The following is a 144,179-nucleotide window of genomic DNA, read 5'->3' as shown; positions in this document are numbered from 1 at the left end:
ATCGCGTAAAAAAATCAGAAACAAAAAGGAAACAAATAACTGAAAGTCTGTATACACAAACATCGTTTTGGCATGTCTCTCTGTCTTTAATCATGGTAGAATAAGTCCCAATTTACATTAGGCGAGTTTACTTGCGGCAATTGTCAGTTTGTAGGTGAGAGAGGGTGCTGAGAGGCAAAGGGTTACCATATGCCTCACCTCTCTCTCCTACAAAATGACAATTGCCGCAAGTAAACTCGCCCAATGTAAATTGGGACTAAGAAAAGGTAGCAGCAATACACAGCTGACTGAACTGGGTTGTAACGTTAGTGTCAAATTTCATATGACATTTTATACATTTATTTCTATTTCGATGTACATTAGGGACATATCTTTTTTGAGAAAAAAATATATCATTCCGAAAAACGATTTCCCAGAAAGACTTGTTCATATCAATGATATGTAACCTCCTCCAAGTACGAACGATAAGCCGTGCAGTAAATCACCGCTTGTAGAGGCGATACAACGTTTGTTAATATGTGAGGTATTTTGTTAAAATTTAAAAAAAATAAAGCCCTAATAAACATGTGCTTCTTTGATTTCTAAAACAAAACATTGAAACAGCTTCTCCTTTTTCTATGAATTTCCAGCGACCCCAAACTTTTCTGCAAGAATTCTACTTTCTGCGAGAATTTATGCATTAAGTGGAATGATGTGGAAACAAAAAAAATTAAAAATGTAACGAATTTTCTTTCATGTTTTCCAAAATATTCAACCAAATGTGAAAAATTATTAGTTTTTTAAATTCCAATAATTTATAGACATTTCCTTGTTTTATTTACAAATACAACTGGCAGTAACGTTACAAACAAAAACAAATTCCTTTGTGGTTGTTGTTCGAGTTGTATTTGTTGTAGTATTAACTTTACCTTATATTTGTTCTACCATGGTCTTTAATTTTGAAAATAGAAACATATAAAAATATATTGAAAATACAAAATTATTCAGAATTTATGGAAAAAATGAATGAAATGTGTATAGTTAAATATAGAAGATACATTTGAAGGAAAGTCTATTGCTTTTCCTATTCATTTAAGGTATATTTTATGTGTTTTCGGTTCAAATTTTCGTGAAAATATGGAAACAAAAATGAAGGAAATTTTGTTTATGTTTCTGTTAATTACGAATGGTGTCGTGGAAATGGGTTAATTCGTGTACGTAGTTCGACAGGCGAACAACGTAATTGAAACGTTTGTGTGAACATGATATTAGTTCATAAATCAGAGTTGTATTTGAGGACAAACTGTCTGGTGTAAACGCCTAGTTAGGCACTTTTCCTTGCGTCAATTGTCAGTTTGATGGAGAGAGAGGTGAGGTATATGGGAACCCTTTGCCTCTCAACATCCTCTCTCACCCACAAACTGACAATTGACGCAAGGGAAATTCCCTAATGTAAATTGGGACTAATGGACCTAAATGTACCATGAACAATAGGGTGACAAAAAAACATTGGATGTCCCACCCCACTATAACTTTCCATTTTATCCAAAAACATTATATATGAAATTTTATGACGATCGGTTAACGTTAACCCGTGCCAACCCAGCGATCTTTGTTTCCATAGGTTTCTGGATCAAATGGAAAAAATTTAGAGGGTGGGAAATACAAAAATTACAAATTTGTTCTGTTCCAGAATGTGCAAGAAGCTACTATTTTTTACTACGGTATGTCATAGGTGAAAATTTAGGTGAATCACCAATGACATTTACAAGGGAGTGACACACACTTTCACCAATTCATTGTCATAGCATTTTGCATCAGTTCATTGTCATAACATGTGGCACCAGTACATTGTCATGACATTTTGCACCAGTTCATTGTCATAGCATCTTGCACCAGTTCATTGTCATAGCTTCTTGCACCAGTCCACTGTCATGGCTTCTTGCACCAGTTCATTGTCATGGATTCTTGCACCAATGCTTTGGATCCAGATTTTCGCCAATCAGAAATAAAATTTGCAATACAATTTTGTAATTTGTTGAACCAATAAGAATACAATGTACAGATGATTTGTATCGCCAGATGTTACTTTTCTTTATTTTGTATGTAATTTTCAAAATTGTGTATTATATTAATCTGCAATATCATATTTATCTCTGCCGATGGCTGCAAGATATTTCTTTCAAATTGGGGTTCCGTTTTTCCAATATCCGATAAATTATGTGTCAATCTCTGAACCAAGCTCACCATTTGGGAAATCTAGTATAAATTTGAATTCTTTTATGCTATTTCAATAAAAAACTTATACCGTAATAGTTACCATTGGTCTGTTCCTTTACTTTTAAAAATGGTAACAGTGGCAAAAAATGGTAAAAGTGGTGAACTGGTCTCATATAAATTGTATGCTTTTTAAAGTAAAGGAACACTTTGCAGGTTAAAAATGGTAAGAAATGGTAACCTCAGGCACGTAAAGGAACAGAGCTCATGTTATGGTCTCTTTAATAGTTATTTTACCGATCTTCTACTTTGCTTCTCTAATTTTGGATGCCATGTTTTGTGATGTCATATTCAATTTGGCCTTTCCATTGGAGTTTTGTTCTTCCCTCGGGTCGCATAACGTCAAATGGCTCGTATTCATATGCCGGTGTCATCTTTTTCCATCCTGTTAACACGGCCCAGCCCACCCAATAATTGCTTTACTTCTTCTTTTTAATATCCACAAAACGAAACAGGTTTCCAAACACAAAATATATTTTTCTTTTGTTTTATATCAATTTACATTTTTTTTCATTAAAATATATAAATTTTGCCACTATCGATCACTTTCATCTGACTTTTATTTTCATTTTAACAATTACTTCTGCAAGTACACAAATATTCGGGTACATGAGTATTTGATAACTTATTGTGCGGGTACTTATCAATTTATTTAAACTCATGACAATATTATGACAAAGATCGGATCTTTCACCACTTCAATTTCACTCATGAAAATTCGATGAAAAAGATCGGATCTTTCACGACTTCAATTGCACTCATGAAAATACGATGAAAAGGATCGGATCTTTCACGACTCCTTTCGCACTCATGCAAAAGAACCAGTGAAATCATGATTTCACATGGAATCACTTCCATTTAATTTTGCTGGGTTGCACCCATGATTTAACTCATGATTTGTCATCGAACATTTTGCTGGGTATGTATCTAGTTCATATCCGAAAATAAAGTTGACGCTAACTTGGGGTTTACACAATACAGACTGTCTGCAAATATAACTCTGATTTACTAATACATGCAAACATTTCGCTAGTTGCCTCGGCACTTCCTGGTAATTTTCTAGGACATTTTTGTATAAATGAAAACAAAACTATTTCAAATAACAAAACAGAGAACTGGACTGTGATGCAACAAAACAAAAACAAAATATGTGAACGGAAAACAAAGAGAAATCGACGATTTTCATTCATACTTTTACACCTTTTTTAGCAGTTGTCTGCACGCCTACGTCACACAGGCAATCAATACATGTACTCAACTGTCCTATCATGTGTAAACTCAGGGTAAACTCTACCGATAGAAACAATAAAACCTACTTCATATAACCTTGTCATTATTATTATGGCTCATCATCGATCTTGATTAAAATCGAATGATCCGTTCGAATAGGGCACAGGGCTAAATCGACTCCAAATTACTTCTTTTTGTTAGAAACCAAAATAAACTAGTCGCTAAGTACTACCGATGGCAACAGTGTTGTCAACATTTTTTGGACTTTTTTATAATTTTGCGTTTTCATTTTACCGATTTTTGTAGAGAATCGCACTGCTGAAATCCGTTTATGAAATTGACAGTTGAAATCATGGCCCAATTAAGGCCCCCCCCCCCCCCCCCCCCTAAAAAAGGAAATTAATAATCTTATGCTTGGTTTACATTTACGAAATCCCTTCGATTTCAACTGTCAAAACCATAGGTTAAACGTCAAATGAAATCCAGATGAGATTTCATTTGACGTTTGAGCTATGGAATTGACAGTTGAAATCGAGTGAGAAGTGATTTTAACGATTTCTCTGGCGGCTTTACAATTATTATAACAGGAATAGACCAAATGTAGAATATTTTCCGAATTTTAGTTTACCTGAGTTTCTCCTTTTCTGAATATAACGACTATGTTACACACAAAACAATTAATTTATGTTAAAAAATTATAGATCTAGATGTTCACATACCATAAAACCTATAAAAATACTTAATTGCAAAAAATCGCTGGAAAAATCACACGATTTTATGCACATTCGTTCATTTTGCAATTGTTTAGTTGACACCACAAAAACTAGGTAACTGTACTTTTTGTCCGGTATTTATGTAATTAACAACCGATTTCTGCATTTTTTGGCTTGATGTTGTCATTAACAGGTAAATCAACAGATATTTACAAAAAACCCAACTTTATTCAAAGAATTTCTTGAAGTAATTCCTAATTGAAAGTCTAATTTTGTAAAATTTCATCATTTGCAATAATATAGTTGACTAACTGTATATATCTCAAAAATGGTACAACCTAAGAAAATCTGCGAATCTTATAGAGAATTTTCACAGCTACAAAATTTTCTTTAATCCCTATTTGGTATGACTTGCGAGTTTCAAGCAAAATCTTGAAGACTTAAGATAAAAACCTAAACATTTGAACTGAACTTCTAAATCTCAAAAATGGTAAAACTCACGAAGAAAGCTAGAAGTCAGTCTTGTAGAGAATTTTCACAGCTACAAACTTTTCTTTAGACTCATTTCGAATTTTGATCTTCTAGGAAAAGCATCTAAAAATTGTACGAAGTGTTAACCAATGGATATGTTCCATTGGATATTGGAAAACTAAATGGCTGTGTGCCTGTGGAGGAGACTGTGTGTCTCACGCTTTAAACAAAGCAGAAAAATTGAATGGCTGTGTGCCTGTGGAGGAGACTGTGTGTCTCACGCTTTAAACAAAGCAGACAAATTGAATGGCTGTGTGCCTGTGGAGGAGACTGTGTGTCTCACGCTTTAAACAAAGCAGAAAAATTGAATGGCTGTGTGCCTGTGGAGGACACTGTTAACTGTAACTGACCAACTTTTCTAAAGTCACACAACAAAACAACGGCATTAATAATATCAAGCAATACAACAACAAATGTCACACAAATAGATATCGACAATCCAGCAACAACATCAGCAGCAGCAACACATGCTACAACAACATCCGCATCTGGAACAGCAGGTGGTGTTGATGATTTAGCCTGGTGTTCCACAAGCTTTAAAGCTCTGGGCAGTTCTTCATCATCGGCAGCAGCATGGCAGGCAAGATCGGTGTCTGACATCAAAATGTCTAGTATATATAAACGAAGTTCAACCGAAGCACCAGCAGAGCTTTATCGGTAAGTTTTTTCAATCAAAAATTATTTTTGTTTAATTTACTAATGATTTTTTATGAATTTACAGCAAGGATCTCATAAGCGCAATGAAATTACCAGAAAATCAAATGTTTAATATTATCGGACAGGCAAACGTGGCCGGCTCTATAATAAAATGTCTAATCGAAGTAAAAAACATGATGAGGTATTGAAAGGCCTGACGTCAGCACCAACACCAGGCACAGGAAAGAAAGAAAGAAACATCTGAAGGCCAGTCTTTGTCGACATCAACATCTGAAGGTCAGTCTTTGTCGTCAACACCAACACCTCAAGGCCAGTCTTTGTCGACATCAACATCTGAAGGTCAGTCTTTGTCGTCCACACCAACGCCTCAAGGCCAGTCTTTGCAGCATGGCAGGCAAGATCGGTGTCTGACATCAAAATGTCTAGTATATATAAACGAATTTCAACCGAAGCACCAGCAGAGCTTTATCGGTAAGTTTTTTCAATCAAAAATTATTTTTGTTTAATTTACTAATGATTTTTTATGAATTTACAGCAAGGATCTCATAAGCGCAATGAAATTACCAGGAAATCAAATGTTTATGAAAAGTCATAAAAGAAGATTAGGCTTTGCAATGTGTTGACAAAAATATATTACAACAAAATTCTTGTCACTTATTGTTCCTTTAAAAAGTTTCAAGAAAAAGTTTAAAAAAGGGACTAATTCAGATTTCGAAGCATGCTTACAATACATACAGGTAAGTGTTACATATTATTATGTTATTTTCCATTGCCGACCCACCGCAGAAAATTATATAAAAATTACCACACATAGTGCTTTTTTTGTGTTTCTTCCGGAAAAAATTACGATTAAAAAAAATTTTTTGGCTCCTGTCCATAGCAGAAAGTCTTAAATCCCAGGCCAAAGGCCGGCTACTTAAAAAAACTTGCGATTTAAAAGAAAATTTTTTTATTTTCTGCGAATGGGTCCCATATTTCAATATACATTTTGATAAGGATAGTTTTCAACCAGATAAAAGGAACAATTTCTACTTTTGGTGACTTTTGTTAAAGCGTTGGTGATTATTATTCAAGCGTTGCAGTTGTCCTTCGTTGTGCTTCGAAATGGATAATGAACAAAATGGAAATGAGCGTATTGACCTCGTGCAAAAACTACTATCATTGGGCAGGATTGAATATCAGAGGATGTGCCAGCGATCAAACCTTCCAACTCCTGCAGTCGTGGAATCTTGGTTTCCACGATGTACCAATGGTTTTACCGATACTATTAAAGGGAAACTGACAGCTTTTTTCAGGGACATGGACCCAAGTGACAGGGTGTGCTACTTAACATTTGATGCTCTCCGCATTAACCACCGCACTATGAAGGAAGCATACGCCTATATTTTGTACGGTGCCGTGAAGAATTGGTGGGTGTTTATTGCGATTGATTGCCGGGAAACATACTCTAAAGCTAATGTTATCGAAATGCTGACGAACCTAAGCACTGAAGCAGAGAGTCTCGGAGCAGAGGTGGTGGCATACATCGGCGATTCGGCGCCAATTCATGTGAACGTGCCACGATACCGTGACGGTTGTTTATGTTTCATCAAAAAATTTTTTATCTTTGATGTATACCACTTGCTAGTGAGCCTGACTCATAAGTTTATATTCAAAAAATTGCCTGGCATTAATTTTGATTATGTGCCAGATAGATGTCCCAATTATGAACCTTTACAAAACGATTATTTTTATGATGTCTTCCAAATGGAATCCTATCACAAATTATATAACAATGACGTTCTGGGGGAACTGCACGAGGAGGGAGGCAACAACAACAACATGAAGGCAACCATCAAATTTATGTCGGCAATGACCGAATTTGTTGCAATGCTCACCATTGACTTGACTTTGCAACAAAAACAACAAATTATTGCCAAATTGCTGAAAGTTTTAAGGCGGTGTCAAACTTACAGCCTCCCCGTTTACATCCAATCGCTGATGACGCTGCAACAAATGTTGTCAAGTCGGGGAAATTTTTGTTTTGATTCACTGTGCACCCATCTAACCATCGAACGCTTTTTCCACCTTCTACGAATTCGGGCTGTGGACACCCCAACAACATACACTATGGAATATGCGAAGGCGCGATTCGACGCCTGCGTTGAAACGTCAAACAGCATTGAAGAGGCTAATTTGTTGTATTGGTCAGAATTACATTTCCCAAGGTCAAACAGGTGTATATTTTCATATATATATTTATATTTTCATATATGTTATATAAAAATATATTTTTATTTTCAGATGCTAAACAGGACAATATTATTATTCTTGTTGTCCCGCGTGGGGTCTCCAACATTCAATTTGGAACAGGCCAGACACCGTCAACACCTTTAACATCGTCAACAACAACATCTGAAGGTCAGTCTTTGTCTACATCAACATCTGAAGGTCAGTCTTTGTCGACATCAACATCTGAAGGCCAGTCTTTGTCGACATCAACATCTGAAGGTCAGTCTTTGTCGTCAACACCAACACCTCAAGGCCAGTCTTTGTCGACATCAACATCTGAAGGTCAGTCTTTGTCGTCAACATCTCAAGGCCAGTCTTTGTCGACATCAACACCTCAAGGCCAGTCTTTGTCGACATCAACATCTGAAGGTCAGTCTTTGTCGTCAACATCTCGAGGCAAGTCTTTGTCGTCAACATATCAAGCCAAGTCTTTGTCGACACCAACATCTGAAGGTCAGTCTTCGTCGTCAACATCTCAAGGCAAGTCTTTGTCGTCAACATCTCAAGGCAAGTCTTTGTCGTCAACATCTCAAGGCCAGACTTTGTCGACATCAACACCTCAAGGCCAGTCTTTGTCGACACCAACATCTGAAGGTCAGTCTTTGTCGTCAACATCTCAAGGCCAGTCTTTGCCGACATCAACACCTCAAGGCCAGTCTTTGTCGACATCAACATCTGAAGGTCAGTCTTTGTCGTCAACATCTCGAGGCAAGTCTTTGTCGTCAACATATCAAGCCAAGTCTTTGTCGAGACCAACATCTGAAGGTCAGTCTTTGTCGTCAACATCTCAAGGCAAGTCTTTGTCGTCAACATCTCAAGGCAAGTCTTTGTCGTTAACATCTCAAGGCAAGTCTTTGTCGACATCAACATCTCAAGGCCAGTCTTTGTCGACATCAACACCTCAAGGCCAGTCTTTGTCGACATCAACACCTCAAGGCCAGTCTTTGTCGACATCAACATCTGAAGGTCAGTCTTTGTCGTCAACATCTCGAGGCAAGTCTTTGTCGTCAACATATCAAGCCAAGTCTTTGTCGACACCAACATCTGAAGGTCAGTCTTTGTCGTCAACATCTCAAGGCAAGTCTTTGTCGTCAACATCTCAAGGCAAGCCTTTGTCGTCAACATCTCAAGGCAAGTCTTTGTCGTTAACATCTCAAGGCAAGTCTTTGTCGACATCAACATCTCAAGGCCAGTCTTTGTCCACATCAACACCTCAAGGCCAGTCTTTGTCGACATCAACACCTCAAGGCCAGTCTTTGTCGACATCAACATCTGAAGGTCAGTCTTTGTCGTCAACATCTCGAGGCAAGTCTTTGTCGTCAACATATCAAGCCAAGTCTTTGTCGACATCGTCAACATCTCAAGGCAAGTCTTTGTCGTCAACATCTCAAGGCAAGTCTTTGTCGTTAAAATCTCAAGGCAAGTCTTTGTCGACATCAACATCTCAAGGCCAGTCTTTGTCGACATCAACACCTCAAGGCCAGTCTTTGTCGACATCAACACCTCAAGGCCAGTCTTTGTCGACATCAACATCTGAAGGTCAGTCTTTGTCGTCAATATCTCGAGGCAAGTCTTTGTCGTCAACATATCAAGCCAAGTCTTTGTCGACATCGTCAACATCTCAAGGCAAGTCTTTGTCGACATCGTCAACATCTTCATCTCAAGCCAAGTCTTTGTCGACATCATCACTTTTTGAACCAGCCCAAGATCAGTTGTCATCACCACAATATTCATCGTCTGCATCAGATAGCGCTTCAGACTTTTTATTTGAACAGCAACCACGCCCAAAAGGTAAGAACAAGATGCCTACAAGGAGGGACCAAGACACAAATAATAAAAAAACACGAAGAAATTACTCACCACAAACTTTAGAAAAGTGTGTGCGAATGTGCCTGATAGGCGAAATGACGCCCGGAAAGTGTGAGGTAGAATACGATGTTCCTGCAAGAACTATTAGAGATAGAGTTAAAAGACAGAAAGACATATTATGGGGAACGAATCTGCTAGCTCCGGTCTCTCAGGATATATGCCTGTAGATTACGGGGTTCAAAGGGCACTCAAAAACCCCTGAAATAACCATTTTGTTTTTTTAATAATGTATGATAAACACGCATCATATAAACCCTGAAAGAATATTTTGTTTTTTTTTAATAATATATAATAAACACGCATCATATAAAACCTTAAAGAATATTTTGTTGACGACAAAGACTTGCCTTGAGATGTTGACGACAAAGACTGACCTTCAGATGTTGGTGTCGACAAAGACTTGGCTTGATATGTTGACGACAAAGACTTGCCTCGATATGTTGACGACAAAGACTGACCTTCAGATGTTGATGTCGACAAAGACTGGCCTTGAGGTGTTGATGTCGACAAAGACTGGCCTTGAGATGTTGACGACAAAGACTGACCTTCAGATGTTGATGTCGACAAAGACTGGCCTTGAGGTGTTGGTGTTGACGACAAAGACTGACCTTCAGATGTTGATGTCGACAAAGACTGGCCTTCAGATGTTGATGTCGACAAAGACTGACCTTCAGATGTTGATGTCGACAAAGACTGACCTTCAGATGTTGTTGTTGACGATGTTAAAGGTGTTGACGGTGTCTGGCCTGTTCCAAATTGAATGTTGGAGACCCCACGCGGGACAACAAGAATAATAATATTGTCCTGTTTAGCATCTGAAAATAAAAATATATTTTTATATAACATATATGAAAATATAAATATATATATGAAAATATACACCTGTTTGACCTTGGGAAATGTAATTCTGACCAATACAACGAATTAGCCTCTTCAATGCTGTTTGACGTTTCAACGCAGGCGTCGAATCGCGCCTTCGCATATTCCATAGTGTATGTTGTTGGGGTGTCTACAGCCCGAATTCGTAGAAGGTGGAAAAAGCGTTCGATGGTTAGATGGGTGCACAGTGAATCAAAACAAAAATTTCCCCGACTTGACAACATTTGTTGCAGCGTCATCAGCGATTGGATGTAAACGGCGAGGCTGTAAGTTTGACACCGCCTTAAAACTTTCAGCAATTTGGCAATAATTTGTTGTTTTTGTTGCAAAGTCAAGTCAATGGTGAGCATTGCAACAAATTCGGTCATTGCCGACATAAATTTGATGGTTGCCTTCATGTTGTTGTTGTTGCCTCCCTCCTCGTGCAGTTCCCCCAGAACGTCATTGTTATATAATTTGTGATAGGATTCCATTTGGAAGACATCATAAAAATAATCGTTTTGTAAAGGTTCATAATTGGGACATCTATCGGGCACATACACTGCCGCTCACTTGAATAGAACCCCCCCTGCAAAATTTTATTCAACCTCCATTTTTTCCGAGTTATACAAGATATGAAGTTTTTAACTTTTATTATATTTAGCTTCATGTGTTTGGAGTAAACTTATTCATTCATTTGCATTCAAATCCAATTTATATAAAAATTATACAAGAAAAACAAAATAAAGTAAAAAATTGGAGTACAAAATTTGGCTCATTTGAATAGAACCCCCCTTTAAAACTTGCGAATAAAGAAAGATTGTATTAGAATATCGATGCATATTTACTCTGTATTAAAAACAAAGTACTTTCAGTACTATTCAGTAAAAGGATATCCCTCCTGATTAAGGATACACCCGTATATCCTGATTTGGTAAGGATTCTTTAAATAATCAGGTGTAATGCCTTACAAAGCTTGCTTTTTTCTGTCAACAAGTTTATTTTTGGAAGCGTACTACCTCCTAGAGTCGTATATTTTACGCTTAAGTCATTCCCGTACAGTTTAGAGAATATTTACCACTGTAGAATATGGTGGCCCCTCCAGGATATCCGAATTTCTATTCAAATCTTTAAGTTTTGATGACTCGAAGTGTACAAAAGTTTATAAAATCGTGATGAAATTGCCACTAGGGATATCCGAAAATGTTTCCCAATACTGGAAATGCCTGTTTTAGAACTCATTTATAAGTTGTCGTGCGCATTTAGGGTGAACTAAATAGACGCCCAAGTCCTTGACAATTTGTAATGCGTTCCAGCACAATAAAAACACATTCATCGCTACAGAAACAATTTAGAAGATGGTCTTCCATTCAATAGACGCGAAAATAATAGTTATATAGTTATGAAATTGTTTACTTAATGAGGAGAGTCCTTAATAATTATGAAGGACTTGGGCGTTAATTTCTTTCACCCTAAATGCGCACGACAATTTACAAAGGAGTTCTAAAACAGGCATTTCCAGTATTGGGAAACATTTTCGGATATCCCTAGTGGCAATTTCATCACGATTTTATAAACTTTTGTACACTTCGAGTCATCAAAACTTAAAGATTTGAATATAAATGCGGATATCCTGGAGGGGCCACCATATTCTACAGTGCTAAATATTCTCTAAACTGTATGGGAATGACTTAAGCGTAAAATATACGACTCTACGAGACAGTACGCTTCCAAAAATAAACTTGTTGACAGAAAAAAGCAAGCTTTGTAAAGCATTACACCTGATTATTTAAAGAATCCTTACCAAAGCAGGATATACGGGTGTATCCTTAATCAGGAGGGATATCCTTTTACTAAATAGTACTGAAAGTACTTCGTTTTTAATATAGAGTAAATATTCATCGATATTCTAATACAATCTTTCTTTATTCACAAGTTTTAAAGGGGGGTTCTATTCAAATGAGCCAAATTTTTTACTCCAATTTTTGACTTTATTTTGTTTTTCTTGTATAATTTTTATATAAATTGGATTTGAATGCAAATGAATGAATAAGTTTACTCCAAACACATGAAGCTAAATATAAAAAAAGTTAAAAACTTCATATCTTGTATAACTCGGAAAGAAATGGAGGTTGAATAAAATTTTGCAGGGGGGTTCTATTCAAGTGAGCGGCAGTGTAATCAAAATTAATGCCAGGCAATTTTTTGAATATAAACTTATGAGTCAGGCTCACTAGCAAGTGGTATACATCAAAGATAAAAATTTTTTTGTTGAAACATAAACAACCGTCACGGTATCGTGGCACGTTCACATGAATTGGCGCCGAATCGCCGATGTATGCCACCACCTCTGCTCCGAGACTCTCTGCTTCAGTGCTTAGGTTCGTCAGCATTTCGATAACATTAGCTTTAGAGTATGTTTCCCGGCAATCAATCGCAATAAACACCCACCAATTATTCACGGCACCTTACAAAATATAGGCGTATGCTTCCTTCATAGTGCGGTGGTTAATGCGGAGAGCATCAAATGTTAAGTAGCACACCCTGTCACTTGGGTCCATGTCACTGAAAAAAGCTGTCAGTTTCCCTTTAATAGTATCGGTAAAACCATTGGTACATCGTGGAAACCAAGATTCCACGACTGCAGGGGTTCGAAGGTTTGATCGTCAAGATGTCAATTCGGACACAATTATACGCGTTGCTTATATCCAGCGACAGAACCAGGACTTTATAATTGTTTGCTTTCAATAGGGCAACTCTGTGTAGGAATTCATTCAGGCACGTAGCCGTAGACCATCCTTTTCTGTACGCAAAAGACCTATCAGGCAGAATATTGTTCATGTCCAGATGCCTAAGGAGAAAATCTTTTAACATTAAATTGATGCATTTAATGAAAACGATCAGCGAGATAGGCCTAAAGTTTGAAATGATGTTCAGGTCCTTATTCGGTTTGGGGATCGGTCCTATCCTAATCACCCTCCAGCTATCCTTGATGGAGTTATCCAGAAACGCGTTATACATGGCGGTGAGCAGCGCTCTCTTAGATATTCCCGGTGCCCTCCCGCGGAGCCCTTCCTTTTTTTAGCAAGTATACTCTCAAAATGGTCAAATTCAAGGGTAATAATATCACAATCGTCAGAAAACTCTTGTTCAATCTCATCCTGCGTCACTGTCTCTGGTACTTGATCTTTCAGGAATCTCAGGTATTCACCAGTGTTGTCTTCATTCCAGTAGCCTTCAGCAGTCACATTTCTGTTTCTCACGTTGTTAATGAATCGCCATGCTTCCCTCACATTGCACTTGCTGTTTATTTAATCGATTTTTGCTAAAAAACTTTCATTTTTTGCTTTCAAAACCATTGCCTTCCATATTTCTATCTCTTTCCTGGCGTTTTCGAGATTTTGATAACTAGGATCCTTGATTTTTTCACAGCCGCCAGCTGTCTTCTATAAGCTACAGCAAGTGGCAGTCTTAATCTCCTCCGCCATATTGCTTTCAATATCCATAAAATCCGGTTCGAGAATGAGATCTCCCAATGCTGCCAGAAGTTTTGACTTTTGTACTATCTTAGATTTTCTTGTTTTGCACGCCTCAACTTCAAAAGATATAGGGAGGTGGTGACTGCCTCCAAAGCAGCCTTCCAGCACATCCCAACTGTGAACTCTGCCATTCTTTGTAAATGTAAAATCCGGAACTGAAAGTGGCTCATAGCCTCCAAAGCCACTTGATTATTGTCCTTCTTGAAAAAATTCTCCATAAATTTGAGCAATTCTTTAGTGACTTTCTCCAATTCAGTCACTTTTTGGCTTTCTTTGACAAAAACTGGAGCTTTGGGAGAAGGCTCTTCAAACATGCGCTTCGCCATTTGCACGCCAGGTTTGTGGACATATGGCTTCTTGGGTTTCTTTGCTGCAGAATTGTAGGTGAATGGTGTTAAAATTGCGTTCACATCATCATCATTTATTGTTGGGTTAGCTTGTTTTCCACCATTACTTTTCTTATGAGATTCTGAAATAGACGGAAAATTATTGTCATCCCATAGGAGCTCAAATCGATTCTGCCTTTAATATTTTTCAATAACTTCTCGTTTGGTTATCTTTTTACGTGTCATGATCATATTGGTCTCAATTTCCTCTGCCCACTTTGGGCACTTTTTCTTGTTGTTGCAGTTGTGATCTTTACCCCCACACAAGATGCACTTTTCCATCCCACATTTTTTATCACATCCTTCTTCACCACATTTCAGGCATCTTTCATTGGATCGACAACCCATCTTGGTGTGTCCCAATCTTCCACAGTTGTAGCACTGCCTTACCGCAGGAAAATAGGTGTCCACAACCAGAACAGTTCGATTGAAGACAATCCATGAAGGGTGATCGTCACCATAAAATCCCACTTTCACCGTCTCCTCAAAGTCCATACCTTCAGTGCCAACTTTTCTAAATCTCCTTACCGAGGCAACCTTCCTATCACAGACAATTTCTTTCAATAGTTCTTCTTCCGAGAAACATACAGGTACATTCCTGATGACCCCAAATGTTTGAACGAAATTCTTGGGAATGAATGCCCTAAGATTCTTCACTTTCAACTCTTCGTTACCCACAAAGCTGTTCGCTGACATTCTGTCCTCAAAGGTGACCCTGTAAAGGGTTACACCAATAGCTTCAACACGTTTCATTTTATCCAGCTCTTGAATTTTAATGTTTTTTAATTTTTCAATCAAATATAATCCATTTTTTATTCTTTTATTTTTAACATTTCCTGCCTCACTCGTGTCTACCAACACCATAAACTCACCCTTGTGCTCCTCAGTGTACAACACTATTTCATCATTAAAGCGCCGCTTTTTCATGTTTTGTCTTTGAAGATCGGCATATGAACTTGCCTTGTCATTTTCATCTACTTTTTTTTTGCACACACCCTCTCTTACGCCATTTTCCAGAGCTCTTTTGCTCCTCGTCATCATACCATCTCTTTCTATCAGTGCGCCACCACTTTGATTATCAGGTTGAGGTTCGGACATGGTTGCGTCCATAACCTCCTTTTTTTTGGCCATGCTGGCCAGCTTGTGTCCACAAAACCAATTTACCTTCCGCACCTTACTGGAAACGATGCCCAAATTGCTCAACAGCAAACACTCTCAGCAATACCAAAACACAGCTCCACAACACAACTTTTCTTCTTTGCTTTCAATTGTCTTTCTCCACAGCAAAAAACACTCTATACATCCACTCTCTATGTAGGCTCAAACAGGAATGTTGAATAATATGCCAAACAACTTTAAAAGCAATCGAATTCAATGGTTTTTAAAATAGTTTTTAGAACATTTGTATGGAAGAAATTTGTCAGCTTTTCATTGAAACAAACATTTTATCATATCCACAACTCGATTATGTGGAGAAACCTTGGCCCTTCATTCATTTTTCGTGTTTTTTTTCAAATGCTCAACATTGGTATTGTAAACAAACCCACTTGTTGCTTTTGTGTTTACTAATTTTGATGTTTTAAGCGGTCGGCACATACGATGCGTTGAGCGTCGCGGTACAACAACCACATGAAAAAAGTGTAAGTGATGCCAATTTTTTTGAAAAACAACAATGTGGCTGGCGCATTAAAGTTAAACATAATTTAAACTTTTTGGGCAATTGTCAGTTTGATGGAGAGAGAGGTGAGGTATATGGGAACCCTTTGCCTCTCAACACCCTCTCTCACCCACAAACTGACAATTGCCGCAAGGAAAATGGTGTAATGTAAATTGGGCTCATGGACCTAAATGTACCATGAACATTAGGGTGACCAAAGAAAACATTGGATTTCCTACCCTCTATAACTTTCCATTTGATCCAAAAACTTTATATATGAAATTTTATGACGATCGGTAAACGTTAACCCGTGCCAACCTAGCGATTTTTGTTTCCATAGGTTTCTGAATCAAATGGGAAAAATTTAGAGGGTAGGAAATACAAAAATATTTTTTTTGGTTCGTCTTAATGAACATATGTATACCAAATCTTAATAGCGAATAACATTTTCGTAGGGGACAAAAGACGCTGTGGGAGTCTCCAGCGTAGATTTTGAGGACAATAATTTTAGTTGTTCGCTGTAGGTATTTTCCGTAATTATGTTTATAGTTTTTAAACGATTCTCGTACAGTCTTAAAACAGCACTTAAATGAACATTTTGAACTTTTGTGAGGGAGGTATCAGAGAATTTTGTTCCGTAGATCTTCTTGGAACGCTTGAAATCAATTTGACGATATACAAAGTTTCGTACAATCGGATACTCAAATCGCAAATTATAGTGCTTCTCATTTTCCCAAAAATTTTTTAATTTTGTGTGGGAGGTACCCGAAGGAGTGGGCCATATATGTATGTATGTATGTATGTATATAGTTTATACCCCAAATTGTTGTGTGATTCTGTAACTCATTTTGCCATTTCCGACAAAGCCTGAAAAATAAAATATCTTTAATTAAGGTAATTGAAGGATTTTTTCGGTAAGTCAGCGATCAAAATAAAGTAGTCTCTAAACTCTACCGATAGAAATAATAAAGCCTACTTCATATAACCTTGTCATTAGTATTATGGCTCATCATCGATCTTGATTAAAATCGGATGATCCGTACAAATAGGGCACAGGGCTAAATCGACTCCAAAGTCCCGGACCACACTAGCGTGAATTTCATTAAAAAATTTCATGAAATTAGGTGTTCTTAAATCGAATTCCCCACTACAGCAATTTTATGATTTGTTGCTCTTTCGGTTGCCACTTACTGAATGGCTTGGCTTTATTTTCCATTTCTTATGTATACCTATATACACATCGATTACTTATCAATACAGTGTTGCATTTTATCGTACTAAACATTATCGATATTTGTTACATTTACAATAGGTCTGTTCATTGTTTTCTACTACATCTCGGCCAACCTGATAATAGTGACCGTCCCGGTCACACGGGGTTACGTTAATTATACTAATCAGTAGTGTACTTAATTTATTCGAATACATACTTACACTACTTAGGTTAACACTAGATACTCTACAAACACTACTGGGCAGGGTAACTTTGGGTCCCACTGCCTGGGTCATCTGTTTTCCACAATCTCATGTTGCACGCTTCTATCACTCCCATCATAAGGAATCTGAGTGATTTGGCAATTTTCAATATCTCCAACTACATACCGGTCATTTGGTAGCACCTTGCGCACAACATAAGGACCTTTGCACTTTGGCAGAAGCTTTTTGTTAACCCCCACTGTTGTGTCCACATTCTTTATTACTACAAAGTCACCCTTCCTGAACACGTTTACCTTATACCCCTTTTCCTTAGACCTTTGCTCGTTATACCTCTGCGTCTTTGATATAGCACCCTCAGCCTTTTCCCTAATTTCCTTAATACCCCCCTCCCCGGAGCTGTTGCTCTTTCGGTTGCCACTTACTGAATGGCTTGGCTTTATTTTCCATTTCTTATGTATACCTATATACACATCGATTACTTATGAAATCCACTCGATTTCAACTGTCAATTCCATAGCTCAAACGTCAAATGAAATCTCATCGGGATTTCATTTGACGTTTAACCTATGGATTTGACAGTTGAAATCGAGTGGATTTCGTAAATGTAAACCAAGCATACTTTACCATGGAGGTCGATTTATAGACGCATAATTTCATGGAATTTTGTCAATGAAATCACTCTAGTGTGGACCGGGACAAATTACCACTTTTTGTTAGCAACCAAAATAAAATAGACGCTAAGTACTACCGATGGCAACAGTGGTGTCAACATTTTTTGTACTTTTCTTTCATAATTTTGCGTTTTCATTTTACCGATTTTTGTAGAAAATCGCACTACTGAAATCCGTTTATGAAATTGACAGTTGAATTCGATTGGATTTGGTGAATGTAAACGTACTACTTGATTGGTTATCGTTTGTGAACTGACCATAGTTCAGTGAAGCACATCGCCGACATTAGAGTTGTACAATCTAGTTCATTTGAAAGATCTAGTTCAATAGTTCAGCTCTTTTAACTGAACTAGTTCAGTAATCTAGTTCATAGTTCACTATCCAGTTCATTCATTCGGATCAGAATCGTTCAATCATACACATATATACACCAAATAGAAACAAACAATAGCAAAAATCTTATCAATGTGAAAAAGCTTTGTGTGTGTTTCTTTTTATTTTTTTTCTATCCAGAACAAGGCACATTCAATATGGGAATATGTGGAATTTGTTGTGTTTTTGAAGAAATCTTCACTTTCAAACAGCTATTCATTGTACCTTGATCCAAAACGTAAACAAACTCATCAAATTACGAAGGCATCACTTAACACTGACGACGGCGTAACTTTATGCATATGTGAACGACATGTTGAACTAGATTGTGAATAGTTCGTTCGTTGATCGTACGGTCGCCGACTGATTATAGTTCAGTGAACTGTTGAACTATAATGAACTATATCGACTGATCTAGTTCATACGCTCTATTCAATGAATCGTTCAATTGAACTAGTTCGTTCATGAACTATACAACTCTAGCCGACATACCGACATAGTTCATACACTCTTTACAATGAATCATTCGATTGAACTAGATAGCCACTCTGTTTTGTTTTGCTTACTCATTTTTATCTGCCATTCCATCTTGTTTCCTAATTCGTATAGGTTGGAACGTTTTTTAATTTGATAGGAAAAACATTGCTAAGAGTTAGAGAGGTGAAAAAAGTGTTTTCCAAAGAATTTTTGCAAAAATATGATTTAATTTCAATTACAACGAGTTTTATTGGCCCCAAACACTGATAAGGAAATACGAAAAACAAATGTTTGGTATTGGAACATCAGAGGATTGTGTTCGAAGTGCTTAAAATGCATAAAAACCAAAAGACCAGTCAGTCCGCAAGAATGAAGAAGGATGAAGAGAATGACCATGGAACAACACCAAATAACATTAAGCAGGGCTACGGGTTAAGTACAAAAGTAGCTTTAGGACGTTTACACGATGAAATTGAAAAAATTCTCAAGGAATATGAACAAAAGTGGGTAGCGGAGAGGTGAGTAACTGGGAGATTGACATTCTTTTGTCTTGGCCCTAATTAGCACCTTTTTTTCTTGATATTTCTAGTTGGTACCGCAAGATACGATCGGCATTTGTTAAACGATACGACAGTCCCTTAGGATGGTCTTCTATTGCCACCTCAGTTCTGACCACGGTGGCACTGCTTATCGCTCAGTCATATTTTGCAGCGTTATGTTTAGCAGCTATCTTATCATTAGATTTATATGTTGTCATACGTGAGAATAATCTGCGACGAACAGAGGTGTATCGCAAAACACGACTAATACTAGATGATATTCGTTTGGCAGAGGTGGAATTGTGTTCAGATTGGCAACCTTGTAATTATCCTCATAATTGTTGTCCCTTGTCGCCGTGTGTGTCCCTGCAGTGGACCTATAGGGATGGAGTTATAGTAAATTTGCCATGGGCTTTATTGGTGAAGGGTGATTATATTGTGATGCGACCGGGTCACATTACGCCTGGTCCGTGTACTGAATTGAATGGAAAGCGTAGCTTTAATGCTCATGAGATATATGGCGTTACGCATAGTGAGCCGCCACCATTAAAGCCAATTGCCCGTATTCCCTTGCCGGATATGGTTTGTTGCTTAGAATCGACACCGTACTTAAATAATTTAAGGCTAATATTGGAAAATTGCTCAAAACGGCCACCGACAATCTACAATCAGCAGAGATATTTGGTAAAGTAGAAAACTGTTTGAAAATGTGAAGTCCTATTAATGAAAGTATTTCGATTTGTTACAGTTGGTCACAAAATATATACAACAATGGGGTTTTATATGTGCCATTGCTGTTACCTTTTTTGCCGGGGTACTGAGGCTACATGGTTTTGGAATAAATTCCGACAATAATCCCTACCATGAAACATGGATGGATGTAATGATTGATTCACCCGCCTCAGCAGTTATTCCCCTATTGCCATTAATATTTCCTCTTCTGTGGATTTCAATGAATCATTGGGGTGTGGCACGTTTGCAGTGTTTTTTGCGAACTCCCCAGCTTGTTATGGGCAAAGATTCAGAAAAATCCTTTGAAGAAGACGATATGCCTGCATTTGATTATGAAAATATGGCTTTGCATCGTTCGAAAGTATTTCGTAATTGGATGCAGTTGTGGCGTGGTAATAGTGAGCTGTTACCACGTTCGGCAAATTTGGTACAAGTTTTAGGCTCTATAACAGCCCTTTGTTGTGTTGATAAGAAGGGTATATTGTCGTGGCCAAATCCAACTGCCGAAAAGGTATTCTTTCTACACGATACCGAAGAAGATGATATGGAGGAGAAAAGTTGCCAGAGTTCTTTTAATTCGGAAAGTGATGATATTGCCGATAATGCGGTACAGGGTAAAGAAAATGGTGTGGTTGCTGAGGTGCTGGACTTAACACATGATCAACATTGTCCATTTCGTTTGGAATTTGATGATCAAGAGTGGAAGAATCATATAAAATCCCTTAAGCCGTTGGGTGAGCTATTTAAATGAAGTATTTCTTTATATTAGAAAGAAAATAATTATGTGTTTTTGTTACAGGTCTTGCCATCCTCTTAAACACATGTTCACCCTTAACCCATGGACATTATGCCCAATTTTGTGGTCATGTCACAGCCGTGGCCATGCTAGATTCAAATTTAGTTCCTGTCACTAACCGGTATGAGCTCGTAGAGTCCAGTATGAAAAGCTTTTTGCATGGGTATGTTGTTCATTTCTCATTTTTATTTTGTTGTATATTGTCTTTCATTTATTATTTACATATTGGCACTTCTATTCCTAGCACAAGGATTTACTATTTAAAGTTTTCTTTTCGATAAAGGTTTCTTCTACAAAGTATTTCCAGAATTAAAAAAAAATGTTTTTTGGCCTCTCCCCTTCCCAAAAAAGTTACAATTATATTTTGTATTAATATCCAAAAACAAAACAAAAAACTCAAACAACAAAAAACCCCATTTTAAACTTCGTTTCTTCCTCTTTGAATTACTAATACTAATTATACACAAATTAATTGAATTTATCTTCACACTTCTAGTACAAACAATATGGAGAGTAGGTCGATTATTAATTCAAATATTGAGTGATTACAATTCTTCAAAATTCGTGTAAATATCAGTATGGGGTTTGATGTCCTCGACATTCATACATACATATATAAATGTACATATACAAATTTTCAGATTGATCTTTGAAGCATCACATTTTAAGAGGTCTTGTTTCTTCAAAACCAAAAAGTACATCTAAATACATATGTGGTGACAGAAACGTAAATTTACACAAAATATTATTACATCTGCTAGAAGAAATGATAGTTCTCTTCCTAACAAGATCTTCATTAGTTTTTGGAGGTTTTACATATTTTTGGATTTAATTGTAAATTATAAAAAATTTGTTATAAATATCACGAATCAGATCCGCTGTGAAAATCAATGGAATTATTTTACATTTCTCCTTGAATTTCAAATTTTAATGAATGTCGTAAAAATATGTTTTTTTATAAACAAATAATTTAAAAATTTTATAGAGGAGTGTTAAAAAAATTATAAAACTTGTAGACTCTTTCATCTTCTGAAGCAGACCAAAAATAATGCAACAATTTTAAAGTCATCATAAGAATCGACCTTAATAAGCCGAATGTGTCAATGGTAACCTTTTTCTTTTTTAACTTCAAGCACGCCCTAAAATTCAATGTAATTACTTATTTAATTGTTATTGTAAATTTATTCATTTTATTGTAATCTCTTTGGAATAGCAACATTGGATTGATAAAAGAGTTAAACAGGAAATCGTTTTTCTGACAGAGAGATGATCACAGTTCTTGTAGTGTTGTTTCCATTCATTATATATTACATGCATTATATATTTTTCACAGTAGATGTTTGATTTTTTTATTTTTTTTTTCAATATTATTTTTTTTTTTGTAAATATGTAAGTATATGTATGAAGTACACATGTATATTGGAAAACGTAGTTAGAAATTATTAAAAACTCGCAAAAGAAACAGAATTAATGCAGTGTACATTGAGTAAAGTAAGGTCTTGTGGATTTTTTCCCTGATCAGTAGGGAAGCAAAGACTTCTTCAATTTGCTCAGCCTGTGGCTGCAAACTTGGCAGCTGGATTTTATGTTTTAATTTTGTTGACGGACGTTCGTCTTTTTTCGTATGATTTGCATTTCAGCATCCCCAAGTTATTTCACACCTCTGCACAGTGGTCCCACTTGTATGGAAAAGAGTGCCAAAAATAGGTCTAATTGAGCTACCGCCTCCAAATTTTAAACGTAGGTTTATAACAAGCCAAAAATATAGAAAACCATTTTTAGTGGATGTAGGTCCATATTTGGGTATAGCTCCCATAGAAAGGTACCGCCCGATTTGTGGTATTTTGACGATTTTGACCAAATAAACCAACCGATTTGGATGTTATTTTGCATTTTGAGTTCTGAATGAATAAACTACCTCCTTGCAAAAAATATTCAATATAGGTCCACGTTTAGGTATAGCCGCCATATATACACTAGCGGTCATCTGAATAGGTTTGAATTTTTTTCTTTTTATATGTTAAGGTATCTTCTGATGTGTTCGTATTGCAGATCCATACTATTAAGTTTTTGAGAGTCCTATACTATGCCAACATTCCCAAGAAAAAACTTGACGGTGTTGCCACATTTTCGGAAAATATCCCAATTATAATAAAAAATGTACAAAAAAGTGACCAATTTTTGCGATCATCAGAATAGGTTTGAATCAAATAAAATTGAAAAATTGTACTATCCAAGCAAATATTGCGCAGTTTTTTGGTTTAGTTTAGTAAAATGGAACATTCTGATAAATCCTACAACAAATTTGACCCGCTTTATTTGGAACGTGGCTTCAATTCTCAACATTGAAAAGTTACCAAGAACTTTCAGATAAAATCAAAAAATATTCAAACCAAAACGTTTTATAAAGTTGCTTTAAATGACTTTTTGATTTCGTTAGATCTCTTCTGAGCTTCGAAAATTGTCTGAAAGCAAATACCAAGTGTAGCCATATTATTAGGATCGATAAATAGAAAGGTCATTGAAAATAGTTGGTATTTTAGTTCAAGTTTCATTTTTTAACTATCCTTGCAGTACAAATTTATGTGTTACCATGCTCACAAATCCACCATAGTTGACCACATGTATCATAAATGTTCGAAAATTGGTCTGGAAGAATGTTTCTTCGACGACAATAAAGTAGAAAATTGTAATTCAAATTTAACTTAAAGGGGCGTGATATCGCCGACTTTTATAGTGCTGTATAACCTCAGTAGTCCATTCTTTTGTACTTATTCGTGTTTGTTTTATGACTTGTGAACAGATAAAAACTTTTTGACCTGACTATATAGGTATTACAGCACTATAACAGTCGGTGATATCATGCCCATTTGACTTAAATTTGAATTACAATTTTCTACTTTATTGTCGTCGATGAAACATTCTTCCAGACCAATTTTCGAACATTTATGATACATGTGGTCAACTATGGTGGATTTGTGAGCATGATAACACATAAATTTGTACTGCAAGGATAGTTAAAAAATGAAACTTGAACTAAAATACCAACTATTTTCAATGACCTTTCTATTTTATCGATCCTAATAATATGGCTACACTTGGTATTTGCTTTCAGACAATTTTCGAAGCTCAGAAGAGATCTAACGAAATCAAAAAGTCATTTAAAGCAACTTTATAAAATGTTTTGGTTTGAATATTTCTTGATTTTATCTGAAAGTTCTTGGTAACTTTTCAATGTTCAGAATTGAACCCACGTTCCAAATAAAGCGGGTCAAATTTGTTGTAGGATTTATCAGAATGTTCCATTTTACTAAACTAAACCAAAAAACTGCGCAGTATTTGCTTGGATAGTACAATTTTTCAATTTTATTTGATTCAAACCTATTCTGATGATCGCAAAAATTGGTCACTTTTTTGTACATTTTTTATTATAAGTGGGATATTTTCCGAAAATATGGCAACACCGTCAAGTTTTTTCTTGGGAATGTTGGCATAGTATAGGACTCTCAAAAACTTAATAGTATGGATCTGCAATACGAACACATCAGAAGATAACTTAACATAAAAAAGGGAAAAAATTCAAACCTATTCAGATGACCGCTAGTGTATGTACCCTCAGATTTTCGGTATTTTGACAATTTTAGTGAAATTTTCCAACTGATTCGGCTGTAATTTGGCATTTTGAGTGCTGAGTGAACCAAATACCTCCATGCAAAAAATGATCAATATCGGTCTACGTTTAGGTATAGCCCCCATATAAACGTACCTCCCGATTTTCAAAATTTTGAATTTTCTGTTCTGAGTGAGCAAAAAACCTCCTTACCAAAAACGTTCAGTATAGGTCCCATATAAACATACCTCCCAATTTTCGGAATTTTGACGATTTTACGGGCGTGGTGTAATAGAAATAACTTAGCGGGTGGCAGATGGGGGCAGCTGGACTTTTTTTTTATCGTAAAGTAGACACTTTCCCCTGCATTCTAAAAAAAATTTCGAGACTCACAAATGCTAACAACATTAGTAGAACTCAACATAAATTAATAGAAATTATATTAAAAATAGCAGAAAAAGTCATTTATTAAGAATTCATTTTTAATGAAGTTAGAAAAACGAATTATGAATTTGTATTTTCGTAGAAACATTGCCAATGCCTATAAGTTTCATTTTGAAAATTGCACATTTACCTCTCCAATTTTTTTTATAATTTTACTCATAAACTACGAATGCTTTGCGGATGTATTTTTCGTTTTTAAAGCCTCACATACAAATCACAACTTCTTTGACTTAACTTGGCGTATAACCGCTGTAAATTTACAAAAATAAGGCTGGATGTTAAAAATTTGATATGTTTAGAGAATATTTATTTCAATCGCAATAAAATTTGTAGCCATCAATTTTTAGATTTATGTCCACGGGCGGAACCACTGTGCTCTGGCATAATTGCGCTTTTTATCCTCCACCATACTATGGACGGTATAATTATACTTGTCATTCCGTTTGTAAGAAATAGAAAAAAATGTTACCTGTTTATTTATATTTAACAGAAATCATTCCGGTACTGCTGTGTGCACCATTAAAGAGCCAATGCAAAGCGGGAGTATACATGTCATTCTTAATGGAAAAGTAATTTAAAAAAAATTAGAAAACATTTGCTCAAAGCATTTTGGTAATGTGAATATTACAATAGGAAGCAAAAGGGTATTCGGAGGCGCTGTTCCACCTTATTTGTCCAAAATTGATGAACACAGAGCAGAAGAAGGCAGAATAATGTTGAAATGGCAATTGCCAATGCTAAGGATAACGACATAGAAACAACTCATGTAGAAAGCCCTTATATTGATAGTGCTGAAACTAGTTTTGAAACTGAGGCTTCCGGATGCATAGAAGCTCTTAGTAATTGAAGAGTTTAACAATGATTCTGCTGAACACGAGAGGTACCTGCAGCAGAGGTATCAGTACTACCTGCACCCGAGGTAGCAGTAGTAAGTAGGGCCAACATTTTCGGAGACATTATCTGTGCGAACACAAATTCTCCTTTTAATAAAAACGAGTTGTACGTGCTGATGATCAACCTATCATACAAAAATGTATACAACATATCGCAGAAACCATCGGCTGGATCTTTGGAAGCGTTATACCCAAAATGTCCCATAGGTTTTAACGAAAGAGTAGCAGGAATTGTACGCAGGATTTTAACGCAAAAACCCGAAGAAGAAAGGTTATTAGTACTTTCTTTTGGTGCTTTGAAATTGTACAATGTGAACTTTGACCGCGATATATTTAAAAATCCCTTCATCGATTTTTTCTTGCTTTTGGATTTTTCTCAAAAACTTTCCAGGCGTACCGTGCATGACATTCTTTTATAAGGAGGCCATGCAGTCAGTGCATTGTCCCAATTTGAACTTCTTCATTTAAACAAGTAAAAAAGTGTCAGTCGGATTTGCCGACAGATATATACCCTCAGCCAATGTGAAGTGAAACTTTCACCTACGGACAGATCGAATGTATTTCAGGTCTCTTCAGAATTTTGTGGCCCTTTTTGGACATTTGAACTTGCCGAACAAAAATGTGGATTAGGAATTAACTGCACTAAGACACAAATGTTGAACCTTTGTGGTGGAGGTACCCTTAGGGAGGACCGATATGGGCCATTTTAGAAGTTAAACTAAATTTTGATAAAATATTTGGAGATCCAAAGTTTGGACCAAATTGGTTGCCCCATTCAAGTGATATCGTCCTAGCAATTTAGTGACATTTTTTAAATATTGGGGAGAAGTACCGGAAGTGGTGGACCGGTACAGTTCGAGAGTTATTGTGCTCTCCGACCGCCACATATGGTGACATAGGGGGTTTTTACACCTTTTGGACTGTTTTCCCAAGAAATATGTACTTGCCCCTGAAAAAACTTTTACCGTCGTAATGGAGGTAGCGAATGCAAATCGCTTCAACAAAAATGTTGCTGACGTCTTAGCGTTCTAAACCACAATCCACTTAAAAAATCTTTCGATGTGAAAGACATATATACAGTCTACGATGGAAAAAAGCCATCGACTGTAATATGAATGCAACATTGAAAAAATTGATTTCTGGAATAGAAGGAGGACAAATGGGTCGTCTTTGGAAATAAAAAGCTTAAATTTGAACTTCACAAATGCAAAATTGCAATCAAATAGGAGCTCCAAATGGCGAAAATTGTCTAGCAACAACAACAACATCTAATATGCCTGATGATGTTAGCCTAACCAGCTAACGAAACGATCGTCGCATAGTGGTTGATGTGTGTGTGTAGGACTTCGCTAGATATCAATTTTTCAATGTCATCTACTTAGGTCATAAAAAGCTCGATTAATTAAATTAATTAAATCTCACAAATAATGGCCTCCGCCCCTAAAAAGGCAAAAACTAAAAAAAATCAAAGTGATTCGAGAGCAGACCTTAAAGTGAACTTGTCCGAAATTTTGTGTGGGAGGTACCAGAAGGAGTAGACAAATATAGTCCATATTCGAACCTGATCTATATCTGGTAGATATATTAGGATGTGCAAAGTATGGATTTCATCGGTCACTCCCTTCAAGAGTTATCGTGCGCAAAATTTTTCCGAACATTTTTGAACTTTTGTGGGGGAGGTACCTGAAGGAGTGGACCGATATGGCTTATCTTCGAATTTAAACTATGTTTGGACAAAATATTATTGGACCGAATCGGCAGATCCGTTCGAGAGTTATCTTACGCTCCAACCACTACATACGGTGTCATAGGGGTTTTTTGCACCTTTCAGGCTATTTTCTCAGGAAGTATGGACTTGCCCCTGATGAAACTTGTTCCTTCGTATGGGGGGCAGTGAATATAAGTTGCTACAACAAAAATCAAAGCGATTCGAGAGCAGGCCCTAAACTGAACTTTTCCGAAATTTTGTGTGGGAGGTACCTGAAGGAGTGGACCGATTAAGTCCATATTGAATCCTTATCTAAGTCTGGTACACATTTCACGATGTTCAAAGTATTGATCAAATCGGTTACTTCCTTCCAGAGTTATCGTGCGCACAAATTTTCCGAACATTTTCGAACTTTTGTGGGGGAGGTACCGGAAGGAGTGGACCGATATAGTCCATCTTAGAACTTAAACTAAGTTTGGACAAAATATTACGAAAGCCAAATTTTGGATCGAATCGGTTGATCCGTTCGAGAGTTATCGTGCGCTCCAGCCCGCCAGACAGACGGACGGACATTGCTCAATCGACTCCAAATTGTCTGAAACACATTTGGTCCAAACATACTTAGGGTCTAAAATCTAAAATCGACTCCAAATTATCTGAAACACATTTGGTCCAAACATACTTAGGGTCTAAAACCATTATTTCGATGAGGCACATTTTCATCGTGTCAAAGTGTATATACCATCCTTAGCCTACAGGCTGAGGGTATAAAAATGTGAACTTTGGCTGCGATATATTTAAAAAGCTCTCCCGCGATTTTTTTATTTTCTCATCTATGATCATTGTAGTTTCAGAATCTGCAAAAACTTCCCAGGTGTAAGCACCTTTTATTTAAAGTTAGTTCAACCGCAATGGTAATACAGCACTTTTCGCTTACCTGCACATTGAAAAATTGCAGAAATGTTTGTGCACGGATGTAAAAAACGGTGTTATCTTAAACAAATTTGAGATAAAATAGCATATTTTTTCCAAACAAGCAAAAAAAAAATGAAATTCGACAGGTAACGCCAAAATGCAGCTAAAAACAATGCAGTTAAGTAAAAACTACTGTATATATTTTTTATCAGCATAAAATTATAAGTCGATATAACCGTGTCCGTGTGTATGTTGGAATCTAGATACAGTTCGTAATATTTAAGATAGAGCTCTATAACTTGGTACAAAAAGTTTCAATTACTCGTAGGATGTTTGGTATTGAACGTGGGCTATATCGGTCCACGATTTGATATAGTCCTCATACCTCCATATGTTCGGTATTTTCAAGGCTATGGCCTAAAAACTTTACACCAGAAATTTGTATCGGTCCACGTCTTTATATAGCCTCCATAGGACGGTCCTGCCCGGAATTTTGAAGGTTTTAGCGTCATTATCAAACCGAAAACGATGATATTTGGTTTGATGGGGGTATAAAAAACTCCAGAAAAGAATTATCAGTATAGGTCCACATTTTCATATGCAGGTATGTGATGGAAAATGATTCGACTCTATTTCCCATATATCGAAATCGTATATTTCGAATTTTGGTGAATATTTTATTTAAATTAAAAATGGACTTTAAAAATACTAATCAAATAAAGATCTTTTGGGAAGTAAAACTATATATGTACATATATCATCAAAGGCACCACGAATATATCCCATTTCATCACATACCTGATAACCTCCATAGATTTTCACCATTTTAAAGGTTATGGCCTCAATATCCAACCGAAATGGCTGAAATTTGGCATTAGTCTTCATTGGGGCTTCCAAACTTTCTCCAGAAATTTGTCAGTATAGGTCCACGTTTTGACCTAGATCATGAAGATCTCTCCTGACGTGCCCGAATGGGGGAGCCTGTTCACTATATCGTGTAGGAGATGCTCACGGCGGTAATACCCTAATTGATGCTGCATCAACACCATCTTGCTGTGCGGATGTAACGGAAAAATCTTCGTCTCTTCATAAAGGTGGTCTATTGGGCACCATGTTGCAAGCTTCAGGGCGATATTCTTTCTGTCTTACTTTCTTATTTGACCCATTCCTCTCTATTTGTTGCTCTATTTTCCCAATTTTCAATACCAAGTTTTTCGATCTCGTCTTCCACTTGTTTACCCCATCGTAGACTTTGCCTTTCAGATCAGCATGTTCCGCCATACCGCCCGTATTATACGCGTTTTTGGCCGGTCAACGCTCTTTATTCAAGCAGGTTTGAATATTCTTCCACTACGTAGTGGTAACATTTGTAAACCACACTGGCGCCGCATAGCTTATCGATTTGTAAGAGGTCAATAAGCTTTCCTTGTCTGTCTAAACATGATATCGAAGGTTACTTCCAACGTTTTGGTGTAATTTGTAGTCGGAATCAGGACACCATCGTCCAATATGTTCAGATGGAGCCTAATTTCATTCATCCAGGTGGTGATCATTGCATATTCCTCAGGTGAAAGAACGGCACTAAGTCAGATATGTAGACATTTAACCTATCACATACATATGCCATCGACGATAGAACCCGTCGCCAAGATCGTACAATCATTCGCATACGGAAAGGTAGAAGTTGAACAGTTCCGGAGATATCTTCTCTCCTTGGGGAACTCCCTGTTGCACTTTACGGATCTTATACTTCTTATTTCTGAATTCCACAACTTGCGACCGCCGTGTACACATTCAGTTGATTATACAACGTTTCAAACTCGGGTTGGTGGAAGGAAGTCTTCTTATGTACTCGAATACCTTGGCATGGATGACGGAATCGAAGGCCTCGAATAGATCAAGAGCCACCACACGGCCTGTTCTGGTTCAGTCCTCGACATATATTGTTGTGGTACTATGCTTTTTCCGGAATTCATGCTGATCTTGGGTAACTGAGAAACAGCTTCTCATCATGGTGCCTCTAGAATCTGCGCTACTGGCTACAGGATGGATATAGGCCTGTACGATTCGCGTCTGCTAGCATCCTGCCACAACCCTGGTGTTTTTCACAGTGGCTGATTGGTCGCCCGGCATGTTCTGGGGCCCTAATATAATTTCTAATTTACCCCCTTTAATGCACACAGCTGCAATTTTAAGATTTTTATACCCTCAGCCTTTAGGCTAAAGAGGGTATTTACACTTTGATACGACCAAAAATGTGCCTCATCGAAATAATGGTTTTAGACCCCAAGTATGTTTGTACGATATCCGTTTCAGACAATTTTGAGTAGATCTAGCAATGTCCGTCCGTCTGTCTGTCTGGCTGGTTCCCACGATAACTCTCGAACGGATCAATCGATTCGGTTCAAATGTTGGGTATCGAAATATTTTGTCCAGATTCGATTTAAGTTCGAAGATGGGCCATATAGGTCCACTCCTTCAGGTACCTCCCCCACAAATGTTCAAAAATTGTCGCAAAACTTGTGCGCACGATAACTCTTGTAGGGAATAATAAATTAATAATAATAATTTGTAATTTCTACCAAACTTAGATGAGGTTCCAATATGGACTCAATCGGTCCACTCCTTCGGGTACCTCCCACACTAATTTCGGAAAAGTTCAGTTTAGGACCTGGTCTCGAATCGCTTTGATTTTTGTTTACGCAAGTTGTATTCGCTGTCCTCTATACGACGCTGTAAGTTTCATTAGGGGCAAGTCCATACTTCCTGAGAAAATAGCCTGAATGTTACAAAAAACCCTATGACACCGTGTGTAGTAGTTGGAGCGCAAGATAACTCTCGAACGGATCTGCCGATTCGGTCCAAAATTTGGCTTTCGTAATATTTTGTCCAAACTTAGTTCAAGTCCAAAAATGTATTATATCGGTCCACTCCTTCCGGTACCTCGCCCACAAAAGTTCAAAAATGTTCGGAAAATTTCTGCGTACGATAACTCTTGAAGGGAGTAACCGATTTGGTCCATACTTTGCACATTATGAAATTTCTACCAGACTTAGATGAGGTTCCAATATGGACTCAATCGGTAAACTCCTTCGAGTACCTCCCACACAAAATGTCGGAAAAGTTCAGTTTAGGACCTGCTCTCGAATCGCCTTGGTTTTGTTGCAACATCTTGTATTCACTGTCCCCTATACGAAGGTACAAGTTTCCTCAGGGGCAAGTCCATACTTCCTGAAAAAATTGCCTGAAAAACAAACCCTATGACACCATGTTTATGGGTGGAAGCGCAAGATAATTCTCGAACGGAAATGCCGATTCCGGCCAAAATTTGGCCTTCATAATATTGTTTCCAAACTTACATTAAGTTCGTAGATGATCCATATCGGTCCACTCCTTCAGGTACCTACCCCACAAAAGTTCAAAAATATTCGGAAAAATTGTGCGCACGATATCTCTTGATGGGAGTGACCGATTTGGTCCATACTTTACACATTCTCATAATATCTACCAGATATAGATCAGGTTCGAATATGAACTATATTTGTCCACTCCATCCCGTACCTCCCACACAAAATTTTTTGATAAGTTCACTTTAAGACCTGCTATTGAATCACTTTGATTTTTGTTGAAGCAACTTACATTCGCTGCCTCAATTACGATGGTAAAAGTTGTTTCAGGGGCAAGTCCATACTTCTTGAGAAAACAGCCCGAAGAGTGTAAAAACCCCCTATGGCACCCCCATGGTCTATGTCGGTCCATACCTTTAAGTACCTTTTCCGCAACATTTTTTAACTTTAACCCTAGTCAACATTGTTGTCGGTTCATACGACTAAAATTTTGAAACCCCCTAAATCAGGGGCGAGCTTCTTTGCTTTTTTGTATAGTGAGGGCGCCCACTGAGTTGTTTTTGCATTTGCTTCTCTCCCTCACGTACAGTGTAAGTGTACATAAACAAACGATGAATATCATGTGGTTGTTGTTTTTTTCACCCATGCATAGGCATATGCTTTAGTATTGATGGAAATATTGTGGTCGACACTGCCCTAAATACATAAGTTTTTTTGTGAAAAAAGAGTTTCAATTTGCACAGGCAGAGGGTATATCTCTGTCGGCAAAGCCGACTGATACTTTTTTACTTGTTACCAAACGTTTAGATCCAATTTGACACCCTTCTTGCAAAATGTTTAAATAAAATTCAACGTTTTGGTATGGCACCCTATAACGTTTACTCTAGATTGTATATAATTTATCTTTCCATACTCTTTCTGGACAACGGTGATATCATTTCTTGTCAATGATAATAATCTGATATTTGTAACATAATGGCAAGGTAAAATCACTTGTCCTTTTTAACGTAAGATCAAGCCCATAAACTCTGATATATGCGGCAAAATATAGCGGTACTGCATGATTTAACGCATGTCTTATATTTTCCATGGGCTCTCCTGGTGAAGGTTAAAAAATTTGTCAATCTGAATTTAATTCCGTTCTTTGCATAAGTTAATTATTTGTTAAAAACACATTTCGATTTTTTCATTGTCCTTAACTCTTCTGTGACTTTCATAAACTTCAACATTACAACCTCTGATACTGACTTACAGAGGACACTTTATTTTTTGTTGCTATTTTTTTTATAAAGTTTTTCCACCAGTTAATCAACCAAAACACACACACACAACCATGAATTCGTGCACATTAATTGGCATCACATCTTTTTTTCTTTTTTTTCTTTTTTTATACAACATACCTACCTAGTCCATAGTCCTTAGTGTTGATTTCTAAATTCACAATCACTTATATTTTTAATCTCAAAACATTTGTATTCTGTCGAATTTTTTGGATTTTCTTCTTGTAACAAAAAGCTTTATGCATTCAGTTTTCTATTTGAAATAAACAATAATGGAAATAAAAACTAATCATTCCCTTTTTGTTTCTCTAAACAACTCCCACATAAACTTATTTAGACGATGCCTTTGCGAATTGGCTAAGCAAATAGGTTTTACAGATCATGCCACCGATTGTTTTAGTTTGGAGGGTCAACTGGCCACCTATAGGCATTTGGTAAGTATGATAAGTATGATATCCATATCTTTATTTAGTTTAACTAAATGCTGTATCATTCAGCAACCTGATGTTGTACGCCGTGATATACGTTTTGCCCGCCAACTGCAGTTATCCTCCAAGGTCAAGGTTCCTTTCCCCCATTCCTTATCGGTGGTGATGCGTGAAAATCCCGGTGGTTATTTGTCCCTCTTCACCCAGGGTACTGCCGACATAATTCTGGATTGTTGTGATGATTTTTGGAATGGTGTGGATCTACGCCCCCTTTCACCACAAGATCGCAAACGTGCTTTGGATTTCTACCAACGCAGTGCCCTAACAGCCTACTGTACAGCCTTTGCCTATCGCCCACTAAGACATGGCATCAATGGAGCCCTAAGTGGAGGGCCAAACAATGATGGTAGCATCGCCTATTTGGAATTGCCGCCGGAATCTAAGATTCGCATGCAACATGTTGATAAAATGCATTGTGATTTTGAGGGTGGCCATGGTAAGCTGAGTCACAGTATCAGCACTGATTCCCTGCTGTTTTCGGAGAGCAAAGAGGAAGACATTACCGATGTGGAGGGTTGTTTTGAGATGCAGTGTCATCAGGTATTCATAGGCATGGTGACAATGCAGTATCAGGCTCAGACAGATATAGTACAGTTAGTGGAACGTCTGGAACGGGCCTGTATACGGTTTGTCCATTTCAGTAAAGAGAACGAATTGCGGTCCCGTGTTTTCTCAGAGAAAATGGGTCTGGAATCCGGTTGGAATTGTCACATTTCATTGTTGAGTGAATCGGATGAGAAAGCGGCAGCAGCAGCAACGCAGCAGTCACCCAGAATTGCGGGTAAAACAGATCTCACTACCACAACTACTACTTCGACCAATCCCATTACCCCGAGTTCTCATGCTAACACAAATATCATCACAGCCCATAAAACCAACACCACCACAACCTCGACCTCTTGTTCTACTAATAAAAATCGTATTAATCCAACCATTATCGCCACGTCAGCCATTACTACCAATTCCACATCCAATAACCGCTCATCAGTTGCATCTCAGGATGCAAATGACTTCATAACAACTTCAAATGCCACAACCACCGCCATTATAACAACAACAACTTCAGCAACATCTGACATTCATGATAATTCCATTGCAAATAATGTTTTAGGTACAACCACCACCGATGATGAAACGTCCGATTTGAATTGTCTGCTGCCTCCGGTAACGAATTTAGAGTCTTCCAAAACATTGAGCTCCTCAGCTCCCGGTGCCATATCAGATCACGATTGTACATTACTAAATGCCACCAATGCAAACCATGAAACCTATTCCAATGCCAGCCTGGCTGGTTCAAGGGAATCCATCAATGATCCTCGTCGTCAATCACAAGATTCGGCATTAGATGAAAATTGTCGTTCCATTAGCATTCTAACCGAGAGCACAGAGCAGAGTGCTCCAGTACATTTTGATATGTCAAATCGTGCCAAGTTGCCACGAGGCATTGAAAATATACGACCCCATTTGGAAAAGGTTGACAATGTGCCGCTACAAGTTTCCCTCTTCACAGACTGTTCCGCAGAGGCTACACGACAAATGTTGGAAATAATGCAATCCTATGGAGAAATTGTGGTTTGTTTGGGTTCGTCAGCCAGTAACTCGAATGCGGAAATATTTCTACAGGCCGATTGTAGTATAGGCGTGGAACCACTTTACCCACAAGTATGCCAAGACATTGAAGCCTATACCGAGGCAAATATTGTCAACAATAAACTAAGAGCGAAGTCAGTAAAACATTCAACGGCGGCAGCAGAAATTTTGCAGGACGAACAATATGCTGCTGAAGAATTGCTGGAAACAGGACAATATGGTGGTTGTTCGAGCAATGCTCGTCCCATGCAGGCGCCAGGCAATACCATTTCACCCATTTATATAAGTCGTATGCTTAACTCACTGCCATGTTCGATATCGGTGAAACGTGAGGATCCTCTATCACTGGTGGCCATTATTGAGTTGTCACGCCGCTTCTCCTCGGGCCTTTGGAATTGTATACAATTTTGGGCTTGCTGTGCAGGTTCATTGTCATTAATTAACATGTTGTGTGCTTGTTTGAGCCTTCGACCCATCCTTACGCCACTTATGGTTATTTATTTAATGTCAATACCAGTTCCATTGATATCATTATCGCTGGCCCACATTGATTTGGATCCGAAAATTATGAATCGTGCTACAGGGAAAAAACAAACTGAATATGATTCACGGGTATTTGGTTTTGTTCTGTGGTGTTATGGATGTAAATTTCTGGCGCCGGTTCTAGTAGTGGTGAGTAACTAATATAAGAGAGCAAAGTTTTGACATAAAAAAAAAATTGTTTTATTATTTTTTAGATTTTATCTTATTGTGCATTTATGGATCATCCTTTTGAAATTATGGATATTGAAGAGGACGATAAACATATCAATTTGGAAATAGCCCGGATATTTGGAATGTTGGGTGTTTTATTGCATTTTGGTATGTATATAAATCAAAAATTGTTTAGATTGAGTAGCATTTTGGGAGAGAAATGTTGAAATTGTACCAAATGGACAATTTGAAGTCGATTTAACCCTGTTCGTCTATCTGACGAACAATAACTCTGGAACAGATCAACCGATTTAATCCAAATTTATCGTATTATTTTGCATAACTTAGAATATGTGACATATCAGTGCACTCCTTTGGGTGCCTCCACCAGAAAAGCTCTAAATTTTTCGCTAAAATTGTGGTCCACTCCTTCGATTATCTCCCATTTTGCATTTTAAGGACATGTCTTCGATGGGTTTGATTTTTTTGAAGTCTATACTTCTTGAGATAAAGATCCTAAGGGTTTAAAAGCCCTGCCGGCACCAACTAACTTGACTGATGAACGCGTTAACTTAGGAAATGAGTATCCGATTAGGCTGACAATTTTTTCCAAACGTAGATCTATATTGAACAAAACCTACGGGTACCACCCTGAAAAAGTTTAAAAAATCCGAAAGAACAGTTTGAGGATCGTTTTGAAATTTTAACCGAAGGTATTCATTGACACCAAGGTCAGTCTTCCTGGCATAAATATGTCTTGGATCATGGTTTTTTTGTGAGAAATCCTTCAAAGTCATCATATTAATCGAGAGGCATCCCCCGCTCGGGCAAGCCAGAGAGATCTTCATGATTCAAGCAGAGAGGTCCAAATGACAGCCTCTAGATCAAGTAGGTTGAAATAGTATTCATACTGATTCAGTTGCAATTAGAGAATATAGTTGATGTGTACTATCACCAGATCAACCATTACCCGTGGCAGCAGAAGAACGACAGTTGTCTCGGGCAGAATTGATAGCACAATGCCAAAAATATGCTTCTCCCTTAAAACTATAAAATATAGCTCAGAGCAACAAAGTCGGGAACCCCTCGATCAACTGGAAAGACTTGTTCCAGAAGAGTAGAACCAAGGTATACCTCGAGGAGATGTTACTCAATCGGCCAAGTATACTAGAAAAAAGAGATCATGCACTCACATGCGCAATATGCAGCAATCCCAATTCCAGCTGGTCCTTTATCAACACATGCTGCTAATAAACTTCAGAAGCGGAATACCAGAGGAACATTGACTAACGATGAAGAATCCAAGGAGAATCCAACCGATACAAAGCACTACAAACGCGATATATCTTCGCAAATTCGTGGGGAATTTGAATTCTTATAAGAGGTTTCATCAGAACTAAACTCTGGTACATTCGAAAGAACTTACTCTCATGCTCCATGTTAGGTGGTTAACATCTTCCTTCTAGACCCTGTAGATTATCAAGCCAAATCCTCTAAAGAAGCTATGGCGACAAGAAAAATAGTGGAGAAAACGAAACCTACTCTCAAATTCTGCTCCGAAGCCGAACCCAGAAAGGAATGACGAAGGTTAGAGAACATATCCCTAAAGCAAGCGACAAACGTGGTGTATTTTAGCAAGTTCGTGGGACGAATTTGAATTCTGATAAGAGGATTTCTTCATCAGACCTAAACTCAGGTACATGAGAAAATTCGTAAGAACGTGCCCTCATCGTGCACCTTGTTGCGAGCTTCAGGTGGTTAAGATTTTCCTCCCGACCCTGTAGCTGCTCAAGCCGAAGTCCCTAAAGAAGCTGCCGTGACAAGCAAAAAAGTGGAGAACTACTGTCAAGTTATTTTCAAATACGAATCCAACCCAAAAAAGGAATGAAGAAGACTACAGAATCTACCCCTAAACCAAACGACATCAGCAGAGGTGATCAGTTGACGTAGGGTTCTGTTTCTATGCCCGACTCAAACACGGAAGGCAATGGTAATGCGGAGGGAAAATCGGTTCTGGGAACTTCCGCAGGCTGTAAGGAAGTCAAAGAGGTTTTGACTACTATGAAACCATTATCTTCCGAGAAGACAAACAAAGCTCCGCTGCAAATAACTATGAAACGTGTTCGTTCTTCAAAAGGCCCTCAGCCTTCGCCCAAGAAGACGATTGTTGCTCAGGCAGTCAACCCATCAACCACCTACGCAGCTGCCCTTGAGCAGTAAGTCATAGGGCGTGGAAAACGACGCAAAAAACCCCGGGCCCAATGATGTTGATGACCTTCGAGTGGCAATCATTGACAGCAAATAACTATGAAACGTGTTCGTTCTTCAAAAGGCTCTCAGCCTTCGCCCAAGAAGACGATTGTTTCTCAGGCAGTCAACCCATCAACCACCTATGTAGCTGCCCTTGAGCAGTAAGTCATAGGGCGTGGAAAACGACGCAAAAAATCCCGGGCCCAATGATGTTGATGACCTTCGAGTGGCAATCATTGACAGAGCTAACCCCAACGTAAGAATCAGCTCGCCATATACCTGCTGGTCGAATACCCGAAGTAAGATCAAACTTCCCACCAGATGCGACGGGATTAGCAAATGAGCGTGATGAGTTTCGTCGTGCCAACCCCAGTGACCCCAGAATCAGGGAGATGACACTGGAAGTTAGCAGGTTGGTCGATGAGCATAAGCGGAACAAGTCATTAAATCATCTGAAGAGTTGCAATATTGGAGACGGAATAAATAGATTGTGGGCAACGGTTAAGTCACTTTCAAACCCTAGAAAGAAGGAAAACATTACCGCAGTCATGTTTGGCGACGTTGCGCTGACTGATACGAAGAGATGCGCAAGTTATTTCAGTCGACAGTTTGTCGAGCACCCCGTTAGTGGCAGGGCGAATAGAGAGGAGTACTACATCGCATTAGATCCTGCCGAGGAGGAACCACCACAATTTACAATGGATGATGTTGCGAATGGCATCGGGAGCGCTAAGTCATCCAAGGCGTTGGGCCATGATGGAATCTGCATGGTAATGATGAAACAGTTGGATGTGACGGGAGTCGAGTGTCTCACAAAAGTTCTAAATTTATCGCTAGCCACCCACATCGTTTCCGAAGTCTGGAAAATGGGCAGGATGGTCCCGCTACTGAAGACAGGCAAGGATGAAAGCAAAGGTGAATTCTGCATAACGATTTCGCCTTGGTCGCCTGGGCAAAGATCCTTGAGGCTTTAGTCCTTCCCAGCGTTAGAAATAGCTATCCAGTTGCCGATTATCAGCATGGGTTCCGTAAAAAGCACAGCACGACAAGAGCGCTGAACGTCATCTCCACACATATCAGTCGAGGACTCAACCAGAGCAAACCGTATGACTTAGCAGTGATGGTAGCATACACTTAGGCACTCCACGCTGTTTGTGGACATTGAACAGACAACCCTACTGCCAAGTTTGAAACGTTGGATTATCAAGGTGGAGTTCAGGAACAAGAAGTCCAAATCCCTTAGAGTGAAACAGGGAGTTCCCCAAGATGGGGTGATATCTCCGGAACAGTTTACCTCTCCTGTTTTCCTCCCCTACAGACGGCATTGAGATCGTAACGTATACGATCTTGGCGTCGGGTACCTTCCCCGATGATTTTGTGAAAGGCTGAACTCCTATTTGACCGATCTTACCACTTTTTTCACGCGATGAATAGTCAAATATCCGTCACTAAATCTACGGTCTCTCTGTTCACCACATGGATGGCACAGGTGAGAACAGAGTTGCATGTCATGGTCAATGGTAGCAGAATTCCGATCACAAACTACACCAAAATTCTAGTTGTCACATTCCACAGGATGTTCACGTTGTCCGCACATGCCGCAGCTATCTGCAGATAATGAAATTTTGTTGACCACATATAACGCGATATGTCGGTGTGTGATATGCTATGCGGCGCCAGTTTGGTTCGTGATTGTAAATGCAACGTGTTGGGAAGATATTGCCAGAATGCTGCCCTGAGAACAGCAACGGGGTACTTCCTCATGTCTCCAGTGGACCATCTACATGATGAGGAAAATATTCTTTCAGTACAGCAACACAATGGCATGCTTTCGTTGCAATACTTGCTCGGGTGTTACCGTGAGAGCCATCCCAATCACCATCTGGTGGGTAGGCCCGACACACCCAGACACATCAAGGAGGATATCCACGCTCTAGAGGAAGAGATCCCACGATACAGTAGAGGACCCTAGATCAACAGGCATGTTTAAATAGCATTCACTCGGACGCATTTGCTAAGGCCATAAACAAATATAGTGTGAATCAAGTCCTCGGAGTACATCGCCCATTTATCGCAGCTAAGAAAGATATTGCAGTCGCCTACGCTTGGGATATTGCAGTCGTCTAAATTCCTATTGGGCGGGAATCGATCGCACCGTGCAAAACATCTGCCCAGCAAGCGGCGTGGGCCAGCACGACGCACTGCACTTATTCAACTGCCCTGCCAAACCTACACATCTAACTCCAGTGGATCTGTGGTTACATCCTATCGAAGAAGCCACTTTCCTGGAACTGGAGATAGACCCAAAGCCAGAACCAGGAGAATAACGAACACACGAACATACAACCATAGTGTTTCGGCCAGCGGCTACCAACCCACGTATGCTTCTACCTAAGTTTCATAACAAGTGACTGCTCACCTAAAGTGAGAGATTAGATACGAAAAGGGAATTAGAAGTCAACAAAATAAATGTTACACTGATGTTGCTGTCTACTCACTGCGTTTACATGGACCTAACTTTCTCACTGGGAGGAGCGAGGCCCCTTTACTCTCTACTCTTAAGCTGGCGAACGGCAACCGATTAAGTTTGCAAATGTCGCCGACAAGATCTAAGAGTTGTGTGAAGGCATGGTGGAGAGATAAAAATTTCCCAATTTTTCATACAACATGCCACCGGGGAACTGGCAAGCCCCTGCTGATAAATACACATCTAGCCAATACCACGAAACGACATAGATAACATTGACTATAATGTACCAACGCTCTGCGACTTTAGAACTCCCAATTGCTAAACTCCCCAAAAACTAACAAGATTAGAACTACATGACTAAAGTCATAAACGTCGGTGATACTCCGGAATCCATGCAACCAGTCTTGGACGAAGCCGCCGTAACTGCATTCTGAAGTGTCAGAATGATTTCTGCTATACAAAAATGCGTTGAGACCCAAAAGAAATTCCAAAAAAGTTTTGGTAAAGCAAATTCTACATACGGTATAAACCTGAATGTCACACTTCAATTTTCGCTTCCGTTCCATTTCGACCTATAACCCTGGACCCAATAGCGATGAATTACTACAAATATTTCTTTCTTGTTTTTTATTTTCACCCCTTAGTTACTGTATCAGCTTCCTTTGTACATCGTGACCATTCTCTGTGGCAAAAGAATCCATTTCGTAATAGTATTTGGGCACTGAGTTGTTGCAGTATTCTCGTCTTCCACAGCCTGGTGAGTGTGGCACAAATTCTTCTCGATGAAGAATTGCGAGATAATGCGGCCGATGCTTGGCCCGCAATCGTTTTTATATTCTGTGGCATACTGATAAGTCTGATTGTATCGGAGATTTGTAAATGGCAAGAAATTAAGTAAGTTTAATAAGACCTCTTTAAGGACCACTTAGATGTGTCATATGTTATTTTGCTTTCCTTTTCCATTGCAGAGTTAACACAAGATATCAACGACGTGCTCGTTTAGATTTCGGTACCAAATTGGGTATGAATTCGCCTTTCTAAAACCCAAGGCAATGGATATGGCGAATAAAAACAACAACAAAAATAACTATAAAAGACTTCCTTAACAAGCAAAAACAAAAAAATGTTTGTTTTTTTATAAATCTGCATTCAATGTATTGCAAATTGAGAAATTAGGAGCAAAGATGTGTGAACTAGTAAAGGTAGGATATTTTGGTATTTTTTGCAATTCAATATTGAAAGTGTAAAAAAGATTTTACTCAAAGTTTGATTAATTTCTTAGACCACATAATGTTCATGGTTTGCGACTAGCTACAAGTCGATCTCTAATACAATTTATAAAACCATAACAGAGTCAGTTGACATAATTTTGAAACTGGGCATATGAAAATTGAAAATAAATAAATAAATAAAATCATATACCGCGAATGTCCATCCTTTATATAATTTGCATTTCTTGCTACAACTCCACTTTTGGCCAAATAATTTTACTTTTCTTCCCCATTTTAGTCTAGAATGTTTACAAGTTTATAAGTTTAAATTGAAAAGAAATAATACGTATTTATGTCCGATTTTATAGAATTAACAAATCACAAAACTAATTTAAAATCCATTCTAAATTATAAAAACAAAATTTGTATAACCCCATAAGAATACATATTTTTAGAATGTAGTACACAAGAAAAAAGTATATAGACTTAGAACATATGCATCATCTTAACTTATCATAATCGTCATTCTAAACGATGGCGTATTTGACATTTATAAATGTCATAACTGTGTTTTATTCATTTGTACTTACAATTTTTTTCCTTTTTGTTATTTATACAAAATAATAGTTTTTTTATTAATATTAAGTAAATTGTATATATGTGAAAAAGGAATTTTATTTCTTCATTTTTTTAAATAAATGTATGTATTATGTAAAATACAAAGTGTTTCGGTATTTTTAATTGAACAAACTAAAGCAGTGTTGACCCTGAAGAAAGCAGAGATAAACATGTGAATATTTTGTCACACGCAATTAATTATGCCAGCTACAAAACAAAAAAAAAACAAATCAATATATGAGCTAGGCTGCAAGTTTGCTAGGGTAAGCTCGCGGTGCCAAGGTTACGTCACAGAAAATTTGTTTGAATCAGTGACCTGAGTAAAGGAAACACACATTGTTTTGAATCTGTTTCTGTTTATTGGCTTCGAGATAGATCGTATATATAAACGAAAATGGTTAGCTTGTCTTGGGGAAGTCCGGCGAATCGGTAGCAGACCGGGTACGGAACTCCTTTGTCCTGACGACGGAAGCGGCGAAGGAGACACGCTTCAAATCGTGACTAGGCTGCTCCACGGGTGCTGTTTGGGCTCTGTTCAGGCGTCCTAAGCGGTCCGAACCGGTTTCGTCGTTCGGCCGACGATAAGCGGCGTAAGGTACACGCTAGTCGGGTACACGAACGTCTTCCTAGGCGGAGAACGTCCGTCCGGGCTGTTGTCACGGGTAAGCGGCGTACAACAACACGCTTATAAAGGAGGTCCCCACAGAGGTCGGAGCTTGTGAGTGCCTAACGCGTCTGTCCGAGTCGCGAATGCCGAGTCTGCACTAGTCGGCGTGTGAAACACGTTTTCTACGTCGAAACTACGTAGTCGGGGACCGGAGGCTAGCGAAACACGCTTATCCGAGGCAAAACAAGCAGCCTGCGATAAGAGCAAACAAAACACGCGCCCACGAAGACTGCGATAAGCGGCAAACGAAACACGCTTATCCGAGGCGCAAGCACGAAGACTGCGATAAGCGGCAAATGAAACACGCTTATACGAAGCGAAATCCCGAGGTCTGCGATAAGCGGCGAATGAAACACGCTTATCCGAGGCAAAACAAGCAGCCTGCGATAAGCGCAAACGAAACACGCTTATCCGAGGAACAAACACGAAGACTGCGATAAGCGATATACGAAACTCGCTAATCCGAAGCACTTTAACACTAAGTCATCTATAAGCGGCAACCGAAACACGCATTCACGTTTGTCCGCGTAGTTAGTACTGATTTTCCACTAAGCACTCTCCTCACCAGTTTTCTTAATATTCCTCGGGGGGTTCTTCACTTGCACGGGGCGTGTGGGTTGCACTAAATACTTCCTTGAACTGTCCCTCTTCAGTGTCAACCACTCCCTTTTATAGCGATGTCAGCAACACTCACTATCCTACTGCAAATATCTCCATTCGATTGCCTTTGCACAGGTGCATTGTTGTTGCTTTCGTCGTTTTCGATGGTCGCACAGTGGCCTAACTGTATGTTGTTTTGATGAATTTTTGGCGTAAACAACAAGGAGGGCCACTCAGTCAGGCGGGAAAAAATGCAACGAGGTGCATTCAATAATTCATGGCAATATGTTACTAAATTATGGTTGGTAATTCATTTGAATAATTCAAAAATTAAAAGGTTACAAAAATAATAACAATTGCAACTCAGGAAAATAATAATAAAAAATGGAAAAAGGAAAAATAAGTGAAAAAAATAAAAGAAAACAAAACATTAAGGGAAATAAAAAACAATAATGAAGGCCGCATGTCAGCTCCGGGTATTGTTTAGCGGAAACGAGCCTGCGACTTCCGCCGTCACAATACTTTAATTAAAGAGTAATAATAAGTCTGTCTGGTTACTTTACCAGCAAGAACTTTCGCAGAGAGTAAGGGGTTTTTATTCTCTTTTGCTAGAAAATTGTAAAAAGTAAACAGACACCTTCCCAGTAAAAACCAGCAAGCAATCAGCTGGCTTGCCAAAACAGAACAATTTGTCAGCCAATAAAGGAAGTTAACACGTTGTATTTTATTAAAAATAAAGAAGAAAATGAAACAATAAAATTGTTTTTAATTTTCACAAACATAAATCAACAAAAAACTAAAAACAGATGATTGACTGGTTTCAGGAAGAAGAAGAATTGCTAATGCTTGCTAGAAGAAATTTGTCCAGCTAGAATTTGCAAACTCACAGTGAAAGAACTGTCAAAATGTCTCTCTCGAATCGCTCTCTTTTGCTGGTTTTTTGTGTTAACAGACGACTTCCAGCAACAATTGGTACAAGTTGTTACAAATTTCAGGGTAATCAGACACACCTAATATACAATTGTTTAACTGAAAAAATTTAATTTGTAATTTAATTTGCCGCAGTAAAAGTGGTAATCTACCTAAGCAATACGATTAAGGAGTAAGAGAAATGCGGGAAAGTTCAGTTTGAAAGAAAGGACATTATTCTTCAGCAGTGATAAGTGAACCTGCATATTTCCGATGCGAAGAGGGACTTAGGATGTTCAATTAGCAAAGATAATGGTAGTGATTTGGATTGAGCGAAATACAAGCGAAAGACAATTTGGAGTCGATTGAGCAATGTCCGTCCGTCTGTCTGTCTGGAGCGCACGATAACTCTCGAACGGATCAACCGATTCGATCCAAAATTTGGCTTTCGTAATATTTTGTCCAAACTTATGGGTCGATTCCGTATTGCGACGCGAGTCGTGTCGTGTTGCCAGTTGCGATTTTTCCATTACGTATGGCAAAAGTCGCCCGACGACGTCAAATTCTGTCGCCATAAAGTTCATTTTCCGGCGACAACAAATTAGCTGTCGCCGTGCATTTTTGCAAACGAATAAAAACGAAAAAATGAAACGTAGATCACATTTTCATTTATTTTAAGTGAATTTATTTAATATTATACACGTTTTTTGGCTTTTCAGTACTTATATTGGTAAAAATTACTACAAAACAGCAATTTGAAATGCTGCTTGAAAAAATGGAAGACCACCGAAACGTAGCTCGTGGAGTCAGACTTTTTGGCGAAACTAAAGCCAATTTTGATGAGGTGTGGAAGGATGTAGTGGAGCAATTAAATAGTTGTGTGCGTACACCAGATGAATGGCACAGAGTATGTACTCATTTTAAATCTAAACTAAAGAAAAAATGTCTCAAAGTAAGAAGAACATTACAGCTACAGGAGGTGGACCATCACAAGAAATATCTTTGTCGTCGATGCAGCAAGCGGTAGCAGACTTACTGCAAATTAATATGGTTTCAAATCTATGGAATTGAAGAGACATGCGATCTATGGAATTGAAGAGACATGGGATGATAATAACAGTGAATTTGGACAATCTGCTAAGGTAGAAAATGAAAAACCTCAAAATGAAGTAGAAATTGACAACGTACTTGCCAACCAAACGTTTAAACTAAAAACTTTTCTATTCAGATATAAATGGCGAACATCTTCCTTTGGTCCGTCAATGCATCCGACAACGCCCGGGAAATTTGTTTTTGAATAAAAATAATTTTTATTTTGACGCTTTTCCTCCTCTGTTAATTTGGAAACAATCCAAATTGTACACAGTTTTTCCTCTATTAACTCCAGAACCTCGCTTAATGCCTTTGACAATGTGGGTTGAGCCATCCCGAGGTTAAAGTCACTGCCATGAGATTTTTGAAAGCTTCATTCTGCAAAAAAACCTTCAAGCAGCACACACTTTAAGTTGTGGCTGTATTGCTGTTGATCTGTGGGTTTTTGGAGTATTTTTTAATGCCTTCGCCACGTTTTTGTTCAATACGTTCTCATATCGACATCATTAAAGTTTTTCCAAATATTATTTTTGGTAAGAATATTAGCATGTCTTGACTACAAGTTTTGATATATAAATGATTATAATTTTGTTTTTAAAATATTATTTTTGAGAATTTACAAAATATTTAAAAAGTGGCGAAGCCTCCCCACCCATGGGGTAGCTTCGCCATTAACATAGGACATATATCAACGCACTCTAAAACTTGCATTTACCATACTTCCTCCTCAAATATCAACATTATGCATAAAAGGAACATGTTTTCTATTTAATAATCAAAAATGATTAAAAAATTTACAAATAGGAACATATTCTAGCCGTTAATTGAAGTAGGTTCCTTGAATTTAGGCATAAAAATGAAATTTTTGCCAAATTAGGTAGGTTTAGCACAATATTTGATTTAAACTTCACATTATAGCGTGCTATATCAATAGCATAAACAATTTAAGTTAAACATAGTTCATAATATGAATATATTGACATTTATAATTACTTATTCACGCAAATTATTTGGATTTATATTCTTCAGTAGTTGTCTATTAATGGTATAACATATAATTTTGATATCACAAAAGGTATACAAGATATCACAAAATATACCTACCATGAATATTTTTCGCAATACCCCAAAAACATGAAACCGCGTGCATCAGCAATCATATATTTGATAGAAAAGCCAATTTTTGGGAGATGAAAAATCTTCGTTAAACTCACAATTTTCCCTTTAACGGCATTTCTGTAGCAGTTATAATTATCAAGAAAATCGGCGCTGGCGAAGGCACCCCAGTGGCGAAGCCGCCCCATGTTACCATAAATAACAGCGTCTTTTGGAAGCCGAAAATAGGCTTTAAACCTAAAAAATCAACAAATATTTTGATGAATGTTGGAAACCAAACAAACTCACAATACTGATGGCAATTCTAAAGCATTCGATTTATCTCTTAAGTGTCGTCTTCTTCACTATCATCAAAAAATAGTTCCACTGAGCTTATCATTTTAGAAAACTATAACTTTTGTGTACAGCTTGTTCTGATATTGTTTTCTAATTTATTGAAATCAAAACAAAAAACGCTCCGCTACATCACCGATAACTTGTTATAGACGATTATTTTCTATCGCTTTACGTAGTGCATTTCTTAAATTTCGTCACAGAGACGATAGACGACGCGACATGACTCGCCTCGCAATACGGAATCGACCCATTAGTTTAAGTTCGAAGATGGGTTATATCCACTTCTTCAGGTACCTCCCCACAAAAGTTCGAAAATGTTCGGAAAATTTGTGCGCACGATAACTCTTAAAGGGAGTAACCGATTTGGCCCACACTTTGTACATCGTGAAAGTTCTACCAGACATAGATGAAGTTTAAATATGGACTCAATCGGTCCACTCCTTCGGTTACCTCCCACACAAAATTTCGGAAAAATTCAGTTTAGGACCTGCTCTCGAATCGCTTTGATTTTTGTTGTAGCAACTTGTATTCGCTGCCCTCCATACGACGGTACAAGTTTCATAAGGGGCAAGTCCATACTTCCTGAGAAAACAGCCTCAAAGGTGCAAAAAACCCCCTATGACACCTGCTCTCGAATCACTTTACGACGATAAAAGTTTTTCAGGGGCAAGTCCATATTTTTTGGGAAAACAGTCCGAAAGGTGTAAAAAACCCCTATGTCACCATATGTGGCGGTCGGAGAACACGATAACTCTCGAACTGTTCAACCGATTTGGTCCAACATTTCGTCTTCGTCATATTATATCCAAACTTAGTTTCATGACCAATACCGGTCCACAACTTTCGGTACTTCTCCCCAATATTTAAGTAATGTCACTAAAATGCTAGGACGATATTACTTGAATGGGGCAACCAATTTGGTCCAAACTTTGGATCTCCAAATATTTTGTCAAAATTTAGTTTAACTTCTAAAATGGCCCATGAGTGACTTCTTGTCATTGAACTTTGATGCAAATGCATCAAACGCAACATCATCCCCTTCGACCAATTTGGCGTAGGCTAATCAATATACATATGTATGTACACGCAGAGAAAAAATATTTTTCGCTTTTGTTGGAACAAAAATATCTGTTTTGGTTCCAAAAATGTATTTGTTTTGTTCAAACATTGTAATCCAAATCGAAAAAATAACATCTTTTGTTCCAAAAATAGAAAACAAAAACAACTTTCGAATTTCCGCAATATTGTAAAAATCGTTAACAATACCGATTGTAGGAACTATCATAATCTAATTTTGTTTATAAAAAGTATTGTCAACACAGAAAACCAGCCCAGGAATTTTTGATTTGAGTTTATATACTTCTCATATACACTTTTCGCATAACTTGGATATAAATGTCGCGTATAATATTGCAATCATTGATGAACACAATACATGGTTTGCTGCATTGGCTGACAACAAAGACAAACAAAAAGCCACAAGCACCCACCACAACATAAGGAATAATTAAACACCATAACAAACTCCGGTATAACACCAAACCTGAAAGCACAATGAAGATAGAAGAATGAAACAAAACAGAAACAAATAAAAACAAGAGTCTCCTTGTTGGTATACATACACACAAAAACAAAGATAAAGGCATCATGTCATACAAACAAAACTCACCATAATTGTTTTTTTCAACACGGCATCGAATAGCGAGAGAAGAGAAAAAACTGTCGAAGAAAAGAGAGAACTTTTGTCCAGTTGACAAAAACAATTTTTGGATTTAACAAAACCCAATTGTTGGAATCACTATACTACATTTGGAATTTAACAATATCTTTACAATACATATTTTGCTCTTCGAATATTGTTGGATCAATCATATTTTTTTCTCTGCGTGTACATATCTACATATTATGTGGAAAATAAAAAACATGATAATAATTCCTTAAAAGATTTATTGTTCGGGTACTTATTTAATCACTTCATTATGTTTTTGGTCCACAATAATATCGACTGACCTATGTATGTATATCAAGCAAATAAAATAGGATCAGCTAGTCTTATCCTTTCCATTCTGTGGTGTTGAAGGAAGGTAACATATGGCTTTTGGGGAAAACAACTTTTGGGATTTCGTATGCCAAGCATTTGTTCCACCGAGGATATTCTTTTATCAGAAGTTAAATTTTGAAGGTCTTGAACAATGCAAATCAAGTTGTTGTGGCGTAAACCTGTACAGAAGATGATTCCATCTGCGAAATTTGATAACTCCCTGTACCAACTTGCGATGCCATTCATGCATTGGCCATTGCAGTAGTCGATCTGTAAGATTGAAATTTTAAAAAAAGTATGAGATTTGATGACATTTTATATTTCAATACCACGTATTTTCATTTAACGATTCAGCAGTTACCAGCGAGATGAATTAATTTAATGTTGGCTGCATAATTTCAATTTAATTTGCTTTCAAATTATTTTTATTGATGTTTTGGTTCAGACTTTTTATTTCTTTCAAAAAATGTCAAATATTCCTTTTGACAAATTTCCAATTTTTACACAACCAAATTTGTGTAGTAGAAAATAGTAGAAGAGAAAGCCATTTGGAGCTATTTTTGTTTAAAGAGAACAGCAAATTTTGCCAGTTTTTGTAGTACAGGAACGCATTTTTATCAAAAAATTGTAAAACCAGTACTAAATAGTACTATTTTGCAGGTTCTGGAACACAGCTAATAATGCTATCTTTAACATTTATAGTATACATCCACACAAAATTTATAAAAAATTAAATTCAAAATAAAACACTGTAAAAACATGAACGGTGTTGAAAGTATAGCACTTACAAAAAAATGTTAGGGAAGGCGCCCCATGCTATCATAAATATTTTAAGTTTCTTAAGTCCCAATTTACATTGGGCGAGTTTACTTGCGGCAATTGTCAGTTTGTGGGTGATATAGGGTGTTGAGAGGCAAAGAGTTACCATATACCTCACCTCTCTTTCCATCAAACTGACAATTGCCGCAAGTAAACTCGCCTAATGTAAATTGGGACTTACATAGGTAATCGAGTGCGTATGATTGTTATTATAATCTTTCTAATTAAAAACAATCATACGCATTGGGGTTCCAGATGTGAAAGACTTAGCTGTTCATTTCATATTATTGTTGCGATAGGTGTAGTTTGAAAGAATTCTACTTCATATTATGGTTATATTATTTTGTGTATAATTAAAAAATTATTTTAAAGGAATGGCTCTTTAAACTAATTAGCCCGTGCGGTGACTGTCTTTGCGTTATTTATCTTAAGTATAGATTTAAAAGCCCATCTTGAGGATATTGTCCTGTAATGTAAATTTGATTAAACACCTCAATAATAGTTGTTTATTGTTTCTTTCTGTTGGTATTTCCGATGTCTTTTAATTGATTTTATTATTTATTCTAAATCCTATTCATTGATTAGTCTTCCTGGAAACCTGATTTGGATGAGTGTTGTTTTGTTCGTCTGTAAAAATTTTAAAATATGTATATTTTTGCCATCGTTTTTTTATCCCCACATTCCTCTTGTATATATACCGGATGCTCCTTTATTTTTTTTAATCGTCCTGGTATTCCTTGTTTCGTTGTGCACTTTTGAAAGTTGCAGTTTTATTTCTTCATTCAATTCCCAATTTTTGCGTAGTTAATGTTCTTAAATTTACTTCGTTCTTTGCGAAGTGCTCATATTTCTTCCGTTATCCAGTTTTTTTCCGTCTAGTTGTTGTTGTATATACTACAACTTTCGCCACGCAACGTTTGGAAAGAGTACAGTTTAAGGATCTAAATATCAGCGCGTTTTTCTCTTCTTTCAGTGATTATGTTAAAAATGTCAATATTTAATAAATATAATTTATAATACATACTTACTATGTGGTCCTCCTTTAATATTTATTTAGAACCCCATTGTTTGTTTATTTGTTAATATATAATTTTGTTGTTTTTTATTGTTATTGGCTTAACAAAACAATTAGAAACGAGAATACAAAATATAAAGAAATTGAACATGATGATTATTATTAATTTGTTTATTTTTAATTTAGAAGATGTGTGGATTTAAGTAAATATGCATATGGTTCCAGCAGCAGTCAATGCCCAATCTTCTTCTTCTTGTTATTTATAGAGAATATATGTCTGTATAATACCCTCAATATAGCTGGGGTGACGGCGATATTATACGGTTCTATATATTTCTGTTTTATATACAAAAAAGCTACATAAATAAATTCGCACATTCGAAACACAACAAACATTCATTCAGAGGCGGCGCCAGTTTATGCTATGAATTTTGTTTGGTTGGTTGGTTGGTTGGTTGGGTGATTGGTTAATAGATTGTTGAATGGTTGGTTCTTCATAGTATAAATCTCTGGTGTGTGTTTGTCCGATATTTAGGGACTTTCCTCCATATGGGGATGTTGATGAACCTTAAATATATTCGACAGTTCATCGAGTAAAGTTTCCGAACGGTAGGCAACACGTATATCGGGTACATTGGTGCGTGTTATATCATTGCCAGCCACACCTTCTCGCGTGTAGTTGGGACCCAACCAATGTTGTTTCATCTGTAAGAAGGAAAAGAAGAGGGGTGAGGTTACATGGTGATGTTAGGAAAGAAATGCCAATTCTTACCATATGCGGAAATCCACTCATCAGTACACTGTTGCGTGCCAATTCACACATATCGCATGAGCTCAATTTCCACACCTGAGCTGCAATACTGTACTCTTCCATTAAAGGTTCTTTGGTGAAATGGAATTGTAGGGGATCATCAGTTGACAGCGACACAATGAGACCACGTGCCAAATACTCCGGCAATGGATTACGATGATAGTTGAGGAAAAGTGAATTATTCGATAGCGGAGACATGGCAATGCCAATTTGAGATAAATAATATAAATACTGAAGAACAGGTACTTTACGCAACAACAGGCCATGGGAAATGTTCTCAGCCATTAGATAGCCGCAGACCAGATGTTGTACCGGGCCAGCTTCGCCACAATGGGGACGTAAAACGAAGGTGTTTAAGCCACGTTCCCTGGAAAAGAAAAAAAAAACAAATATATTCAACATTCAATTTACCAAAATTTGTAGAGCACTTTAAGACCATAAACGTGGATTTTTTTAAAGAAAAAATTTGCAGGACATTCAAGTGCACTAAACGTGGATTTTTTAAAGAAATTTGTTTGAGGACAGTTAAGGCCTTAAACGTGGATTTTTTAAAGAAATTTGTTTGAGGACAGTTAAGGCCTTAAACGTGGATTTTTTAAAGAAATTTGTTTGAGGACAGTTAAGGCCTTAAACGTGGATTTTTTAAAGAAATTTGTTTGAGAACAGTTAAGGCCTTAAACGTGGATTTTTTAAAGAAATTTGTTTGAGGACAGTTAAGGCCTTAAACGTGGATTTTTTAAAGAAATTTGTTTGAGAACAGTTAAGGCCTTAAACGTGGATTTTTTAACGAAATTTGTTTGAGGACAATTAAGGCCTTAAACGTGGATTTTTTAAAGAAATTTGTTTGAGGACAGTTAAGGCTTTAAACGTGGATTTTTTAAAGAAATTTGTTTGAGGACAGTTAAGGCCTTAAACGTGGATTTTTTAAAGAAATTTGTTTGAGGACAGTTAAGGCCTTAAACGTGGATTTTTTAAAGAAATTTGTTTGAGGACAGTTAAGGCCTTAAACGTGGATTTTTTAAAGAAACTTGTTTGAGGCCTTAAACGTGAATTTTTAAAGAAATTTGTTTGGGGACAGTTTAGGCCTCAAAGGTGATTTTTTTAGATAATTAGTTTGAGGACATTTTAAGGCCTTAAAGGTGGATATGTTTAAGGAAAGTTTTTGTTGCTCTACTTACTTTCTAAACTGATTCAACACCGCCATATTGGCATACATATAATAAATATAATAGGCATAGGGAGGATTTTCATCATCTGTCCACTTGGGTGGTGTGGTTATATCACCATCAAACAATGGATTTTCGGGCTTAGATTCATCATCTACCGAATCGAAACCAATGACATAACGCAAGAAACGATGTAACTCGGGATGTTTGCTGGGTTGAGCTGTGGCCTCAAACAATGGTAAAAATATGTTATCCAAAATATCCTGGAACGAGGTCATCAATTTGTTGGATTTAAAGATGTCACTGTAAAAACGGTGAACAAAAAACAAAATTAGAGGTTACGTTTCCAACTTGGAAATTGAAATCACTTACTAAAGACGTGGTATTTGTATGAGCCAACGAATATTTGTCGAATAGACATTATAATCTATGGCCCATTTGGCCAATTTCTTCCACTCATCACGAGATTTACCATAGATGGACAGACGTAATTCTGCATTTTGGTACTTGGATTCTTCCAAATCGAATGCCACTTCCTGTAAATGTTAAAGAAATGTGTAGAGTTATGATCATCTTTGTGTATATGGAGTTGTCTCCTTACCTTTATAATTTGCGCAAAATATTTGCCATTCGAATAGTTATCGGTTTTCAAAAATACCTCACGTAAACGCGACTCACCAATTGGATTATATTTGGCATTGAATTTATCAAAACGATGGAAGGTATTACGATCTGCGTGGACATCCAACATATCCACAGTGAGGTCATAGGTTGTTAAATTCATTGATTGAAATACTTGGGCCAAGGTCATTGGCTGGCCCTTGGTAACAGTTACCACTTCGTTGGAATTCTTTTTCAAAGTCTTTTTAATGAAACGCAATAGGTGTTTTTGATTCATGCAGGAGGCGGCATGGATGTGGGTATCCACTTTTCTATAAAGGAAATAAAATAAGGCATTTAGAAACAATTGTTTAAGAATATTTTATGATCCTCCTAACCTAATGTTGTAGAAGTCGCGATGTGGCACGGCCTTTTGAGAAGCCAGTTCTCTCAGTTCATTAAGTAAAACATGCAACTGGAACTTGGAGGACAAGTAACATAAACGGCGATAGCAAAATGATTTCCTGAAGAGAATATGGAAATATTTAACAAAAATATTGAATGGAATTTGAAGTTACAAACAACTTACAAGGGTCCATCGGCAATCATGTTGCACATGATTTGCATGTCATTGCAGAAATCCTTAAGTTTGGGATAATTTTGTATCATGGGCTCTTGGGAATCCTAAGGAGAAAACGAAAATCATTAAAAGTGGTCATAAAAAGGGATTCCTTTGCAGGAATACGTCTTGCATCGAATCACTTACCTCATTCAAAAACACATTGTAAACACCATCCATGGCACGAATGCTGTAATTCTTGTCCGGTGGAAATTCAATATCCCAGGGATCGCTGGTTTCCGTTGGTGGGTGAATGGGATGATCTACGTACGCAGGTGAGTATTTTTTTGCCGCAAATGTGTAGTTACGATACGATATGTCGCAAAAAATATGATGTCAGGTGTTGTGATTGTGGATGTTTTGATTTCGGGTGCAATCAAAAAAAGTGCAGTTTTGTTGTTGTTGTTGAATTTTTCAAAAGTTGTTTTTTTTAATGGACGCATGTGAAAACAAATCGGATGAAATGAATAAAAAATTGTTTCAAAAATTATTTTTAACATTACTCAATAGACGAACGGGCGAAAAACAGACATGGAATTATTTAACTTAAAAGAAGTAACAAAAATTAAAACAATCTCGGAATAATTAACAATGGATAAATTATTTAAGTAACAATGTAACAAACAAACGAATTAACTCACACACATGATGATGGCAGTTGAACACGGTTATATGGACTTGTTTATTTTTAGATCAATTCTTAAAAATCAATTTGGCCAACCAAAGTTATTCATTATAACCATGTTTCACTGCAATTGATTTGAAGGCATTGTTGTTGTTGTGTGTTGATATTTTTCTGGGTTTGTCAATTCCGCAATATTTGGAATGCAAACGTATGTATAGCGCATTCGTGATCTGAGTGTATAAATTTATGTACAGTTATATGTCTGCATGGTAATAGCTGGAATCGATCTCGTATTCGGACATTTTCAGTTAATAATTGAAAACTCTAAACTACGTAACTATCGGCAGAAAAGAATAGGTAAATGTTTTAGACAGTAGATGAAATTAACTATAAGTTCAAATCATTAAGGCAGCCTCTGGTCCAAGTTGCGACAACAGAAAACAAATATTTTCGAAAAATCTAAACTACATAAACGGGGGCACTGGACTTTATGCTTAAACATTCATTTCCTTGGAATTTTTCTACCAGCATACATTCCATATTGCATAAACAAAGGTTTGTTCTCGTTGGATCCCCGAGAATCGCGCATAAAAGGCTCGTGTCAAATTGTGCAAAGAACATTTGAAACAAGTAAAAAAACTTTAACTTTGGTCTGGTCGAATTAGTTTTCTTGTCTTACGAAAGTACCAATGCCCACAATTTTAGGTGGAGAAGTTTTTAGATAACTTAGTCAGATAAAAACTTGAAAATACCTGGAATCGGGGCTATGTCAAAACATGAACATATGTTCAATTTTTTTTTTTTACTTTTTTTGGGTGCCACCGTGGTGCAATGGTATGCATGCCCGCCTTGCACGCAGAAGGTCGGGGGTTCGATTCCCCGGCCAAGCAACATCAAACATTTTTCGACGGTGGCAAAATACCCCTCAGTAATGCTGGCGACATTTCCTGAGTATTTCAGCCTTGAAAAACTTCTCCACAAGTGGTGTCTTAAGACACGCCGTTCGGACTCGGCGATAAACAGTAGGTCCCATATCATTGAGCTAAATATGAATCGGGGTGCACTCATTGATATGAGAGAAGTCTCCCTTGTCCCGTATGGGATGTTGTGGAACAATGTTTTTTTTTTTTGTTTTGTTCAAAATTTTTGGTTGAGATGTTTTCTGCCAACTTCAAAATTTGAGTGCCAAATTATAACTGATTCGGTCTGAAAATGTAGCTTACAAGTAAAATAGTATGAATCGGATTTGCCGATAGAGATATACCCTCAGCTTTTGACATAATGAAAAGAAGCAAAGGTAGTGTATTTTGCTTTTTCCAATACATTACTACGGGAACTATCTGAATAAACATGTCTCGAACAGGGCTCTAGTTATCGTGCCATCAGGCACTATCATACTGGATTTTTTATAGCTTTTGGATTATTATGTCAGGAAGCATTGACTGGTCCACGAAAAACATTATATCGCTGTAAACAGGGTCACGAAAAGTACTTTCGGTAAAAATTTGCAAACGTCCCTCCTTCCTTTTACCGTCGTAAAAGGGGTCACGAGTACAACTTCCTGGAAGAAAATCATGACGATCCGAGAGGTTTTCTTAAACTTTATCAAAAGCGTTTAAAAACCATGTGTTGGAGGTGTCTGAACCGCAGTTGGAAAATTGCTTCGACAATTGGTCTTTAAACATCACTTTTAGAGAAGTTGTCGCCTCGATTACTCTGAGTGGTATTTTCGGCATCGTTGAAAAAGTGAAGGTGCCGACAGCTTAGCTGTATCGTTCGGATTTTAATTGTACCTTTGGAACTCTCTCTCTCTCTCTTTCTCTAGATCATGAAGAAATCTCTTGACGTGCCGGGTTGGGAAAAGCCACCCAACAAGATTGTAGTAGGGACAACATCTTGTTGTGTTAATGCGACGTTAAATTTTTCATGTCCTCATGATGATGGTCTACTGGTGTCATGAGGAGGCACCATGTTACAGTTCTCAGGACGGCATTCTGGCAGGTTTGAATATTGCTTTATAAAAGGTCAACGACGTTACTTTGTCTGCAACCCAAGTACTGCCGGTCAGCAATTTAATGACCTTGTTCCTACTTCTTATCTTGTCGCAAATAGCTGTGGCTTGCTCGAACGACCTAAAGCCAATATTTTGGGATAGTTTGTGGTTGGAATGAAGACGCCAACGACCTCATTTCAGCCGTCTAAGTAGTAAACAGTGTGACAGTAAATTTAGCGGCGGATATTTTCATATTCCTCAGCTATGTAAATATTTAACCTATCACATACATATCGTCACCTGAAATACCCAAAGACGTAACCCTCAACGTAACACTTTTAGGGTTACGTCTTTGGGCATTTCAGGTGACGATATGTATGTCATCGTCGATAGGATCCAACGCCAAGAAGGTAAAATCATCCGCATACATTACTTTCTCTATTTCGTCTGGAGGATGTAGAATTTCTGAAAGTTAGGGGTTAAACAGTTCCGGAGATATCACCGGGCCTTAGACTTCTTATTTCTGAATTCCACAAACCGCTAGCGTCCACACATATCCCTGATGACCCATCGGTTCAAGTAAGGTCGAAGTGTAGCACTTTCGACATCCTCGAACAGCTTATCATGACTGACCATAAAAAGGGTTTTAGTTTGGTCCAAGGTTGGTTGAGACTTCGGCTAATATGTTTGAAAATCGCGCGCAGGGCTGTTGTGGTACTATAATGTTTCCAGAACCCGTGTTTTTGTTGGAAAGGAGTCTTAAGAAACTTCGTTACTGGAGCCTAAAGTGAGATCGGCCTGGCTAACGATAAATTGAGAACTTTGCTCGGATACTCGACTCCATGTTCATCCAGCTGCTGTAGCATCACCATTGAAATTCCGCCATCCGACCATCAAAGGGATTGGTTGATGAATTCTCTTATTGCCCATGTTCAGGAAAGTGCTGCGTTCAGAGGTTATGAAGTCGGGGGGTGAGGGTGATGGTCCAACACAAGAGAAATTGTGGATTGCCAAGTCACGTCGATTGTCAGACCAGATGACACGCTGGATATGTCAGGCGAACTATGGGAGCCTTCAGCTCTTATATGTGTATGGACAGTTCCACACTTCACCGCTACCCTCATAGACTCTAATTATGGGTCACTAGACTCAAGCCCAAGCGAGATACGTCTGTACTGGACACTGTACTGTGACTACAAGTCCACCATTACAACTTCCAAGACTGCAGGTTTTGTGAAGCTTCGTTTCTTTAATCACCACGGCCATTATCCTTCTCCAACTCATAAAATCTACCCTTGATCATCCCACGAATGTTATCAGGAACTGGAATAGCAATACTCGGTGTTAATGACTCAGTCTGGGGGTACAGTTGGCGCAGCACGAAGCTCCCTCACGAAGCTCAAGCCTGAACAATTCCGGAAATGTACCTATTCGGGGCAACCTTTGCATATAACCGACACTGACCTATCTTAGATGAGACTGAGCAAATCCATGGTCCGGAATTACTCTTTGGCCGGGCTCGGACCAGCTCACCGGTTATTTTCCGGCGGATTCTTGGAGCTTTCGGTTCATTCACTCTGGGGGTATGGACTAGGCAACAACATTATATGATTGTAATCAGGACCACCAAGTACTAACAAATCTAAAATATGCTCGAAGAGCGCTTAAACTACATATAATCAAAATTTAACACTTGTAAGGGAGGTATCCCGAATCAGTTGTCCGATATAGACCATCTTCGAACTTGGATGGAGTTTGAAAAAAAATATTGCAATATGCAAATGTTGGACCAACGTCACGTTCGATAGTTACCCACCAGCCATTTGAGTTGCCATGAACAAGTGATGTTGTTGTAATCAGGATCAGGCGGAATACCTTGGGCAAAAGTTTTACAAGAATCGTCGGACAGACCTTGAACTGCACTTAAGTGAAAAATTTGAAGTTTTGTTGGGCCAGTTATTCCTTTGTATAGTTATCGTACCCACAAAACACTTATCTTCATTTAGAGCTTGTTTTAGAGTATTCGAGCCATGGTTTTGCCCCCGAAATAAATTATATCGTTGTAATCAGGACCACAAAAACTTACTGACTTACTTAGCTGGCCCATTACAGAACATTTGTTCCATAGACCGAACTAAGAAAAGAACTTAAATTCTCTCTGTTTAGTGTAGGGATACGTAAAACCGATTTCGGTTAATCGATTAATCGGTTATTAGCCGTAAAATCTCTAATAATCGTAGTCGACTATTGACTGTGCGAAAACCGTATAACCGATTATTCTTAATCGACTTTCGAAGGTCGGAGTCAACTATTATTCGTAGTCGACCATTAGTCGTAGTCTATTTTTATTCGTAGTCGACTATTAATCGTGGACGACTATTAGTCGTAGTTGACTATTGGGTGTGCTAAAACCGCGCAATGGACGGTACTTTTTTGTACATATGTACATCACAGATTGCATCAACGAAAATGGTCGATTATATTCGATTATGATCGGTTTTCCGCGGTTAACGAATAATCGAAACTCGACTTTTAGTACACTCTCACATAATCGACTAACCGAAAATCGAGTTTTAAGTTTTTCACGAAAACCGTATAATCGAAAAACCGATTATTGCATTTCACTGCGTATCCCTAGTTTAGTGCTTCGCTTTTTGGAATACCGCGCCTTGTCATCTCTTCATCCAGTTGTTTGCGCCATCTATTCCTTGGCCTGCCAATTCTGCGTGCACCGCCAAGCGGTCCGTATTTATACGCCTTTTTAGCGGGTTCATCTTCGCTCATTCTTATAATATGGCCTAGCCAAGGCAATCGCTTCATCTTGATACGTTTAACTATATTTATGTCGTTGTAAAGCAGATACAGCTCGTGATTCATGCGACGTCGATATTCACCGTCAACGCAGATTGGTCCGTAGATCTTTCGAAGAATTTTTCTCTCAAACACACCAAGCCCTGCCGTATCTGCTTGCGCAAGTACCCAAGCTTCGGAACCATACATCAGCACGGGTAATATCAGTGTTTTGTAAAGCGTTATTTTTGTTTGACGAGATGTGGCTTTGTTTTTCAACTGCTTACTTAAGCCAAAGTAGCAGCTGTTGACCAATACAATTCTTCTTTTTATTTCACAACTGATGTCGTTTGTTGTGTTTACGGCGGTGCCGAGGTAGACGAAGTCTTTTACTACCTCAAAATTATAGGAACCAACTTTAACAGTTGGTCCGATCGCAATGGACGCATTGCGCGTCGACACCATCTGCTTAATCTTCTCGCCGTTTACCGCCAGACCTATATCATCAGCATACGCAAGTAACATGTGGCTATTGGTGTAGATTGTGCCACTTCTTTTGAAGTTTGCCTCTCGTATAACCTTTTCTAGAAGAATGTTGAAAAGATCACATGAAAGGCTGTCTCCTTGCCTGAAACCTCTTTTGGTATAAAACTCTTCGGAGAGGTTCTTTCCTATTTTAACTGAATATCTTGTGTCAGTTAGAGTCATTTTACAAAGCCGAATGAGCTTCGCGGGGATACCAAATTCAGACATTGCTTGGAATATCTTTGAACGTAGCGGGCTGTCGAAGGCTGCTTTAAAATCGACAAAAAGGTGGTAGGTGTCGATCTGCATCTCTTGGGTCTTCTCCAGGATTTGCCGCAGGGTAAATATCTGGTCAATAGTGGACTTGCCAGGTCTAAACCACATTGGTATGGTCCAATTATTTCGTTGACCATGGGCTTTAGTCGTTCGCACAATATCCCTGACACTATTTTGTAGGCGATAGGGAGAAGACTTATGCCCCTATAGTTGGAGCATAAAGTCTTATCTCCTTTCTTATGGACGGGACACAGGATGCTCAGGTTCCAATCGTCGGGTACGCGTTCTTCCTGCAAGATGGAGCTAACTAGCTGATGCATACACCTTATCAGCGTATCGCCTCAGGTTTTAAACTGCTCGGCTGGTAGGCCATCAGCTCCTACTGCCTTATTATTCTTCAGCCGGTTTATTGCTGTCTTTACCTCATCTTGGCCGGGTGGTATACATTAAATACCATCTTCTGGGATTGGATCTGTGGTATCTTCGTCGACTTCGCTACTATTGGATACCAACAGTTTGGAATAATGCTCTTTCCATATCCTTAGCACACTATCTGTATCAGTTACCAGATTACCTTGCTGGTCTCTACAGGAGGATGTGCCAGTTCCAAGGCCATCAGTTTGATTTTTCACTCTTTGGTAGAATTTTCGGACTTCATTCTGTCTTCTGTACATCTCGATTTGTTCACACTCCCGCATTTCCATCTCTCTCTTTTTCCTGCGGAAAAGACGTTTCTCCTCTCTGCTTTTCTCCCGATACCTCTCTCGTGCGCTACGCGTTGCTACGGATTGTAAAGTAGCCCTATATGCTGCATTTTTCTCTTTGGTAGCAGCACGACACTGCTGGTCATACCATGGATTTCTTGGTGGAGGTCTCTGGTATCCAAGTACTGATTTTGTGGTTGTTTGCATGGAGTGGGCAATGTTTTCCCATTGTCCTGATATGTTATCGGGACGAGGAGTGCTTTGATTAAGCAGTTGGGCCAGTTGAGTGGAATATGCTGTGGCTATCTGTTGTGATTGCAGCTTACCGATGTCCAACTTCCGTGTTGTGTCTCTTCGCACTTTGTTTGCTACGATTAAGCGTTGCTGCAACAAGGTAGTGGTCCGAATCAATGTTTGCACCTCGGAACGATCGTACATCCAACACGCTTGATGCATGTCTTCCATCTATCACAACGTGATCAATTTGATTTTTTGTTCTTTGATCTGGCTATAGCCAGGTGCCTTATGAATATCGAGATGCTTAAATCTGGTACTGCTAACTACCATGTTTCTTGCAGCTGCAAAGTCTATCAGCCTCATACCATTGTCAGATGTTTCGCTGTGGAGACTGAATTTCCCGACTGTTGGGCCAAAGATATTCTCTTTTCCAATTTTGGCATTAAAATCGCCTAGTATAATTTTAATGTCATTGGCAGGGCAACGGTCATAAGTTTCATATAAGCGTTCATAAAATATATCTTTGGTCTGTTCGTCCTTGTCTTCAGTAGGAGCATGAGCGCAGATAAAGCTGATGTTGAAGAATTTTGCTTTTAATCGAATTGCAGCGAGTCTTTCATTCACTGAGGTGAAGCTGGAGACCAGATGTTTTAACCTCCGACCAACTACAAATCCGCGACCAAACGCATGCTTTATGTCATGACAGCCATAATACAGTGCCGTCACCTTTAGGTGTTGTTGTGACGCCTTTCCCGTTCCATCGTATTTCCTGTACGGCAGTAATGTCGACCTTGTACTTTTCAAGTACTTCTGCCAATGCGTAAACTGCACCTTCTCTATAAAGAGTGCGAACATTTCAGGTGCAGATTCGCAGATCATGGTCCTTAAAACGTTTGCGGAGGTCGTCAACTTTTGAGGGATTTGTTTTTCTTTTCTTTCGTTTTTTCATAGTAGGCTGTTTTTTTCTAGGGGAGGGTTACTAACCCGACGCCCAAACCCAAGTTTTTAACGTTCTTATGGGTGAACGCGCGGCACATGTTAGCTCACTACCTTTAACGGGTGTTAAAGGCAGTTCCCCAGGTTACACCACGGGGAGATCAGTATCCACTTGAGATGAAAGAGGGACCAAGATAAATACTGGGCTTTGCCATGTTAAAGCCGGTCAGGACCGTTCCTTGGTATCTTCCATCCCCTACGTCACCACAAAGACTACCTTCGGCAAAAATTTCAAAGCGATTCTCGAACTGCGCTTAAACAGCACTTAATCAAAAAGTTTTCGAGATTTTGTGGGTAGGTAACCAAGGGAGTGGAGCTGTATTGTACATCTCCGAACTTGATCAAAAAGAAAATATTTCTAAAAAATCTTCAATTATCCAATGACTGAAAATATATTTCATTTCAAACGTGTAATAAAAAGGACCCACGACAGTTCTGAATGCTTTATATTTACATTTTGATTCAAATTTGTTCTATTTTAGAGGATTTTCAAAATGTATTTATGTTTTTTCCTGAGAAATTTTTAAGAACGACCCTATTATTCAATATTTTCTTTGACATAAAATTTTCAAAAACAACAATGTGGTTTTTGTAAATTTGTTAGTTGTTGTTGTTGTGACAGTGTTTTATTACCATGTTTGTATGTTCAATCTGGCTATGGGTCTATCTCCAGTTCCAGGAAAGTGGCTACTGGAGTTAGGTGAGTAGGTTTGGCGGGGCAGTTGAATAGGTGCTTAGGATCGCGCGGGCCCATGCCGCATACTGGGCAGATGTCTTGCACGGTGCGATCTATTCCGGCTCAATAGGAATTTAGGCGACTGCAATATCCCGTCATTGAGCCAAAACTACTGTGGTTTGTCGTGGCAGCTGACGTTCTTCAGCTGCGATAGATGGGGGATGTACTCCGAGTATTTTATTCACACTATAATTGCTTAAGGCCTTGGCAACTGCGTCCCTGTGAATGCTATTCAAACCTGCTTGATATGCTTGTTGATCTAGAGGTTATATCCTGTAACGTTGGACCTCTCCCTCTAGAGCATGGATCAGGGACGTACGCAGGGGGGGGGCACAGGGGGCCCGGGCCCCCCCCGAAATGTTTTGGTCGAACAAAATTTGTTAAGCTACTGTAACTACTTATTATATTTTTTTCTCATAAAAATGTTTGTATGAAGATTTCAAATTAAGTTTCTGAACAGAAATGGTTCATCATTAACAAGTTTTGTGAGAAAATATTTGAAAAATTTTTGTTTGTATGCTGTTTTTAGAGAAACTTCCAATGAAACCTGAATTACTTCTTCATGTCATATCATTCCACTATCAAATGCGAATTCCATAATGAATATACTCCAACTTTATGTCGTATTCGAACTATATATAGCTCTCGAAGCTTAAAACTCATTCCGTAACAACAAAAATAACGAGTTGAGTATTGTGGGAATGGAAGTCTATGAAAAAATGTCTATTGGATAAAATGTATGAAGAGTCGGTCCTTCGTGGACTACATCATGAAAGCCATTTAGAAATTTGTTTTACTGACATCGCCAAAATTTTGTTATCATATTTTAGACAAATTAGCTGCCAAACAGTATGAGAAAATAATGAAGACAAATGCATTTTTGTGCGTCACTTTATTTTTTTCCTTATCATCACCGAAGTATAATTGTAGCCTCAGACTTTAAGGTTACGAGATTATATACACTAGGATACGAAACAAATAGGTCTAATCAAAATAATGAGATTAGACTCCACATATGTTTGTACGATATTCGTTTCAGACAAGATGGAAGTACTTACCACCGTCCGTCCGTCTGTATCTTTGTTTGTCTGGCAGGTTGGAACTCATGATAACTCTCGAACGGATCAACCGATTTGGTCCGAGATATGGATCTCGTAATGTTTTGTCCAAATTAAATTGAAGTTATATCGGTACCTCTGCCATAAAAGTTAAAAACTGTTAACTAAAATGGTCGAAGGGACTAACCGATTCAATCTAAAATCGAACCTAGTATGGACTACCTAGGTCCACTCGCAAATTTACTTCCAAAAGTACATCAAGTTCCAAGAGAATTTTTTTGGACAACATCTTCAGGTCCCTCATACAAGTCTAACATAACTGCAGTGTAAAGACTGTTCGAGGATCTTTTGGACGTTTTGTAGTATTGTTTACAGCGATATCCTATTTTTCGTGGACAAGTTCATGCTTCCTGACAAAAATGTAAATACTACGGTGATCGAAATGTTTGATTAATTCAAGCTCGAGGTCAATTTTACAAATATTTTATTTATTTACTATCAATATTTCGCAATTTCTTGAATTTCATCTTCAGGATGTGATCTACAATAATTTTCAAGAAGAAACATAATAAAATAACATTATTAAAAACACAGAAGTTTTCATATGAAGCTAACAACAATAAGTATCATACCATAAATTCGCTAAAAAAACACGTAAAAAACCAACTAAAATAGCTTATGGGTGCGGTTACTATCGAGAGGAGTGTCTCTCAAAATAAGATCCGTTTCCAAAATTAATTATCTTATTATTAGCGAATAATTATGTGGGGTTCAATAAGGATCGATTGTTATTTGTCAAAACTATATAGAACTAAGTCCATCAAAGTATTTGTCATCGAGTCCAAAAACTTATAATCGTACAATTAAGAAGAACAAAAATTATAACGCTTCTTTTGTAACATTATATTAAAAGTAAAAATAATCCTGGAATCAGACTCTATCTCCTCCGGTAAACAACATTGTGCAACATTTTTAAGGTAATCTTGTGCAAACAATTTGAAGTGAGGATTTTGTGAAAGTACAGACCCAAAATACAAAAGCCCTAGTTGCGTTTTGTTGAGTCAGATCCAGCTCGGATTATCCAAACATTGTTAAATATTGACTTTTTAAACAACTCGGGGCTATATCTCTTCTTCTGAACTCTGAAGCAAATTTGTAGATAAGGACCAGACCAAGGCAAATTTATATAAGGTATATGCATGAATTACAACTACTAACAAATTTACAAAAACAACATTGTTGTTATTGAAAATTAATTGTCAAAAATAAATATTGAATAATAGTTCCAAAAAATGTTTCAGGAAAGACATAAATACATTTTGAAAATCCTCTAACATTTTGAAAACTAAATTTACAAAAAAAAGTAAGAATACAGCAGGTTGTCACTTCTACCTTGTACATATAAATAGACCTTGGGCCAGACTAAAATATTTGGAGAAATAATGAACTGGAAAAAGTACATTTATTGCTTCAAATGTTATAATATATCTAAAAATTCCATAATTTGTATACATTTCGCACCATATCTCCAAAACTGTTAAATTTTTCTTAATTTTCGAAATAGTGAAAATCTTTCTATAGCAGAGATAACTGCAATTCTTTGTGTTTGTAAAATTCTGCGATAAACCATAACGTGTACCTATATGACTATATTCTATTTTCAATTCTAAATATCCTACTCTGAAAATATTTAAAATTGTATGCTAAATATTATGAATTCTTTCTATTGAATTTATATGCTATGTATTAATATTTCATATAAAACTCGAAAAATCTATTTTTTTTTTGCTCATTTTAAAGTACATGTAGAATAGAATATGGGTCAAAATCTCTGGTTAACCGAGAGAGTCTTTAGTGGGTACCGTAAACTGCTTTAGTATAAACAGTGCTTTATAGGCGGGCATTTGTCAGAAAGATTTTTTCAGAAAAAAAAGAAGTTAACTCAAGGTTTAATAGATTAATTAAACAAATGCACGAAAATGGATTCTTATAAGTGACCATAACCCATTAAAATAGCTTTACGTAACGCTACACAACATTTTTTAATTTCATGATTTTTGGTCAAGTTGGGCCCCCCCCGAAATGAAATCCTGCGTACGTCCCTGGCATGGATATCCTTCCTGATTTGCCTGAATGTGTCGGGCCTACCCACAAGATGGTGATTGGGGTGGCTCACACGGTAACATCCAAGCAGGTACTGCAACGAAAGCATCTCATTGTGTTGCTTTACTGGAAGAACCTTTGCCTCCTCATGTAGATGGTCCACAGAAGATTTGAGGAGGCACCCTGTTGCTGTTCTCAGGGCGGCATTCTGGCAAGTTTGAATCTTTTTCCGATTCGTATCACATTATCTCGGGGACCAGACTGGCGCCGCATAGCTTACTGCACCCCAAGTGCTGCCGGCTAGGGACTTGAGGACCTTGTTCCTACTTTTCAGTTTGTCGCAGATAGCTGTGGCGTGCGCGCACGACGTGAAAGTAGTGTCAAATGTGACCCCTAAAATTTTGGGGCAGTTTGTGGTCGGAATTCTGCTACCGTCGACCACGACATTCAATTCTCTTCCAAACTGCGCTGTCCATGTGGTGAACAGAGTGGCTGTAGATTTTGTGGCGGAAATCTGTATATTCCTCGAATGGAAAAATGTGGTAAGATCGGTTAAATAGTTGTTCACTCACAGATGTCATCAAGGTAGGTACCTGGCTCCAGGATCGTACAATTATCCGCATACGTTACGATCTCAATGCCGTCTGGAGGGGGCGGAATACAGGAAAGGTAGAGGTTAAACAGTTCCGGAGATATCACCCCTTCGTGGGGAACTCCCTGTTTCACTCTACGGGGTTTGGACTTCTTATCCCTGAATTCCAAGTACGACTGGCATCCACACATATAATTGACTGTCCAAAGTTTCAAGCTTGGCCGGAGGGTTGTCTGCTCAATGTCCTCAAACAGCGTGGAGTGCCTGACTGTATCAAAGGCTTTTGATAAGTCAAGCGCCACCATCACTGTTCTATCGCACGGCCGTCTCTGGTTGAGTCCTCGACAAATATGTGTGGAGATGGCGTGCAGCGCTGTTTTCGTACTGTGCTGCTTACGATAGCTATTTCTGATACTGGGGAGGACTAAGGCTTCAAGGGTCTTTGCTACGGGCAACAAATGCGAAATCGGCCTGTACGATTCACTTTTGCTGGCATCCTTGCCTGGCTTCAGTCGCGGGACCACCCTGCCTATTTTCCAGACTTCGGGAACAATAAGGATGGCAGGCGACAGGTTGAGAACTTTAGTGAGATACTCCACTCCCGGCTCATCCAGCCATGGAAATTCCGTCAGGGACCAACACTTTGGATGATTTAGCGTTCCTGATGGCATTGGCAACATAATCCATTGCAAACTGTGGTGGTTCCTCCTCGGCAGGAAGAGATCTAATGCTACGTAACACTCTTCTCTTCGCCCTGTCACTCTCGGTGTGCTCGACAAACTGTCGATTGAAGTAACTTGCACACCTCTTCGGGTCAGTCAACGTAACGTCGCCAGACGTGACTGAGATCCTGTCATCACTCCTTCCGGGGTTCGAAAGTGACTTAACCGTTGCCCACAATTTACTTATACCGGCTCCAATGTTGCAACTCTTCAGATGATTTAACCACTTGTTCCGCTTATGTTCGCCGACCAGCCTGTTAACTTCCAGTGTCAGCTCCCTGACTCTGGGGTCATTGGGGTTGGTTGAACGAAGCTCATCACGATCATTTGCTAATCCCGTCGCCTCTGCTGGGAAATTTGGTTTTACTTCGGGTATTCGACCAGCAGGTATATGACGAGCGGCATTGATGATGTCTCGGAACGTCCTTTCCGCTACCGGAACATCATAAGGATTGGCCAACAATCTGAAGTGGTGATTGGTGAACTCTCTGAAACTCGGCCAATCAGCTTTCTTATGAGTGACGAATGTGCGGCGTTCAGAGGTAATGAAATCGGGTGGTATGCTAATGGTGACAATTATGGGGAGATGGTCTGATCCAAGGGAAAATGACGGGTTGCCAGGTAACGTCATTTGTCAGACCAGGTGACGCTATGGTTATGTCTGTGACACGCTCCTCTAATTCTGGTAGGGGTGACCTCATTGACCGTGCAAAATGTAGAGCTGTTAATCTGCTCAGCCAGCGCTGTACCTCTCTGGTCGTTTCCGAGGGCCGAATGCCACATCTCATGATGCGCATTAAAGTCCTCCAGGACCAGACGATTATGACCTTCCAAAAGCGGGATAATGTCAGGCTTATAATCTGAGATACAGCTATTTCTCGGCGGTATGTATATGTTCAGCAACTCTATCTCGCCATTTCCACACCTGACTTCTACCTTCATACATTCCATGTACGGGTCATTAGAGACGGGCTCAAGCGAGATAGGTCTGTATTGAACAGACTGGTACAAAAGGAAAGCTAATCCCCCACCTCCACATCTGGTGCGATCCTTTCTTATTACGTTGTAACCATCACAACGTACTGAGCTGTGGTCTTTCAGCATGGTTTCCTGCACCGCCGCGACCTTGACCTTCTTCCGATTCATAAATTCCACTATTTCATCTATCTTACCTCGGAGCCCATTGCAATTAAATTGCAAAAAGGATGCATTTTCCGGGATTGGAACAACAAGGGATGGTGTTAAACGTTGCGCGTGCGGCTGCTGTTGGGGGGACTGCGGGGGAGTTTCATAATCTGACGACGAAGAAGTTTCGTAATCTGACACTCTGTACACTGAGGTGGCAGCCGCTGTCCGGAACGCTGATGTTGTGTGGTTCCGGGTAAATCCGGTACAGAGAACCCGCCACCGTGGGATTTCTTAGTTGTTAGTTGTTGTAATTCATGCATCTACCTTATATAAATGTGTCTTGGTCTTAAAATATGTGGGGTCTAAAACCGTGACAAATTGTATATACCCTCCGCAGCCATAATGATGAGGAACGAATCTTTGTATACATTCAAATCCAAATCTTGGGTTTGGAAATTCCTAAAACTTGACTACCTTTTTGGTAAAGTGTGCCTAAAAATCGGAATATCATCAACTGGTTTCAAATGTGTTATCTTGCCTGGATCAACATAACCTAGGTCTCATCATTTTCAGAAAATAACTTTAATAAAAAAAAATGGAAGTAAAGCGTAATGATAGCATTTTGTGCCTTTTGTGTAAGGTGTTCATTGTGATTGCATTGGATGTTCAAAAACAGAGTTCCATACACATTTTCAAAAACATTATACATAAAAAATCTAAGCACTAAACAAGAACTAAATACAGTCAGTCGACGATGCAAGCATTTCGACAGTGTTCAAAGTTGACAGTATTTTAATAAACAAGAAAACGTTTTTTGGTGTGCACCATATTTGGAGGAGAACATTACGAAATTTATTTTTATAAAATTTGGTGCAAATGTAGGTTTGTATGTGGGTGGGTGTTTTTAGACTAATTGGCAATTCCCCTCCATATGGGCAAACAAAGAACTACAAAGAAAACAAATTGCATAGAAAGCATCATTTTTTGTTAGTAAAATGCCTATTGAAGCATTTTCGAACAGCTGGTGTGGTGTCATTCAATTAACAAAAGCAAGCAAATAAAATAATAAAACTGACAAAAATAAATAAAAGCAAAAACAGGAAATTTATAAAGAAGCACAGACTTTCGCAAGTTCGATGGAATCAATTCAATTTTGAATTTAAGAAACTATAATTTCTCAATTGTCGAAGAGTTATGATTTTAGTAATAACTTTGCGATTAACCAGCAGTGTATGGGGTAATGTCTTTTTAATAAATTTTAGATGTCAAGAACATTGCGAAAATCCTGCCTCAATTTGAAAGCAATCTACTTTAGAAGCATATAAGAATTATTTTTATTTATTTTCTTATAATAAAAAACAAAACAATTTTTTAAAGGAAAGCAGGGTAAAAAGGGGAAACAAATGAATCATAACTCAACATATAAAAAACTCAAATCAACAAAGAAAGGTAAATTATCAACAAAGAAAAAATAAGAAAAGCAAATTAACGAAAAAATAACTTAAAATATTTAATAAAAAACTTATTCTTTCGTTTTTTTTGTTTGGTTTGAGAACAAGGAAAGATCTGTTGTACCTCTGGGTGGAAAATGGATCATAGGTAGACTGATCTTGCGGATTAATTCTATAAAAGAATAATGAATGAAATCAAGGTGTGTACAAGAAGAAAAAAGAATTAACAAAATTAGGATCAACCAAAAAAAAATAAATAAAATAAAAACACACATAAAAAATAAACTAAAAAATAAAAATATAAAAAAAACAAACTATTAATGAAATGAATCGTACTCGTACGAATTATGATTCGAATGGAATCAAATATTTGAAACTCTAATTAGACACATCAAATCTGTTCTAAATTAAAAAGGACTACACAGTATTACAACTGAAGACCACTGTAAAATGTTATGTAAAACTTTATGGCCAAGACGATTCGAAATTATATTCGTTCGAATTACTAGAAAACTTTCGTATTAAAAAAAAAACAATTAATTCATTTTTACTTTCAAGTTTCCACAATAACATTCAAACGAATTTAGTTTCAAATTGTATTAGAGAAACATACAATTAGTTTGACATGTTGAACGATTTGAATTTATGAATTTTAAATATAATCCAAGGCCTATAGAAGGTCGGCCATTCAGAGTTCTGTTAACAACTTTTGACAAAAACCATAATAGATTTTATATTATTGTGATTTGAGTTTCTTTGTATTTTAAATCACAATAATGTTTTTGACAACAAGCCTCCCAATCAGGTGTGCTTAGTGTCCACCTGTATAAACTGTGATATAATCATTTTATTTTCAAAATTAACATTTTATTTCCAGTTTTATAAATTTTCATATAAATTATAGCTAACAAGAAAGTTCTTTTTAACTTATGTATTTTTAGATATAGTATTTCTATTTATAAGATTACTAAATATTTTATTGGAAATTTGTTTATGGTTTGTACACTAATTGCAACAGTTAGTTATAATATAAAGGAACTTCAATACAAAATTGACAAATAAAAAAGATTTAGGTATTATATTGTAAATTAAAAATGTCTAAGAATTATAGCCACATAGCAAAAACGGTTAATAAAATATATATATTTGGTGCAATAGAAAGGATAAGTGTCTTTTGGTTACACATCAATTCTAAATAATAATGAAATTATTCGATTCTGAAATGGAATAAGATATTCGATATTTCGTATAAACAACCTACAGTCAATCCATTTCCATGCACAACTTCATATACTGCCGCATGGGAATAATAACACAATGCAACAATTTCAGCCATGATCTGGGGGAACGAAATTGCAATTATATGTTATTGGTCAGAACTACAAACTAACAAGTAAATCGGAAGGTACGGTCCTATAGGAGTATTTCAGGGCTGGAATGTTTCATACCTCTATCAAAAACTTAATACCAAATATCAGGTATTTTGGTGGAGAACGAGCTATATGTAGAAAATCGGGAGGTACCGTTCTATGGGGGCTATATGAAGACATGGACCTATACCGACAAACTTCAGATGGAAAGTTTTATACCCTCAACGAAGACAAAGTACCATCTTGCAGCCATTTCCGTGTTACAATGAGGCTAAAACCTTCAATATACCAAAAATTAGGATATACCGTTCCAATGTGGTACCCCCAATAACATGCACGTATAGCGACAAATTTCTGAGGGAAATTCTTGTAGCCGGAAAAAGACTAAATACCAAATTTCAGCCGCTTCGGTGGAATAATGAGGCTAAAACATTCAAAATACCGAAAATCGGCCGATGCCGTTCTATGGGAGCTATATGAAGACGTTGACCTATACCGACTAATTTCAGGTGGAAAGTTTTTTAGCCACAACGAAGACTGTGTACCAAATTTTAGCCATTTCGGTGTAGGGACAATATGAGGGCGTGTGACCTATACCGGAATATCTTATACCCCAAGTGAAGACTAACCATCAAATTTCAGCCATTTCGGTGGAATATTAAGGCCACAACCTTCAAAATACCGAAAATCTGGAGGTACCGTCCTATGGGGGCTATATGAAGGCGTGGACCTATACCTACAAATTTCCGGGGGAAAGTTTTATACACCCAATGAAGACTAAATACCAAATTTCAGCCATTCCGCTGTGATAATGAGGCTAAAACCTTCAAAATACCGAAAATCGGGAGATATCGTCCTATGGGGTCTATATAAAAACCTTGACGTATATAAACATTTTATGGTAGAAATATTTCTTAGCCTGTGGAAACACAGAATATAAACTTACAACTGATTCTGTGGTCAAATGGGACTAATACATTCAAAATATCTTTAAGTGACGCGTACTATATATGGGGCGTTATATGGGGGCTATACCAAAACGTGGACCTATGTAATCATTTTATGGTAGATATGTTTCTTAGCCTATTAGAACGCAAAATGCAAAGTTACAACCGATTCTGTGGTCAAATGGGACTGATACATTCAAAATATCATAAAATGACGCGTACTATATATGGGGCCTTATATGGGGGCTATACCATATATATATATACGTGGACCTATATAAACAAAATTTGGTAGAAATATTTTTTAGCATCTGGAAACACAAAACGCCAAATTGCAACCAATTCGGTGGTCAAATGGGACAAATATCATAAAATCATTTGTATGGGGGCTATACGAAAACGTGGACCTACATAGCCCGCTTTCAATACCAAAAGTCCTACATACATATTATAGATTTTACCAAAATTTCATGCACCTACTTCAATCCGTTCGGAAGCTAGAGTGATTTTCACAGACGGACGGCGATACAAGATAAGGGGGTGATACAACAAGTGCATTGTCCCAATTTCAACTTCTATATCTCAAAAGTTGTAAAACCTACGAAAATATCATTAAGGTCAATTTTGATAGCTACAACATTTCGTTTATTTCCCTTTTGATACGACTTGCGGTTTCCAAGCAACATCGCAAAAACCTAAACAAACGCTGAAAATGTCAACTTGAATCGCGATTTATTTAAAAAGCGCTTCGGCGATTTTTTTAGTTTTTTGATTTTTCTCATTTATGAACATTGTAGTTTCAGAATCCGCAAAAACTTCCCAGGTGTAAGCACCTTCCATTTAAATTTGATTCAAGAGCACCGTGTATATCGATGTAGAATTGCACGCTGATCAAGAATATATATAGTTTGTGGGGTCTAAAATGATTATTTCGAGTAGTTACAAACGGATTGACAAACTTAATATACCCCCCATCCTATGGTGGAGGGTATAAAAAGGGTTTTTAGCAAAATGAGAGGACTCGAATATTTAATATAGTGAATTTTTTCCATGGTAGACATTTGGATTAGTTCTAGAATAATTATTATTGAAAATATCATATCGGTTTTGAATAGCCCTCAAATGAAGTTATAATAAAAAATCACTTTAAAAACGAAAAAAATCACTATAAAATAACTGAAATATAGATTAAAAGGATTAAAAAAATGTACGATTATTACATGACGTCGCTAAAATTTTTTAAATTGAATACACCGTCCGACAATTTTCAAAAAATAATAATAGTATTTTTAATTTTTCGTTTTCTCATCGTTTTGACCTTTTAGAGGTTAACAAAATTTCAAAGGTCAACATTCTTCTAAAAAATATATATTTTTATTTTATTCCAGGATAAAAAGGACATCAAAAATATCCTTGAAAAATTAAGTCAAAAGCGAGCATTTGTGGGGGAGGTACCAGAAGGAGAGGACCTATAAGCACCACCTTCGAATTTCATCCAATATTCGAAGAAATATTACGATATCCAAAGTATGGACGAACGCAATATTCGGTTCGAGCTCTCCAGGCACTACATATGGTGCCATAGAGGTTTTTTTACAACTTTCGGTCTGTTGCATGTTGCTTCAACAAAAATCAAAGTGATTCGGTCTGTTGCATGTTGCTTCAATAAAATCAAAGTGATTCGAGAGTGAGTCTTAAAGTGAATTTATCCAAAATTTTGTGTGGGAGGTACCCGAAGGTGTGTACAAATATAGTCCATATTTGAACCTGATCTATATCTGGCAGATATATTAGGGTGTGTAAAGTATGGACCACTACCATCAAGAGTTATCGTGCGCACAGTTTTTCCGAACATTTTTTATCTTTTGTGGGGGAGGTATCTGAATGTGTGGACCGATATGACTTATCTTCGAACTTAAACTAAGTTTGCACAAAATATTACGAAGACCAAATTGTGGACCGAATCGGCAGATCCGTTCACGGTGTCATGGAGCTTTGTTGTACCTTTCAGGCTATTTTGTCAGAAAGTATGAGCTTGCCCCTGATGAAACTTGTATCGTCGTATGGGGGGCAGTGAATACAAGTTGCTACGACAAAAATCAAATCGATTCGTGAGATGGTCCTAAACTGAACTTTTCCGAAATTTTGTGTGGGAGGTAACCGAAGGAATAGACCGATTGAGTCCATACTAAAACCTCATCTAAGTCTGATAGAAATTTCACGATGTGCAAAGTATGGACAAAATCGGTTACTCCGGAGGTATATAGCCCATCTTCGAACTTAAAGTAAGTTTGGGTAAAATATTACGAAAGCCAAAATGTGAACCGAATCGGTTGATCCGTTCGAGAGTTATCGTGCGCTCCAGCCAGCCAGACAGGCAGACGGACGGACATTGCTCAATCGACTCCAAATTGTCTGAAACACATTTCGTCCAAACATACTTGGGGTCTAAAACCCTTATTTCGATGAGGCACATTTTGCTCGTATGAAACTGTATATACCCTCGTTAGCATAAATGCTGAGGGTATAAAAACTGAAAAATATTTTTAAACTTTTCACGATTTCGGACAATGGTTGAAAAATATTTAAAAAAATCTATTACTTGGACTGTGGTTGAAAATATTTAAAAAAATCTACAATTGAAAAAATAAAATTAAAAAATATATATTCCCGTTACATGCATTTAAAAAAAAAATCACGATAGAAAAAGACATTTATATTTGACGAATCCACGATATAACGTTGAAAAAAATTCACGATTATCATTGTTATACCCTACACCACCCTGTGGTAAGGGTATTATGTGTTAGTGCATTTATATGTAACATGCCTAAGGAAAAGATATAGACCCATAGTTCCTTCTAGGGATATGCATAGAATCACTTTCTGAGTCGATCTATGCATGTCCGTCCGTCCGTTCGCAACGTACAGGTCGCATTTATTGTTCGATTTGTCTGAAAATTGGGGAAGATCATTTTTTTAGCCTAATGAAGAACGCTATTGGTGAAAATCGGTTCAGATTTGGATATAGCTCCCATATATATTTTCGGCCGATTTGAGGTATTTGATGTACTAAACACGCTGTATCTGTCCAATTTTGATGAAATTGTGAATGTATGATGGAATTAGGTCTATAGATAAATATGCCAAATTATATCGAAATCGGTTCAGATTTGGATATAGCTCCCATATATAGTTTACCTATTCACAGTGGTGTAGGGTATCATATAGTCGGCCCCGTCCGACTTTGATCTTTTCCTTACTGGTTTTTTTTTTAATTCCACGATTATCGTTGAGAAACAAAATTTAAAAAAATCGCAATTGTTCTTAAAAAAATATTAAAAAACCATAAAGATTATGCTTGAGATTTTCTACGCAATTAACGTTTAAAAATATTGTTATGAATATAACTGACTAGACTTTAGTTAACTTAGATGAATTTTCGTTAATTTAAGAATTTTAATTTTAATGTAAAACAACTACTTTATAGACTTTCACTCACTATTTTCCACGTTTAAAGTAAAGTCCAAAGTAAGTAAGATAGAGCTACACAGATTTTAGAAGCTGATGTGTGCTTAGTAATGTCGTGTACGAATAAGTAAAATAAAGTCAACAAATTATTGCAAGACTCGTAACATAATGAACCCTTTTCAGATTAAGTTAAACCTAATTCCGTAAAAATATGTTTAAAATTCCACGATTATCAATTATTATAAAAAATATAGAATCTACCATTTTTTATATTACTTTGTAATGAGTTTATCAGTCCATGTAGCTCCAAAATTGTTGGTGGGTACATTTGTTTTGTTTGATTCCTTAAAATGTCTCTCGAATAATTTCAAAATTATCTACATACAAAATTAAAACATATTAAAAGACACACATAAAACATCTAATATATTTACAGAGGTTTCAGGATAAAGTATCCATGTGCTATATATACATTTTACTTTTCTAAAACACGCACACACACACACCTCTTACAATAACTGAACAATTGCTGTACAAACCATAAAAAAGGTGATTGTGGTGGTTGGTGAATTTTAAAAGAAGAAAACCAAAAAAAAAAGATAACCAATAATAAAATAATTACATATATAATATGAAAAAATAATAAAATAATTTACAATTTAGCCTTTTATAGAAAAATTTAATAAATAAAATTTTACATAAATTGAAGTAATAAAATATTTATATAAAAAAGTTATAGAGAACAATGACAACAACAAAGAAAAATAAAATCGAAACTTACCGGCAATTGATTTACGATCTTCATATTGAATTTTATTGAAACGATCACTTTCGTGTACCGTTTTCAAGAAACGTAAAGTTGTTGTGGGGAAAGATTGCTCCGAGATGGACATGTAACGTGAACGCATTTCCAATGCCTGAATTAAGAGAGTGGAAGCTCTTTCTAAATCTTCCAAAGGCACACCACTGGTATCCTCACCGGAAATTGAAACCCGCTGGAAATTTGGTATCATATCATGATCCAAAATATTGATGGTATCATCGGTTGTATCACCCTGTACCGAATGTTTATCGGTCATGGCACTGAAATGTAAGGAAAGAATAGGTTAATTAAGTTATAATCAAAAATAAAAATATACTCAAGTAATGCATTTACTTTAAAATAAAAATAATTCAATTAGAAAAAATTATATTTTTAAATATGTGTACGTTATTTGATGTTGTACAAATTTATTATATATAAGATTATATGTATGTAACCCAAAGTTACATATATGAAATGACTAGCTTACAATAAATCCAACAGATCTAGCGCATTACAATCTTTATAGGCATTCTTTGAAATTTAGCTTTATATCAACTTTCATTTACCTCTTTCCATTGGTTATCTTTGGAAATGTGTAGAAGTCATCCCGAAAAGACATTGCTGCATGAATTGCCAATTAATTAATTATCGATTACCAGAATAATGACAACATTTATTTTGATTATTGTTAACCGGTGTCACACGAAATCGATGAAAGTATTATGCCAATGCACGTTTCCAAAATTAAGTTTTATGTTCACTTTGTTCGAGGGAGGTAATATTTACTGCCTGCCTATTGGCAATATAAATGTCTTATTTAATCACACAAGGAATTAATTTATTTAAGCAATGTCCTTTCTTTTATTATTTTCTTAGTATTTCAAAACAATTGAAGAGGATTGCCAGAAGGCTTTTATTTAATGAATATTCAAAAACAAACTTTATTAGGATTTCGAATCGAAATTAAATTTGTATATCAACACCTTCTTATACCCGATTACACAATTTATAAAGAAGTTTTGCATAATTCAAAATCTCGAAAATATCCTGAAGACTCGGAAATATTCCCAATTTATCTTGGTCCCCCTTTCATCTCAAGTGGAAACTTACCTCCCCGTGGTGTCACCTGGGGAACTGCCTTTAACACCCGTTAAAGGTAGTGAACTAATATGTGCCGCGCGTTCACCCATAATAACGTTAAAAACGTGGGTTTGGGCGTCGGGTTAGTAACCCTCCCCTAGAAAAAACAGCCTACTATGAAAAAACGAAAGAAAAGAAAAACGAACCCCTCTAAATTTGACGAACCCCGCAAAAGTTTTAAGATCCATGATCTGCGAATTTGCACCTGGAATATTCGCACTCTTTATAGAGAAGGTGCAGTCTTCGCATTGGCAGACGTACTTGAACAGTACAAGGCCGATATTACTGCCATACAGGAAATACGATGGATTGGGAAAGGCGTGACAACAACACCTAAAGGTGACGCACTGCATTATAGCTGCCATGACGTAAAGCATGAGTTTGGTTGCGGATTTGTAGTTAGTCGGAGACTAAAACATCTGGTATCCAGCTTCACCCCAGTGAATGAAAGACTTGCTGCAATTCGAATAAAAGCTAAATTCTTCAACATCAACTTTATTTGCGCTCCTGCTCCCACTGAAGAAAAGGACGAACAGACCAAAGATATGTTTTACGAGCACCCATGACATTAAAATTATTCTAGGCAATTTTAATGCCAAAATTGGTGAGGAGAATATCTTTGGCCTAACCGTCGGGAATTTCAGTCTCCACAGTGAAACATCATCGAGCGTGTTGGATGTACGATCGTTCCGAGGCGCAAACATTGATTCGGACCACTACGTTGATTCAGCAAAGGTACTTACCCGTCTAAACGTTGCAAATAAAGCACGAACAGACACAACGCGGAACTTGGACATCGATAGGCTGCAAACACAACATATAGCCACAGCATATTCCACTCAACTAGCTCAATTGCTTAAGAGAGCACTCCTTGTTCCGATAATATAACAACACAATGGCAAAATATTGCCCACTCGATGCAAACAGCCGCAAAATCCATACTTGGATACCAGAGACCTCCACAAAGGAATTCATGGTATGACCAAGAGTGTCGTGCTGCTATCGAAGGGAAAAATGCGGCACATAGAGCTACTTTACAATCAGTAGCAACGCGTAGCGCACGAGAGAGATATCGGGAGAAAAGGAGAGAAGAGAAACGTCTTTTCCGCAAGAAAAAGGGAGAAATGGAAAAGCGGGAGTGTGAAAAAATCGAGATGTACAGGAGCCAGAATGAAGTCCGAAAATTCTACCAAAGGGTGAAACATCAAACAGATGGCTTTGGTACAGGCACATCCTCCTGTAGAGACCAGCAAGGTAATCTGGTAACAGATACAGATAGCGTGCTCAGGATATGGAAGGAACATTTCTCCAATCTGCTTGTATCCAATAGTAGCGAAGACGATGATACCACAGATCCAATGCCAGAAGATGGTGTTGAATGTATACCACCCGGCCAAGATGAGGTAAAGACAGCAATAAACCGGCTGAAGAATAATAAGGCAGCAGGAGCTGATGGCCTACCAGCCGAGCTGTTTAAAACCGGAGGCGACGCGCTGATAGGGTGTATGCATCAGCTAGATAGCACCATCTGGCAGGAAGAACGCGTACCCCACGATTGAAACCTGAGCATCCTGTGTCCCGTCCACAACAAAGGAGATAAGACTGTATGCTCCAACTATAGGGGCATATGTCTTCTCCCTATTGCCTATAAGATAGTGTCAGGGATATTGTGCCAACGACTAAAGCCTATGGTCAACGAGATAATTGGACCATACCAATGCGGCTTTAGACCTGGCAAGTCCACCATTGACCTGATATTTACCCTGCGGCAAATCCTGGAGAAGACCCATGAGATGCAGATCGACAACTACCACCTTTTTGTCGATTATAAAGCAGCCTTCGACAGCCCGCTGCGTTCAAAGGTATTCCAAGCCATGTCTGAATTTGGTATCCCCGCAAAGCTCATCCGGCTTTGTAAAATGACTTTAACTGACACGAGGTCCTCAGTAAAAATAGGAAAGAACCTCTCCGAAGAGTTTGGTACCAAAAGAGGTTTCAGACAAGGAGACAGCCTTTCGTGTGACCTCTTCAACATCCTGCTAGAAAAGGTTATACGAGAGGCAAACGTCAAAAGAAGTGGCACAATCTACACCAATAGTCACATGTTACTTGCTTATGCTGATGATATAGACATCATGGGCCGATCAGTAAAAGAAGTAACTGATACCTTTATAAAGGTCGAAGGAGACTGCTAAAGTGGGTCTGGCGGTAAACGGTGAGAAGACCAAGTTGATGGTGTCGACGCGCAATGCATCCATTGAGCTCGGACCGACTCTGGATGTTGGTTCCTATAATATTGAGGTAGTAAAAGACTTCGTCTACCTCGGCACCTCCGTAAACACAACAAACGACATCAGTTGTGAAATAAAAAGAAGAATTGTGTTGGCCAACAGATGCTACTTTGGTTTAAGTAAGCAGTTTAAAAACAAAGCCACATCTCGTCAAACAGAAATAACGCTCTACAAAACACTGATACTACCCGTGCTGATGTATGGCTCCGAAGCCTGGGTAGTTGCGCAAGCAGACATGGCAGTGCTTGGTGTGTTTGAGAGAAAAATTCTTCGAAAGATCTACGGACCAATCTGCGTTGACGGTGAATATCGACGTCGCATGAACCACGAGCTGTATCTGCTATACAACGACATCAATATAGTTAAATGTATCGAGATGCAGCGATTGCGTTGGCTAGGCCATATCATAAGAATGAGCGATGATGAACCCGCTAAAAAGGCGTATGAATACATGCCACATGGCGGTGCACGCAGAATTGGCAGGCCAAGGAATAGATGGCGCAAACAAGTGGATGATGAGATGAAAAGGCGCGGTATTCCAGAGTGCGAAGCAACAAATCGAGAGGAATGGAGATCTCTTCTTAGTTCGGCCTATAGAACAAATGTTCTGTAATGGCCCAGCTAAGTAAGTAAGTAATTTCTTAACATTGAGTTCATCGATTATGTCATTTACTCCTTGGATGAACGCGGTAATAGGTCTACCCTCTTCTTTGAAGATCCCCATGTCTACCAATGTCAGAATTGCTGCTGCTACAGTATGGCTAAATACCTGAATTGCCCTTGCTACATACATCTTATCCCAAATCGAAAGGTTTATATGCCTTTCAGTCAATTTGGAACACAATTTAATGTTGAAATTTTTGCAGTCATACTCATACCTAGCTGCTATGTACTCATTCCTGATGAATTTTCCCTCCCCAAAGATACCGTTTAAAAACATATTGTTTCTAAGGTACATAAACAGGTGTGGTCACATAGACAACTTTTTTTTTTCATTTTATCAAGGAAAACATGGTCGTTCACTTGACAAAGCATGCCATTGAGTTTTATATTGGAGGCACCTTGGTCGCAAACAACTCCTGTCACATAAAGGCCAATCTCCTCTGCAGCGTCAATATTTGCTTCCAACATATCTTTTAAAGCAACAGCAATAACACCACCCGACGATGATGATGATGTACCTCCTACTCAACAACTCATCAGCATCAAAACAAGAGCTTTCGCCGCAATCATGTCACTTCTGTTTCCATTTTTCAAATCTTCGAAGCCATCCACAACATCACCAGTTTTATTACACTACACCTATTTTCGGACTTCCATCTCGTCGAAGGATACTGGTCATTCCCCTTTAGAAAACTTGGTTATTATTTTTTGAAGGTTTTCTTTGAGGCGGGGATCAATACCCATTTTCACTCTTTTTATTGGACGTCAATTTGACAAGCTCTCCGGATGCGGCAGGTTAAATTTTAGTACACCCCTTAAGAAATTGTAGGCTTTCCTGGAGGTCATGAAAATACAGTGGGCAATACTTGTTTGTATAAGGCTATAGTGTGTGGTGTTATCATCATTTTCGAAAATTGTGCCGACTCCTTGTTTTTTGCCTCTTTCATATACATTGTATTTTCATGAATTGCCTTCCGAGACAGGCACATTTCCTCAGTTTTCTTTCTTAAGGCTAATTCCATTTTCTTGTTGCGGACTCGTAGCTGATTTTTTCTACTTCAATTCTATTTCTAACACGCTCCAGTTCAATTTGCAATTTCCGATTTCTCTCATTAATTCAGTTATTTTTTTGCTGTTGGCTATACTTTTGAATATGTTTTGTGGCATTTATAAGTACAGATTGTGCATTCCTTTTTTTGGTACATTTTTGTATGATATACCATATTTTATTCGTTCATAGCACCTTGATGGCTTAACAACTTCAAAATGTTGTTTTTTCGGAGCACTTTTTAATATTTTCTAAGAAGTGTATTCTACAACTAATAAATAGAGAGGATTTCTTTTATAGGTAGGGGTTCTTCTCCTAATAGATTACTTCTTCACGAGTTTTATATACGGAAGATCCTTTAAAAAGGTTTTACTACGTTGCGTTCTGTTCATAGAACAACTCTTTAAGAGTTTTATGGGATTTTGTATTAACTATACCACTTTACCAAAATCTACAAATAAATCAGTTTGTCTCATATTTGATTGGATTTATGAGTCACTATTGCAAACATTTTCCTGCAGATATCATGCAACGCAATTTAGCACAAAATATTTAAATATTGCTTTTTATTAACTCAATATGTTCGATAAAAATAGCTTCAATATCAAAAACAACAACGATTTATGATAAGTGGTTCTATATTCTTATTTGTTTGTTATTGCTGCCTTGGGTGTCACCCCATTTTATTGGATGGTCATATTATTTTAGTCATATTAAAATTATTGCTGCAGTTTGGATTCGATCGCAAAAAATAAATGTCTCTACGAAATAAATGAGGCGCGTGTGTGCGATCTGTTGTTTTTGTTTATTTTCTATCTTGGCGAATAATTTGTATTAATTTTTTTACAAAAACAAAATAAAATTCTTAGATTTTAAGTGACGTAGGAGATGATATGCATCAATTAACGGCATTGACTGCCATGTTAAAGGCAATGACTTATTTTGATTCTAGTGTATCTCAAGTGGACACTGATTCAACAGCATTCACACAAAATAGTTTAACCACTAGGTGTGAGAAATAGGGTAATAGAAATCCACCTTTTTGCCACCAGCAATGTTTAATATTTTCTGAGAAGTGACATTTGGAAGGGTGGCTGTTTTTAACTTGTGCACGAAATTTGGAAAATGCATTTTCCATTGCATCCTGTCTGAGTTTTACTATTAAGGTATACTCGACGACCTAAGTGCAATCTCGGAATATTTCTTCAGCCTAACCACCAACCTTTGGATTGTTTGCCTCAATCCTACCACACATTTAGCTCTGAAGCTTATGCTAATTTGCCGATGAATTCCATGGTCTTTTCAAACCGCTCAGCAAGTATCGTTCCGCATTCATTTCAATAGTATTAGTTTCCACTGTGTTGAGGGCCTCTAAAAACTCACTATTTCACATATTTGTTGCTCATTGGCTAATATGCACGGAAAATGCATTTTCCAATACATTCTGTCTGAGTTTTCCTGTTAAGATGTACTCGACGTCAGAGCCATTTTGGAATATTTCCTCGCCATTATCATCAACCCTTGGACTGTTTGCTTCAATCCTATCACACATTCAGTTCTGCGCTTATGTTATTTTTCAGATGAATTTTATGGATTTTTTGAACGGTTTAGCGTCTTCCGATCCTCTTTCGATAGGTTGATTGTTGTGGTTTGACATGTACAATTTCATAACATTGAGTTCATCGAATATGTCAACTGCACTTTGTGTTAACGCACTAGTTGGTCTAGACTTTTCTGTTAAGATCCCCATGTCAATCAATGTCAGAATTGATGCTGCGATGGTATGGCTGTACACCTAAATTACCCTTGGTACATTCATCTTATTCCTTTCAGTCAATTTGGGACAAAATTTAACGAGCAATTTTTAATTTTTTCTGGAAAGTGAATTTTTACAATAAAACAACGCAATTCGCGAATGGAAGGGTGGCTGTTTTTACCTTGTGCACGAAACTGAGTGTTACTATTAAGATATACTCGACGACCTAAGTGCAATCTAAGAATATTTCTTCAGCCTAACCACCAACCTTTGGATTGTTTGCCTCAATCCTACCACACATTTAACTCTGCCGCTTTTTTAAACGATCAGCTTGTCTTTCGATCTCTTTCGATAGGTTGATTGTTGGGGTTTGGCATGTACAATTTCTTAACACTGAGTTCATCGAATATGTCATTTACTCCTTGGATGAACGCGCTAATTGGTCTAGCCTCTTGTGTTAAGATCCCCAAGTCAAACAACGTCAGAACTGCTGCTGCGACTGTATGGCTGAATACCTGCATTGCCCTTTGCTACATTCATCTTATCCCAATTCAAAAGGTTTATATGCCTTTCAGTCAATTTGGGGCTCAATTTAACGTTGAACTGACTGTGAGAGATAACTAAATAAAATAGCAAATGTAGCCGAACTAGCATCGAATACTGATTATTTTACATCACAATCACTACGACCCTACCTGAAACTGGTATACTATTTGTCAGACGTAAACCGAGAAGGGTATAGCCCAGCAAGTATTGTTCCGCATTCATTTCAACCTTTTAAGTTTCCACTGTGTTGAGGGTCTCTAAAAAACTTACTATTTGCTCATTGGCTAATGTGGAGGTTGCCTTAGTATTGCAGAAATTGCTCGTTATCTTCTTCGCAGTTTTCATAAAATTGCCACGACCACTGCATAATATTTTGTGAAAAGTTTTGCCTTGTGCAGGAAATTTGGAAAATGTATTTTTCAATTAAGATATACTCGACGTCAGTGCAATCTCGAAATATTTCCTCTGCCTTCACCATCAGCCCTTGGATTGTTTGTCTCTATCCTACCACACATTTAGCTCTGCCACTAATGCTAATTTTGCCGATGAATTCTATGGATTTTTTTAACCGCCCTAGCTTGTCTTCCGGCCCTGTTTTGGTGGGTTAATTGTTGGGGTTTGGCATGTACAATTTCCTAACATTGAGTTCATCGAATATGTAATTTACTCCTTGGATAAACCCGCTAGTTGGTCTAATCTCTTCTGTTAAAATCCCCATGTCAATAAATGTCAGAATTGCTGCTGCGACAGTATGGCAGAATACCTGCATTGCCCTTGCTACATTCATCCTATCCAAATTCGAAAGGTTTATACGCCTTTCAGTCAATTTAATCATTTAACATTTAAATTTTTGCAGTCATACTCATACAGAGCTGTTATGTACTCTTTGCTTATGACTTTTCCCTCCACAAAGATACCGTTTGAAAATTTCTTGTTTCTAAGGGACTTAAAGAGGTGTGGGAAGTCCCATAGAATAATTTTGTTTTTATGAAAGAAGCAAATGGTCGTTCTCTTGGCAAAGAATTCCATGGGGTTTTATATTGGAGGTACCTTGGTCGCTAACAATTCCTCTCACATCAAGGCCAAGTTCCTCTGCAGCTTCAATATTTGTTTCTAACATATCTTTTAAAACAGCAGCATTAACACCACCCGACGTTAAAGATGATGATGTACTTCCAATTACTACAAAAACTTTTCAGCTTGAAAACAATCTGAAGCAATCTTGTCGCTTCTGTTACAATGTTCCAAATCTTGCAAGATGTCCACAACATCATCAGCTATATTATACTCCACTCTTTTCGAACTTCTATCTTGTCGAAGGCTACAATAACTTGTCGTTCCTTTATAGAAAACGTTATTATTTTTCTAAGGTTTTCTTTGAGGCAGGGATCAATACCCTTTTCCACTCTTTTCATTAGACGCAAATTTGACAAGCTCTCCGGATGCGGTAGATTACATTTCAGTACACCACCTGAATTGTATACAAGGCGGTAGTGCGTGGTGTCATCGCATATAATTTTCGCACAATGTGCCGACTTCTTGCTTTTGCACATTTCAAATACATTGAATTTTCATGACTTGCCTTCTGAGACAGTCCCATTTCCTCAATGAAAAAGGAGGAATGAATCCAATAGGCTATGTCAGGAGAGTGGTATATCCCATGCTGGAAGAAATATTACGAAAGTTTGAACCAAATCGTATACATTTGGATAAAAATGTTGAACTTTTGTGGCGAAGGTACGCGATGGAGTGGATCGATATGGTGCATCTACCAACTTGATCAGACAAACTAAAGCTCCGTTCCAGTACTTTTTTAATGGTAAAATGTGCAAAAGAGAGAACCGTCAAAAATAAGTTCAACGCACACATTTTTCCAAAACGTACGGGAACGGAGAAATGACAGAAACGTCAAAAAAACTGGAACAAATGTCAAAGTCGGCGAATCGACAAATCAGAAGCCGGCAAACATGTTGCACATTTTTGCACGCCCAAATTTGTCGTGTAAAAAGTTTCTAAAGAGAGAGCCATTCAGTGCCATTTTTGTTCAAAGAGAAGTGAACATTTTGCAACTTTTTTGGTGTACGGGAACGCATTTCCGGGGAAAATGTTCAAAATGTGTTAAATGTGTAAAAACTTTTTAGTTCTCGAACGAAGCTTAAATCGACCCAAATTCTTTGAAACTGATTTGGTCCAAACATACTTTGTGGCCTAAAACCATTATTTCGATGAGGCACATTTGTACACCCTCGTTACCCTAAAGGTTGTGGATACAATTAAATTAACATGTGTTGATTTTTTGTATGTACTGTAAATCACACATATCACTTTTTCCAAATATGTCATACGTAACATGGTGCAAGAAAGAAGGTGATACAATAATACCAAATGATGTCTTCATTTGCTGTCAAAACAAAATTTTAATTAAAAATAAATAACAAATATTTCGCTTCCATAAAGAATATCTGCGTGCAACGTCTTTATTTAAGCTTCGCGAAGAATACTTTACCGTTTTCGTCTAAATTTTGTGGATATTTTTCGGAAAAAAATATGACAGCAAATGAAGACTACGGTGTGAATTCGCCCATTGGATCACCTTGTTAAATTCGCCTTGATACGTAACATACGTTATAATTTGATTTACGACTTTTTTCCCTTACAAAAACAATTCAAACGTTGGAAATCCCGAACAAGCGAGCGTCGTTGTAAGATTATTTGTTATATCACGCACATGTTACGCATAAATAATGGGACCCACATTAGTCCTCTAACAATGGTAACCTGGAAATTCCTGGTAAATTAGATTTATTCAAAAACTGGCCAAACAATATTGCCGAAACATGCAAATATACCACTGAGTCGCAAGAAATATTTCTTTAATTTTTCTTTCTTTCTTCTATAATTTTTTTATTTATTTCACTTTGACCATACTCTATAACAACAAATTATGGTGAGGTATATAACGAAACAAATTGACTGCGTTAATTGCACGAAGAGAAAGAACAATTGTAACTAATAGTGGCAAACAGCGAAATGTATTGACAAACCCGCCGCCTGGCCAAGACAAATATGGTATCTCGAGTACGGAATAACTAATTGTATTAGAAAGGTGTTTGGCGAAAAAAAATAAAAACAAAATAACAAATGTGGCATTTTTCAACATTGGTTGCGATACCAGTAGGCCCATGCTTTTTTTGCTTGGTTTGTTTGTCCATTACCCACCCCGTGCCCAAACGCACACAAGAAGTCTCATAAATAGCCCCCAAAACTGTCCCAGCTCATGCCATGGTAATAGCCAGCCGTCAATTGAATACCCATGTGCAATGGGTAGAATGGATGAATGAGGATATTACCAAAAAAAAAAAAAAAATAGAAAACACGGAATATTGTAATTCATGTGATCACCATCGCCGCCAACCTATGGTGAACACCGGTTATTCATAATAAAAACTATTGGTTGTCACAAAATGACAACGATGATATTTGTATTTTTTATGGCAATCCATTTTTTATTTGCTAATCTTCTTCGAATGAAAGAACAGCAAGTTAGAGGTGGAGGCATTTAAGGGATTAAATCACGAATTCGATATCGAATTGTTGATAATGAGGTGCCTACTCTTCATGAGGTAATAACGAAATAAAAATTATCAATTGACTAATTCGCAAAAATTCGGAATACCTTAGCAAGTTACCTTCTGAAGGTTAAAAAAAACAATATTTTACTTATTACTAAGTAATGCATGTGCCCAGCCACAAAACCGAGAGTACTGAGTTTTATGCTCCACGTCGGCAAACAATGTTTCTATTAGAAAATATAGTTCTTGATGGACATGTAAGCTTTTAAACAATCCATAATGTTCGTATACGTGAAACAGCACGTCTAGCTTCAAATCAGAAGTTCACTCAGCAGCGGACAAATTAAAAATTTAGTGTTTGGTGAAACGTTTAGCTAACATCTCCTAAAATAGAACATAAGTTTTCCAGCTTATGTGGTATTAAAATGACGATTATTAAAATAATGAGTTAGTAGGTTAATCTGATAATTTTCGGATCATCGAAAGATACTCTTTCAAGTCTCTATTGAGGATATTCGACAACTACACATACAAATCAATGGAAACTGACTGGAACAAATTCAGTGAACTAGTAAGATCCAAGCTGGGGGTACCACATAACCCTTTAACCGCCACTGAGCGCAGTAAAACATGTGACAAAGGTTCTTGTGGATATCTTTGAGACTTACACACCCAGGCAGATTATGAAAACCAGTCTGGTGGTGAAAAAACTAGCAAATCCTAGGAAGTTTATCAGAAGGCTTTACAACAAAGCCAATAAAACGAAGTTGTCCACAGATTGGGAAAACTACAAAGTGTCTTTCAACAAGTACAACAGTGAAATAAAGAAGGCTGAACGCATATCTTGGGTCTGCTTTAGCGAATCTATAGAGGGTAAAGGACGTAGCCAGATTCCGTAGGGTACTCTCGAAGGACCCCCAATCCATCGGCAGTATCAAACGGGAAGATGTCACATAGACTCACTCCGGTCTAGAAATTTTGGATCTCCCAGACAAAACCCATTCCGCCTACTGCATGGATGCACCAGAGCGCTAAAGCGCTCCAACCATACGCTACCAGTCCACGAAGGAGGTGAAAGTCATTGAGCTACGAGCAATACATCGTTTCTTCATAATATAAACGCTGTACAAAGAGCGGCAACACCATTAATCACCGGTGCTATAAAAAGCTCTCAAAGACCGCTCTAAGTGTACTACTGACCTTCATCCATTGAATTTTGTAGTGCAGAAGTTGGCAGGCAAAAGTGCTCTCCGATTCGAGGGGAAAAATTCATAGCGCAATTTCGAATATGGTTACGCTGCTATTTTATGACGATCGGGACTACCATTGGAATCGAACGTAATCAGTAATTATATATCACCACAGCTACACTTCGATGAAATTAATGTAAAAAACACCTCACAGAGAAATGTGGACCCATAACTATCCACCTCTACTCGGCTCCGATGGCTCCATGAAGGAAACGGGAATAAGAGCAGGCGGATATAGCGATACCCTCAATCTATGGCTCTCATATAGGTGGAACGAAAATATAAATATCTTCCAAGCCGAGAACGTTCCCTCAATCTATGGCTCTCATATAGGTGAAACGAAAATATAAATATCTTCCAAGCCGAGAACGTTGCTGTCAAGAAAGCAGCAGAGTTGATAAGAAACATGGAAAGGGACATATCGGGACCGGTGAATATCTATGTGGAACGACCCTTAAATAATTTACGAGTAGATACCATCCAATCAAGTCTGCGGCGTTCTTGGATTGCAGTAAAACTTTGGAAGCGCTGAAATCAATAGCTGTCTTGTGCTCGGTATCAGAGCATTGCAACATCGAAGGAAATGAAATAGTGGATGAAAAGGCGCATTGCGGATATGATACCGACTCTGTAGTCGACAACTCAACCAAGCCACATTTGTGCCATTTCATGCGGCAGTTGGAACAAAGATATCGGGACAGGGCTTGTCAGATTTGGCACAACGAACCCATCTGTAAGTTATTCAAAGCAATCTGACCGATCCTCTCTACATTCATTGAAGAAATCCGACCTGGAACGGTGGATATAATCACGGGTCACTGCTGAATAAGATCAATGTCCTGTTCACCCTGGGTGAACACACGATCCAAGATTCTTCCGGTACAGCAACATAATGGGATGCTCTCCATGCAGTACATGCTCGGGTGTTACCGTGAGAGTCATCCTAATCACCATATGATGGATTAACATGTCAATATCTAGAGAGGTTAAACGTTACAAGGAGAACCCTTAAATCAGGTATGAAAAACATTCACACAGATACATTGGCAGAAGCCATCGGTCCCCGGAGAACATTCCCATCTAACGCAACTGAGGAGTGTCAGCTACAACGAAAAACCAGAGTAGTTTTGGCTCAACTAAGCTAATAAGCTGATAAAAGGGTGCTTCTAACGACCCTTTCTGAAAGAATGAGTGCTTCTGAAGATAAGGGAGCTTCTTTAGACCATGCTGAAAGATAGGGTGCTTCTGTAGACCCTGCTGAAAGATAGGGTGCTTCTATAGACCCTTTCTTAAAGTAAGGATGCTTCTTTAGACCCTTCCTCAAGGTAAGGGTGCTACTTTAGACCATGCTGAAAGATAGGGTGCTTCTGTAGACCCTGCTGAAAGATAGGGTGCTTCTATAGACCCTTTCTTAATATATGGATGCTTCTTTAGACCCTTCCTCAAGGTAAGGGTGCTTCTGTAGACACTGCTGAAAGATAGGGTGATTCTATAGACCTTTTCTGAAAGATATTGTGATTCTATAGATCCTCTTTGAAAGTTAGTGTGCATCTATAACCCTTTCTCAAAGTAAGGGTGCTTTTATAGACCCTTTCTCAAAGTAAGGGTACTTCTATAGCCCCTTTCTCGAAGTAAGGGTGTTTCGCCTTTTAAAAGTAAGGGTTCTTATACAGACCCATTCTGAAAGTGAGGGTGCTTCTATAGACCCTTTCTGAAAGTAAGGGTGCTTATGTAGACCCTTTCTGAAAGGAAGGGTTCTTCTATAGACACTTTCTGAAAGACGGGGTGCTTCTAAATACCCTTTCTGAAAGAAGGGGTTCTTCTATAGACCTTTTCTTAAAGTAAAGATTCTTCGTTAGACCCTTCCTCAAGGTAAGGGTGCTTCGTTAGTCCCTTTCTCAAAGTAGGGGTGCTTCTTAGACCCTTTCTCAATGTAGGGGTGCTTCTTAGACAATTTCTCAAAGTAGGGATGCTTCTTAGACAATTTCTCGAGTAGGGGTGCTTCTTAGACTCTTTCTGAAAGACATTGTCATTGCATAAACCCTTTTCTGAAAGATAGGGTGCTTCTATAGACCCTCTCTGAAAGAAAGTGTGCATCTATAGACCCTTTGTCAAAGTAAGGGTACTTCTATAGACCCTTTCTCAAAGTAAGGGTGCTTCTATAGACCCTTTCTGAAAGAAGGGGTGCTTCTATAGACTCTTTCTGAAAGTAAGGGTGCTTCTATATACCCTTTCCGAAAGTAAGAGTGCTTCTATAGGCCCTTTCTGAAAAAGGGTGCTTCTATAGACCCTTTCTGAAAGAAAGAGTGCTTCTAAGGGCCCTTTCTGAAAGAAAGAGTGCTTCTATAGGACCTTTCTGAAAGAAAGAGTGCTTCTATAGGCCCTTTCTGAAAAAGGATGCTTCTATAGACCCTTTCTGAAAGAAAGGGTGCTTCTATAGACCCTTTCTGAAAGGAAGGGTGCTTCTATAGACCCTTTCTGAAAGAAAGAGTGCTTCTAAGGGCCCTTTCTGAAAGAAAGAGTGCTTCTGAAGACCAATTCTAAAAGAAAGGGTGCTCCTATGGACCTTTTCTTAAAGAAAGGGTGCTTCTACGGGCTATTTCTGAAAGGGTGCTTTGATACGATAAAAAAATGTGCCTCATCCAAATATGTTTGGCCGAAATGGGGTTAGGTCAGTTTGGAGTCAATGTAACCCAGTCCGTTCCGTCTGCATGCTTGCGAGGCAGGTGTGAAAGATAATTGTCGATCAAGTTCGTAGACGGATTATATCGGTGCAATCGTTCAAATATCTTCCGCCAAAAGTTCAAAATTGTTTGATTAAGCGCTATTTAAGGGTTGTTCGAGAATAGTTATGGGATTTTGAAGGAATGTAGTCCTTGTGATCCTGATTAATTATGAATTAAGTCCAGAATTCCTTAGATAATGCCCCAAAAGTTCTAAAAAGAATGATGAGCACGAATTGGCCAAAAGCTTGAACATAGTAAAAAGTCTACCTAATGTAACAAGTTCCAAGAAGGTTTTTATTTTTAAAACTTCATTAACTAACATTATTCTTATATTAAGAAAAAAAGCTTAAAAAATCTGACTTACCGCACATTAAGTTGTCTTTGTATTTGTAGCTTCTTTTCAATCTGCTCAATCGGGAATTGTGGAACTTCGTACGGAGCTGAAATTTCATTAGGCAAGACATCGTCGACAGTGGCTTCGTCAAGGGCACCGGGAGTTTTTGGTTGTTGTAGCTGACCAGCAGCAACGGCACCCGCCAAAGGAGAATCACTTCCTGCAAAAAGAAAGAAAAACGTAACGAATTAAAATATTAAATAAACAATGAAACAAATATTGAAAATAATCCTCAGCCCTACTCTTAGCATCATCTTCATATGAATGGAAACTTTGATAAAGCTTCTCAAAAGTTGGCGTGGTATTCTGTAATAAATCGGAGCTATTAAAATTCATTGTTGAACAACGACGACGACCGGAAAGTGTCTTCTTCAATGAAAATTGTGTTGTAAATGTTTTCGCTGGCAGCTTCTACAGATGACTAGAGCGCTGATTTGTCGAGCTGTCCTGCTGCTGTTTGTCGCATGCAGAGGAGGTTTATGCCTTTGTTATGATTGTTGTAAAATATTGGTTTTGCTGTCGTTGTTCTGTTTGATTTTTGTTTGGTGATAGCAAATTGCCGGCTAATGAAACATACATACATACGTTTCTACATGTAGGTGTGGATGTGTAAACTAGCAGTGCATACTGATTTGTAAATATGTAATCAAATGATGGTCTATGGCAATCAAAATAAAATAAAATTAATCTCCGCTGCACTGCAGAGCAAAAAATGTGAAAACACATTCGCACAAATCATGATCACACAGCAACAACAAAAACACCAATATTTTGCTTCAGATCAGCAAAAATTAGGTTATTATCAGCAATTTGTTTTTATGGTTATGTTTGTGTGTGTGTTTGATTTGTGTCTGTTTGCTTGGGTCAATTAATTTCGTCTGACATGAGAATGGCAAAACCTGGTGCTGTTCTGTATTGGGCGATACATGGTCCCTCCCAGATTTGTAAATATTCTGCGTTATTTTCTGATAATAATGTGTGGTAAATACACAGTATGTATTTATTTGTATTTGTTTTTAGATATTGCTGATGTAAATGCAAATTACCGTTATTCTTATGACAGTCAATATTAATAAATCTGCAGATGAAATTTCAAATTTGTTCAATATTTTAATTATTTCCGTTAAGGAGGATTAAGAAATATACCCTTGCGATTATATTGTATCTTTGATGATGAACTTATTACAGGATACAGAAGCACTCTTTCTTTCAGAAAGGGTCTATAGAAGCACCATTTCTTTTTGAGAGAAAGGGTCTATAGAAGCACACATTCTTACAGAAAGGGTCTATAGAAGCACACATTCTTACAGAAAGGGTCTTTAGAAGCACCCGTTCTTTCAAAAAGAGTCTACAGAAGCACCCTTTCTTTTAGAAAGGGTCGATAGAAGCACCTTTTCTTTTAGAAAGGGTCGACAGAAGCACCCTTTCTTTTAAAAAGGGTCGATAGAATCAGCCTTTCTTTTCGAAAGGGTCGATAGAATCACCCTTTCTGTCACAAAGAGTCTATATAAGCACCCCTTTTTTCATAAAGGGTCTACAGAAGCACCCTTTCTCTCAGAAGGGGCCTTTAGAAGCACCCTTCTTTCAAAAAGGGTCTACAGAAGCACCCTTTCTCTCAGAAGGGGCCTTTAGAAGCACCCTTTCTTTTAGAAAGGGTCTACAGAAGCACCCTTTCTTTTAGAAAGGGTCTACAGAAGCACCCTTTCTTTTAGAAAGGGTCTACAGAAGCACCCTTTCTTTTAGAAAGGGTCTACAGAAGCACCCTTTCTTTTAGAAAGGGTCTACAGAAGCACCCTTTCTTTTAGAAAGGGTCTACAGAAGCACCCTTTCTTTTAGAAAGGGTCTACAGAAGCACCCTTTCTTTTAGAAAGGGTATACAGAAGCACCCTTTCTTTTAGAAAGGGTCTACAGAAGCACCCTTTCTTTTAGGAAGGGTCTACAGAAGCACCCTTTCTTTTAGAAAGGGTCTACAGAAGCACCCTTTCTTTTAGAAAGGGTCTACAGAAGCATCCTTTCTTTTAGAAAGGGTCTACAGAAGTACCCTTTCTTTTAGAAAAGGTCTACAGAAGCACCCGTTCTTTTAGAAAGGGTCTATAGAAGCAATCTTTCTTTTAGAAAGGGACTACAGAAGCACCCTTTCTTTCTGAACGGGTCTATAGAAGCGCCCCTTCCTTTAGAAAGGGTCTACAGAAGCACCCTTTCTTTTAGAAAGGGTCTACAGAAGCACCCTTTCTTTTAGAAAGGGTCTATAGAAGCGCCCTTTCTTTCTGTAAGGATCTATAGAAGCGCCCTTTCTTTCTGTAAGGATCTATAGAAATGCCCTTTTTTCAGAAAGGGTATACAGAAGCACCCTATTTTCAGAAAGGGTATACAGAAGCACCCTTTTTTCAGAAAGGGTATACAGAAGCACCCTTTCTCCGAGAAAGGGTATACAGAAGCACCCTTTCTCCGAGAAAGGGCATACAGAAGCACCCTTTCTCCGAGAAAGGGTATACAGAAGCACCCTTTCTCTCAGAAAGGGTCTACAGAAGCACCCTTCCTCCGAGAAAGCGTATACAGAGGCACCCTGTTTTCAGAAAGGGTATACAGAAGCACCCTTTTTTTCAGAAAGGGTATACAGAAGCACCCTTTTTTCAGAAAGGGTATACAGAAGCACCCTTTCTCTCAGAAAGGGTCTACAGAAGCACCCTTTCTCCGAGAAAGCGTATACAGAAGCACCCTTTTTCAGAAAGGGTATATAGAAGCACCCTTTTTCAGAAAGGGTATATAGAAGCACCCTTTTTTCAGAAAGGGTATACAGAAGCACCCTTTTTTCAGAAAGGGTATACAGAAGCACCCTTTTTTCAGAAAGGGTATACAGAAGCACCCTTTCTCCGAGAAAGCGTATACAGAAGCGCCCTTTCTTTTAGAAAGGGTCTACAAAAGCACACTTTCTTTCAGAAAGGGACTATAGAAGCACCCTTTTTCAGAAAGGGTATACAGAAGCACCCTTTCTCCCAGAAAGGGTCTACAGAATCACCCTTTCTCCCAGAAAGGGTCTACAGAATCACCCTTTCTTTTAGAACGGGTCTACAGAAGCACCCTTTCCTTTAGAAGGGAATACAGAAGCACCCTTTCTTTTAGAAAGGGTCTACAGAATCACCCTTTCTTTTAGAAAGGGTAGATAGAGGCACCCTTTCTTTCAGAAAGGGTAGATAGAGGCACCCTTTCTTTCAGAAAGGGTAGATAGAGGCACCCTTTCTTTCAAAAAGGGTCTATAGAAGCACCCTTTCTTTCAAAAAGGGTCTATAGAAGTACCCTTTCTTTTAGAAAGGGTCTACAGAATCACCCTTTCTTTTAGAACGGGTCTACAGAAGCACCCTTTCCTTTAGAAATGGAATACAGAAGCACCCTTTCTTTTAGAAAGGGTCTACAGAATCACCCTTTCTTTTAGAAAGGGTCTACAGAATCACCATTTCTTTTAGAAAGGGTCTACAGAATCACCCTTTCTTTTAGAACGGGTCTACAGAAGCACCCTTTCCTTTAGAACGGGTCTACAGAATCACCCTTTCTTTTAGAAAGGGAATACAGAAGCACCCTTTCTTTTAGAAAGGGTCTACAGAATCACCCTTTCTTTTAGAAAGGGTCTACAGAATCACCCTTTCCTTTAGAACGGGTCTACAGAAGCACCCTTTCCTTTAGAAAGGGAACAGAAGCACCCTTTCCTTTAGAAAGGGAACAGAAGCACCCTTTCTTTTAGAAAGGGAATACGGAAGCACCCTTTCTTTTAGAAAGGGTCTATAGAAGCACCACTTCTTTCAGAAAGGGTCTTTCAAAAAAGGTCTATAGATGCACCCTTTATTTCTGAAAGGGTCTATAGAAGCGCCTTTTTTTAGAGAGGGTCTATAGAAGCGCCCTTTATTTTAGAGAGGGTCTACAGAAGCACCCTTTCTGAAAGAAAGTGTCTACAGAAGCACCCTTTCTCTCAGAAAGGGACTACAGAAGCACTTTTTCTTTCAGAAGGAGTCTACAGAAGCACCCTTTCTCTCAGAAAGGGACTACAGAAGCACTTTTTCTTTCAGAAGGAGTCTACAGAAGCACCCTTTCTTTCTGTAAGTATCTATAGAAGCACCCTTTCCTTTAGAAACAGTCTAGAGAAGCACCCCTTCTTTTAGAAAGGGTCCATAAAAGCAACCTTTCTTTCAGTACGGGACTGCAGAAGCACCCTTTCTGTTAGAAAGGGTCTATAGAAGGTCAGGAAGTGCACCCATTCCCTACATCCATTTCATCTCACCGATGGTAGCATGTGGTCGATGCGGATCTGGCAAACGGAACAGCAACATGGCACGGGATTTTTCTCTATCACTTAACGGAGCAAAAGATATCCGAGCAGAGCACCGCTTCTATGGTGAAATAATACACGAACACAAACAAATAATTGCTAAAGTAACGGCCTCTGGTCGAAAGTTCTTCCGAGTCAATACGGTTCATAAAACCTGCCGCCATTGGATTGTACTCCTATCGAAGTAGTTATGGTGGCGACCAACACCAGAACATGCCTGGAAGTGAATCTATTCCCTACATTTTTTCATCTCTCCGATGATGTCATGCGGTGGATGCGGATCTAGCAAACGGAACACATGTATACATGACCCGTGCTTCTTCTCAGCCGGGGCACTGAGCAAAAGAGATCCGAGCAGGCATTTCGGGATATATAACCCGCTTCCATGGTGAAACAATACATGAATACAAACACAGAACACACGTTACCTCAACGGCACATAGTCGAAGATTCCTCCGAGTCAATACGGAGCATAAAACCGCACGTCGTGGGAATGATATGTATTTTCAATCTCTCTCAGAGGGAACCAGTATTTTTCGAATTATGAACAGCATTCATATTACATTGTCCCGGATCCACACGTTATAAAATTTGATGAAATTAGGCGTTCTTAGAATGAATTCCCCACTACAGCAATTTCATGATTTTACTCTACAATGGAACTCGATCTAGAAACGTATAATTTCGAGTCAAAATTTCAGTGAAATAACTCTATTGAGGCCCGGGACATACAAGTCTCAACATTGGAAATACTTTTTGAACAATATTCCTAATATGTATGAATTAATTTTTTCTGTGCAGTGATAATCATCATAGACCCCCTTTTCCCCATTACAAATTGTGGCAATTCAAACCTTGCATTTCGTCACAGTAGAGAACATGCTGCCATTTACAACATTTTTGGCAATACATCATTGTCAGAGCAAAATTATTTCCCGGCTATATGACGCTATTACAAACAATAGAATGCCAAATATAATTTGCTATGTGTATTTTAACATAATAACCATCAACCTCATAATGTGGGCTAAACCACCAAGCTCCTAGAGTTGTTTTATTGTTCGGTTTACAACATTTTTGTTTTCAAACAAAGCGTGAACAAGCCGCCTCTAGCACGACGTACAAGAACAAGAACAACAATGTGTAAACAAAATAAATTACAAAACAAAGTGTTTGCCACTGCTACTGGTGCTAACACGGCCAAAAGACAAAAGAATGTTCTTCGGCGACCTTGACCATTGAAAATGTTTGTTAACTTATTATGCGTTTAAGCTCAAAAAGAAAAACAATTAAATGTGCCGGAATACAAGAAAGAAAATCCCTGCAATATTATGGCATTGTTATTGTTGAAATTTACACAATACACGTGCGTGGAGAAAGTGTAATGAAAAGGAAACAATAAACAGAAATGACAAGAGCATTTGAATTTGAACGTCATATTAAGTATACGCCAACACGTACAGGGTGTTTAGGATAACACTGTGTAACATTTTTAAGGTAATCTTGTGCAAACAATTTGGGATGAGGATTTTTTGAAAATACAGACCCAAACGACAAAAACCATTGTTGGGTTTTGTTGTGTCAGAGCCAGCTCGGATTTTATGGCCCCATCTAAACATGGTTAAATATTGAGTTATTAAAGAAATTCTGTGCTATATCTCTGAAACCAATGCGAATCTTCTTCTGACCTCTGTAGAAAATTTGTAGATAAGGACAAGAATAATATTTTTTGAGAAATAATGAACTCGAAAAACTAAATTGATTGCCCTAAATTTCAAAATATATGCAAAAATTCAGGACAATTTTTATACATTTCACACCGTATCTCCAAAACCGTTAATTTTTTCTGAATATTTCCTTTTGGAAAAATATTCCCTGGAATGTTATACACAACTTTTCAGGACATTGTTGTAAAATGCTTTTATCACGTTGTTTTCAGTATATTTATCAACGACGATTTAATAAAAATGTCAATAAAGTAGTGAAATCCGAAATACGAGAATAAACTGTTGGTGTGAACTGTGTGTGTTGTAAAAGATATGATGCAAAATACCGCTGAAACATGAAGTAGGCATTTTAGAATTGCTGGTTACTTGGTTCAACTCCCAATAGTTTAGCCGACACTGACCAGAATTTCAGCAATTATGTAAAATTTTCTATATTTTTTAGATTTTGATGCCCTAGATGGAGTTTTCCTTAAGTGGTCTGTTCAAAAAAAACTGTAGTTTTAGTTAAGATGAGGCCATAAAATCCGAACTGGAGCTGACAGGACAAAATCCTACTAGGGTTTTTATAGTCTCAATATGTACTTTCGAAAAATGTATACTAGAAATTGTTTGCATTTTCAGTGTTGCATAGTGCAATATTTCTTTTTGCCCAGAAACTCGAATTTAACCCTGCGTTCACACATGACAGGACAGTTGAGTTCATGTATTGATTGTCAAAACTAAAACTTGCCTGTGTGACGTAGGCGTCCAGAGAACAGCAAAAACAGTTGTAAAATTATGAATGAAAATCATCGTTTCCTTTTCGTTCTCCATTCACATATTTTGTTTTTGTACTTTTGTTTTCAACACATTTGAATTATCATCTCACTTCTTTTTCACTAAAATGTCCAAAATTTGTTAACCCGACTGTCTGTGAAAAAATGATGGACAGCTGGAAGACAGCCGACAAATACATGTATATGTTAGTAAATCAGAGTTGTACTTGAAGACAAACAGTCTGGTGTAAACTCATAGTAAACGAAATATCATGACCAACAGACTGTACGTTAGGTGGAGGTAAAGTTGATAATATTATGGAATTGACATGTGTCATGTCACATCACCAATGTGCAAGAAATTGATTTCAAGGTAACTATGCTGATATCGATACATTTATAGGTTTATGCAACGTCCATTCAACGTTTGCATTGGCCCGCAGATCTTCCGATACTTTGCAGTTAATGTCATATTGCCAAATTCAGACAATGTACGGAATAACTTTGAACATAGAGGACTGCCGAAGTCAGGCTAATAGTCGTCATATATATGGTAAGTGTCGAACTGCATCTCCTTAGTCCCCTTCAAGTTATTTTTGTGGACGGAACAGAGGATGCTTTGTAAAACCTATAGACAGAACCGATCATCGGATATAAACAACTCGACTGGCTTCTACCGTCTTATTCTTAGATCCACTATCAGCTGTCCTGTCTAAAGCCAAGGACATGCAACGTAAAAGCTTGCACCTCTCACGTCTAAAGACAAATTTTCTATTAATGCAGCTAAGTCCTAGACTTCTTAAAAAATCTGTGACATAGCTACTTAGATATTCCACTTCCCAAATCCTTCAATAGAATAAAGAAAGTGAAACAACTGATGGAGGAGGATGCTGCTGCATTCCAGACTCCCTTAAAACGGGGACGAATCCAAATAAGTCGAAAACTCCACTAGGTTGCGACATCTTTCAAATCCTTTATTAGGATCAAGAACGTGATAATGGACAGAAAGAAACCGTCCCCTAAAGCAGGGACGCGCTTCTTTGCAAAGACAGTATAGTGAGGGCGCCTTCTGAATTGTTTTTGCATTTGCTTCTCTCTCTCATTTACAGTGTAGGTGAATGAAAACAAACAATAAACATCATCTTCACTCATACATACACACATATTAAAACATTGAGGGAAATTCTTGGGCGACGCAGCCCTAAAGCTACAAATGTGAGCAGGCGTTACATTGACCCGCCTGTGATAGCAACTAAGAGGAAAAACCAACAACATCTATCCAATGACTATCAGGGAAAGTGGAAGTGAATCACCACTGCAGATCTTCGCAGAAATGTCGTGGGTGTGCAAAGACAAAAAGTCTACCAGTGACCAGTTCTTGACAGAAAATTTGCAAGTCTAAACCCGTATGATTTAAGAGTTCCGATCAATTATAAGACTGTCCCCAATTGGTGCATTTGCGACATCGGTTGATGGGATCGAAACCCCAGTATAGTTATCTCCTCCCTTTAATGTAGTTGCAGAGGATGACGACATTAGTAGATATGAAAAACGCCTGATTTCATCCTAATCGACTCTTCTATACACTACAAGTCTATTAAAGAAACCTTTTATAGATATAATGCCTTCTAAATGGGGCTTCATGTAAGTAGAAGACATTAGGTTGTGGTATTTACCTTCTACAGTAGAGCCTCGATAATTCGTAATCCAAGGGACTGGCAATTTTATACGAATTATCGAGGAATTCGAATTAGCGAAGTTAAAATGCGAAGGAAATGGCTTCAAGGGATGTGTGTGAAGATAAATTGGATTTCAAATTGGAAAATGTAAATTTAGCAAAGACGCGAACCCTTAAAATACTAATGTTAAGGAATTAACAGATATCTGCTAAGAACTTAACAGAGCACTGCTGAGGCTAACTTGAAATTGGAATTTAATATTTTCATGTTGCCCCGGCAGAATTTTCCTAAAAGGACCTGTGGTCCAAATAATTATCCTTATTGCAGGGTTTATCCCAAAAACAGTAAATATCGCGACATCGGACAATATTTTTTAAAGATTCTATTATCGCAGGGATAGCTATCTCGATAAGCTTTCCAATGTTACCCATGTTGCCCCGGCAGAATTTTCCTAAAATGATCTGTGGTCAAAATAATTATCCTTGTTGCAGGGTTTATCCCAAAAACAGTAAATATCGGGACATCGGGCAATATTTCTTTAAGATTTTATTATGGCAGGGGATAGCACTCTCGTTAAGCTTTCCAATGGTACCCATGTTGTGCCGGCAGAATTTTCCTAAAAGAATCTGTGGTTAAAATAATTATCCTTATTGCAGGGTTTATCCCAAAAACAGTAAATATCGGGACATCGGCAATATTTTTTAAGATTTTATTATGGCAGGGCATAGCACTCTCGATAAGCTTTCCAATGGTACCCATGTTGCCCCGGCAGAATTTTCCTAAAATGATCTGTGGTCAAAATAATTATCCTTGTTGCAGGGTTTATCCCAAAAAAAGTAAATATTCCGACATCGGGCAATATTTTTTGAAGATTTTAGTAGCGCAGGGGATAGCTATCTCGATAAGCTTTCCAATGGTACCCGTGTTGTCCCGGCATAATTTTCCTAAAAGGTATGTGGTCCAAATAATTATCCTTATTGCAGGGTTTATCGGGCAATACTTTTTAAAGATTTTATTAGCGCAGGGGATAGCTATCTCGATAAGCTTTCCAATGGTACTCAGTTTTCTTCGCTAGTTAATGCGAATGTATCTTAATGGACATATCCTATGGACTTAAGATATCGTACAGGAGTCTTACGCAGAAAGATATACTCAGAAAGGGTTCTTCTACAGACAGTAGTCCTCGTAAAGGGGTATTTTACGGATAAAAGCTCTCCTAAACGTTTCTTCTCTGTATAGAAAACATCGTAGGGGGTCTTCTCTAGAGAGAAGATCTCGCAAATGGCTTATCTATAAAGAGATAGTCAACCTCATAAAGGGGACTTCTATAGATATAACTCTTCCAAAAGAATTATTTTAGATAGATGACCTCTATGGATAGAAAAGCTCGTAAATAGACATTCTGTGTATATAGACACCAAAGGGGTATTTTGTGGATAGAAGACCTCTTCTATAGATAGAAGACCTCGACAATGGCCTTTATATATAGAAGACCTCCTAAATGGGTATTCCATAGATAAAATACTTCGTAAAAAGATCTTCCATAGATACAAAATCTATAAACAAAACAAACGATCTCGTAAACGGGTTTTCTATTGAAATAATACCTCGTAAAGGGGTCTTCTATAGTTAGAAGACCTCTTAGAGGGACTTCCCATAAATAGAAAACCCCGTAAAGGGGTGTTTTTTGGATAGACCTCATAAAGGAGTCTTCTAAACACATAGAAGATCGTGTAACGCGGTCCCCGTAAAGGGATCTTCTATAAATGAAAGACCTCCTAAAAGATCTTTATCCGTATAGAAGACTTCTATAGATAGAAAAAATTACAAAAAAGAGTCGTCTATAGATAGAAAACCCCGTAAAGTGCTTTTCTGTACATAGATGATTTCTTAAAAGGCACTTCAATAAATTAAAGACTTCGTAAAGCTCTTCTGTACATAAAAGTCCTAGTAAAGGGGACTTCTATATACGGAAGACCTGGTATATCTATAGATAGGAACAATTTTAAAGGACTTACCTATACATAGAAGGCCTCGTAAGAGACCTCGTGAGGGGGTCTTCTATAGATAGAAGACTTTATAAAAGGTTCTTTTATAAATGTAAAAAGTTCTTAAAGTCATCTATCGATAGGCCACGTAAAGGAGCCTTGTATAGATGGAAGGCCTAGTAAAGAGGCCCTCTATAGATAGATCTCCTATGTACAGGTACATCTTCTAGAAGACCTCTAAGAGGGGTTTCTATATGTAGAGGGCATCCAAATAGTATACAAGGGGTAGTATGTGGGGGGTATGTTTTCAGGTAGAAGACTTCGTAAAGGTCTCATCTATAGATGTAAGACCTGACGAAGGTATCCTAAAAGGATAGAAGGCTTCCTTGTAAATCCTATAGATAAAAAACCTCGAAAAGAGGTCATCTAAATATGGAAGACTGGTAAAAGGGTATTCTATAGATAGAAGATCTACTACCGGGACATTTATAGATGTAACAACTTCTAAAAGGGTTTTCTATAAATAAAATACATCTTAAAGGCGTCCTTTATAGAAAGAAGGCTTCGTAAAAGAATCTTCTACAGATAAAGGGTCTCGGGAAGTGTTATTCTTGAGATATATGACGTCGTAAAAGGCTCTTCTTTATATAGAACACCTTCTAAAGGTGTATTCTATAGAAACAAGACCTTGTAAGTGGTCTTCCATTTATAAAAAATCTTCGTAAATGTTTCTTCTTCACATAGAATACCTAGTAATGGTATCTTCTAAAAGACTTCATAGAGGGGTTTCTATATTTAGAAGATCTCAAAAATTGAAACATTTACTAGACATACAGATTGATGGCATAATTTTTGTACACTTGTCTTAAATTATAAATGTTTACTAAGCACACATTGTCATGTACGTATAACTTAACCTAAGTACATATAATTCCAAGAGATTACGAAATGAGATTTATTATCTTTATATAAAGCCAACAGCCAACCAAAGTTATTTATAGTCACTCTTTTTATCAGTTAACATTTTATTTATTTTTGATAACATCCACCTCATAGAAAAAGAGCGACCACGTTTTTATTTTTTTGGGACTAATCAATAACAATCAGTGTGGTTGTTTATCGACCAATTAGCACGTCACACATAACAGCATGTCTACTATGTTTAATTTTAAACAGACTAAATATTTATCCTCAAACGAAAGTTTAGGCCCGCCAGCTGTTTAATTGAGACATTCATATGATTGATTATGAAGAAAAGTTGGCGCTGCGAACTCAACAGGGTAATGGGTAATTTATTATTTGTATTAATAATTATTGTGTTATTTTTACAAATAAAAGATATGAATGGGGATGATATATAGTACTGAACAGTGATGTAGTTAGATTATTTTTTTAATTAGGGGTCTAGAGATCAACCTGGCTTGGTTAGATGATATTTAATTATTTCTAAATATACACACTTGCACTTTAGTCGTTTTTTTTTCAAGTGTTTATTGATTCAATGAAATTTTTAGATTTGCTTTTCCCCGTCCACGCTACTCAAGTGAAAAAACGCTTTCAGAAATACCCATAAAATGCATTTGAAATTCAAACAAACGTAAAAGCGCCTTTTGTTATATTTTGGTAGATATTTAAAATTCTATTTAGACGTCATTTTATTTTCTTAAGTTTTTTTCGCTCTCTTTAATTCATTCGTTCGTTTAATGACGCTTACCGACGATTGCCATTAATTTTGTGGGGAATTGTGGTGTGTAAATTGTAAGCAAATTTTAGGTATGTCGCGGTCATGCAACGAACAAATAATGATAAATTCTTAGATAAATATTTGGCCACAGCATTACGTAGTTGTTATTGTATTTTTTATAGCAGTTATGTTGGCTTTGACTCATTCCAAGGGAGGAAAATGGGAAACAATTTGAAAAAACGGCTCTTTTTAAAAATGGGTTTTCGATATTGTGCACCACATCCTAATTGGGACACTATACGAAATAAGAACGTCTCATATTTACACTGAAAAAAGATTTCCTATGTAACTTACAGAACAGCAAAAAATGTTCAGAAGATCTCCTTATGGACGTCTCATAAATAGATGACTTCGTTAAGTTGTCATCTTACGAGTATATGTTTAGTAGAAGAAGACCCAGTAAAGGGGTCTTCAACAGATGGGCTCTTTTATAGACAAAATGGTCTTCTATGTTTAGAAAACCTACTAAAGGACTCTGTTATAGATAGAAGAGCTCCTAAAGGTGTCTCCTATAGATAAACGGTCTCGTAAAGTGGTCATCCATAAATACACACAGGAAAAAAGCCGTTCTAACATATGTCCCAAACATATTTTGCATCAAACATATATTTGTTTGCAAGTAGTTCCAAACATAACATATGTTTGGGTCCTGCATACAAATATATGTTTGGGTGCAAACAAATACAAACCCAAAAGCTACAAAAAAAAAACACATGCACCAGTGGGCGCTTACTGAGAGCAAGGGAGTGTAAATTTCAATGTAAAACACATTGAAATGTATGCTCACTTGCTCTTTTTTTTTTTAATGTTAGAAGACCTCCTAAAGGGGTCTTCTATATGTAGTTAGAAGTCCTCGTAAAAATGTCTTCTATGGGTAGAAGACCTCGTAAATGTGTCTTCTATAGGTAGGAGGCCTCTCAAAGGGATCTTCTGTATATAGAACACCTCTTAAAGGGGTATTTAATAGGTAGAAGACCTCCTAAAGGCGTCTTCTATAGATAGACGATCTCGTAAAGGGTTCTTCTATTGATAAAAGACCTTGTAAAGGGGTCTTATATATATAGACCATCTTGTAGAGGGGTCTTCTGTAGATAGAAGACTCTGTAAACGTGTATTTTAAAGTTAGAAGACCTCGTAAAGGGGTCTTCTCAACACAAACGATCTCGTTAAGGGGTCTTCTATAGATAGGAGGCCTCGTAAAATTGTCTTCTATGTGTAGAAGACCTCGTAAATGTGTCTTCCATAGGTAGGAGGCATCTCAAAGGGATCTTTTGTATATAGAATACCTCGTAAAGGGGTCTTTTATAGGTAGAAGACCTCCTAAAGGCGTCTTCTATAGATAGACGACCTCGTAAAGGGGTCTTATATATACAAAATACATATTAAAGGGGTCTTCTACAGATAGAAGACCTCGTAACGAGTCATCTCTAGGTAGAAGACCTCTTAAACGTGACACCTATAGATAGGATACCTCGAAGATGGGTTTTATGTGGATAGAAGACCCTGTAAATGTGTCTTTTATATTTAGAGGACCTAATAAAAGGGATATTCTCTATATAAACGACCTCGTAAAGGGGTCTTCATTAGATAGAAGACCTCGTAAAAGGCACTTATTTAGATAGAAGATCTCGCAAAGAGGTGTTCTTTATATAGAAGTCCTCATAAATGGGTCTTCTTTAAATAACATACCTCATAAAGGGGTCTTCTTTATATAGAAGACCTCGTAAAGGAGGCGTCTATAGAAAGAAGACCTCGTAAAGGTGTCTTCTATAAAAATAAGACCTCGTAAAGGGGTCTTCTATAGATAGAAGACCTCGTAAAGGGGTCTTCTATAGATAGAAGACCTCGTAAAGGGGTCTTCTATAGATAGAAGACCTCATAGAGGGGTCTTCTATAGATAGAAGACCTTGTAAAGAGGTCTTATGTAGATAGAAGACCTCGTAAAGGGGTCTTCTTTATATGGAAGACCTCGTAAAGGAGGCTTCTATAGAAAGAAGACCTCGTATAGAGGTCTTCTATAGATAGAAGACCTCGTTAAGGGGCCTTCTAGATATAGAAGACCTCGTAAAGGGCTTTTTTATAGATAGAAGACTTCGTAAAGGGGTCTTCTATAGATAGAAGGCTTCGTAAAGGGGTCTTCTATAAATAAAAGACCTCGTAAAGGGGTCTTCTATAGATAGAAGAGCTCGTAAAGGGGTCTTCATAGATAGAAGACCTCGTAAAGGGATCTTCTATAGATAGAAAACCTAGTAAAGGTGTATTCTATAGATAGAAAACCTCGTAAAGGGGTCTTCTATAGATAGAAGACCTCATAAAGGGGTCTCCGATAGATAGAAGACCTCGTAAAGGGGACTTCTATAGATAGTAGACCTCGTAAAGGGGTCTTCTATAGATAGAAGACCTAGTAAAGGGGTTTTCCGTAGATAGAAGACCTCGTAAAACGGGTCTTCTATAGATAAAAGACCTCGTAAAGGGGTCTTCTATAGATAAAAGACCTAGTAAAGGGGTCTTCTATAGATAGAAGACCTCGTAAAGGGGTTTTCTACAGATAGAAGAACTCGCAGAGGTGTTTTCTATAGATAGAATACCTCGTAAAGGGGTCTTCTATAGACAGAATATCTCGCAAAGAGGTCTTCTATAGATAGAAGACCTCGTAAAGGGGTCTTCTATAGATAGAAGACCTCGTAAAGGGGTCTCCTATAGATAGAAGACCTCGTAAAGGGGTCTTCTATAGATGGAAGACCTCATAGAGGGGTCTTCTATAGATAGAAGACCTTGTAAAGAGATCTTATGTAGATAGAAGACCTCGTAAAGGGGTCTTCTTTATATGGAAGACCTCGTAAAGGAGGCTTCTATAGAAAGAAGACCTCGTAAAGGGCTTTTCTATAGATAGAAGACTTCGTAAAGGGGTCTTCTATATATAGAAGACTTCGTAAAGGGGTCTTCTATAAATAAAAGACCTCGTTAAATGATCTTCTATAGATAGAAGAGCTCGTAAAGGGGTCTTCATAGAGAGAAGACCTCGTAAAGGGGTCTTCTATAGATAGAAGACCTAGTAAAGGGGTTTCCTGTAGATAGAAGACCTCGTAAAACGGGTCTTCTATAGATAAAAGACCTCGTAAAGGGGTCTTCTATAGATAAAAGACCTAGTAAAGGGGTATTCTATAGATAGAAGACCTCGTAAAGGGGTTTTCTACAGATAGAAGAACTCGCAGATGTGTTTTCTATAGATAGAATACCTCGTAAAGGGGTCTTCTATAGATAGAAGACCTCGTAAAGGGGTCTCCTATAGATAGAAGACCTCGTAAAGGGGACTTCTATAGATAGTAGACCTCGTAAAGGGGTCTTCTATAGATAGAAGACCTAGTAAAGGGGTTTTCTGTAGATAGAAGACCTCGTAAAACGGGTCTTCTATAGATAAAAGACCTCGTAAAGGGGTCTTCTATAGATAAAAGACCTAGTAAAGGGGTCTTCAAAAGATAGAAGACCTTGTAATTAGCAATTATTTTAATATCTCTATAAACATATTCATATTCCAAGAAATAAAATTGAAAATTGGAACAGTGTACTGCAATTTCATGACACCCTTTCCCTTTCTTTTCCCTATCATTCTTTCAAATTGACAACTTAATAATAAATTACAAATACCAACCTTGAACGGGTTTACAGGCACACTTTGATAGCTTTAGATCGCTAAAACATTTGCACACCAGCAGACAAGGTGTAGCAGAGCCACTACGATTGGCAGTATTGGGACCGCTGATGGGAAAGCCAATATCTTCACTGCTGCTGATGTTCAGATGTAACGGTGGTGTTTTTGGTGAACGGGCAATATAAGGATCCATGACTTGAATGTCCATTGAATCAATGGAATCGGTTGCAATTAAAACGCCACGCGAACTCATAGCTGCTCCTTGTTTCTTCTGCGGCTTTGTTTTGTTTTCTTTCTTTATTGATGATAAACACACAAAAAATGTGTCTGTTTGTTTTGTTGTTTATTTAATTTCTTTGTTTAACTTTGTTTATTTTGTCAGTTTTGTGGCACTATAGGAATTACACAAAATTGAAGGTGAGATATTAATGACACTTTAGGCAAACAACGAATGCAGTCCATCCAGAACCAATCCCAAAATGACATTTGTCGAAATTAAAAAAAAGAGAAAAACCAAATTACAATTTCTGAAGGAGGGTTCTTTGTCCTTCCATCATAACTCTAGTATTTCATTCCACACCAATAACCAATTTCTTTGTTTTTCTCATTGCCGTTTTATTTATCGCAACAAAGAATCATTAACCTGCGCCCACCAAACAAACAAACAATTTTCCTTATTTTTCTTCTAATTGAAATGCCACCGAGAGAACGCGACTGCAGTTGATTGTCAAATATTAAAGAAAAGCCTATTAAATTAAATACTTTGTACTTTTCATATATGTATATTTAATTTTATTTTGTAATATATATTTTTTATGTTATATAAAGTACATTATATATGTATGTATACATATGTACATATGTTTTCAATAAACATCTTTTGAGGAATTTTGAAATTAACATTTAGCCAACAATAAAAGTGCATCACACTTAAATCGGGCCACTGGGCTGTCGTATGTACGTCGTAATACGAGTAAATATTTTGTTTTTCTGATCATTGGAAAATCACAGCCAGAGATGGAAATACTATGTCACAAACCAAATCTTGCAGTAGATATTCTGTCTACAAGAACTTGTAAATGGGTCTTGTATAGATAAAGGACCTCCTGAAGGTACCTTCTATAGATGAAAACTCTTCGAAAGGGTCCACTATAGTTAGAAGACCTAATGAAGGGTCCCACCATATACGAAAGACCTTGTAAAAGATCCTTTTTATATATAAGACCCCGTAAAGAAGACTCCTTAACATGAAACGGATATTCTGTCTCCATTTAAATACGCCTTTAGGGTATGTGGTCTTCTAACTATAGAAAACCCCTTAGAGTGACTTTTATCTCCAGAATACTCCTTTGGGAGGACTTCTATCTACCCTTGGGAGGTCTTTCATTTCTGGAAGACCTTAATCTTCTATCTGTAGAAGACTCCTCGGGGAGCTCTTTCTGGATTTGGGAGGTTTTTCTATCCATAGAACCCCTTTGGAGGTCTTCTATTTCTAGAATACCTTTTCGGGATGTCTTCAATTTATAGAAAAAATCCTTTGGAAAGTTCTCTATTCACAGGAGCCTCCTTTGGAAGGTCTTCAATCTGTAGAAGTCTACTTTAGGAGATCTTCTATCTATAGAAGACCCCCTTGAGGTACTTTATCTATAGAAGACCCCTTTATGAGGTCTTCGATCTATAGAAAACCCCTTTATGAGGTCTTCGATCTATAGAAGACCCCTTTACGAGGTCTTCTATCTATAGAAGACCCCTTTAAGGAGTCTTCTATCTATACAAGAAGACCTCTATACGAGGTCTTCTATCTGTAGAAGACCCTTTTACTAGGTCTTCTATCTATAGAAGACCCCTTTACGAGGTCTTCTATCTATAGAGTACCCCTTTAATAGGTCTCCTATCTATAGAAGACACCTTTTACTAGGTCTTCTATCTATAGAAGACCCCTTTACGAGGTCTTCTATCTATAGAGTACCCCTTTAATAGGTCTCCTATCTATAGAAGACACCTTTACCTCTATCTACTAGGTCTTCTATCTATGGAAGACCCCTTTACGAGGTCTTCAATCTATAGAAGACCCCTTTACGAGGTATTCTATCTATAGAACACCCCTTTACGAGGTCTTCTCTATGCGAGGTCTTCTATCTGTAGAAGACCCTTTTACTAGATCTTCTATCTATAGAAGACCCCTTTACGAAGTCTTCTATCTATAGAAGACCCCTTTACGAGGTCTTCTATCTATAGAAGACCCCTTTGCGAGTTCTTCTATCTGTAGAAAACCTCCTTACGATTTCTTGTATCTATAGAAGACCCATTTGCGAGTTCTTCTATCTGTAGAAAACCCCTTTACGAGGTCTTCTATAAATAGGAGACCCCTTTACTAGGTCTTTTATCTATAGAAGACCCCTTTACGAGGTCTTCTATCTATAGAGGACCCCTTTAATAGGTCTTCTACCTATAGAAGACACCTTTACGAGGTCTTCTATCTATAGAAGGCCCCTTTACGAGGTCTTCAATCTATAGAAGTCCCCTTTACGAGGTATTCTATCTATAGCAGGCCCCTTTACGAGGTCTTCTATATATAGAAGACCCCTTTACTAAGTCTTCTATCTATAGAAGGCCCCTTTACGAGGTCTTCAATCTATAGTGATCCCCTTTACGAGGTCTTCTATCTATAGAAGGCCCCTTCACGAGGTCTTCTATCTATAGAAGGCCCCTTTACGAGTTCTCCTATCTATAGAAGACCCCTTTACGTGGTCTTCTATCTATAGAAGACCCCTTTACGTGGTCTTCTATCTATAGAAGACCCCTTTACTAAGTCTTCTATCTATAGAAGACCCCTTTGCGAGTTCTTCTCTCTGTAGAAAACCTTCTTACGAGTTCTTGTATCTATGGAAGACCCTTTTGCGAGTTCTTCTATCTATAGAAGACCCCTTTACGAGGTCTTCCATCTACCCCTTTACTAGGTATTTTATCTATAGAAAACCCCTTTACTAGGTCTTCTATTTATAGAAGACCCCTTTACGAGGTCTTCTATTTATAGAAGACCCCTTTGCGAGTTCTTCTATCTGTAGAAAACCCCCTTACGAGTTCTTGTATCTATAGAAGACCCCTTTGCGAGTTCTTCTATCTGTAGAAAACCCCTTTATAGAAGACCCCTTCTATTGGGTGGTCTTCTATATATAGAAAAACCCTTTGGGAGGACTTCCAGCTATAGAAGACCCCGTTGGGAGGCTTCTATACATAAAAGACTTCTTTCGTAGGCCTTCTATCTGCAGAAGACTCTCCTCGGAGGAATTCTATGTACAATAGACTCCTTTGGGAAGTCTTCTATTTATAGAAGACTTCTTTGGAGGGTCTTCTACGTATAGAAAACTTCTTTGGTATGTTTCTATGGGGCAGACTTCTACGTATAGAAGGGAGGTCTTCTATCTATATAACCCCCTTTGTGAGGTATTCTATCTATAGAAGACGACTTTACGAAGTATTCTATCTATAGCTCTCTATCAAGAGCTTCCCTTTAGGAGGTTATATTGTACAGAACAACCCAGAACAACCCTTTGAAAAATCCTCCAGTGGTGTTCTTGGTATAGAGGTCATCTATCTATGGAACCATCTTAAGATGTGTTCTTTTTTAATGTAACTGTTTTGAAAGTCTTGAATTTATAGAAAGCCGCTTTTGGTCCCTTTATAAGTAACCTGATTAAGGAGGATTTCTACTGTCTTGGCACATTGCGACTGCTGTTAGAAAAAAAAACATAATTTTTACTTGTCCCCTTCCTCAAAATGCCCATCCTTGACAATCGCATTAACCCGTCGCATTTGCATGACAAATAAAATGAATCATCTTAATTGATATGGCCGAGATATAGCAAAGACAACAAAGTGTATGTAAACAAAATAAAAATAAAATCCACGATTTTGAGCAACAACAACAAAAAATGACAAAAATGAATATCATGATAGATCTAATTATGCAGGTAATTATGGCGAACGTGTAAAGATTTATGTCACCACGGCGCGAAGTGGAAATTATGAAAACGAACACTAAAAGAGGTGGACACTGACTGGTAAATATGGATCACTCCCTCCCTCTAAAAATTGATTGACACTTTCCTTCCTCCCATCATTTAACCCTTTGTTAAATAGATCTGTGTACGCCAGTGGCCAGCCAGTAAAAATATAAATATATACATTTTTTTTCAAAACTACATATGATTGCAAGGAACAGTTTTTTCTATGTCACCGTGTGGGTGTCGATGTTCACTTTCGATGACACTATTTGAGTGGTGGGCAATTCGTTTTCGTCTGCTAATGTTTATTATAATTAGTGTGCAATTTATAAACTGGCAGTTAAGTGCAAAGAAATCTAGAAATGCAATGGTGCCATTTGAATGTTTTTCGTGACGAAATTAGGAACAAATATTTACGAAAAAAATTATTTTTTTATTTAACAATCTATGAAAACTTATGAAGACTAATCTTGAATGGCCTTCTATAACTAAATAAAGGGGAACGTATTACTTCTAGAGTCAGGCGGTGGTAGAACTGAAATGATTTAACCCACATAGCGCCGGGAATTGTCTTGCGAGAAACTTAAAATTTTGTATGAAAATGGTATTTTAAGCATTTTTTTAAAGAATAACTTTTTTCTCTGAAATGTATAGTTTTCCTGCAATTGGGCCTTCTTTTAGAAGTACCGAAAACTTTGGAGGGTAATATATGTAGGTGTATTCTTATATTTCAATCCCTTTATTTCTGATTGAAAAAATACTCTTACTTCATTTGATTTTTGTTGTAACAAGTTGTACTCGCTGCCTCCCATACGACGGTACAAGTTTCATCAGGGGCAAGTAGTTTCTTCCTGAGAAAATAGCCTGAAAGGTGCAAAAAAAAACCTATGACACCGTGTGTAGTGGTTGAAGCGCAATATAACTCCAGAATGGATCTGCCGATTCGGTCCAAAATTTTGCCTTCGTAATATTTTGTCCAAACATAGCTTAAGTTCGAAGAAAAGGCATATCGGTCCATTTCTTCAAGTACCTCCCCCAAAAAAGTTCAGGCCTTTAAGGCCTGGGTACGTAAGCTGCCTCGCCTGCTTACCTTGCTTGCTTCTGATAAAAGAATAAAAAAGAAAAGGGTAACCCAGTTCGAAATTTGCTCGGCCTTCTTTATTCTTTTATTTTTATTATGTCAGAAATGAAGCAGGAAAGCAAGGCAACCAGACGAGGCAGCTTATATACCCAGGCCTTTAAGGCGTGCGTACATAAGCTGCCTTGCCTGCTTACCTTGGTTACTTCTGATAAAAGAATAAGAAAGAAAAGGGCAACTCAGTTCGAAATTTCATCGGCCTTCTTTATTCTTTTATTTTTATTATGTCAAAAATGAAGCAGGAAAGCAAGGCAATCAGGCAGAGCAGCTTATGTACGCAGGCCTTTATTTATTTACTCAATAAAAACCATTTGATTTCTAGTCAAACAAATTACAAAAACGAAAATGCTGCCTTTTTATTTCTCCTCTTTTTTTCTTTTATTTACATTGACGTAAACATTTGTACCTTCCGATTTTCGGTACTTTGAGAATTTAGCTATATTTTTTGACCGCTACCTGCGATTTGATATTTAAGAATCCCAGTGGTCACAAGACTTCTTCACCAAAAATTATTGGCAAAGGTGCACATTTTGGTATAGCACCACATCGGTACCTACCAATTTTAGGTATTTTGAGTTTTAGCCACATTTTTGACTGAACAGCGCGTAATTTGACACTTTCCCATCTTAAATTGACAACGTAGGTCCAGGTACCTATTTTGAGTATTTTTGCTACATTTTTAACCGAACCTTCTATAATTCGACATTCGACCAAAAATGTTCAATATAGGTCCATATTTTGGTATAGCTCTCATACGATTAAATGTTTTTAAATATTATCTACATTTTCGGCCAAGATTGGATGTCCTTTGGCATTTATGTTTCACAGTGGTTAAAAACTTGTTTATCAAAAAATAAATAAAAATATTAAGTTACAGTGTTTTATTTATATTATTTAAAACTAGAAAATATTTTTTATGATGGAATTTCTCAAATAAAACGTTTGCTGTTTAATATTGTCAAAATTTTTAATTCAAACGCAAGCGTATTATTTGAGATATTCCGTCATGAAAAATTATTCTCTAGTTTTAAATGCATTTATAAATAAAACACTGTAACTTAATTTTTTTAATAAGTTTTTATTTTTAACTTTTCAGTAATTATTTTTTTGACCACTGAGAACCTCATAACAAAATTATAGCCAATTTAGGCCGAAAATGTAGATAAAAACTTTAAAATGCCTTAAATCGTGTGGTACCGTTATATAAGGGCTATACAAAAATCTGGACTTATGCCCATAATTTTTGGTGGGGAAGTTTCTGTACTATCGCGAACTCCAAATGCCAAGTTTCAGCCAATTAGGGTTGAAAATGAAAATAAAATCCTCAAAATACCTGAAATCGGGTGGTACCGCCATATGGAGGCTATACCAAAACCTTGACCTATGTCCAACATTTTTGGTGAGGAAGTTTCTGTACAGCCAATTTGGCATAAACATGATGACAGAATCCTTAAAATACCTTAAATCGGGTGCTACCGCTGTATGGGGGCTATAAGAAAAAAATGGGCCCATATTGGTTTTGGTTTCATATTCATGTATTGCCATCCAAATCTGAAAAGTGTGCAAAAGTTTACTTCGATTGGTCAACTGCAAGTGTGTGGAAAATGCGTTACTAGATTTGAACTGAACGGACACCAAAGCAAATTAAATAAGCACTGTAAAAACACTGAAACTTAATTTTTTATTATTTTTTACTTTTAATATTTTAGTAAATAAATTTTTTGATCACTGAGAAGTCCATAACCAAATTAAAGTCAATTTAGGCCGAAAATGTAGCTCCAAATGCCAAGTTACAGCCAATTCGGACAAACATGAAGACAAAATCCTCAAAACATCTGAAATCGGGTGGTAACGCTGTGTGGGGGCTATAGGAAAATATTTACCCATATTGGTTTTGGTTTGATATGCATATATTGTCATCCAAATCTGAAAAGTGCATGGTATAAGTAAAGAGGTAGATTTAAATGAAAAAAATCTATAGAACCCTTGTTTTTCCTGAATTCCTAAAACTTCAAAATTAAGCAACAAGTGGGTTTGTTTACAACACCAATTTTGAGCATTTTATAAAAATCGCGAAAAATAAATGAAGGACCAATGTTTCTCCGCATAATCAAGTTGTGGATATGATAAAATGTTTGTTTCAATGATAACCTGACGAATTATTTCCATACAAATGTTCCAAAAACAATTTTAAAAATCATTGAATTCGATTGTTTTTAATATTGTTTGGCATTTTATTCAAACACCACACACACATACACAGTTTGTGTTTATTGTTTTGAAGTTTTAGGAATACTCGAATGAAAAAATTTAAATTGACATAAAGCTTTGGCTAACCTTTCTTATTAAATCATGTGAAAAGTGTGCAAAGTTTCAGTTCGATTGGTCAACTGGAACTGTGCTAAAATGAGTTACTAAATTTGAACAAAACGGACATCAAAGCAAGTTAAATAAAACACTGTAAAAATTGTAGAAAATTGGCCCACGTTGTGGTATAGCCCCCATATGACGGTACAGCCCAATTTAGCTCAGCGAATTACCTAAAATTAGGTATTTGGGGTTCCCGGTGCTCGAAAAATCTAGAGATATGGCCCTTAGAAACTTGACAAGCCGGAGGGTTGGCGTTTTTTTTTTTATTGGGATGACGACTTCTAAAAAACGCCAACCCTCCTAATTGTGAGACCAGGCACCGTCGAAAGTGTGGTTTATTGCTGTAATAAGCAATACCAACAAATTAATTATGTGTTTTTCGTTAGACCAAACGAACGCAGTGGGAGAGATTTGGTTTTGTTTGAAAGTGAAATTGTTCGAGTTTAGACTCGTACATATCTATTTGAGCGGACTATTGACACTTGGGTATAAAAAGTTTCTTATTGAAAATTGCAGTCTTCCCAAATTGTTCCCTATAATAAATTAAAGTTTTTTTAATAAATATTAAAACAACGTCTATAGGATTAAGCCTGACTATTTTGAATAGCCAAATATAAAACAATTTTGCAAACTGCTGATTATCACTAATAAATAATGTATTATCAGGATTACGAAGACATTTGTTGGACACTGTACAATAAGCGGCAGAATTCGACTTCCGTAAAAAGTTGTCATTAAAAATCAATCTGTTAGTTTAAAATAAAAAATCTTGAAAACTAAAAACATCAAGGCAAAACTTAAAAATAAAAATTCAGCTGAGCCTAGCTGGGATTCGAACCTGGGTCGTTGCCAACTGACAGACAATGGTGCTGACGTCTTAGCGTTCTGAACCACAATCCACTTAAAATTTTTCGATGTGAAAGACATACTTACAGTCTACGATGGAAAAAAGCTATCGACTGTAATATGATGTAATATTGAAAAATTGATTTCTAGAAAAGGAGGGACAAACGACTCGTCTTTGGAATTAAAAAGCTGCAATTTGAAATGCAAATTTGCAACCTTGGATGTATAAATAGGAGCTCCAAATGACGAAAATTGTCTAAGCAACAACAACATTAACGTTAACGAAACGATCGTCGCATAGCGGTTGATGTGTATGTAGGACTTCGCGAGGTATCAATTTTGGAACATTCCTAATTTGACTATAATGGTCCGATCGATTTGAAATTTTCACCAGAGATAGATCTCGATGCCTTGATTACGAAAACATAAAATATTGCCGGCGGTCATAACCGGTTATCCCATTATTTTAATCGAAACTTTTCTGGACCGATATGGGTATCAAAGCATAGGAAAACACCTATTCAGAAATGTAATATTTCCAGCTGTATATAAACCGGTTACAATTCTAGAGCAAATTTTGGGTTCGCGGGCAAAAGTTTCTTTAACCTTTTAAGTTTTCTTAAGTGGACGGCCTTCGGCCGGGGATTTAAGACTTTCTCCTATGAAGAGGTGCAAATTTAAGCTACGCGGACAACAGTTTCTTTAAAATTGTAAGTTTTTTTCCTTAGAATTTTTAAGCAAAAAATTTAGTAAAAATACAATTTTTTCTCTAACTCCCAACCCGGGTTTAGCATCTTAACAGAAAATAAATCAATAAAAAGGTGATATTTTAAGCAGGGGTGCCAAGTTGGTGGTTTTTCCGCTACTTGTGGTGATTTTTGACGTACAAAAACCACTGTTTTAGCAGGAATGTCAACTGTTGTAAGGTAAAAATCGCTACAGACCTATGATGCGTATGTGGCTGTAGCGATTCTTACCTCGGAACAGTTGGCATCCCTGATTTTAAGCTTTCATTTGATACCCGGTTCATAATACCCGGTTATATATCCGGTTTTTTACCCATAATTTCGGTTCAAATAATCGGATTACGGTTATGACCGCCGGTAAATTTTTTTTTATATTTTCGTAATCAGGGCATCAGTTGAATTCTGACTCAAAAAAGAGCAAGACATGTAATGTGCTGCTAATAAAGAAGAACAACTCAAACGCCCTGATGATGTTCGTAGATTACGATTAAAATATAGGCAAAATAAAAATCTGAAAACTTAAAAACAACATTTTGTTTTTATTTTACATGACCTCGAGCCGAATATAGTTAAAACAGATGAAAACTAGTCCAAAGGTCAACAATAGTTATTATAAGAAAAGTGAAAATTTAAAAATTTTGAGTTGCTACCCTTTTGTTGAACAGGTGCGATATGGCATTACATTATTGCAGTGGAACGTTTTAAAGTTTTTTTGCCATATTTTCGACTTTATATATTAAAATAATATATTGTACAAAACATATTCTTAATTAATCAATTATCTGTTCTAAATAATCTACAGTCAAATTTTTCTAACACCGGCTATATGTAGAAAGACCGGCATTTCCTTTAATAATTTCTTGTCAATGAAACATTCCCATCTCTGTTGTAAACAAAACACCGAGTGGGAGAGAACTTAACCAAGAGAATGCGAGTAAAATGAATCATTGTCATATAAACTCTTGTTCTTCCTCGTTTGTTATTGTTTTGTCTTTCTTTCTTATTTTCTTCTTAAATGCAATCAAATTTTTTTTAATTATTTTAACAAACAATTTATGATAATCACAATTTTTATCTGCCACGAACGACAGCGACGAGTTTTATCTATCAAAGGCAGGCATTTAAAAAACTCAAACAAAGTGTCGGATGATGTTAAATGCGTCTTGGATTTTCGAGGGGAAGAAAAAATTGCTACAAAGTAATTTACTTGTCATTTCTGGGTGGAAAGACCGATTGGTTCGTTGGTGGGAGGTGGAGAAATTGGTTATGGTGAAGGAGGTATGCAAATGATTTCAAACGTGTTTTGGGATTCAACACTGGACTGGAGTCCTTGTCATTGCAATGTCACAACACATTAAAATGCATTTTTCGCAGTTTTCTTAGATGCCGACAAAATGGCAATTGTCTTTTGACGACCAACAAAATTGCATAATGCACTTGTAATAAATTGTATTCTCTTCTATTATTTTGCACAATTTTTATACATTTTATAAATTATTTTTAGAGCACACAAACACACGCGCGTGTAACGTTTTAACAAATCTCAACGGAAAATTTGCAAATTATTAAAACTTTTTAAATTTTCAAAAAAAAAAACCTTTTTGTCGGTGTTTGCTTTGTTTCTATCGTTTGACACAATCTTTTTATCTCTGGGCTCCAACACGAAGTAATACTGAATACTGTTCGCTTGCTGATTGACTGAACAACAAATTTGTTTTGAAAACCGAAATGAGGGTCTCTGGGACTCTGGCCGAGCGGATTTTTTGTTTGTTTGTGTGGGAAATAAAAACAAAAAATACAATAGCTGAGAAAACAAAAAACAAATAGGAGAAATGTTTGTTTAGCGTTCGGTCGGTGTTTTTTTCATGAGAAATTGTGGCGCGATTGACATGTTTTTTGCGGCGTTGCGGTGGAGACGACGTGGAAATTGGAGCATTTTTGATTTCCATTAAATACAGCGTCGATATGTTGTTTGTGCATATTTTGACGTAATTGTCGTCATCGTTTTGGGGTACTCATATGAGAATTAGAATGTTTTCTCCCAAGCAGCGGCGCCACATTAGACCCACCACGCTCACTGCTCGCCCATGCAAACGAAACCAACAAAGTTAGTAATAATAAATGAAGATTTTTTTTGTATTTGATATGGATTTAGCGTGTTCTTACTTTGACTAACAACAACAATAAAGGCCTGCGTACATAAGCTGCTTTGCCTGATTGCCTTGCTTTGCTGCTTCAATAAAAAAATAAAAGAACAAAGAAGGCCGACCCAATTTCCAACTGATGGCAACCCAGTTCGAAATTTCGTCTTTATTCTATTATTTTTATTACGTCAGAAATGAAGCAGGTAAGCAAGGCAATCAGGCAAAGCAGCTTATGTACGCAGGCCTTAAGGTGTTACTTTTTCCGCCTCGTAAGTTTTCTACGAGGGAGGTTATGGTAGTTGAAATGACATGAAAAGTTAACAAGTAAAACCTCTTTTTACTTTACAGGGCAGCATATGAGGGTGGTTATCCAGAACCGATCTTTCAGAAAGGGTCTATAGAAGCACCCTTTCTTTCAGAAAGGGTCTATAGAAGCACCCTTTTCTATCAGAAAGGGTCTATAGAAGCACCCTTTCTATCAGAAAGGGTTTATAGAAGCACCCTTTCTATCAGAAAGGGTCTATAGAAGCACCCTTTCTTTCAGAAAGGGTCTATAGAAGCACCCTTTCTATCAGAAAGGGTCTATAGAAGCACCCTTTCTATCAGAAAGGGTCTATAGAAGCACCCTTACTATCAGAAAGGGTTTATAGAAGCACCCTTACTATCAGAAAGGGTCTATAGAAGCACCTTTTCTTTCAGAAAGTGTCTATAGAAGCACCTTTTCTTTCAGAAAGTGTCTATAGAAGCACCCTTTCTTTTAGAAAAAGTCTATAGAAGCATCCTTTCCTTAAGAAAGGGTCTATAGAAGCACCCTTCCTTTCACAAAGGGTCTATAGAAGCACCCTTCCTTTCATAAAGGGTCTATAGAAGCATCCTTTCTTTAAGAAAGGGTCTATAGAAGCACCCTTTCTTTCTGAAACGGTCTATAGATGCACCCTTTCTTTCACAAAGGGTCTATAGAAGCATCCTTTCTTTAAGAAAGGGTCTATAGAAGCACCCTTTCTTTCTGAAACGGTCTATAGATGCACCCTTTCTTTCACAAAGGGTCTATAGAAGCATCCTTTCTTTAAGAAAGGGTCTATAGAAGCACCCTTTCTTTCTGAAAGGGTCTATAGATGCACCCATTCTTTCAGAAAAAGTCTATAGATGCACCCTTTTTTTCAGAAAAAGTCTATAGAAGCAGCCTTTCTTTCAGAAAGGGTCTATAGAAGCACCCATTCTTTCAGAAAGGGTCTATAGAAGCACCCATTCTTTCAGAAAGGGTCTATAGAAGCACCCTTTCTTCCAGAAAGGGTCTATAGAAGCACAATTTCTTTCAGAAAGGTTTTATAGAAGCACCCTTTCTTTCAGAAAGGTTTTATAGAAGCACCCTTTCTTTCAGAAAGGTTTTATAGAAGCACCCTTTCTTTCAGAAAGGTTTTATAGAAGCACCCTTTCTTTCAGAAAGGTTTTATAGAAGCACCCTTTCTTTCAGAAAGGTTTTATAGAAGCACCCTTTCTTTCAGAAAGGTTTTATAGAAGCACCCTTTCTTTCAGAAAGGTTTTATAGAAGCACCCTTTCTTTCAGAAAGGTTTTATAGAAGCACCCTTTCTTTCAGAAAGGTTTTATAGAAGCACCCTTTCTTTCAGAAAGGTTTTATAGAAGCACCCTTTCTTTCAGAAAGGTTTTATAGAAGCACCCTTTCTTTCAGAAAGGTTTTATAGAAGCACCCTTTCTTTCAGAAAGGTTTTATAGAAGCACCCTTTCTTTCAGAAAGGGTCTATAGAAGCACAATTTCTTTCAGAAAGGGTCTATAGAAGCACAATTTTTTCAGAAAGGGTCTATAGAAGCACAATTTCTTTCAGAAAGGGTCTATAGAAACAACCTTTCTTTCAGAAAGGGTCCATAGAAGCACCCTTTCTTTCAGAAAGGGTCTACAGAAGCACAATTTCTTTCAGAAAGGGTCTATAGAAGCCCCCTTTCTTTCAGAAATGGTCTATAGAAGCACCCTTTCTTTCAAATAAAAGTTGACAACGCTGCTATCGGTGAACTATACCGCAGCCCTTTATTCGGACCTAACTTACCGAAAAACATCGGTAATTACCGAAATTATAAACATTTTAATTTTACCGACAATTGTCGGTAACTTTAAAAATGAGTTAGAGAATAGCACTACAGTAGGCCTATTCTGTAACTTTTATCGATTGAAAAGTTGTTAAAATTTCTTTTGTTTTTGTTACAACTACAAAACAAACAAATGAAATTGTTGTAAAATAAACAATGACCTAACTTACCGAAAAACATCGGTAATTACCGAAATTATAAACATTTTAATTTTACCGACAATTGTCGGTAACTTTAAAAATGAGTTAGAGAATAGCACTACAGTAGGCCTATTCTGTAACTTTTATCGATTGAAAAGTTGTTAAAATTTCTTTTGTTTTTGTTACAACTACAAAACAAACAAATGAAATTGTTGTAAAATAAACAATGAGTAAAGTTGTTAAAAAGTTACAGAATAGGGGGGCTGATGTTTTATTTCATTATTTTATACACTCTTTCGTCGAAAGATACCGATTTGTCACTCGTCATGTCTTCAGAGTCATTACTTGTGTATCAACAGTGTTTTGTCTCTACTGAAAAATACAACATTTTGAGTTACTACCCTTTTGTAGAATAGGTGCGAAATTTGTATGTACCTGATAATGTGTACTGGGTTAACGTACGTCGCATAATATAATTTCCCCATTAATAATCATAGATAATAGATTATATTTGCATTGTCGTCACCTGCAGTTAGTCAATTTTTGTTTGGAGTGTGGCCAGCAATTTAATTTTATACCTCTCAAGTACATTGAACTGTACAGTTCGAATTTTGATAAACAAATTAATTTTGTCCAATACCTACAAAATGGTATTCGAATTTTGTGATTGACGCAATCTAATTAAATATCATCAATTTATGACAATAAATATAGGTACAAGATAAATATTAAAATGAGAAATAGCTATACTTATAGGCTTTGTACATAATATAACAAAGCCTATAGATAAACATAAATATTTAATATATTTATCTTAACACATTCTTCTATCCCTAAGGCATTTTCTGTTCCTTTCTATTCACGAATCCTCTGTGTATCCCCCAAAAACTATTGCCTATTTTTCAAATTTCTTTGAAAGGGGAACTGAAGCAATTCCCAAAGCCCCAATTTCCCCTCTCATATAACACATTTTAGCAAACATAAACATAAGCAAAAAAACAACAAAAACACCATTTGTGAAATTTTGTTTCTTTACTTTACAATTTTGCCGGTCAACACTCCCTGAAAAAATGCAAAACAACACATTTTCAATCGATATTTTGTTTGTAGACAATGTAGAGGAGCATTGACCTCTTCTCCTCATACATCAAAGTCTGGAGATAGGTATTTAACGTTTTTTTTTTTTTTTTGCTTTCTGCTTCTTTGTCAATATGAAAATGCGTAAAAAGAGGTAAATTATTTTTATGTGTTTCTTTCTAAAGGAATAGACAAAGGTCCCAAATGGGCGATATTGTCTAGAAAATCTTCTTCTTCTAGAAAATAGTATAGATATAAGTACTTTGTATAATTTCTATACACTTTTTCTTACACAAAGATTACAGATTATTAAGCAATTCATGTACATACCCCCCATACCAAGTGCGGATATTATTCGAATGTTCGGCACAACATTCGAAAACGATATCACATTCGAAGGATTGGCAAATGTTTTTCGGGTGTACACAAGCACGTTGTTCTTTTGTTCGTCAAAAGTTTAAAAACGATATCGTTTTCGAACATTTGGCGAATGTTTTTTCTTCACAAGAAAAATTGTTTCGAGAAACATTTTTTACTTTGAAAATTTTTTTGTTTCAAAAAAAAAATTTACGTTGTTTGTAAAAAATTCCCATTTGCTTTTTTCAAATAATTTCGATATAAATGCTACGTATAATATAGACAATAAGTGTTGATAAAGACAACATATGGGTAGGTTGCCAAACACAAGACAACAATGTTTATCAACAGTTAAATATCGCGTCGCAAACATAAAGAAATAAAAACGGAAAAGGTACATAACAGAAACATCAAGAAACTCCACAAAAAATGTTTTTCGCCACTATCGTAAAACTATCGTCAATCATTCGCTAATAATATTATTAACGATATTCGAAATCGAAGGATTTCCTGCCACAAACTGAGCGACGAGTGAATCGTTTTTAATTCATTCTCGTGTGTCGTTCTCGAACAAAATATCCGCAAAACTCTCGAGAAACATTCGAAAACGATATCGTTTTCGATAGCAATGGTATGGGGGGAAGTATTTAGTTTCAGTCATAATCTGGATAAGATTATTTCACAAGATTTTGCAACAATAAAAAAAAAATATTCCACCGGCCGGCAAAGCATGCAGCCAGCATGAGCGTCGTGATAAGTTGAACAAAACACAAACATTCTATTTTTTTTGTTGTATGGAATGTTGACCGCATTACGTATTTTTAAAGTAACACTTTGAGGTCATGCTTTCCATGAGGAATGCAAAATGTATTATAAATGACGTTTGATTCTAGTACTCAATGCTGGTATTTTTCATTTGATTTTAGTTTAATAAAAGTCCAAATTTTTTGTAAAAAAATTAAAGGCTTGTATAGTCTAAAAGCTGATGGCCTTAAGGTCTGGGTACATAAACTGCTTCATTTCTGACGTAATGAAAATAAAAGAATAAAGAAGGCCGAGCAAATTTCGAACTGGTTGGCAAACTAGTTTGACATTTCCTCGGCCTTCTTTATTCTTTTATTTTCATTACGTCGGAAATGAAGCAGAAAAGCAAGGCAAGCAGACAAGGCAGCGTATGTACCCAGGCCTATAGTACATTACGGCTGGTTTTCTTGCGCACGTTATTTTTGATAGAAGATTAAAAGGACAGCCTAGTTCGAATTTGGTCGTTCCTTACTCTTGTATCAGAAATATTAGAATCGTCAGAATTCATAGCTTCCAAATGTAGAATGTAAATCCCCTTTGGAACTTATTTGAAATTCATTTTTGAAAAACTTAAAGGCCTGCGTACATAAGCTGCTCTGCCTGATTGCCTTGCTTTCCTGCTTCATTTTTGACATAATAAAAATAAAAGAATAAAGAAGGCCGAGGAAATTTCGAACTGGGTTGCCCTTTTCTTTTTTATTCTTTTATCAGAAGCAAGCAAGGTAAGTCCCAATTTACATTAGGCGAGTTTACTTGCGGCAATTGTCAGTTTGTAGGTGAGAGAGGGTGCTGAGAGGCAAAGGGTTACCATATGCCTCACCTCTCTCTCCTACAAAATGACAATTGCCGCAAGTAAACTCGCCCAATGTAAATTGGGACTAAGCAGGCAAGGCAGCTTATGTACTCACCCCTTAAGGTCTGCGTACATAAGCTGCCTTGCATGCTTACCTTTTATCTATTTCCATATACACTTTACAGCAAAACTAACACTATATATATCTATATATATATAAAAGAGCTGTGAGGTGAGGTATTCACTGACTGACTGATTCATCACTGCCCAGACGAAACCCCTGAAGCTAGAAAGTTGAAATTTTAGGTGTAGGTCGCTGTTGGTGTGTAGGGGTGAGATAAGGCTGGGTTTTTGGAAATTCGACCCAGAAGTGTACGAAAAGTACTAAAAGGTACTAAATATGGTACTCTTTGTATTAGGCAAACGGTAAGAGCTAGAATTCTGAAATTTGGAATGAGTGTAACTGATGGAGATCTAGAAAGATGTACCAAAGGGTTTTTGGAAATTCGACCTCTAAGTGTACGAAAAGTACTAAAATTTACAAAATTTAGTACCAATTGTATATTTTGAACGGATATAGCTAGAATCATGGAATTTGATATGGAAATCAAGGTTGGGAAGTGGAGTTGATGTAATTAAATGGTTTTGGAAAATCGTACTAACGTGTACGAAAAGTACTAAATGATACTAAATTTAGTACAAATTATATTTGGGTGAACGGATAGAGCTGGAATTGTGAAATTTGGAACTAAGATTACTGTTGAAGTGTAGGGGTTAGACATGAGGGTGATTTTGGAAATTCGTACTTATGTGTACAAAAATTGCTAAATGGTACTAAATTTAGTACAATTTGGATTTGGGTGAACGGATAGAGCTGGAATCCTGAAATTTGGAATTAAGATTACTTTTAAAGTGTAGGATTGAGAAATGAGGGTGGTTTTGGAAAATCGTACTTTTGTGTACGACAATTACTAAATGGTTCTAAATTTAGTACAATTTGGATTTTGGGTGAACGGATAGAGCTGGAATCCTGAAATTTGGAATGAGGATCACTAATGAAGAGTAAAAATGAAAGTTTTTGGAATTCGAACTATAAGTGTACGAAAAGTAATAAATGGTACTAAATTTAGTACAATTTGGGTTTGGGTAAACGAATAGAGCTGGAATCCTGAAATTTGGAATTAAGGTCACTGATGGAGAGTAAGAAAGAAAGGTTTTTGGAAATTCGAACTATAAGTGCACGAATAGTACTAAATGGTACAAAATTTAGTACAATTTGGATTTGGGTGAACGGATAGAACTGAAATACAAACATTTGGAATGAGGGTCACTGATGAAGATTAACAATGAAAGGTTTTTGGAAATTCGAACTATAAGGGTACCAAAAGTCCTAAATGGTACTAAATTTTGTACAATTTTGATTTGAGTGAACGGATTGAGCTGGAATACAGACATTTGGAATGAGGGTCACTGATGAAGAGTAACAATGAAAGGTTTTTGTAAAGGTTTTATAAGGGTACGAAAAGAACTAAATGGTACTAAATTTAGTACAATTTGGATTTGGGTGAAATCCTGAAATTTGAAATAAGGGTCACTGATGGAGAGTAACAAAGAAAGGTTTTTCGAAATTCGAACTACAAGTGCACGAAAAGTACTAAATGGTACTAAATTTAGTACAATTTGGATTTGGGTGAACGGATAGAGCTGGAATCCTGAAATTTGGAATGAGGATCACTGATGAAGAGTAAAAATGAAAGATTTTGGAATTCGAACTATAAGTGTACGAAAAGTAATAAATGGTACTAAATTTAGTACAATTTGGGTTTGGGTAAACGAATAGAGCTGGAATCCTGAAATTTGGAATTAAGGTCACTGATGGAGAGTAAGAAAGAAAGGTTTTTGGAAATTCGAACTATAAGTGCACGAATAGTACTAAATGGTACAAAATTTAGTACAATTTGGATTTGGGTGAACGGATAGAACTGAAATACAAACATTTGGAATGAGGGTCACTGATGAAGATTAACAATGAAAGGTTTTTGGAAATTCGAACTATAAGGGTACCAAAAGTCCTAAATGGTACTAAATTTTGTACAATTTTGATTTGAGTGAACGGATTGAGCTGGAATACAGACATTTGGAATGAGGGTCACTGATGAAGAGTAACAATGAAAGGTTTTTGTAAAGGTTTTATAAGGGTACGAAAAGAACTAAATGGTACTAAATTTAGTACAATTTGGATTTGGGTGAAATCCTGAAATTTGAAATAAGGGTCACTGATGGAGAGTAACAAAGAAAGGTTTTTCGAAATTCGAACTACAAGTGCACGAAAAGTACTAAATGGTACTAAATTTAGTACAATTTGGATTTGGGTGAACGGATAGAGCTGGAATCCTGAAATTTGGAATGAGGATCACTGATGAAGAGTAAAAATGAAAGATTTTGGAATTCGAACTATAAGTGTACGAAAAGTAATAAATGGTACTAACTTTAGTACAATTTGGGTTTGGGTGAACGAATAGAGCTGGAATCCTGAAATTTGGAATTAAGGTCACTGATGGAGAATAAAAAGAAACGTTTTTGGAAATTCAAATTAAAAGTATACGAAAAGTACTAAATAGTACTAAATATAGTACAATTTGGATATGGGTTAACGAATAGGGCCGGAATCTTGAAATTTGGAATGGGGGTCACTGATGAAGAGTAAGAAAGAAGTACCAAAGGTCGAAAAGTCCTAAATGGTAGTGAGTTTAGTATGATTTGGATTTGAAGAGCTGGAATCCTGAAATTTGGAATTAAGATTGTTGTTGGAATATAGAATTGAGATATGGAGGTAGCTTTAGAAAATCGTACTAATGTGCACGAAGCACAATTTGTATTTGCGTAAACAGATTACTGTTGGAGTGCAGGATTGAGGTAGTTTTGGAAATTCGGCTATAATTTGGGTTTAGGTGAACGGATAGAGCTGAGATATGAAAGTACATTTTGGAAAATCGTGTACGAAAAGTGCTAAATGGTACAAAATTTGGTACCTTTTGCTATTTGCTATATGGTATAGAATTTTGCACAATTTGTGATTTTGTAAAGGGTAGAACTGGAATTTTGAAATTCGGTATTAGATTAGCAAATTGGTGTTTAGAGTAGAGGTATGGAGGAGGTTTTGAAAATTCGTACTTATTTATACAAAAAGTACTAAATAGTACTATAGTGGGTTTCAGAGGAATGGATAAAGCTGGAAAAGTGAATTGGGGTTAGGATATAAGTTGAATATAAGGAAGTAATTTTTGAAACGTTTACATATGTGTACGAAAAGTTGGGTAACATGTTGGTACCAAAACCATTTTGGCATTGTGTAAACAGTTAAGGTACTAAATTTGGTGTTGGGTGTAGGAACAAAGCTGGGATTATATAATTTGGAAATATGCTATTTGTACAAAAAATACGAAATGGAAAAATATTTGTTATGAAGATCACTCTAAAATTAGAGACAAAGTTCTGAGTTTGAAAAATTGTACTGAATATTGTTCCATTGATTTGATGTTAACGCCAAGGCGTTTCTAAATAGTGTACTGAAATTAAGTAGTCAAACGTGAAGTATCTTTTCAAAAATATTTTTGTTCTGACCGCTTTGGTATGTTAACTTGAAAACGTGATCCAATGAGACAATTTTGTTAACTAGAAGTTATTTACCCCCTGATAATAAAAAAACCTAAATTGAAATGCCTCCAAAAATTTTTCCGTTATATACCCGTGCACATTAAGTAACATTTTTTGTAAAAAAGTTTTTCTAACCTTTCATGCCACAAATTCCAAATTTCAGTTGGAAAATGTGCCGAAGATCTTCAAAATACTCTAAATCTTCAAAATATCTCTTCTAATAAACGTGGATTGAAGTGGACATTTTTTTCAAGGTCCAAATTTAAAGAAAATTGGATAATATAGATTTGTTCTTCTTTTAAAATACTCTAAGTCGAGAGGTACCGTTATATGGGGATATGCGAAAACGTGGATTTTCATGACCATTTTTAATGCCGAAAGTTTAACGGACCTATTCGGGATCTCGGCGAAACCGCTAAAGCTAGAGCCTTGCATTGTAAATGTGCGGGATTGTTGTTGTGAAGGGGTGAAATAAAGTTTAGTGTTTGGAAATTTGTACTGGAAGGGAATGCTGTGTTAGTGAAGGGTTAGAGCCAGGAGTCAAATCTAAAATTTGCAATATGATACGTAGTTTTGGAAAATCGATATAAAAAATATGGTAGTTGTGTAGGGATGCGATACGGCATTTTTTTTTTTTTTTTGTAAATTCTGACTACAATCGAAAAAATATTGGTAATAAAATAGGTCTTAGTACAACAGAATCTCCAGTATTCACCATTCACGTATTAAATATTGTTTATATATATTTTTTCCTCTCCGCATACGAAGTAGCGGGCATTTGCTAGTATATATATATATCTATCGATCTCGTCTGCGCTTCCACCGTTGTTTGTGATAGTGCTACCTAGGTATGTAAAGGATTGCACATCAGGTGAAAGGTCGGTTTGATAACAGCTTTGTGGCACTTGCTCGCTGGGCTTCCGTTGCAATAGAATCGATGCGTTTCCGTTTATCTGTGCGGGCACTTTTCATTACCTCGCGGTTTAATCTGTTGTATTCATTTGTTTTCTCAATCTTTGCATTCCTCGTTTTTGCAATATGTATCGCTTCTTTATCAAGTTTTCTGTCTTCTATTCTAGTCCAAGTTTCATCTGAAATCCAGGGCTTCCTTTTACTGTTGGCATATCCAATGTTGTTCTTGGCTGATGTTAGATATAGATCTCTGACAGTACTCCATAGGTTCGGTGTTCAGCGGGGATGTTGTTGAGGGCGTCTCTTAATGGGTTTGCAAATGCGGTTGCAATTTCCCTGATTTTTAGACGTTAAATATCGAATTTCCGTGAATGCTTATCGTCGTTCTTTATTGAAGCTATTTTTAAACGGACGGTTGCAATAAAAAGATGATGATCGCTTTCTACATCCGCTCCCCTTTTGGTGCGTACGTCGAGTAAAGAGCCTCTCCATTTCCTGCTTATCTAAATATGATCGATTTGGTTTTCCGTGTGGTAGTCCGGTGATATCCAAGTTACTTTATGTATTCTTTTATGCGGAAAGAGCGTACCTCCACTATGTAGAAGTTGATTTAAAACTAATATTGGGATTTCGGTCCGGTGTGGCCAAAACTGAAAACAAATTTCTTGAAATGTCGGGTACTATATACCACACATCCGTAATAATCAAACTTAACTTCGAATTTATTTCAATATTGCCTTTAATAATAATTTCATTTCCAATAGCTTGTATGTCTTGCGGTTTATTGAACTTTACAAATTCAGAAAACAGTTCGATATCATTTGTGACGAGCTATGTGGCTCCATTATGAATCCACCAATCACTTCCATATGTTAACATAGGGGGAGCCTCCGGAATTAGGAGTATAAAATCTCCAGGTATCGACGGTATGACTGGAAGGATGTATAAGGTCATCTTGAAGGACATGCCTGAGTATATTGAGCCCGTTCTCAGTGGTTGCAGACACCTGTCGTGAGATTCTGTAACTCATTTTTCCTGTTATCGATAATTGTCGGTAAAATTAAAATGCTTTTAATTTCGATAATTAACGAAATTTTTCGGTAAGTTAACGATGAATTAAAAGTAGTCGCTAGCCTTAACCGACACAAACAGTGATGCCAACTTTTCTTTATATTTTTAGTCACAATTTTGCGATTTAATTTTACCGATTTTTGTCGGTAACAGCAAAAATAAGATACAGAATCCCATTACTGATCGGGTGAGGAGTAATCGTCACTTCTATAGGGACATAAGCAGGGGTGAGCACGCCTTTGTGCTAGCACACAGGCAAATTGTGAAAACGTACTCTTAGTTTTTTGTGAACCATAAACAATAAAAAGTTTATGCAATTTTTTATTTGTATTTTCTAATAATTTGCATTGCGGACGATTTTAGAAAACATTAATGTTTAAAAAATATTGAAATAAGTAATGAAACATCAAGCAAAATTAAATATTAATTCTCCCTAAACATTTGCCTCTCTCTCGATTTTGCTCAGCATTGGACATATGTAAGCCTTCTCCAGAAAAGTGTGGAGAGGATTATGGTGGCAAGGAAGTCCTACTGCGTGGGTCCTTCACTGCATTAGTTCGGATTGGTCGAGTGTAGAGGTATGGTGGACGTGTTGATGCATGTGCAGAGCAGTTTGAGCGGGTCAAATATGTCTTAGGCATATTTGTGGACCTTAAGGGCGCATTTGACTTCCTTTCGTGGGATAGCATGATCGCTAAGTTGTCTGAGATTAGGTTCAGGAGTTTGCTCTCTGCTCGAGTTATTTTAGTGGAAGAAGGGCTTGTGTCGTGGGAGCCAATGAGACGTTCTGGGCAAATGATGAGGTGTCTAAAGATAAGACTGAGCTAAGACTGAGCTAATACTGCTGAAAGGCAGATTAGGACGCTTTTGACTACCTTTCGTGGGATAGCATGATCGCTAAGTTGTCTGAGATTAGGTTCAGGAGTTTGCTCTCTGGTCGAGTTATTTTAGTGGAAGAAGGACCTGTGTCGTGGAAGCCAATGAGACGTTCTGGGGAAACGAGGAGCGCGGCTGTCCTCAGGGATCCATTTATTTGGAACCTCATGATGGATTATCTGCTGCGGGAGCTAGCGGCCACATTCAGGATCTGTGCGTATGCTAATGACCTGCTTATCATGATCGAAGGGGAGACTCGTGTCGAGCTAGAACATCGTGGGGCCTGGAGTTGACCAAGTCGGTGTAGAGGTGTCTAAAGATAAGACTGAGTTAATACTGCTGAAAGGCAGATTAGGACACAGTCTTCCTCCCTACGTTGGATTTGGTGACCACGACATACAGTACGTCAGGTAAGTGTAAAGGCCTGCGTACATAAGCTGCTCTGCCTGATTGCCTTGCTTTCCTGCTTCATTTTTGACATAATAAAAATAAAAGAATAAAGAAGGCCGAGGAAATTTCGAACTGGGTTGCCCTTTTCTTTTTTATTCTTTTATCAGAAGTAAGCAAGGTAAGCAGGCAAGGCAGCTTATGTACGCAGGCCTTTAGTACCTGGATAAAACGATGGCCGAGAGAATAAACTAACTGCCCCACTTTGATCGCTTGAAAGACAAGTTGACAGCTGTAGCTGGTATGGTCAGAAGGATCTTGCGGACCGACTGGGGTTACCATAATATGGTGGGGTTTTTGTTGCCTGTACAACATATGGTGCACCCGAGTCTGTTGTTGGACGGAGAAAGCTTTCTTCGTGTAAACATGTTACCATGTGTCCGAGGATGCAATACAGGTGTTATTTGGCGTCCTGCTCTTTGATTTGGAAGCGAGATGTAGGGCTGTTTAGTTGTATAAGCTGATGCGTGGCTTGCAACTTTCTGAGGTGGATTGGCTCGGGACTTCTGATTTGCTGGAAGGGGATATTAGGCGCGCAGTGTAATCCTTCAGAAACGTACTGCAGATAGTTGCCGGACTAAGTGACGAACAGTGTCAAAGGGAGGTTGACGTACGAATTTATTCGTGGCGCAACGTTCGTACTGGACTGGAGTCATATACTGACGGAATGCCAGTACATACTATGATGAAATTAGAGGTTAAGTCAATATGGTGGGATTTCAGTAGGGCACTTGGAGACTGTTGGACCCTTAGTTGTTTAAGTAGTTTTGCTCGTTGGAGGAATCCCCCCACGTAGTCATCTCTACAATTGGGCGTGTTGGTGCGGCATCGTGTTTGGTGTGGATGTCGTGCAATCCGTGAGGACAGCATGTTCATTGTTGGCGGTCCTGTGTTGTTTGTCTGTAGAGGTCACCAGTCCGGGACTGGTTGGACTCCAACTGGTAGTAGTCTTTGGCTGCAAAGCTTGACCGGAGGCTATATTCTGGTATGCCAGGTGCTCCTAGACTCTTGGATCTATCCTGGCAGTTGGCCTACTTGTGGGAGCATCGCGGCGGCTGTGGTTAGGACACAAATTACGGCTACAGCTTCGGTTTGAAAGTGGAGTTGCATTTCAACCGGGTGCCTGACCCAAAGAAAGGCAGGAGTGTAGATGGGCTCCGCTCCTAACCAAAGAGACGATCACATCCAAATACGTGTAAGCGATTTGGAACTCGTACAATTTGTGCGGGGTGTTGGTAGACGCATTGTATTCACCCGGCGTTAAGAGCACTGTGAGGTAGACCGCAAGGTAAGTACTCACAAGACCCACCGTTGTGTCTAAACTTAAATTTGAGATAATTTTATTCGATAGTAACGATAAATTAGGAAAACTATAAATCAAATGATCAGGGTACCAAAGACTATGATACAAAATTACAAACCGATCTGAGAGGTACTAGTGGTTTGCTTTTTCAGTAGTCGCACGCGCAAATTTTGCGGTAAAAAAATTGAGTTTTTGGGTGAGAGCGGGAACGAAAAAGTATAGAGGGGGCCTTTCTTCGCCGATCTCTTCCAAAAACTGAATTTTCTTTACCGCAAAAATTGAGCGTGTGACTACTGAATTTTCTATAGTGTTGTAATTATTTCAACAATTACAATACCTTCTGATGTGTTACTGAGAAATATAGATGAACAAATTTAACAAAATTGTATTCAGTTTTAAAAATATGAGGAGGAATACAGAAAATTACCTGAAAGTAATTTTCGTCACGAAATGACCCTAATCCTAACGAGTTGCTTATCTTCTCAACAAAATGCCCATCTCTTCCCACTCAATTTCTTAACGAATACGAATGAATCTACGCATTAGATACTTACTTGACTTTGTTTTTCCAATATTCTGCCTTTCGCCATTCATGTCCAATTCCATGTCAGTGTCGAAGCCATAGCTTCGAAAGCATTCATCTCCATAACTTTGCATTTCAACGAAGAAGAGAGCTCTTGGTTGTTGCTTCGAGGGGATTAATTCACCTATTTTGTTGGACTTTCTTTGTTTTTTGTTTGCTGTTTTTAATTATTGCTATTCAAACGCAAACTTTTATTTGGAATGTTGCACACACACGACTGACCGACAAACTTGTATTTAAGATATAAAATCGCGAATGACAGACAAACTTGTATTTAAGATATAAAATCACAATACTTTAAGTGACGCGACGAGCATACAAGTTTGTGGCTGCTATGGATCTCCTCTTCTCTAGCAACACCGTGAATTAGTGGCGTCGACACACAATGCAATGCAATCACCAAACACAATCACTTTACCACCCCAATTCACTTCGCACACACTCCCTCCCTACGTTTGGTATTAGAAAAAAATGCGAGTAACCGGCAGGAATTCAAAGATAGACTTGTATGGACTACTGGCGTTTACGAATGCCGACGTCAACAATATTGCAAAAATTAGTAACGACGAAACCGGAATGTTCTATCGCAATCTCTCTGCAAAGGATTTCAAAGCGACAAGGATTAACCGAACGACTGACAGACAGATGTTTTAGTTCAACTTCTCGTTTAATTCAATTTGCAGACGATGTATGGTTGAATGATCCCGTTTTATTTGTGCCGACTGGACTTTTGCAGTAAAAGAACGAAAGAAACTTTTGGAAACACGCAAGTATCCAATCCACTACCACACACAGATACACTAACTACCGTCCAACAATATGTTGGTTAGTTGGGCTGCCCAGCAAAATTTGACGGAAGGGGTTCTTTGCGATGACGTGATTTCATGTCATCTTTTGCATTGGTTCAAAGGAAGTCGTGGAAGATCCGATCTTTTCATCAGCATTTGTACCCATTCCATCGATCCAATAGAGATGATGTTTGTGTTTTTATTTACACACCTGTTTATTTTCATTTTGGTATGTTCCAGTACTGCAAAAATCTACTAATTTTTACTATTTTTTCCGATAACATAAAGGAAAAATTGTTATCGTAGTAAAAATAAGTAGATTCTTGCAGTTTCTGGAACAGACCAAAGTTGTTAGAACTGTCGTCGTGATGTTGTCTCACATTCCCTGCATATCAAACAACTAAAACTTCTAAACAATTGGTATTATATGAAGTCCCAACCATCGAGCTAAAAATAGAATCGGACTGCACACATTGCTATTTTAAAAGTTCTCTTGTCTGTTCTAAAGTATACTACACATTGACAAGCAAAACTGACAGTCATCGAGGTCTATTTCGTGAATATCAAAGCCTAACTGAAAAATTTCTTTTGTAATCTCTAAATAATACCGCAAATATTGTATTTCAAACGTTTTTAGCTAAATAAAAGATGTTATTTGCCGGAAAATTGTCCTAAATGTACGTTGACTGTCAGTTTTGACTGTTAGTGTGTACTCCCCTTAAATCTGACATAGAATGAAATCAATCAAATCTCGCTTCTTGGAATTTGAAAAAAAAGTCCGAAACGAAAAGGAACAAGAATCTCAAAATAAAGAAGAAACTACTTTTGGAAAGAAACAATTAAAAATAAATTAATTGAGCATAAATGGTATTTTCCATAAAAAGTCTCCCCTCCCCGTTCGTTACATTTTGTTCTTAGAGATCCCTAAAGCAAGCCGGGTTGTAGACCCCTACATATTTCCGTCACTAAACAAAAGAGTATAAATTACCAAAATGTTGTTATAAAGTAACAAAATTATAAAATAAAAGTAATTTACGAAATAAAAATACTTAAAGGAGTGCATTTGGAGTCCATGTTGAAATCTGAACTGGTGATGGGAAGATAATTGAAAAAACCTTTTGTAAGATGAAAGAATATCAGTTGCGGAGAACGGAGGAAGTAATATTTTGCGTTGCAGCGGTGGTGATTACATTGCAATTTTGGATGTAAACTTTTGAAAAACTAAACTGATAAATTAATTGTAGTTATTTCATGAATTCGTTTGAATTAATAAAGAGTTTTGTTTTTCATGAAAACCCTATTTCAATACAGCATTTCCATTTTCCAAACAATATGAAAATTTCATGCCAAGGGGTTGGTGAAAATGACATGCCAAAGCATTGGTTAAAATGACATGCTTAGGATCCAGAAAAGAACGTCATCTTTTGGGGTCCACGCTCATATAAAATTCATCGATGAAGATGCTAAAAAGATGACATGCTAGATCACTTGCACCCATGATTGAATGTCATCTTTGGCATCGAACATTTTGCTGGGTATAGATATTGTAAGTACGCTTAATTGTCTGGGCGTTGTGCTTGATGACAAGCTGACTTTTGAGAACTCTGTTAGTACAATAATATATTCAACTTTGCACTTATAAAGTTATACGCGTTATACGTTATACGCGCTACGAAAGCGCGGTCCATGCATTAGTAATGCCAATTTTTATGTATTACCCTGAAGTCTTTAGTGGTAGTTGTGCCGTTTGTCGAGAGTTTCCTTGGATGTAGTTTTAGTAATTTCGTTAAATTGAGGGGTCCTTGTGTTTCTATAAGATGTTTTCGTTTAGTAGGAGGTCTACTAGGAATGTACAAATCACTTTGCCAAGAATTACTACAATTTTGGATAAATCATTTCTTGTTAGGATTGCGCGCGTGTATAACAATCTTGCACCTTCTCTTAAAGCGTTTGATCACTCATTGTCCATGTTTAAGCGAAAAATCTATAGGTATGCTGAATCTCATGAAATTTAATTGTACTGGTTCTTTTCTATTTATTTCCTGAGTTTTTGCTATAATGGTAGATCATTTAATATTTACTTTATATACATACCCAGCAAAATTTGACGGAAGGGGTTCTTTGCGATGACGTGATTTCATGTCATCTTTTGCATTGGTTCAAAGGAAGTCGTGGAAGATCCGATCTTTTCATTAGGATTTGAACCAATGCAAAGGAAGTCGTGAAAGATCCGATCTTTTCATCAGCATTTGTACCCATTCCATCGATCCAATAGAGATGATGTTTGTGTTTTTATTTACATACCTGTTTATTTTCATTTTGGTATGTTCCAGTACTGCAAAAATCTACTAATTTTTACTATTTTTTCCGATAACATAAAGGAAAAATTGTTATCGTAGTAAAATAAGTAGATTCTTGCAGTTTCTGGAACAGACCAAAGTTGTTAGAACTGTCGTCGTGATGTTGTCTTACATTTCCTGCATATCAAACAACTAAAACTTCTAAACAATTGGTATTATATGAAATCCCAACCATCGAGCTAAAAATAGAATCGGACTGCACACATTGCTATTTTAAAAGTTCCCTTGTCTGTTCTAAATCTGACATAGAATGAAATCAATCAAATCTTGCTTCTTGGAATTTGAAAAAAAAAAGTCCGAAACGAAAAGGAACAAGAAACTGAAAATAAAGAAGAAACTACTTTTGGAAAGAAACAATTAAAAATAAATTAATTAAGCATAAATGGCATTTTCCATAAAAAGTCTCTCCTCCCCGTTCGTTACATTTTGTTCTTAGAGATCCCTAAAGCAAGCCGGTTTGTAGATCTCTACATATTTCCGTCACTAAACAAAAGAGTATAAATTACCAAAATGTTGTTAAAAAATAACAAAATTATAAAATAATAGTAATTTACGAAATAAAAATACTTAAAGGAGTGCATTTGGAGTCCATGTCGAAATCTGAACTGGTGATGGGAAGATAATTGAAAAAACCTTTTGTAAGATGAAAGAATATCAGTTGCGGAGAACGGAGGAAGTAATCTTTTGCGTTGCAGCGGTGGTGATTACATTGCAATTTTGTATGTAAACTTTTGAAAAGCTAAACTGATAAATTAATTGTAGTTATTTCATGAATTCGTTTTAATTAATAAAGAGTTTTGTTTTTCATGGAAACCATATTTCAATACAGCATTTCCATTTTCCAAACAATACATGAAAATTCCATGCCAAGGGGTTGGTGAAAATGACATGCCAAAGCATTGGTTAAAATGACATGTCAAAGCATGGGTGAAAATGACGTGTCAAAGCATTGGTGAAAATGACATGTCAAATCATTGGTGGAAATGACAAGCCAAAGCATTGGTGGAAATGACATGTCAACGCATTGGTTAAAATGACATGCTTAGGATCCAGAAAAGAACGTCATCTTTTGGGGTCCACGCTCATATAAAATTCATTGATGAAGATGCTAAAAAGATGACATGCTAGATCACTTGCACCCATGATTGAATGTCATCTTTGGCATCGAACATTTTGCTGGGTGGTTGGTCGTTTGAGAAACGTCACACTCTATGGAGGTGTAAAACAAAGGCTGTAGAAAATTGTATTGTATGCAATGAAAATGAAACACTTTGATGTTGTGCGCTATTGTTGTTGTTTTTCACTTCTCTTGTGTTTTTTTGCCTTAAATAGGGGAGCACTTAATTTTTTATCACTTCTTAAGTTTGTAAATTTTAAATTAATTGCTTCGTTTTTTTGTTTCTTTAACAAAAGATGCTCTTCTTGTTATCTCAAAAAAATATGTTAATATGTTGTGCTGCTTCTTTGTGTTCTATTGTTGTTTTTCTTTCTATCTTTTATTATTGGTTTGTTTTCATAAACGCCGCTCAATTCAATGCGAATTTGTCAACTGCTCAAAATAAACTGAACTCATATTCGTTTATGCGCTTCTTATTATTGTTAAGTTCAACATATGGGGAGAAATAGAGAATGTGATGGAGCAAAATAATGTGGGGACAGACACAGCGAGAGAAAGAAAACAAACAGGCCCCCCCAATTAGTGTTGCCAACCAATGGGTATATGAAAAAACGCAAATATTTGTTGAATGATTCATTAAAATCGTTTTTTAACGGTCAAATCGGGTTGAAATGTTTTAATATAGGAAGTCCTTGTTATGCTGGTGAGAACAATGGGGACATATTCAGCATTTCTCCTTCGGTTGTTCGAGAGCTTGAAATTTGTGAAAGAAAAGTACTCAGACGGTGAATTTGGCTGGTCATATATGAACTATCTGTCGCCTGTTGGTATAATAAGAGAAAATGTTTCGAATGATTTTTAATCCAACATCTTCGCTTGCAGCCGATTTTTACTCTTTTACAACTCCTGGCTCTCATAGGGGATAGCTTGTCTTTATTTATTTAATTTTAAGTTAGAATTAAGTAGAACTAGTTTTCTACTTCTTTATTGCATATTCGATATTCGAATGTTAGCGACCATATTACATTTCATGTATAATATTTTATATATCATTGACAAAATAAGAAAATAATTCTCTATTTCTTGCGACACTTATTAAATTTTCTGCTTTCGGAATTCTGTCCATTGTTGAATATTTTGGAGCCAGGACATCTCTTGGCTTCCTCTGCTACGTTTTCCTTCTATACTGTCTTGTAGAATTGATTGTAGAATGCGGTATTTTGAGTTTCGCAGAATTAGTTTAAGTTGTATTTATGGCGATGTCCACTACTTTATCAGACAAAATGTCGAGAGCAACACCCATACATGTTCTTTTATGAAATCACTTATCCCAAGCAAGTAGCTATTAACCTATTATCAAAAAAAAAAAAATAATACTCAACAATTTTAAGTTCTCTCTGTTAAATGTTGAATATTTCCCTATAATTTTGTAAAAGTCTCAAAAAAATATATCTTGAATCTTTCCGACCAAATTAGGTGTAATTTGGTATTTGGGGTTCGCAGTAGTCACAAACATTCCCTACCAAAAATTGTGGACAAAAGCCTATGTTTTGGTATTACCCCATACAACGGTATCTCCCAATATTCGACATTTTGAGTTTTTTAACCATTTTTTTCAGAATAAATAAGCTGATTTTTTGTTGGTTATGCATCTTCTCCACCAAAAATTGTGAACGTAGGTACATATATGTTTTGATATAGCCCCATATAATTCTACTCCAGACGGCATCGATATCGTAATGTATGCGGATGATTGCACGATCCTGGCGTCGGGTAGCTATCCTGATGACATCTGTGAGAGACTGAACAACTATTTAACCGATCTTACCACCTTTTTCCATTCGAGGAATATGCAGATTTCCTCCACAAAATCTACAGCCACTCTGTTCACCACAAGGACAGTGCAGTTTGGAAGATAATTGAATGCCGTGGTCGACGGTAGCAGATTCCGACCACAAACTGCCCCAAAATTTTAGGGGTCACATTCGACACTACATACAATCAAGTTGTGCGCGCACGCCACAGCTATATGCGACAAACTGAAAAGTAGGAACAAGGTCCTCACGTCCCAATTCGGTAGCACTTGGGTGCAGATAAAGAAACCTTGTTGACCACAAATAACGCGATAGGTCGGTCTGCGGTAAGCTATGTGGTGCCAGTTTGGTCCCCGGGATTATGTGATACGAATTGGAAAAAGATTCAAACTTGCCAGAATGCCGCCCTGAGAAAAGCAACAGGGTGCCTCCTCAAGTCTTCAGTGGACCATCTACATGAGGGGGCAAAGATTCTTCCAGTAAAGCACAACAATGAGATGCTTTCGTTGCAGAACTTGCTTGGGCGTTATCGCGAGAGCCATCCCAATCACCATCTGTTGGCTAGGCCCGACAAATTCAGGCATATCAGGAAGAATATTCATGCTCTAGAGAGGGAGGTCCACCAATATAGGAGAGAACCCCTAGATCACCAGGTATATCAAGCAGGTTTAAATAGTATTCACACGGATGCAGTTGCTAAGACCATAAGCAAATATAGTGTGAATAAAGACCTCGAAATACATCCTCCATCTATCGCAGCTGAGGAACGTCAGCTGCCATGACAAACTAGAGTAGTTTTGGCTCAACTACGCTCGGGATACTGCAGTCGCCTAAATTCTTATTGGGCGGAAATCGATCGTGCCGTGCAAGACATCTGCCCAGTATGCGGCATGGGCCCGCACGACACAAAACAGCTTTTTAACTGCCCAGCCAAACCTACTCATCTAATAGCTCATTTATACTAGCCGTAAATCCTCAACTGGATTTAATTAATCCAGTACAAATCTCATTGCCTTGTTGCAGCAAAGGTACGCACCCGCTTAAGCGTAGCAAACAAAGTACGAACAGACACAACACGAAAGTTAGACATCGGTAAGCTGCAATCACAACAGATAGCCACAGCATATTCCACTCAACTAGCCCAATTGCTTAATCAAAGCACTCCTTATCCCGATAACATATCAGCGCAATGGCAAAGCATTGCCCACTCCATGCAAACAGCCGCAAAATCCATACTTGGATACCAGAGACCTCCACCAAGGAATCCATGGTATGATGAGGAGTGTCGTGCTGCCACCGAAGAGAAAAATGCGGCATATAGGGTTACTTTACAATCCGTAGCAACCCGTAGCGCACGAGAGAGATACATTGAGAAAAGGAGAGAGGAGAAACGTATTTTCCGCAGGAAAAAGAGAGAGATGGAAAAGCAGGAGTGTGAAAAAATCGAGATGTACAGGAGCCGGAATGAAGTCCGAAAATTCTATCCAAGAGTCAAGCACCAAACTGATGGCTTTGGTACAGGCACATCCTCCTGTAGAGACCAGCAAGGTAATTTGGTAACTGATACAGATAGTGTACTCAGGATATGGAAAGAACATTTTTCAAATCTGTTGGTATCCAATAGCAGCGAAGACGACGAAGATACCACAGTCCCAATCCCAGAAGATGGTATTGAATGTATACCGCCCAGCCAAGATGAGGTAAAGACAGCAATAAATCGGCTGAAGAATAATAAGGCAGCAGGGGCCGATGGCTTACCAGCCGAGCTGTTCAAAACCGGAGGCGACACGCTGATAAGGTGTATTCATCAGCTAGTTAGTACCATCTGGCAGGAAGAACGAGTACCCGACGATTGGAACCTGAGTATCCTGTGCCCCGTCCACAAGAAGGGAGATAAGAATGTATGCTCTAACTATAGGGGCATAAGTCTACTCCCTATTGCCTACAAGATCGTGTCAGGGATATTGTGCGAACGACTAAAGCCTATGGTCAACGAGATAATTGGACCATACCAATGCGGCTTTAGACCTGGCAAGTCCACCATTGACCAGATATTTACCCTGCGGCAAATCCTGGAGAAGACCCAAGAGATGCAGATCGACACCTTCCACCTTTTTGTCGATTATAAAGCAGCCTTCGACAGCCCGCTGCGCTCCAAGGTATTCCAAGCCATGTCTGAATTTGGTATCCCCGCAAAGCTCATCCGGCTTTGTAAAATGACTTTAACTGACACGAGGTCCTCAGTTAAAATAGGAAAGAACCTCTCCGAAGAGTTTGGTACCAAAAGAGGTTTCAGACAAGGAGACAGCCTTTCGTGTGACCTCTTCAACATCCTGCTAGAAAAGGTTATACGAGAGGCAAACGTCAAAAGAAGTGGCACAATCTACACCAATAGTCACATGTTACTTGCTTATGCTGATGATATAGACATCATGGGCCGATCAGTAAAAGAAGTAACTGATACCTTTATAAAGGTCGAATGAGAATCTGCTAAGGTGGGTCTGGCGGTAAACGGTGAGAAGACCAAGTTGATGGTGTCGACGCGCAATGCGTCCATTGAGATCGGACCAACTGTTGAAGTTGGTTCCTATAATTTTGAGGTAGAGTAGATAGTAAAACCTCGGCACCTCCGTAAACACAACAAACGACATCAGTTGTGAAATAAAAAGAAGAATTGTATTGGCCAACAGATGCTACTTTGGTTTAAGTAAGCAGTTTAAAAACAAAGCCACATCTCGTCAAACAAAAATAACGCTCTACATAACACTGATACTACCCGTGCTGATGTATGGCTCCGAAGCCTGGGTACTTGAAAATTCTGCGAAAGATCTACGGACAAATCTGCGTTGACGGTGAATATCGACGTCGCATGAACCACGAGCTGTATCTGCTATACAACGACATCAGTATAGTTAAACGTATCGAGATGCAGCGATTGCGTTGGCTAGGCCATATCATAAGAATGAGCGATGATGAACCCGCTAAAAAGGCGTATGAATACATGCCACATGGCGGTGCACGCCATGATGAAATGAAAAGGCGCGGTATTCCAGAGTGCAAAGCAACAAATAGAGAGGAATGGAGATCTCTTCTTAGTTCGGCCTATAGAACAAATGTTCTGTAATGGGCCAGCTAAGTAAGTAAGTACAAATCTCATTGCATTTAGATATACCTTTTGAGGATTTAAATGGTAGTCAGCTGATTTTTGTTCATAGCACAATTACCAAGGTAGATGCATCAGCCCATCCGATCGAATTTTAAACGTCAGAAGAACTTGTTGTAATTACTCTAAAAGCTAGTAATGCTAACGAATGAGCAAATAAAGAATTTTTTATCGTTCAGACATCGTAAATATTAGGCTTGGTAGATTAAAATCAACTTTGTATATCACAGCAAATTTATTTTTTTCGGCTTATTTACAAATTTTGACATTTTAAATTATTTTTGCTGTAGCAATTCACCGATGCATCTACCTTGTTTCTTTTGCCAACTTGCAACTTTTTGTATTTTCTAGCAACATGTTGCAAAAACCAGATTTGTATACGAGGATTTATAGCGGATTTAAAACAAATCCACTGAATGCGAGTATTTATTTTTGTATGAGAAATCTGGCAGATTTTGGACGGATTTAGCAAATAAAACCTGATAATGGGCTAAATCCGGCTAATGATGTCATATCTAAAAGACCTATTACAATTAAACAAACGTTAAATCATATCCACAACTCGATTATGTGGAGAAACCTTGAGACTTCATTAATTTTTCGTTTTTTTTTTATAAAATGCTCAAAAACGGTTTTCTAAACAAACCCACGGTTTTCTAAACAAAAACTCAAACCCACTTTTGTATTTAGTAATTTTGAAGTTTTAGGAATTCAGGAAAAACAAGATTCTATAAATTGTTTTCATCTAGATTTAAAATCAGCTCTATATTTTTTCTTTGGGTATTATTCCCATTCAGTTTTAAAATAAGTATCTTGGCAACCCTGCATATAACAGTGAGGCGTTTTTGTATGTTTGGCAACATTTAAATTCTGTATGATTGGTAACGCAAGAAATATAAAACCGAACAATGAGGAGACAAAACGGAAGTGAAACAAAAACTGTTAAAAATAATCCCAGCAAAATGTTCGATGCCAAAGATGACATTCAATCATGGGTGCAAGTGCTCTAGCATGTCATCTTTTTAGCATCTTCATCGATGAATTTTATATGAGCGTGGACCCCAAAAGATGACGTTCTTTTCTGGATCCTAAGCATGTCATTTTAACCAATGCGTTGACATGTCATTTCCACCAATGCTTTGGCATGTCATTTCCACCAACCCCTTGGCATGAAATTTTCATGTCTTGTTTGGAAAATGGAAATGCTGTATTGAAATATGGTTTTCATGATAAACAAAACTCTTTATTAATTCAAACGAATTCATGAAATAGCTACAATTAATTTATCAGTTTAGTTTTTCAAAAGTTTACATCCAAAATTGCAATGTAATCACCACCGCTGCAACGCAAAAGATTACTTCCTCCGTTCTCCGCAACTGATATTCTTTCATCTTACAAAAGGTTTTTTCAATTATCTTCCCATCACCAGTTCAGATTTCAACATGGACTCCAAATGCACTCCTTTAAGTATTTTAATTTCGT

The 144,179-nt window shown here is 37.5% G+C and overlaps 3 protein-coding genes across 55 annotated transcripts in view; 2 read left to right on the top strand and 1 right to left on the bottom strand.

Annotated features, from left to right (window-relative positions):
* Nucleotides 1-5,858, top strand: part of LOC141398480 (uncharacterized) — an 8,452-nt gene extending 2,594 nt beyond the window's left edge. Inside the window, exons 2-3 of the mRNA XM_073975766.1 lie at nucleotides 5,095-5,387; nucleotides 5,452-5,858. Coding sequence (XP_073831867.1) covers nucleotides 5,095-5,387; nucleotides 5,452-5,575 — 417 coding nt within the window. The 3' untranslated portion in view covers nucleotides 5,576-5,858. The remainder of the gene's footprint in view (nucleotides 1-5,094; nucleotides 5,388-5,451) is intronic.
* A 13,169-nt stretch (nucleotides 5,859-19,027) lies between these two features.
* l(2)k05819 (transmembrane protein 94-like protein l(2)k05819) lies at nucleotides 19,028-42,613 on the top strand. 4 transcript variants are annotated; one of them, XM_073977676.1, is made up of 10 exons: nucleotides 19,028-19,442; nucleotides 19,514-20,147; nucleotides 20,212-20,929; nucleotides 20,995-21,154; nucleotides 33,526-33,622; nucleotides 33,686-34,457; nucleotides 34,788-35,938; nucleotides 36,004-36,127; nucleotides 41,324-41,573; nucleotides 41,648-42,613. In XM_073977676.1, exons 1-10 carry the CDS (start codon nucleotides 19,258-19,260, stop codon nucleotides 41,718-41,720), a joined length of 4,164 nt encoding a protein of 1,387 aa, XP_073833777.1. In that variant the 5' UTR covers nucleotides 19,028-19,257; the 3' UTR covers nucleotides 41,721-42,613. The 4 variants fall into 4 exon arrangements, with proteins under 4 accessions (XP_073833777.1, XP_073833774.1, XP_073833778.1 ...); XM_073977677.1 differs by having other exon boundaries at nucleotides 19,051-19,442; nucleotides 20,995-21,112; XM_073977673.1 differs by having other exon boundaries at nucleotides 19,047-19,442; nucleotides 33,686-35,938.
* An 8,542-nt stretch (nucleotides 42,614-51,155) lies between these two features.
* AMPdeam (AMP deaminase) lies at nucleotides 51,156-138,217 on the bottom strand. Of its 50 annotated transcripts, XM_073977694.1 has the most exons (14): nucleotides 137,908-138,176; nucleotides 137,237-137,347; nucleotides 133,427-133,805; nucleotides 92,185-92,374; nucleotides 76,805-77,106; nucleotides 70,360-70,407; nucleotides 54,447-54,562; nucleotides 54,270-54,364; nucleotides 54,079-54,204; nucleotides 53,682-54,012; nucleotides 53,453-53,616; nucleotides 53,093-53,383; nucleotides 51,876-52,281; nucleotides 51,156-51,808 (listed from the first exon to the last, which is right to left on the bottom strand). In XM_073977694.1, exons 3-14 carry the CDS (start codon nucleotides 133,527-133,529, stop codon nucleotides 51,635-51,637), a joined length of 2,346 nt encoding a protein of 781 aa, XP_073833795.1. In that variant the 5' UTR covers nucleotides 133,530-133,805; nucleotides 137,237-137,347; nucleotides 137,908-138,176; the 3' UTR covers nucleotides 51,156-51,634. The 50 variants fall into 50 exon arrangements, with proteins under 50 accessions (XP_073833795.1, XP_073833800.1, XP_073833792.1 ...); XM_073977699.1 differs by lacking the exon at nucleotides 137,237-137,347 and having other exon boundaries at nucleotides 133,427-133,672; nucleotides 137,774-138,217; XM_073977691.1 differs by lacking the exon at nucleotides 137,237-137,347 and having other exon boundaries at nucleotides 133,427-134,290; nucleotides 137,781-138,180.
* Nucleotides 138,218-144,179: the final 5,962 nt, after the last annotated feature.

The sequence above is a fragment of the Musca autumnalis genome, unplaced genomic scaffold, assembly GCF_047663935.1.
Source record: "Musca autumnalis isolate F117 unplaced genomic scaffold, ASM4766393v1 scaffold_3, whole genome shotgun sequence".
Taxonomy (NCBI): domain Eukaryota; kingdom Metazoa; phylum Arthropoda; class Insecta; order Diptera; family Muscidae; genus Musca; species Musca autumnalis.
This window is presented reverse-complemented; position numbering and strand designations above follow the sequence as displayed.

Coding starts and splice junctions, on each gene's coding strand:
- AMPdeam (XM_073977680.1), bottom strand. CDS start 108,333: ATGAGTTCGCGTGGCGTTTTAATTGCAACCGATTCCATTGATTCAATG. Junction 92,375..108,080: donor TGCCTGTAAACCCGTTCAAG/GTTGGTATTTGT, acceptor TTCTTTTTGCAG/GAAGTGATTCTCCTTTGGCG. Junction 54,205..54,269: donor ATGATTGCCGATGGACCCTT/GTAAGTTGTTTG, acceptor TATTCTCTTCAG/GAAATCATTTTGCTATCGCC.